General features: G+C 45.7%; 1 long non-coding RNA gene across 1 annotated transcript; it reads right to left on the bottom strand.

Moving 5' to 3' along the window:
• Window positions 1-53,720: 53,720 nt before the first annotated feature.
• Window positions 53,721-131,501, bottom strand: LOC146352771 (uncharacterized). Its single transcript, XR_014787380.1, has 3 exons — window positions 131,323-131,501; window positions 128,046-128,144; window positions 53,721-54,312 (listed from the first exon to the last, which is right to left on the bottom strand). It is a non-coding gene; the product is annotated as an uncharacterized LOC146352771 (long non-coding RNA).
• Between the last annotated feature and the right edge of the window lie 12,678 nt (window positions 131,502-144,179).

Genomic DNA, 144,179 nt, shown 5'->3' with positions numbered 1-144,179 from the left:
TGCTGAGGTTTCTAGTTTCAATGGAAAGTTGCCTCTTAGTAGGAAAGATGAGCAAACAAACATAGCCCCCATCAATGCATAATTTGCTTGTAGCTTAGTCTCATGTAGAAAATGCTAAATAAATACATCAAAATAATACCATTCTGGCAAAAGTTCAAAGTAATGTTATGGATGATTGTGGGTATGGTACAGATGTGGCAGACGGGTCTAACAAAATTCGTCAGGAAGTATCAGATGTAAATTGGGAGCAATTAGTGAGAAGGGAAGAGGTCGTGCCTGGAATAGCAAATTAGATGCCAAGTTTAAATATGTGTGAGAAGTAAATATCCATAGTTTGGAATAATTGAGGCTATTTAAACTAGGGATGTTGTGGGAGTCCGAGAGGGGGGTGGAATACGGTAGACTTTCCCCCACTTGGCCTCCTGGACTCCAGTCCATGGACCACTGCCACTTGCCCACCGCTGCTCAGCTCCCTGGACAAGCTGCTGGGTGGTCCATGGGCACCTGGTGAGTGGCCACCTGACCCCTCAGTGAGCTGCCATTTTGAGTAAAAATGGCAGCTTGTTGTTTTATGTAAAAGGCCTTTTACACAAATGGCAGCCGTGAACCGGCATTTATGCAAGACTACAGGCATAAATGGCCCATTCATGCCTGTATTCTTGTGTAAATGGCCACTTTACAGCCGCCATTTGTGTAAAAGGCCTTTTATGTAAAACAGTGAGCCACTATTTTTACACAAAATGGCAGCTCACTGAGGGGTTGGGTAGCTGCTCACGGGGGGGGGGGCACGGGCCACCCAGCGGCTCATCCAGGGAGCTGAACAGCAGCGTGTAAGTGGTGGTGGTCCGGCAAGCAGCGCACAGGGTGGGCATGGGGTGGTTCATCCATCCCTGATTTAAACATGTCAAAGACTCCAGGAACCAAATAATTTTTAAAAAATTCCTCTAAAATGTTGGTCAACTCCCCCTGTTGCTGGAAATTCTCTTGAGGTCAGCTAGGGATGTGCAAATCAGCAAAACTGAAGCTCGCTGAAGTTCTCCGAATTCCATCTTGTAGCTCATTCCAACTCAAGTCCATATCAGATTATGAGCTTTATTTTTTCTTTTTACGTGAAAATCTGTATTTTTGTGTGTATTTATCCAAAAGTATGCATAACTTGTGCACATCTTTGAAATGTATGCATTCTTCTCCCATTGATTCAAGTGTATTTGTGCACATTTTTCAAAAGTATGATTTTTTTCATGTGCATTTTTCAAATGCACACATGCAGTTGAACACAATTTTGAGGGTGGAGGGGTCCATGAATGACATTGCAAGCTCAGAAATGGACAGACTTCGACTGCAGATTGCATCCAAGTCCATGTTTGGTCCAGAAGGTGTGAACGGGGTAAATCCTGAGCAAAAATGAACTGAAACACATTTCTCGTACATCCCTAGGGTCAGCAATATTGTTGTGTGAATGCAGATGACCATTTAGCAAGTGGTTTTTCACTGTGGTGTGCATGTCTGTCTATAACATCCTGCCAAGGGGGGAGGCCCTGCTGGTTTGGATTTCTGATCAAGTCCAAAATAGGGATGAGGGAGAAACTGGTTTGGTTTGCATTTTAATACACACTTACCTGATTGTGAACTTCTGAATCAATACATGAAGTGGAAGGCAGTTATCCTTTGAAATTCATACTTTTCAAAACTTTACAATGGAGTTCTCCAATAAAAAATCTTGCATACAAAAATGTGTATATTAGGGGGAAGTGCACATAAAAATCCATGTACTGGTGAAAATAACATTCAAAGATGCATTGTATTAGGAAAATTGCTTGCAAAACTGTATATTAGACAGAATAGCATACAAAAATGCACAGATTAGGAGGAAAGCAATGAGTTTCCATGCAAACGTTTTCAAAAAATGCTGGGAGTTGTAGGACTTCCTTCAATCTAAACATGCATAAGATTGCACTGTTGTGTACTTTTTCTAACGTCACAGGCCGGCACATAAGCAGGTCGTAGTCAAAGTAACTTTCTACGCATTTCACGCTCTGCTCAGTACCTCCAGTATAGCTCATGCAAACTAGCAGATTGTCTCTCTTCCCCCCTTTGTTTCACAGAGATCGGTAAATGACTTTACTTTAATTGCCTGCACCCCTTCTTTGTTTTCTTAGCTTTAGTTATAAGACTTTTCATGTTCTCCATAAAGTGAAACAGCTGTCAGTTTCTGTGAGCAACAGAGCCTTGGCGTGTGAAGGGCAGCTTCTCTGCTTTCTGGTTTAATTGGATTTTGGTGCTCCACTAAGTAACGCAGAACACTGGAACTCTGGTTGCACATCTGCTGCAAAGTGAGTGGAATAAGAGAGGCAGGCCTGCTTCCCGAGCATACAGAGTTGTCTTATATCAGCCTTCCCCAACCTGGTGGCCTCCAGATGCATTGAACAACAACTCCCACCATCCCTTGCCAGCATGGCTAATACTGCTACTCTGACTGCCAGTAGCTTCCAACATCTTGCACAAAGGATACTGGCAAATGTCCAGTCTAACTATTCTCCCAAGCTGGCACTGGGTACTGGAAATTCTGGTGCCCTCCAGATGTTTTGGACTACAACTCCCAGCATTCCTGACTATTGGCTATGCTGGCTGGGGCTAATAGGAGTTGTAGTCCTCAGTTGTAGTTAGGGATGTATGGATTTTGTAAAATCTGTTCCGTCTACATTTCATGGATTGTCAGGTGCTTTTCTTTCTGTCATCTGCTCATTGACAGAATCGGATTTTTCCCAATTTCCCAAATTTGTGCAAAGTCACATTTGCACAAATTTGCACTTGTGCAAATGCACAAATCCCACCCAAAATGTGCAAATCCCACCACAAATGAGCATTTCCATGCTTTACCTTAGAGGGGAAATGTGCATTTTCTGTTGGTTTTTTTAAAAAATTACGTATTTTTCTATGGCTACATTTTCGTAAAATTCTGGAGAGTAAAAACACTGGCCCGCAAGTCTGCGGAATCCATGTGACTTAGGAAAATCCAGTCTGCTGCAGAATCCGTGGGTCAGATTCATAGAAATCCAAACTCATTTGATTCCATTGCAGATTTCTCTGACATCCCTCGTTGAAGTCTAGATGTTCACAGTGAACATGGCTTTAACAGCAACCTGGCATGGTTCCAGTTTGCTGGGGCTTGGAGCTACTGCTAAAGGCGCAGGAGCAGAGCCAGTAAAAAGCTGAAATGAAAGGGGGGGGGCCCTTGACCTTAACTTGTACCATTGTCTGAGGCTCTGGCAGAAGGCCAGGTGTGGAATATTGTATACTACCATGCAGGGCTGGCCTTAGGGGTGGGCGAGCTGTGGCACCGGGGCACCAAGCTGGGGGGGGGGGCGCCAAGCTGAGCTGAAGGGGGGCTGAGAGGGGCACCAAGCTGACCAGAAGGAGGTGCCAAGCTGAGCTCAGTGGCTGTTGTTTTTGAATGTACTGTCTGCAGTGAGCTAGGATGGCAAAAAACCAGTGTCTGTAACCTTTCTTTCAAGGTTCTGCGGGTTGTTTGGGTACTAAGTACAAAAATGATGTTCCTGCAATTAGCTTGAAAGTATGTTTCTTTTTCTTTTTCCACTTTCATGTCACTTTGCGCTAGGTAAGAATCAGCAGAGCACAGCTTTACTTGAAGGCAATGCTACTGACCACTGAGCACTTCAAATACTGTTAACACCATAAGCACTATGTAAATAATAATAAAATAAAGCTGTAAGTGGACAGCTGGATACCTTTTTCATTTATAACTTTTATTTATTTTTTTAAAGATAAAAATAACAGATATTCTAAAATAAAGAATGCTTACTGGAAGATAGGAACTGCTACAAAACGGAATGGCGGAGAATTTCTCCCCGAAACTTCGGGGGGCCGAGCGCCAACGTGTTCGGCCCCCCGAACAAGTTTCGGGGAGAAATTCTCCGCCCCCCCGCCCCCCTCCCCCCCCCGGGACGGGACTTACCTTTGCCGAATGTCCCTCCCGGCGGCGGGTCCGGCCGGCGGTTCGGCGGGTCTTCGTCAGGGGCAGGAGCGGCAGCCGGTCTTTCGACCGGCTGCCGCCGCCGCCATTCCAATAAAAGAAAAAAAAAACACGCCCCCATGATAGGCTACGTGACAATTAACGTAGCCTATCACGGCTAGATTTGCAAAGTCAGCCGTGATAGGCTACGTAAATCGTCACGTAGCCTATCACGGGTGACTTTAAAAAAAAAAAAGCGCGTACGGATAATGGCGGCCCCCATAGGGAGCCGCCATTCCCGTTCCTTATTTGGTCGCTGTAGTCTACGTAAAGATTTACGTAGACTACGGCGAAAATAAGGGCAACGCTATTTGCATTGCCCTTATTTTCGCTGTAGTCTACGTAAAGATTTACGTAGACTACAGCGACCAAATAAGGAACGGGAATGGCGGCTCCCTATGGGGGCCTCCATTAGCGTACGCGCTTTTTTTTTTTTTTAAAGTCACCCGTGATAGGCTACGTGACGATTAACGTAGCCTATCACGGCTGACTTTGCAGATCTAGCTGTGATAGGCTACGTTAATCGTCACGTAGCCTATCACGGGGGCGTTTTTTTTTAACTTTGGAGTTCACGGCCGGGCGAGGCGGGAAGCCTCCCCCCCCGGCCTGAACTTCGCAGGGGGAGCAGCGAAGCGCCTCCCCCCCACCGCGAACAAGCTTCGACGACAGGTAAGTGACTTTCATCCACCCCTAGCAAGCAAATGAGAAATGTCTGTGTGGGCAAGAGAAGACTGAGTGAGGCCAGAAGGCAACTCTCTGCCTGCCTGCCAACAGCTGCTCTGCAGCAGATGCAGGAATAGGAAGGAGAACCTGGTGCTCTAATGTTTTTCAAGGTTTTTATTAAAAATAAATTTTTGGCAGGGGCAGAGAACGGAGAACTCCATGGGCACCGTTGGAGGTCCTTGCAGGTGTTACGGCACCTGCAAGCTCTGCCTTGGGGACCCTAGCTATAAGTGGAACTGGAGAGTTTGAGTCTGAAAGGACAGTTAAAACACTTAGTCTATATGTGTGCTACACTTCACCCTAGAATTTGTAAACAGAAGGGCTGGCTAACAGGGTCACACTATCATATACGTTAAAGATCTTTCTGCTTAGACAGGCCTCTGGTTAACTGCTGTCTAAGGGTGTATGAAACCCACTCACCAGTCCACTGGGGGGCCTGCGGGGGGAGGAGGTGATCTGTCCCTCCCCCCAGAATTCTTCCCAGCCGGCTCCGCTCCGTGTTGAGTCCGCAGAGCCACCGGTTGGGTCCATCTGCAGCCGGACTTCCATCTGCTGCCGGTCTGCGGACGCCATTTGCCTCTCTTCTCTTTGCCCTGATAGGCTACGTAAAGCTTTATGTAGCCTATCACAGCAAAGAGCGGGCCCGGCTGGTGGCAGGTAGGATCCGTTCCGGGGAAACTTCGTGGGATGGCGGAGGTGGGTGGTCCGTTCCGCCACAAACTCCGAGGGTACTGAATGTACTCATTGGAGTCCGTGGCGAAATTCTCTAACATCCCTACTGTTGTGTGTTTTTTTTTAAAAAAATAAATCACATGTCTCAGTTGGATTGTGAGCTGCTGCAAGAGCCAGTGCAGGGCCATAAGGTGCACTACATTTTTCAACAACAACAACAAATAAATCATATGGGGATAACACCACCAGCCTACCTTATAAGGTCACTGAAAGGATTCCTGAGGTAACGTATGTTTAAAATACTTAAAATTTTAAGAAGCTTAAAATGCACTGTATAAAAGGTAAGGCAGTAACCCTGCTGAAATAACTTCCAGCAATGCTGGCAACCTCCCTGCTTGTCAGAATGAACCAAGATTAGGTAGCACAGAGGGAAACAACAATGGTTGCCCAGAACAAGAGGTGGGTCATTCCAGACACCTTGGGATGATGGGTATGACTTGTGACAAGTACTTCCTGTTTCATCTTCAAGATTGGCATTCCTGCCTCTGGAAGTGTCGTTGTATCAGTCTTGAACCAAGTGATACTGAGAAGATGGAAAGGCCAATTAGTGAGGGGCGTATTCTGAATGTTTTCTTATCCTTGTTGGCAGGACCCGTCCCTTCTTTATCCTTATTGACAGCCCCTTGTGAGGTATGGGCCCAAAAAGGCAAGTCAGAGATAGCCAGTCTGGCACCAGATCCTGCAGTGTTGTTTGTGTCCCTTATCAATCAGCCCATTCAGTTCCTGATCCAGTGGCACTGCCTTATGTGTTGTCACGCAACGTCAGTTCTGCCCTATCTCTCTCCCTCCTAGGATCACACAGAGATTCTCATCATGTCTTCACACCTCCTGCAAGCATTGGCACATCCTTCACACAGTAGATGAAGAGGGTTTAGTGGAGCAGAAGAAGAAAAACAGGTATTTCAATCTTTGTCACGTTGATTATCCAGCCTTTCCTTTCTGGAACTGAAGAGCACTTGTACCTGCCCGTTTCCGCATCCGCTTTACAGTGGCTTGCTTTACACATGGAGAAATGCATCCTTCTCTGCTAAGTGCAACAATTTTGAGCGGGAATCAATAACACTCCAGTTGTTAGCTTTGATTTGCTCATCTGAGTGACTTCTATAATGCTGTCCTTCTTTGTTGATCTAATATCAGGGTACATGATGAAGCTGCCTTGAGGACAGCACAAGGACACGGGCCTTTTTGAGAAGCAGATATCGGCGTCTGGTGGCCGTCTTCTGAAGAGGGGTGAGGCCAACCCATTTGTGGAAGGTTGGCTTTGGTTTTGCATAGAATACATGTCACCTCTCTCTCAAGGATTTTGTTTTCATCACTTCCTCCCCCTGCCCCCTCCATGTTAAGTTTCATGGGGGATGTGGCACCTCCAGGACAGGGGGCAAACGTGTTCATGGCCACACATCACCACTCCAACTTCAGTACTCCCTGTCTTCCCATGCCTTTTTGTCCCCCTTCAATAAACCCCTCCCCAGGGGTCTGTTTTTTAGTCTATTTGCAATCTGCTCCTGTTTTAGTGCCATTTTAAAATGTATTTTTCATCTTAGGGATGATGAGGTGAAATCAGGGAAGGCAAACAAATCAATGCCTTCACTTTGTATAGCTTTGCTTGCCCTCAGCGAAGGCATCACCTGTCCTAGCCAGATCTGGCTTTACAGTCAGTGACCTCAGGGTAAACTAGGGCAGGAGCGGCCACCTTGTGGCACTCCAGATATTCTTGGACTGCAACTCCTCTCAGTCCTAGCCAGCATAGCCAATGGTGGGGGTGATGGGAGTTGTAACCCAACAACATCTAGAGGAGTTGCCCACACCTGAAACCTGATTTGAAAAGAAATGATGCCAAAACAAGAACCAGTCAGGATTTTGAACAGCCGAGAACTGGTATGAAAAAGGCAAGATTCGGGGCGGGTGACTTTTTGCCCTCTCAAGGTCTCCTTTCACATGCTGGGGTGTGTGTGTGTGTGTGTGTAGAACCCATAATACAGGTACAGCCCCCGCAGAATGCTATGTAGCCAGTGAGATTTGGCTACAATGGGGGTGGGGATCCTGTGTCCCTCCAGACGTTGGACTACAACTCCCATCACCCCGGCCATTGGCCATGCTGGCTGGGGCTGATGGGAGTTAGAGTTCAACAGTGTCTGGAGGGCTGCATGACGACATCACTATGATGACAAATGTTGTCAACAGAGAGGCACTGCACAAGATAAAACAAACAGGCAAATATTTTTGCAAACAGTTTCATTTTAGAATCATGAAAAGGGGTGAGGGGCTTTTTGTAGTTTCTGCTTGGCCCTAAGTCTCACTAAAAGCTGCCCTTTAATAGAATAAATGCATTTCTGCTTCATTCTCAGGAGTTGCTCCTATTGCTAGTCACAACTTGGTACCAGGGAGAATTTTCTTATGTGCTGTTAAGTATATGGACCTCCACTGGTCCATTCGCAATTCAGTGGCCACTGAGACATCTCCCTTTAAACTGGAAAATCTCAAAACTGCCATCCGAATTGGAATTAATATGGAAAATCTCTTGAGCTAGTAATTAACAGATGATGTTGATCATGTTAAAAAATGCAATGATTACTCTTTCAATTAATAACAATATTTCTACACATGGCAGTCAAGGCATCTCATGAGTAGAAGAGAAACATCTCAGGATGCTGAAACAAAGATTTTACATGTAAAAACACCCAACGCATTTTGGCCTCTTTGTATTTTAAGACCTTCTTCAGGGGGCTGTAAATAACACAAGGCGAAAATACCACAAAATTTTTAGCATTACAAAACATATAAACCAATGCACACTGCAGATAGGCCTGTGCATTGTTGTTGTTCAATCGTTCAGTCGTGTCCGACTCTTCGTGACCCCATGGACCATAGCACGCCAGGCCTTCCTGTCCTGCGCTCTCTCCCGGAGCGTGCTCAAGTTCATATTCATTGCATCCGTGATGCTATCTAGCCATCTCATCCTCTGCCGTCCCCTTCTCCTTTTGCCTTCAGTCTTTCCCAGCATCAGGGTCTTTTCCAGGGAGTTTTCTCTTCGCATTAGGTGGCCAAAATATTGGAGCTTCAGCTTCATTATCTGTCCTTCCAATGAGCACTCAGGGTTGATTTCCTTTAGGATGGACTGATTTGACCTCCTTGCAGTCCAGGGGACTCGTAAGAGTCTTCTCCAGCACCACAGTTCGAAAGCATCAATTCTTCGGCGCTCAGCCTTCCTTATAGTCCAGCTCTCACAGCCATACATTACTACTGGGAAAACCATAGCTTTGATTAGACGGACCTTTTTCGGCAAGGTGATGTCTCTGCTTCTTACTATGCTGTCTAGGTTGGCCATAGCTTTCCTCCCAAAGAGCAAGCGTCTTTTAATTTCATGGCTACAGTCACCGTCTGCGGTGATCTTGGAGCCCAAGAAAGTAAAATCTGTCACTGCTTCCATTTCTTCCCCTTCTATATGCCAGGAAGTGATGGGGCCAGATGCCATGATCTTCGTTTTTTTAATGTTGAGTTTCAAACCAGCTTTTGCACTCTCCTCTTTCACCCTCAACAAGAGGCTCTTGAGATCCTCTTCGCTTTCTGCCATTAGGGTGGTATCGTCTGCATATCTGAGGTTGTTGATAATTCTCTCGGCAATCTTAATTCTGACCTGTGATTCATCCAACCTGGTGTTTCTCATGCTGTACTCTGCATATAAGTTAAATAAGCAGGGTGACAATATGCAGCCTTGTCGTACTCCTTTCCCAATTTTGAACCAATCGGTTGTTCCATGTCTGGTTCTTACTGTTGCTTCTTGACCCTCGTACAGGTTTCTCAGGAGACAGGTAAGGTGGTCTGGTACTCCCATCTCTTTACGAATTTGCCACAGTTTGTTGTGATCCACACAATCAAAGGCTTTAGCGTAGTCAATGAAGCAGAAATAGACGTTTTTCTGGAATTCTCTTGCTTTCTCCATGATGCAGCGAATGTTGGCGATTTGATCTCTAGTTCCTCTGCCTCTTCGAAACCCAGCTTGTACTTCCGGTAGTTCTCGGTTCGCATACTGCTGAAGCCTAGCTTGTAGGATTTTGAGCATCACCTTGCTGGCATGTGAAATGAGCGCAATGGTGTGGTAGTTTGAACACTCTTTGGCATTGCCCTTCTTTGGAATTGGAATGTAAACTGACCTTTTCCAGTCTTGTGGCCACTGTTGAGTGTTCCAGATTTGTTGACATATTGAATGCAGCACTTTAACAGCATCATCTTTTAGGATTTTAAATAGCTCGGCTGGAATACTGTCATCTCCACTAGCTTTATTGTTACTAATGCTTCCTAAGGCCCACTTGACTTCACTCTCGAGGATGTCCGGCTCAAGTTCAGTGACCGCACTATCATGGCTATCAGGGACATTCAGATCTTTCCTGTATAGTTCTTCTGTGTATTCTTGCCACCTCTTCTTAATCTCATCTGCTTCTGTTAGGTCCCTGCCTTCTTTGTCCTTTATCATGCCCATCTTTGCACAAAACGTTCCCTTGAGATCTCCGATCTTCTTGAAGAGATCTCTAGTCTTTCCCATTCTGTTGTTTTCCTCGATTTCTTTGCATTGTTCACTTAAGAAGGCCTTCTTGTCTCTCCTTGCTATTCTCTGGAACTCTGCATTCAGTTGGGTATATCTTCCCCTTTCTCCCTTGCTTTTTGCTTCCCTTCTTTCGTGAGCTACTTGTAAAGCCTCATCAGACAGCCACTTTGCTTTCTTGCATTTCTTTTTCTTTGGGATGGATTTCGTTGCTGCCTCCTGAACAATGTTACGGACCTCCGTCCATAGTTCCTCAGGCACTCTGTCTATCAGGTCTAAACCCTGAAATCTATTCCTCACCTCCACTGTATATTCCTAAGGGATATGATTTAGGTCATACCTGAAAGGTTTAGTGGTTTTCCCGACGTTCTTCAATTTAAGCCGAAATTTTGCAAGAAGCAGCTCATGATCTGAGCCACAGTCAGCTCCAGGTCTTGTTTTTACTGACTGTATGGAGCTTCTCCATCTTTGGCTGCAAAGGACATAATCAATCTGATTTCGATATTGACCATCTGGTGATGTCCATGTGTTGAGTCGCCTCTTGTGCTGTTGGAAAAGAGTGTTTGCTATGATCAGCATGTTCTCATGGCAAAACTCTATTAGCTTTTGTCCTGCTTCATTTTGTACACCAAGGCCATGCCTGCCTGTTATCCCGGTGATTTCTTGACTTCCTACTTTAGCATTCCAATCCCCTATGATGAAGAGGACGTCTTTTTTTGGTGTTAGTTCTAGAAGGTGTTGTAGGTCTTCATAGAACCGATCAACCTCAGCTTCTTCGGCCTCAGTGGTTGGGGCATAGACTTGAATTACTGTGATGTTGAATGATTTGCCTTGGATTCGTACTGAGATCATTCTATCATTTTTTAGATTTATTTATTTATTTATTTATTGAATTTATTAATCGCCCATCTGACTGGTCACCCAGCCACTCTGGGCGATGTACAACCCACCATAAACAATTTAAAACAATAAAATTTTACCATAATTTTTTTTTAAAAAAAAATACCCTAACCCACCCCAAATGCCTGCCTGAACAACCACGTTTTTAATGCACGATGGAAGCTCATTAAAGAGGGGGCATGACGGAGTTCCCTAGGGAGGGAGTTCCACAGAGTGGGGGCCACCACAGAGAAGGCCCTCTCCCTCGTCCGCACCAGTCTAGCTGTCCTGGCTGATGGGACAGAGAAAAGGCCATCCGAGGCTGATCTTGTTAAGCGGCCTGTCTGGTGTTGCTGGAGGCGCTCCTTAAGATAGGCTGGGCCGGAACCATATAGGGTTTTAAAGGTCAAAACCAACACCTTGAATTTGGCCCGGAAAACAACTGGTAACCAGTGCAACTCCTTCAGCACTGGAGTGATGTGATCTCGCCGGCGGCTGCCTTTAATCAGGCGAGCCGCCGCGTTCTGTACCAGCCGCAGTTTCCGAACCGTCTTCAAGGGTAACCCCACGTAGAGCGCATTACAGTAGTCTAAACGAGAGGAGACCAGGGCATGTACTACCGATGGGAGCAGATGGTCGGGAAGGTAGGGGCGCAGCCACCGTATCAGATGGAGTTGATACAGCGCTGTCCGGCTCACAGCTGACACCTGAGCCTCCATGGACAGCTGGGAGTCCAAAATGACCCCCAGGCTGCGGACCTGGTCTTTCAAGGGTAGCTGTACCCCATTCAACACCAGGTCAACATCCCCCAGCCTCCTCTTGTCTCCCACCAAAAGTACCTCGGTCTTGTCAGGGTTGAGCTTCAGCTTATTCCTCCCCATCCAGCCACTCACCGTCTCCAGACATTTGGACAGGGATTCTACGGCCAACCTTGGTGAAGATTTGAATGAGAGGTAGAGCTGAGTGTCATCCGCATATTGATGACACTGCACCCCAAACCTCCTGATGATAGCCCCCAGTGGCTTCACATAGATGTTAAATAGCATCGGGGAGAGGATGGAACCCTGTGGCACCCCACAAGTAAGTGGCCACGGGTCCGAAACCTCCTCTCCCAGTGCTACCCTCTGGTACCTGCCAGAGAGGAAGGACTGGAACCACCGCAATACAGTGTTTCCAATGCCCAACCCCTCCAGGCGGTCCAGGAGGATACCGTGGTCAACGGTATCAAAAGCCGCTGAGAGGTCGAGGAGAACAAGGAAGGAGCATTCACCCCTATCCAGAGCCCTCCTCATATCATCCACCAAGGCGACCAAGGCCGTTTCTGTCCCATGCCCAGGCCTGAAGCCCGACTGAAATGGGTCTAGATAATCAGTTTCTTCCAAGTGTGCCTTCAACTGCACCGCCACCACCCGCTCAATCACCTTGCCCAAAAATGGCAGATTTGAGACTGGGCGAAAGTTGTTCAGAACTTGAGGATCCAAGGAGGGCTTCTTTAAGAGCGGTCTTATCACTGCCTCCTTGAGGGCTGATGGCATCACTCCCTCCTCAAGGGAGGCGTTCACCACCGCCTTGATCCCCTCACCCAGTCTCTCTCTGCAGCTCATAATGAGCCAAGATGGGCAAGGATCAAGTAAGCAGGTGGTTGGCCTTACAGATGAAAGCACCTTGTCCACTTCATCAGGAGGAAGAAGCTGGAACCGATCCCACAAAACCGGTTTGCCACAGGCCGCCTCTTGCTCACTAACTGTATCCACAGTGTGCAGAGTAACACACCTAATCTGATCAATTTTATCTGCAAAGTGCCTTGCCAAAGCCTCACAGGAGGCCTTAGAATGCTCCAGTGGTTCCGGAGCCACAGGACCGACCAGGCTCCGGACCACTTGGAACAGCCTCCTGGGGCAGCACTCTGCAGACGCGATGGAGGCAGCATAATATTCCTTTTTTGCTGCCTTCACCGCCACGTGATAGGCTGAAGATATAGCTCTAGCCCGTGTCTGATCGTCTTTGGAGCGAGACTTCCGCCACCGGCGCTCTAGCCGTCTCACCTCCTGTTTCAGAGCTCGTAACCGCGGACTGAACCATGGTGCAGTCCGAGCCCTGTTCAGGGGGAGAGGGCGTTTCGGAGCCACCCGATCTAATGCCCCAGTGATTGCGGCATTCCAGCCACCCACCAGGGTCTCGACCGAGTGGCCGTTGGCATGCCCCAGAGAATCCCCAAGCGCGTTCAGGAATCCATTTGGATCCATAAGACGCCTGGGGCGGACCATTTTAATGGGTCCTCCACCCCTGCGGAGGGGTTGTGGAACCGAGAAGTCCAACATCACCAGATAGTGATCTGACCATGACAAGGGGGTGGTGGATATACCCCCGACTTCCAGATCACTCCCCGCTTCTCCAGAAACAAACACAAGGTCTAGTGCATGACCGGCTACATGGGTGGGCCCAGTTAGAATATGGTGCAGCTCCCAGGAAGCCATGGTCTCCATGAAGTCCCGAGGTGCTCCTGAGAGGATGGCCTCTGAATGTACGTTAAAGTCCTCCAACACCAATAAGTCAGGGGACTGTACACGCACATCAGAGACCACCTCAAGCACCTTAGCCAGGGAGTCAGTTGTGCAGCGGGGTGGACTGTACACGAGCAGAATCCCCAGACTGCCCTTCGGGCCCAACCTCCAGTACATGCACTCAACAACCTTGGTCTCCCGGAGAGGGGGTCTGGTGAAGACCAAGGACTCTCGGTAGATAACAGCCACTCCCCCTCCCCGATCCCCAGCCCTCGGCTGCTGTGCATACGAAAATCCAGCTGGACACATGGCTGCAAGGGTTGGAGCAGCAGCCTCGGCCAGCCAGGTCTCCGTAATACATGCCAGGTCTGCACCCTCATCCAGGATCATGTCATGGATGAGGGAGGTTTTCTGGGTAACAGACCTGGCATTGCAGAGCAGCAAACGAAGGCCAGAAGATGGGGTCACGCCTCCCCCAGCCATCCTTTGGCTCTGGACAGGCCCGGAGCAGGGGACAGATACTACACATCTCTCCCTTGTTCCCCTTAGCTGGCATGGCCTGCCCCTAGCGCTCCGCCAGCGCCTGCCGCCCAGCCTCGGTATGTTCTGGCCCCCAACACTCCCCCCACTGCCTCCATCAGGTGGACACATGCCCCCTCGCTCCCGCCTATCAGGCAGGCTACCCACCCCTAAAAACACAACAAAATCCCCCCCAACAAAATAAAACAAACAAACAAAACAATTAAAATCCCCTTAAAAATGCCAGGCAGGAGTCCACAGGGAAGGCCTGGTGGCGGTGGTAGCGGCGACGGCGGCAGCAGGCCCAGCGGCTGCAAGCACGCCTCTTCCCCGGTGGTGGTGGTGGTGGCTTCTCCTGCAGGCCCTGGCTCTCCCAGGCCACCTCAGCCAGCCAGCTTATGTAGCCCCTCCAGGGAGGGGCAGGTGGAGTAGCACAGCTGGCTCGGTACCTGGGGGCCTGGTCCTGCAGGGACTGGCGGTCCGCCAGGCAGAAGTCCACAAGGAAGGCCCGGTGGTGGTGGCAGCGGCGGCGGCAGCAGGCCCAGCGGCGGCAGCAGCAGGCCCAGCGGCGGCAAGCATGCCTCTTCCCCGGTGGTGGTGGTGGTGGTGGTGGCTTCTCCTGCAGGCCCTGGCTCTCCCAGGCCACCTCAGCCAGCCAGCTTATGTAGCCCCTCCAGGGAGGGGCAGGTGGAGTAGCACAGCTGGCTCGGTACCTGGGGGCCTGGTCCTGCAGGGACTGGCGGTCCGCCAGGCAGAAGTCCACAAGGAAGGTCCGGTGGTGGTGGCAGCGGCGGCGGCAGCAGGCCCAGCGGCGGCAGCAGCAGGCCCAGCGGCGGCAGCAGCAGGCCCAGCGGCGGCAAGCACGCCTCTTCCCTGGTGGTGGTGGTGGCTTCTCCTGCAGGCCCTGGCTCTCCCAGGCCACCTCAGCCAGCCAGCTTATGTAGCCCCTCCAGGGAGGGGCAGGTGGAGTAGCACAGCTGGCTCGGTACCTGGGGGCCTGGTCCTGCAGGGACTGGCGGTCTGCCAGGCAGATTGTACCCCAGTACTGCTTTTCCCACCCTTTTGTTGACTATGAGTGCTACTCCATTTCTTCTAAGGGATTCTAGCCCACAATAGTAGATATGATGGTCACCTGAATTAAATTCGCCCATGCCTGTCCATTTTAGTTCGCTGATTCCCAAAATGTCGATGTTCAATCTTGCCACTCATGTTTGACCACCTCCAGCTTACCTTGATTCATTGATCTGACATTCCAGGTTCCTAAACAATATTGTTCTTTACAGCATCGGATTTTCTTTTCACCACCAGACACATCCACAGCTGAGTGTCCTTTCGGGTTTGGCCCAGCCGCTTCACTCTTTCTGGCGCTACTTGGAAATACCCTCTGCTCTTCCCCAGTAGCATATTGGACACCTTCCGACCTGAGGGGCTCATCTTCCGGCGTCATCTCTTTTAGCCTTGTGATACGTTCCATGGGGTTTTCTTGGCAAGAATACTGGAGTGGGTTGCCATTTCCTTCTCCAGTGGACCACATTTTGTCAGAACTCTCTGCCATGACCTGTCCGTCTTGGGTGGCCCTGCACGGCATAGCTTATGGCTTCACTGAGTTACGCAAGCCCCTTCGCCACAACAAGGCAGTGATCCATGAAGGGGAGGCCTGTGCATACTAACTCATAAAAACACCTGCAGAAATTCTTATAGAGATCATATTATGCCAGTACTTTTCCAGCTGCACTGGCTGCCAGTCCATGTCTGGGCCTGATTCAAAGAGCTGGTATTAACATTCAAAGCCCTAAACAGCTTGGGGCCAGGTTATCTGAAGGATTGTCTCCTCCTATATGTACCTGCCCGGACCCTAAGATCATCTTCAGGAGCCCTTCTCCAGGAGCCCCTGCCATAGGAAGTGAGGCAGGTGGCTACTAGGAAGAGGGCCTTTTCTGCTGTGGCACCCCAGATGCAGAATGGGCTCCCTAGAGAGGTTTGCCTGGTGCCTACGTTGTATTCCTTTTGGTACAAGGTGAAGGCCTTTTTATTTTCTCAGCATTTTAGCATTCTAGTCTTTTCGCTCAACTGTTTTAAATCTGTATTTTAAATCTCTGCATTGCTGCTATGTTTTATTCTGTTTATACTTTTTATTGTAGTTTAAGCTTTTATATTTTATATCGTTGTATGTTGTACTTTGTGGTTTTAATTTTCTGTGAACTGCCCAGAGAACTTCAGCTATTGGGCGGTATAGAAATGTAATGAATGAATGAAAGAAAAATAAATAAGTAAGTAAGTAAGTAAAATATCATACTAATATTCACTGGTGACTCAGAAAAGTGTTCTGAAGGCTGTAATTTATCTGTTAGAAGAGTAAAAATAAAATGTGGCAATATAAAGATAAAAGACCAGATAAGAAACAAACAAAAGTCAGAACAACAAAAATCTGAAGCGTAAGACAGCGGCCTACCCTGACCAGTGAAAGGTGTTGACTTGGTGTTGAAGGGACCATCAGACAGGGACTATGTCAGCCTCCATGGGAAGGCAGCTCCAAACCAGGTCTTAATTTAGCAATAATATTAAGGAAAAATGGATCTGAGTGGAGGAGAATCAACACATTTAATTAAACTTCTTCTCAGTATGTTACTTTAACTTGATATATACTTTATATAATTATATCATTATATTTAATGAAGGATACTGATGCAACAGTTTCTTCTGATTACGCTGCACTAAGAAAAAAAATAGTTTTTAAAAATAGTACCGAGTCTAAGGAGATCTCTTTTAGGAATAATGACTCCAATTGAACACAATCCAACCCAATTGAATTAGTGGACTTAAATATGTGGGACTGTGGCCTGCAAGTACTAGTAACTTATGAGAAGTTCCCTGGAGAAATGTTACAAATCTTACAGAAATCCTTTTTATCTTCCTATGGATTTGGATATTCCTATGGATTTGGACTGCAATCCTATAATCCCTGACTATTGGTCATGCTGTAGTCCAAAAACGTCTGGAGGTACCAGATCGCCTACCTACACTATAGACAATTTATCTGAGCAAGGCTATCCAAATCCACTTTACATTTCATTTGGGAAGAATTTTGGTGGCAGTTCTGGTAGTTGTCGTGGTCAGCGGCTTAGTTGGACTTTCAAGGACCACACTAACATGATCTGCACTCGTAAAAAGCTTTATTCAGGATGGAGCAAAGAATCACTGCGATGGGTCATCTCAAACACCTGAGTGACCCAGAATAGAATTTCCAGCCTTCTGATATAGGCAGTGATAAACAACTTATGCCAAACCACATTCCTCCATGTATCCGCCTCCTGTATTTGCTATTCATAATTGCAGTTTCTCATAAAAGGCAAGGAGGGAGCAATCCTACTGGGATAGGCAGTTGCCTCTGAACTCGGAGGTGACCACCTGTCCAATGCAGGGCAGGAGAAGCATGGAGGGAATCGTCCCCTCTGTGCTTCCGCCACCCTGCATTTGTGGCTAGACAGCCAATATCAGCTGTCTAGCCGCGGGAAGGCGGAGCAGGGGAAGCGACTGCCGGACAACACGTTGCATGTGTCGTACAGGTATTTTTACCTTTCCCACCCTGGAATGCCCCCTGGAACACCCCGTTTTTGCCATTCCGCATTCCTCTTCTGAGCATGGGGCTGTTCTGAGCTGCCTGCGAGGCAGCGCGGGAGGGGAGGAAGGTCGGTTCTCAGGGAACCGACCCTGGAGCGTGGGCTCCGAGGTCGGTTCCCAGAAACCGACGTATCCTATGGCCATCTAGCCACTGACTAGGATTGGTGGCTTAATGACATAGGATTGCTCCCTTAATGTGTTGCACCTTTTGCTTAAAACCAAATGTAGCTTCATAAAGGTTACAACAACTGACAGGAAGATACTGGCTTAACCACAAGCTCTATAGGAAGCTACAAAAACCCACACTCTACATCCTGTTTCTCTTCACCTCCACGCCAAGCAAAGCCTTCCATAAGTGTTCTGTATTGCTTACTTGCTCTATATCTTATGATAACTGCTAACTTAAAATGGAGTCTCTCTGGCCAAAGCTGAATGTCCATGACAGCCATGACATAGTGAAGGAGCAGATCCTCAGGATGCGTTCATCTGAAGGTGTGTGTCTGAGAGCCTTTCTAGTTACAGTTGAAAGAATAAACATTTAGAGGGCATCCTTTTCAAATCAGCATCCCCTGCAGGATGCTGTTACAATTCTTACAGAAATGTGAGATACAGTTGCATGCAGATCTGACTGGGAAACTGAGTCATTCATTCCTGACGTCTTGGAGATCCAATAAGATTATGGGTCTCACACCACTCTGTTAATGTCCCATTGTTCCAATGAACTTTTGCTGCCTGACCAACAGTCGGTCTTAAAGAGGGAAAGTGCTGGCTCCAGGTTTTGACGGCTCTTGGGCAAGACACTCTCCATGGGCCCCCTCCCACAGTGACTCTACCTTCTCACCACCATTGTCACCAGCTGCTTTTGCTCCTCACCCACTGTCTCATCATAGCTACCACTTTCCTGCTTGACAGGCAGAGAGCAAGTAGGCAGTGGCATCTACTGTTCCTCCTTCTTGCCACCACCGTTGTCTGGGCCAGAGTATGAGGCAAGTAAAAAAAGCAGGTTGCAAAGGGAAGAGGAGGAGCAACTCCAGGGGCTCTTTTCAGTGGGCCCCTGCTGGGGTGTGGGCTCTGGGCAGGTGCCCAGCCATGCCTACCCTTGACGCTGGCCCTGGACATTTCCATCAGAGAGTGGGATAAGACTAGCAGCATGAAATATAGAAATATAGAAGGGAAGAAGAAATCTAGAAGAATTTGGTGGTGTTTTTCTCACCCACGTGGCACTGAAAATCTCTGGATTCAAAGAAGCATCTGTCTTCATCTTCCAGATCCACATCGCCTTTGTGGTTTATTGATAGCTTTCCTAGGGAGATGCCTACCAAATGTTTGAAATCTACAGGAAAGGCTCATCTTCCCTTTTAGAGCTTGGTCCTTTGGAATACATGAACAGGCCAACGGAGAGGGCTGGACTGCCAGCTGCTGATGTTGCATCAATGCTTAATTTTTCATTGAAAGGGTCTGGTGCATTTTAAGGGGAGGGACTCTTCCAGATCAAAGGCCACAAGTGTTTGGAGCTGTCCTCAGCAGGAGCCCACAGCCCAAGGCAGCTGGAGCCACAGCTGCTCAGATTGCTCCAAGTTCACAAAGTGTTTGGATCAAAAGTCAGAGGCTGACTGAGGCCTTATAAGTCCTTCCATCCAGCTTAACCCTCTTAAGCTCCCCCCCTGCCTGACATCTTAAAGGGCCAGCACTCTGGCTCCAAAGTGAGAGCTTCTGCTCCTCTCTGTGGCTTCTCACCTGGTGCACTCCCTGTGCCATTGGGCAGGCAGTGTAGAGCAGGAAATACTTGACTCCACAAGTGAATCTGGGCATGGGGGAAGGTGTCTGTGAGGGTCTGGGCTCAGTTTCTACAGGCTGAGGCTGGTGCCCACCTGCCTCAAGTTCAGCATCAGGAACCTGGTTCAGTTCCTCAGCCGGTGGTATAGCAGCCCCAGACTTGACCAGCTGATCCTCCTCTGTCCCGGTGCCTTGGCTATCGCTTGAAGCTGAGGCCATCTGTGTAGTTCAAACTCAGCCTGTGGCCCTCCTCTCCTTTGAAGCTTTCTGACAGTAACTCTTGCTAGTGAAATAGTTCCAGGACAGGAGGTGGATGGGACAGACTTGCATCCAGGCATCTAGGACCCATTCTTTGCTCATACTATGTGTGTGTTGCCCTGCTGGAAGAGAGGACGCTCCATTTCCCTTGGATAAGCTGTCAGTACAGAGTGAGAAACTGTTGTTTTCTGAAATAGCTCAATAACATTTGCATTCCTATGAAAAAGTGAGTACACTTTCTCTATATAGCAATTTCATGGTTGGGGGAAAGAGCTGATTGCTGCTGAGAGATGGATAATTCATCATCTCAATCTCCAGAAATGTATTTAATGGCATTTGGATGAGATATACAAGGTAACCTTAATTCTGTTTCCTTTGTGCATTTGTTTCCTTGTTTTAAATATTTGGGGAAAAATGTACAATATCCTATCAAGAAACTCCCAGTGTGCATATCTGTTGTTAAATGTTCATTGTATTTCAAAATATGTGGTCTTAAAAAAAATACAGCCCTTAAAGTATTTCGATTTTGAATGTCTGGTTTTAATTATTTAGGAATCCAGAGTCATTCAGGTTCTCTACAGAGCAATCGATACGCTTATTTCATGGGGTGGGGTGCGGAGAAGCATTGCTGCTAAACCAGGAGAACAGCCTCCATATCCTACACCTGGGAGGGCAAAAATGCACAGCCAGAGAATCCAAAGACAGCATAAAAATGCCATACATGCCTCCAGTGTCCCTAGAAACCCCACCAGTTCCCTCCATTCATATAAGGACTGTGTCGGTGACAATGCCCACATGCTACCCACACATGGAGGGAGCCAATGAGCTCATAATGAGGGAAACAAACCCCTGGCACACATCCCTGTATCACAACATACGCAACATGCTGTCATTTGCTGAGCCTCCAGATGTCTTTGCGTCATGCCACAACTGAAGGAGTCATCCTCAGAGGAGGAGCTGGAGGTCCCAGAAGTCCAGGATACCCCAGCCCAGGGACTGCCAACAGCCCCATAGGAGCCTGAACCCTTGGGGGAAGTGGCTGCTGGACCATCCAGGTTAGGAGAGGGGGCTCTGCCTCTGAGGCAGAGGCTGAGCCACCCCCTGATCCCCAAGAGCATCGTCGCCTCAAGAGACAGGCCAGCAGGGCTCCTGTGCGAAGGAGTGCTTGCCTGCAGAAGAGGTCTCCCCAGAAGTGGGCTCTGGGAAGGGAGCTCTGATTGCTACAGCTGACTCTGGGTGGGGTCTGGCTGGCTTGGAGCTTAAAAGCCTGAACTGGAAACCCAACCAGCTGTGAACAATTTGGTCTGTCTAGCCTCTGCCGCGTGCCTTGCCTCATGTATTGTGCCCTGTGTCTGATGCTCCGGTTCCTCACCCCTTGGACTGCTCAGTGACCCTGCTTCTTGACTGCCTAACGTACCTGTGTTTGACCTCTTGCCTGTTATCTTGACTACTCCCGCTGTTGCCTGCTCCTTGCTGCTTGACTGATTGCCAGAGTCCTGACCTCTGCCAGGATTGTTGACTGCTCCCTTCTTAACTTAGAATGCCCTGGACTGAAACCAGTGTGCTTGACCATTTGTTTGCCTACTCGACCACTCTGTTGCCTCGCTCCCTGTACTCACTTGCAAGCAGCCAAGACTTGCTCTGGAGCAGGACACTTTGTAGTCACACAAGGAAGACCTTCTCTTGGTAAATAGCTTTTATTATGCATACCACGATCAACAGCTCTTCAGGTTACAGACCTAATCCACCTCCGGCAGCATAGAGCTAAGTTCTCTAGTCAGCTTTGCACAATACTAATTAGACTACAAGAAGTCCCCTTTGTTGAATGCACAACAAAGGACCTTGCGACAAAACTGGTGCTCGCCAGCCATAGGAAACCTGAGTGGCTGTTCCAGACCCGCCCTCAGGGAGGGTCTTCCCCTAGTGACCTCTTCTGAATGGCCAACCTTTTAGACCATCTCGCTTCCCAAAGCTGCTCCTCCCTCCTCACCAGACATCTGATCCTTAGGTCCCTCACTCCCAACTCCTCCCCCACTGTAAGATCTGGCATTCTCACCGTGGATGGAGAGGTTTCTGCCTGGTCTATATCCAATCGATTAACTGGCATGTGGAAAGACTCCTCTCTGCCACTGTCTCCCTGCTCTGTGGCCTTGGTAGCTCCCCCACCCCTTCACCCTCTTCCTCATTGACTCCCAAGCTTTCTCTGGGTGCTTCTGCAGAGATGTGGAGCCCAGTTCTTACACCTGCAAAACGATGCCACAGCATCTTCAATTTGTCAGCCCCAATGGCACAGCCAGCAGATGGTGCTGCTGTTGCTGCCAGTCCCATGTATCCCTACGGGCAGGGGTTTGAATCCCTACATGCTGCTCAACCCTCAGGGATTGTGTGTGGCTTAAAGTATATACTGTGTGGTGCTTATAATGATGCTGGTGTGCTGTGGCTGAGTGCTGCTCTATACCCTATGCTATGCTCTGTTGCAGCAACTTGGGCAGGGTGCGCATTAATTAGGAGGTGGCGCCTTCCCTCTGCCTTTATGATGCCAACCCTGTTTTAGACATTCTGCCATCATAACTGTCATGGAGGCAGAGTATTGTGTTTTATGGGGCTTCCAGCAGATCCTATAGCCCCATAGCCAGCAGAACGTGAGTACCAGATTGCATGGTTGATTTCCTTTTCATTCATTGACCCTATGTTTTCAGCTATTAATGAATGTATGGGGAAGACCACATGGAAGAAGATGTGATTAAGAACACTGTTAACTTGTCATCAGCATAATCTCTGCAGTCCTTAAATAGTGCTCTCTAATTCATGCATGTAAAGTGCATTAAAGATAGAATGGTGAGTGTCAGAAATATGCAGTGTGGCCTAGCTAAAACTAAAACTCATCTAAAACTCTGAATTATCATACATCATGCATACCAATAACAGACAGGACTTGAAAGAGAGGGTTGATCTATAGCAGAGGTGGGCAACTTGTGGTCCTCCAGATCTTTTTTAGCCTATAATTCCCAATATCCTTAGCCAATGGTGAGGAATCATGGGAGTTGTAGGCCACGAGTTGCCCACTTCTGGTCTACAGGATCACAGTCTTTAGTGTTACTTGGCAATGCTCTGTTTGTGTGTGTGTGTGTAATACACACACACACACACACACACACCCCTCTACCTTTCTTAGGCTTTTCTATTTTTATATATGGCTTGTGGTAAATCCTCTCTCTTCTTTCTAGTATTTTTTTTTTAAAAGACCAACATTCCTATATAGAACTTCATGTCACTTAGAAAGATAGTTTCAAAGTTAAAAAAAACAAACTGATTTTTTGTTTATTTCTAATTTTCTTAAACTCTAGGAAAAAGTTTGTCATAGAAAGTATAGAACTTAAAAAAAATATGGAAATAAAAATATTTTAAGGGTGGGTTTAAAAGGTGAAAGTAAAACCATGAATTCAGATTGCAGGTGGATTTAGAAATATATGTAAGAGAGACACAGTTCCAGCCTTGATCCCCCAGTCAACGCTCCAGGCTTGATTTCAGAAAGAAACAGGCCAACCATTTCTTGCCAATGTCATTCTATATAATAACTTCCTATTTCTCAGGGAATTATCAAAAAACATTTCACAGCTCGCCTTCAATGGAAGATGAAATCACAGCAGCTAGATCTAATCCACCACTTAAATCTTCTATTAACAGCCTAATCCTCCAAGTGCTTCAGCAGTGTAGGCTACTTTGAAGTCAATGCAAACGTGCAGGGTCCCCATTGGCAAAAGCACTTTGAGGCTTGGGCTGTCAAATAGCCAAGCAATCAGAAAATATGACAAGTCGCTCAAGAAGACATTTGCAAAGAGTTTCAAGTAACTTTCACTTTAGATGGCCTTTAAAAGAAGGGAGCTGGGATTAGGGAAATATGTTGCTATGATTGCTGAGTGGCCATTCTTTTGTTAAACAGGTTGCTGGTTAATCGCCCAGAATGGCTGGCTGATGTTTCCTGGATGGGAGCCAATGGTTGGGAGAGAGTTGGCAATCCATCTGTGTATTTTCAATGGAAGAGCCACCTGAGCTTACAGAAGGTGACTCTATCATGACCTTGACCTCCAGCACCAGCCAGGACTCTGACAGAGGAGGAGACAGTTGGATCAGGGGGACCAGTGCTAAACCCAGAGCAAGATCCAGGCCCCAACACTGAGCCTAAGCCGGTTGGACAGAAGACCCCCCCCTAAACTGGGACCCCTGAATATAGCCCCACAGAGACAGCACCCTCTACATCAGGAGAAGGCAGAAGGCAGCATTCCTGGCAGGGACTTTTGGAAGTTGAAGTCCCAAACATCTGGAGATATACTTTCTACCTGCCCCTGCTCTACATCAGGGGCCTCATGCAACACAGTTCCTGCTCCACAGAACAAGTAACGTACCAGGCAGGAATTGACAAAGAAACAGCAGAATGCTAGATTCCAAGCCAGGGATCTGTTCCTTCAAGGCTCATCCTCTTCAGGAAGAGCGTAGCCCCTGGGAGAGAGAGTCTGCCCAAAAGGAATAAAAGACCTCAGTGGAGCTCCAGACCTGGTTTGAACAACTCAAAGCGGCTCCAGCCCAGCATGCTACCCTGACTGGCTGACAACAGCTAAGTCTGACACCAGGGCCAGCCCAAGACATTTTGCTGCCTGAGACAGAACAGCAAATGGTGCCTCTCCCCACCCCACAAGCCAGGGTGTATAGTACCCCAGGCCAGTCAAATTATTTTGGCACCTGAGACAGAAACTCTCACAGCTGCTTCCCTCCGTGACTGTAATGACAAATTAATAATAAATAACTAACAGTTTGCTGCCCTTTCAGGACACCCAAAATAAGCTGCCAGAGGCAGCCAGCCACCTCACTCTGCCTAATGGCGGGGCCAGCCCTGTGACACCCTCAGGTGCCACCTTATGCCCTGTGGCTTCCCTTTCACAGACAGGATAGGACAGGTGCCCACAGATAGGGGGAAGAGGTAGGTGTGTGAGAGTGAGCGAGAGCATGAGAGTGTGAGAGTGAGAAAGAGAGAATACACAGCAGGTTGGCTATTTTGGAGTGATACAGAGAGAACAGAGAGAGTGCTGGGAATGAACTGAAGGCCGGAAGAACAGTAGGTGCATGGGGCTTCTCTCTGAGGAAATGACGTAGTGTAGTGAATCTGTTGCCTTATAGGAGCGCATGATGCCTCCAGCACACTGTCCTCCAGAGAAAACCAAACCTGGGTCATATTTATTGACTACATTTTTATCGTGCTTCTCAAACAATTACCATCTCCCAAAGCAGCTCACATCCACAAGAGAGAGAGAGAGGCCCTGCCATCACAATTATGAACTAAAATGCTAAGACACACAATAGAAGCGGAGTGGAGGAAAAAGGAAGAGGGGGTGGGGAGTTCAGTTCTTCAAGGCCAGAACAAAATGGTGAACAATAAGTGGGCATTTACATCCAGTTTGGGCAAGCTTGATCTTGCCTTGCTGGTGTTTGTGTTTGAATAGCAATTGGTGGCCATTTGGCCAACGGATGGGCCCAGAGCGTTCTTTCCCCCTTCCTTCTGCACTGCAGTCCCAGGACCACAGGGAGTTAGAGGTGAGTGTTCTTTCTGGCAGAGAGAGGGAAGGGAGCTCCCTGCTGCTGCTGCGCTGGCCGATGGGTGGGCCAGGTTGCTCTCCCGCTTGGCTGGATGTCCTTCCTGGGAGGCGGGGGGGGGGGGCAGCCTCCCCATGGCCCTCAGCCCCTGGCTGATGGCAGAAGCCAGAGCACGTTTCCTTCCTGCTGGCCCTGGCGCTCCTCACTGCTTGGGAAAGTGGGGTGTGCAACTCTCTAAATTAACCAACAGAACTGTTGCCTGCTTTAAGCTGAGAAGAATGCATTTAGCAATTGAAAAGCTGCTGCACTTAACTAAAGCTGCAATTAAGGCTGCTTAATACTTGCCAGTTTCAACAATGTTTTAAAAATGGGATGTTTTGATGGGGTAGAAATTCTCTTGCAAACTGCTTAGACTGTGCCAGCAATCACCTTAAAAAAACAAAAACAACTCCAGTCCAGTGACATGGGGTTGAATCCAAATGTACCCTTCTGTGTATGGAAGGTGTCACCAGCTGTGAATAAAAGGGTCTTCAATCCAGCGTAAGTGCCTGGAAACAGAAGAGGGTGGGCAATTTTTGCCAATTTCTGCCTCCTGACACCTGTGGGGGAAGAGAGAATCAGCCAAAATCACCTCCCCCATTGTGTGAACAGGTCTCTGTTCATGGGGTCTTTGGACCCAATCCATTGTTTACACTGGCTATTATACCATCTCCCTCCCTCCACCCCCATACACACACCCCTGCTTCTTCCTGTTCCTGAGTTAGTCACATGAGTGATCCTGCCCAATCAGGGATCACAATGAACAGGACGTCATGATGACAGCCTGACATAGTGATGTCACTTGATGCCTTTAAATAAAAACACATGCAGTCATGTTTAACTATGTGGTGATGTCAGTTTAGACAATATATGGCTGCTGTCTCCAACCTGGTGTCTTCCGGATTTGTTGGACTACAACTTCTAGCATCCCTCAGGAAATCCTGGCTGGGGATGCTGGGAGTTGTAGTCCAAACACATCTGGGGGGTACCAGGCTGGGGAAGGCTGATGTAGAGTAACAAGCAAGCAATGGGAATTTCAGTGAAGAAGTGTCTTCACAAGCAGTCTTACACTGAAAGAGCAGGTTTTCTGACACCATTAAGACATTCATTAAAACGGGGAGTCATCTTGGTTCAGTCCTAAACTGTCTTACTAGGGATTAAATTTCTTTGAAAGTGGCTCCGTTAATTGTGTCCTCAGAACTATGTTGTCAGCACAAGCCATGTTGAAATAAATAGGGTTTTATAGTAGGTCACCACACTTCCATTTGTTTATTTGCTTCTTTCATTATAGATATTCAGAAGTTGTTGCTGTTGTTCAGTCGTGTCCGACTCTTCGTGACCCCGTGGACCATAGCACGCCAGGCCTTCCTGTCCTCCGCCCTCTCCCGGAGTGTGCTCAAGTTCATATTCATTGCATCGGTGATGCTATCTAGCCACCTCATCCTCTGCCGTCCCCTTCTCCTTTTGCCTTCAATCTTTCCCAGCATCAGGGTCTTTTCCAGGGAGTTTTCTCTTCGCGTTTGGTGGCCAAAATATTTGAGCTTCAGCTTCAGTATCTGTCCTTCCAATGAGCAGTCAGGGTTGATTTCCTTTAGGATTGACTGATTTGACCTCCTTGCAGTCGAGGGGACTCGTAAGAGTCTTCTCCAACACCACAGTTCGAAAGCATCAATTCTTCAGCGGTCAGCCTTCCTTACAGTCCAGCTCTCACGGCCATACGTTGCTACTGGGAAAACCATAGCTTTGATTATACAAACCTTTGTCGGCAAGGTGATGTCTCTGCTTCTTACTATGCTGTCTAGGTTTGCCATAGCTTTCCTCCCCAGGAGCAAGTGTCTTTTAATGTCATGGCTACAGTCACCGTCTGCGGTGATCTCGGAGCCCAAGAAAATAAAATCTGTCCCTGCTTCCATTTCTTCCCCTTCTATATGCCAGGAAGTGATAGGGCCAGATGCCATGATCTTAGTTTTTTTTTAATGTTGAGTTTCAAACCAGCTTTTACACTCGTCACTTTCACTCTCAACAAGGCTCTTTAGATCCTCTTCGCTTTCTGCTATTAGGGTGGTATCGTCTGCGTATCTGAGGTTGTTGATAATTCTCACAACAATCTTAATTCCGACCTGTGATTCATCCAACCTGGCATTTCTCATGATGTACTCTGCATATAAATTAAATAAGCAGGGCGACAATATACAGCCTTGTCGTACTCCTTTCCCAATTTTGAACCAATCGGTTGTTCCATGTCCGCTTCTTACTGTTGCTTCCTGACCCTCGTACAGGTTTCTCAGGAGACAGGTAAGGTGGTCTGGTACTCCCATCTCTTTAAGAATTTGCCAGAGCTTGTTGTGATCCACACAATCAAAGGCTTTAGTGTAGTCAATGAAGCAGAAATAGACTTTTTCTGGAATTCTCTTGCTTTCTCCATGATCCAGCAAATGTTGGCGATTTAATCTCTAGTTCCTCTGCCTCTTCGAAACCCAGCTTGTACTTCTGGTAGTTCTCAGTTCACATACTGCTGAAGCCTAGCTTGTAGGATTTTGAGCATCACCTTGCTGGCATGTGAAATGAGTGCAATTGTACGGTAGTTTGAACACTCTTTGGCATTGCCCTTCTTTGGGATTGGAATGTAAACTGACTTTTTCCAGTCTTGTGGCCATTGTTGAGTGTTCCAAATGTGTTGGCATATTGAGTGCAGCACTTTAACAGCATCATCTTTTAGGATCTTAAATAGCTCAGCTGGAATACTGTCATCCCTGCTAGCTTTGTTGTTAGTAATGCTTCCTAAGGCCCACTTGACTTCACTCTCTAGGAAGTCCGGCTCAAGTTCAGTGACCGCACTATCATGGCTATCAGGGACATTCAGATCTTTCCTGTATAGTTCTTCTGTGTATTCTTTCCACCTCTTCTTAATCTCATCTGCTTCTGTTAGGTCCCTGCCTTCTTTGTCCTTTACCATGCCCGTCTTTGCACAAAACGTTCCCTTGAGATCTCCGATTTTCTTGAAGAGATCTCTAGTCTTTCCTATTCTATTGTTTTCTTCGATTTCTTTGCATTATTCATTTAAGAAGACCTTCTTGTCTCTCCTTGCTATTCTCTGGAAATCTGCATTCAGTTGGGTATATCTTCCTCTTTCTCCCTTGCTTTTCTCTTCCCTTCTTTCGTCAGCTACTTGTAAAGCCTCATCAGACAGCCACTTGGCTTTCTTGCATTTCTTTTTCTTTGGGATGGATTTCGTTGCTGCCTCCTGGACAATGTTACGGACCTCCGTCCATAGTTCCTCAGGCACTCTGTTTATCAGGTGTAATCCCTTAAATGTATTCATCACCTCCACTGTATATTCATAAGGGATATGATTTAGGTCATACCTGAATGGTTTAGTGGTTTTCCCTACGTTCTTCAATTTAAGCTGAAATTTTGCAATAAGAAGCTCATAATCTGAGCCACAGCCCACAGTCAGCTCCAGGTCTTGTTTTTACTGACTGTACAGAGCTTCTCCATCTTTGGCTGCAAAGTACATAATCAATCTGATTTCGATATTGACCATCTGGTGATGTCCATGTGTAGAGTTGTCTCTTGTGCTGTTGGAAAAGAGCGTTTGCTATGATCAGCGTGTTCTCTTGGCAAAACTGGATTAGCTTTTGTCCTGCTTCATTTTGTACACCAAGGCCTTGCTTGCCTGTTATCCCAGTGATTTCTTGACTTCCTACTTTAGCATTCCAATCCCCTATGATGAAGAGGACATCTTTGTTTGGTGTTAGTTCTAGAAGGTGTTGTAGGTCTTCATAGAACCCATCAACCTCAGCTTCTTTGGCTTCAGTGGTTGGGGCATAGACTTGAATTCCTGTGATGTTGAATCGTTTGCCTTGGATTCGTACCGAGATCATTCTGTCATTTTTGAGATTGTACCCCAGTACTGCTTTTCCCACCCTTTTGTTGACTATGAGTGCTTTAAACTGAATCCTACAGGGAAGGGAGATGTAATGTTGGGGGTAACAATGGACGTAGGCGCATGCACTGCAACGGAGAGAACAGCTCTGATAGCACCCAATAATCATTTTCAGACACATGTAGGAAGAAAGCCAGACTATGAAGCACATGGTCTTCGATGTCTATATACTAATGCCCAGAGTATGGGAAACAAGCAGAACGAACTTGAACTCTTAATACGGGAGGGAAATTATGACTTGATAGGTATAACTGAGACTTGGTGGGATGACTGTCATGACTGGAATACAGCAATTGAACGATATAACTTGTTCAAAAAGAACAGGAGGAACAGAAAGGGAGGTGGGGTTGCACTGTATGTGAAAAATACATATCTCTGCACAGAAATACAGGAGGATGAGCTTGGTAGCCCCATCGAGAGCATCTGGATCAAAATAAATGGAGCAAAGAATTAAAGGAACCTGGTGGTCAGAGTCTACTACCGGCCACCCAACCAAGGAGAAGACGAGGATGAAACTTTTGAAAAACAAATAGCCAGTGTTTTAAGGAAGCATGATGTAGTAGTAATGGGGGACTTCAATTTCCCCGACATTTGTTGGGAGACAAATTCTGCAAAACATGGCCCCTCCAGGAAATTCCTGACTTGTGTGGCAGATAACTTCCTCCTACAGAAAGTAGAGGAAGGAACTAGAGGATCGGCTATCCTTGACTTGATCCTAACCAACAAAGATGACTTAGTGGATAAATTAGCAGTTACAGGAACTCTGGGGGAAAGCAACCATGTTGTACTTGAGTTCTTGGTTCTAAGAGAAGCAAAAGCCGAGTGTAGTCAAACGCGTACCCTGGATTTTAGGAAAGCTGATTTTAATAAACTCAGGACAATGATCAGTAAGGTCCCATGGCAAGCGACGCTAATGAGAAAAGGAGTCCAAGATGGGTGGGAGCTTTTAAAAAAGGAAATTCTCAAGGCACAATCACAAACAATTCCAACAAGAAGAAAAGGTGGAAGACAACAGAAGAAGCCAATGTGGCTTCACAAAAAGCTTAGAGATGACCTGAAAACAAAAAAGGACACATATAGGAAGTGGAAAGAAGGCCAAGTAACAAAGGAAGAGTACAGGCAGGTAGCCCAGAATTGCAGGGATGGCATCAGGAAGGCTAAAGCTGAGAACGAGCTGAGGTTAGCGAGGGATGCTAAAACCAGAAAAAGCCTTTCTTCAGCTACGTGCATAGTAAAAGGCAGAGGAAAGAAATGGTGGTTCAGCTATTAAATAAGGATGGCAAAACGATAACAGATGTCAAAGAAAAGGCAGAGGTGCTCAATTCCTACTTTGGCTCAGTCTTCTCCCAAAAGAGGGTCTATGACCCCCCTGGCAAAGGCAAAGTACAGGGTGAAGGGGCAGAATTGCAGTTTGAGATCAATAGGCATATGGTCAAGGAACACCTAATTGCTTTGAATGAGTTCACATCTCCAGGGCCAGATGAACTGCATCCTAGAGTAATAAAGGAACTGGCGGAAGAACTCTCAGAACCGCTGTCTATTCTCTTTGAGAAATCATGGAGGATGGGGGAAGTGCCAGATGACTGGAGGAGGGCTAATGTTGTCCCTATCTTCAAAAAGGGTAAAAAGGAGGAACCTGGGAACTACAGACCAGTCATTCTGACATCAATCCCTGGGAAAATTCTGGAGCAGATGATAAAGCAATCCATCTGGAAGCACCTTGAAAACAATGCCGTGATTACTCGAAGCCAACATGGATTTGTCAAAAACAAGTCCTGCCAGACAAATCTGATCTCATTTTTTGATCAAGTGACCTCTCTTGTCTACAGCATTCCCATGGTCTACATCATATACCTCGACTTCAGCAAAGCTTTCGACAAAGTGCCCCATGATATTCTGATGAGCAAACTAGCTCAAAGTGGGCTAGATGAAACAACGATTTGGTGGATCCACAGTTGGCTACAGAATCGGACTCAAAGAGTGCTTAACAATGGGGCCTTCTCAAACTGGGGAGAGGTAACGAGTGGGGTACCGCAGGGCTCAGTCCTGGGCCCAGTGCTCGTCAACATTTTTATTAATGACTTGGAGGAGGAGGTACAGGGAATGCTGATAAAATTTGCAGATGACACAAAATTGGGTGGGATAGCTAATACTTTGGAAGACAGAAACAAAATTCAAAGTGATCTGGATAGACTGGAGAGCTGGGCAGAAAACAACAGGATGACATTTAATAGGGAGAAATGCCAAGTTCTGCACCTAGGAAAAAGAAACCAAATGCACAGTTACAAGATGGGGGATACGTGGCTCAACAACACTACAAGCAAGAAAGATCTTGGAACTGTTGTCGATCACAAGCTGAATATGAGCCAACACTGTGATGTAGCTGCAAAAAAGGCAAATGCTAATTTGGGCTGCATTAATAGAAGCATAGCTTCCAAATCCCGGGAAGTACTAGTTCCCCTCTACTCAGCACTGGGTAGGCCTCATCTGGAGTACTGTGTCCAGTTCTGAGCACCACACTTTAAGAAGGATGCAGACAAACTGGAGAGGGTTCAGAGGAGGACAACAAAGATGATCAGGGGACTGGAAACAAAGCCCTATGAAGAGAGACTGAAAGAAATGGGCATGTTTAGCCTTGAGAAGAGAAGACTGAGGGGAGATATGATAGCACTCTTCAAGTACTTGAAAGGTATTTCAAAGGTATTTCTTCTCACAGAGAAGAAGGCCAGGATCTCTTCTCGATCATCCCAGAGTGCAGGACACGGAATAATGGGCTCAAGTTACAGGAAGCCAGATTCCAGCTGAACATCAGGAAAAACTTCCTGACTGTTAGAGCAATATGACAATAGAACCAATTTCCTAGGGAGGTGGTGGGCTCTCCCACACTTCAGGCATTCAAGACGAGGCTGGACAGCCATCTGTCAGGGATGCTCTGACTTGGATTCCTGCATTGAGCAGGGGGTTGGACTCGATGGCCTTGTAGGCCCCTTCCAACCCTACTATTCTACAATTCTACGATTCTATGATTCTACTCCATTTCTTCTAAGGGATTCTTGCCCACAGTAGTAGATATAATGGTCACCTGAATTAAACTCGCCCATCTTGTCCATTTTAGTTCGCTGATTCCCAAGATGTTGATGTTCAATCTTGCCATCTCATGTTTGACCTCCTCCAGCTTACCTTGATTCACTGATCTTACATTCCAGGTTCCTAAACAATATTGTTCTTTACAGCATCGGACTTTCTTTTCACCACCAGACACATCCACAGCTGAGTGTCCTTTCGGCTTTGGCCCAGCCGCTTCACTCTTTCTGGTGCTACTTGGAAATTCCCTCTGCTCTTCCCCAGTAGTATATTGGACACCTTCCGACCTGAGGGGCTCATCTTCCGGCGTCATATCTTTAAGCCTTGTGATACGTTCCATGGGGTTTTCTTGCAAGAATACTGGAGTGGGTTGCCTTTTCCTTCTCCAGTGGACCACATTTTGTCAGAACTCTCCACCATGACCAGTCCATCTTGGGTGGCCCTGCACGGCTTAGCTTATGGCTTCACTGAGTTACGTAAGCCCTTTCGCCACAACAAGGCAGTGATCCATGAAGGGGATTCAGAAGTTAGACATCCAATATTCAAGATAAATCTTTTATAGAATAGAATTGGGGGACATGGCAAGATTTTAACTATTTTCAAAGAGATGCTAATAGGCCCTATTGTAACATAGATTAGGATAATTATTTCCTCATCATGTACACAGAAGCATCTTTCTTCCCACAAGAAGTGAGATAATCAGTACTGATTTCAAGAGGGCACAGAGAGAGAACACTTTTGAGTAAATGAAATGGGAGCAAAATAATGTTGTATTGTAGAGCTACCTAACAGCATAAAATCTCTTTTATTGTATTTCATACAATGTTTTCCAATAGATGGAAAGACAAGCAATGGCAATGGAAACAGGGTGAATTCAAAGCTTGATTTCCCCACTTTCACATTTAGGGCGCAATCCTATGCACGTGTAGACAGAAAGAAGTTGTATCCTAGCCAGCAATGCAGGGGAATGCTGGGAATTGTAGGACTTTTTTCTGTCTAAACATGCATAGGATTGTGCCCCTTGTAAATGAATCACTTGACTGTGGTTGTGTGTGGCTTCTGAGGATTCCTTCATGCCAGTTTTTTCAGGCCAAAGACTGACAACAGAGACATTATTCAATCTTTTAGAACCCTCTTCTGTTTCTCATAGTTTTACACCACATATGTTGGTTTTTCAAAACTCTTTAAGCTGATATTCTACTTTTAGATATAACCCTTCTCTTTAATTTTTGTACATTGTTATTTTTAAAAAGTCACCCCCAGAGGGCACCAACAGCCCCTTCCTTCCTGGGGGAAACAATACAACAGCTTTGAAGGGACCGATTTTCACCAGACCATAGCACTGGGGAAGGGGGAAATAAATGGTGAAACCCATTCTCCCCATGGGTCCCAATCTTCACTGGGGATCCTGTACCTGTAATGTTTAAAGTAGATGTACTGGACTGCAATTCCCATCATTCTGAGCCAGCATGGCCATGAATGATGGAAGTTGGAATCCAACACATCTGGAGAGCACCAGGTTGGGGAAGACTGGCCTAGACAAATGTTAAAGCTCTAGACATCCTGAACATATTGCCTAGTTTGGCCCAAATTTTCTGGTGCCAATTAGCAAGAAGGTGTTGTGGGGGGCTTCATGTTGGGGCCAGGCAGGGGCCACGGGGAGAGCTGTACTCAAATCTAGGCTAGAAGGATGTAGTCTCCAGTTCAGAGTCCCTGAAGTTCAGGGTCCCTGAAATCTAGGGCTGCTGCTCTGTATTGGCCAGGCAAGAGGCAGAGGACCAGGCTCCTCATAAGAAGAGCCCTGCTGGATCAGACCAAGGGCCCATCCAGTCCAGCATTCTGTTCACACAGTGGCCACCCAGCTGTTGACCAAGAGCCCACAAGCAGGACGTGAGCACAACAGCACCCTCCGCCCATGTTCCCCAGCAACTGGTGTACTGCCTTACTGCCTCTGGTACCAGAGGTAGCAGTATCTCCAGTACCAATCCTTGTATTGTTACCAGGCCTGGCTGACCAAAGCCTTCCTACTGCCAGTTGTAGGGGCCTGTGCTACGAACATAGGAAGCTGCCTTATATCAAGTCAGACCACTGGCCCATCTAAGCCTAGTACTGTCAACACTGACTGGCAGCAGCTCTCCAGGGATTCAGGCAGGAGCTTTTCCTGCCCGACCTGGAGCTGCCGGGGATCGAGCCTGGGCCCTTCTGCTGGCAAAGCAGGTGCTCTGCCATTGAGCCACAGCCCCTCCCCCTGCACACTGCTGTCCCCTTCTTTGCATATAGAGTGCTCTGGGCCCTGAGCAGAGAGCCCAGTCAGTCAGGTTCTGGCCCCAGGCCATGAGGGCCCCATTATCATAAGCCCTCAGTTTCTGGGCATTTCAAGAGCATATTGTTGCTTTGGAGATGGTGGAGCTGCTTTAAAATCAGCACTAGCTGTCATGAGCCTTTGGTTGTTTGCTGGTTTGCCTGCTTGCTTCCTGCTTCCTAAATAACTAGAGCAACCTCCCCCAACCTGGCACCCTTCAGACTTCATTCCTACCCACAGCATACAGCTTCTGTAATTCCAGAACAACTGTGGCACCAGAGGAAGCGAGACATATTTGCTTTATCGGTGCCAGCCTTCCCCAACCTGGTGTCCTCCAGCTGTGTTTGCCTACAGGGCTGGCTGGGGGATTCTGGGAGTTGTCGACCAACACATCTGGAGAGCGCCAGGCTGGAGAAGGCTGAACTAGAGCACTGTGAAACTCTGCCTTCTGCTTCAGAGGCCTCTTCCTGTGGCATTCCAGCAAAATGCCCTCATTTCATACCAAAAGCATTGGCTGCTTCTTTTACTTGCAAGGCTTCTTTCTGCCAGGCGAATTTCAGTTGCTCTTTGCCTCGTGGCACTGGGGCCAGGGGTTCAACATGCACAGTGAAGTAGGCCATGCCTATCTACATGAGATTATTTTCTGCGACAATGTTGGCATCGTCGAGGCTTTATTACATGATCCGGGTTGTGCTGCAAAATCATGAGTGTGGCTATGAATCGGGGTGATGGGATCTGGTCAACTCTAGCAGCAATCATGTCTTCCTTTTTCCTTTTTGCAAAATCCCATCCTTGCAAGCCCAGGCAGACTGGAGGACTCATCCTCACCTTGGCAAATAATCACCCCTTGCATCTGACTTATTCAAGAGGTAAGAGACCAGATGTGTCGATTATGGATTCTGACTCACAGCAAAACACAAAGGCTTTCTTCTCCGTGCTGCCATGACAGCTCACCAGAAGGGGGAGCCATTGGTCTGCATTGGAGACCCCCTGCTAGCTACTGCCGCCCATGGGCGGAAGGTGGTACTGGGGTTACTGACTCAGCAGTTATTGGGGGACACAAGGGGCCAATGGGGCCTTACTGGGGTGGGGAACCTTTCTTCTGTTGAGGGTTGTGTTCCCTAAGGGTAATCTGTTGCAGGCTGCATGATGGCATGGATGGACTTGAAGCAAGTGGTGGACAGTGCCAGAGCCCAAAGTGGGCAGGGCTACGTCTTCTCTCCCCCGCCCTCCGTTCCTCCCTCCCTCCCTCCTTTCTCCCTCTTCCGCCCTGCCTAATGGGCTGCCAGGGGAAAGGCAGATCACTGTTACCCAGAAGTGGCTTGAAATTAGGGGCAAGGAGGCCAGTGACCTCCCCAGACCTTAATCTGATTCATGAACAGTGGAGGCTAGTGGCTCCAATGTCAGTGGGGTGTGAATCCACTCTGGGTTTAAGCCAGACCGCTAAAGGAGCTATCCAAGGTCCTGAAGCCATTTGGAGGATAGGGCTAAGCACCTTGGATAGGTCCCTTAGGGTTCTGACTAAAACCCACCACAGTGTCACATCCCCACAGACATAGGAGGCACCAGCCTCCACTGTCCATGAATTAGAATTGAAAAACAAAACAAAGTGGTGCTGCTGCCTTTCTCCTCCACTTCCTCCTCCCTGTTCCATCCTCCATTGCTGGCTGGGGGGATCCTGGGCAGGTGTGGCGGCTGCACTTGCTCAGAATGCTGTCCCGGTGCAGCAGAATGAGCCAGAAGAGGGCAGGGAGGGCGGTCATTGCTAAGGACTCTCCCCGCCTCCCATAAACAGACACGTTCGGCTGTCCTGTGCCTGTGAAGGAATGAACATTTCCTTTGCAAGGAGGGCAGCCGCTGAGGTGCCCTTAGCCGATCCAGGGTTGGCTGCCAGTGCCTCCCCAGAGAGCAGCAGCAGAAGGTGGTGGGGCAGCCAGCAGGGAGAGAAGGGAAGAGAGAGAGGTCACAAGACATCGTGGGGTGGGGTGGGGTGGGGGAAGGCCAGGGCGGGAGTGTCTTCTGTGGTGGTGAGTGGCTGGGTGTCTGTTTGTGTGGATGTGTGTGTGTGTGCATTTCTGTGTCTTCTGTGTGTTGAGGGGCTTGGCTGGGTGTTTGTGTGTCTTCTGTGAGGGTGGTGGGTGAGTGTGTGTGTGTGGTCAGCTGATTCCTCCGTTGTCTTTCAGCAACACCACATGGCCATCTGTTCCTCTCTCTGCCTGCCTGCCTGCCTGTCTAGGGCAAGGGTCCCCAACTTTTTTGGACCTGTAGGTACATTTCATTTCATTTATTCTATTTCTATACCACCCCATAGCCGAAGCTCTCTGAGTGGTTCACAAAGATCAAACCATTAAAAATACCTTACACAAAGTGCAAAACCATTTACATAAAAGCATATAGACAGCACACACACAGACAACATATATCTAAAACAATTTTTTAAACTATCAACCAAAGACAATCCAAGACCTGATTGAGATATATATATATATATATATATATATATATATATATATATATATAAAAATTAAAAAAAGATGACAATGCTGGCATCAGGTGGGCCTCGTCGGGGAGATCATCGCAAATTTGTGGGCACCACCACAAAATGGCTCCCATAGAGGATGTGGCTAGTCACACAATGGCTGCCATGGGGGCCTGGCTAGTCAAAAGTGAGCTAAAGAGGAGAGGGGAATCATGAGGTTAGAGGCTGGGAGGGAGGGGGAAATCTCAAGGCCAAGGGGTAGAGGGGAGAGAATGAGTAAGGCTAGAAAGGGAGAGAAAGAAGACCACCCTAACATTTTCCAACGTTTTTCTTAAAACAATTTTTTTGAAGGGGGCAGGGAAGGGAGAGCTTCGTGGGTGCTGTTGGAAGTCCCTGTGGGTGCCATGGTGCCTGCAGACACTGCTTTGGGCACCCCTGGGCTTTTATACCAATTTTTCTACCTGCCTGACTCGGATACGATGGTGTCTTCAGAGTACCAGCCCTGACAGTAATGAAACACTGGTGGGTGGTTTTGTCATCATCATCATTGCCAGCAAAAAGTATCTATCCCACCTTTTGGTGGTAATTGTATGTATGTATTTATACGTCAGAAAGGTTGAGCCTAACAGCTAAAGAGCCTTCCTGTTGATGGTAAGTCTGCGTTCTTCGAGTTGTCTGGCAAGAAGTGGTTGTGCGGAGGAACAAGGGCTATGCTGTCACTTTTGGCAGGCTAATGCTTCTTTATGACCAGGATAACCTATTTGGCTCTACCTGTGTATTTGCAAAACAAAATCTGCCGCCTCACCCCCTACAGCTGGGGTATTCAGTGGGGTGTGCATTGGCACTCCTGCACTCCTAGACACCTTCTGGGTAATGGGTATTTTGTTGTGCTATGTGGTTTGACATTTGGAACTCAGCCCCAGTCTGCTTTGTACTCAGTTTCTTGGCTGTTTCTGAGTCTCATCAATTTGCCTTCTGTGACATGGGTATTCGAGAAGAAAACGGTGTGTCTCTAAAGAGTGATTTTGTAATTTGGAGTTAAGATCCAACCTCTGCCTTGTACTTAGTTTCTTGAGCAAGCTGTTTGTCTTTTGTAAATAGCCAGCCCCCCACAGCAGCCATTTTGTGGTAGTACCCATAGCAGTTTTTCAAATTCTGAAATGTGCCCATGGGTCCAGAAAGGTTGGGACCCCTGCCTTACAACAACTGAAATATGTGGAACTACCTTTGTGGAACTATATGTGGAAATACCAGTGTGGTGTAGTGGTGCGAGTGTTGGGCTGGGAGCCGGGAGATCCGAGTTCTAGTTTCCACTCGGCCATAGAAGCACACTGGGTGACTTTGGGCCAGTCACAGACTCTCAGCCCAACCTACCTCACAGGGTTGTTGTTGTGAGGATAAAATGAAGAGGAGGAGGAGAATGTAAGCTGCCTTGGGTTCCTTGCAAGAGAGAAAAAGGCAGGATATAAATGCAATTAAAAAATAAAAAATACATATTCTTCCTATGTTACCCATGCATCTGCCTTTCCTCACCCGCCCCCCTTATCTCACCTTCTGTCATAATTTAAATTGTAAGGCTACTGGTGCAGAGATCTGTCTGTTTTGCTATGTTACTCTGTAACCTAACCTGTGATGTGCCTGGATGGTTCTATATTAACAATAATTAACAAATACATTAACAAAACACATACACTTCACTCCTTGTAAGAAGACTGACACTGTTATCTGCCCCTAGAACTTCCTATAACTTGGAAAAATGAGAAGCATGAGTCAATATATACTGTACACATACCTATTAAACTGAATCCATTGGAACCTTTTGGATGCATTAGAACCAGCAGAGGCTGGTAGCTCCAGTTTCGGAGGGGCGGTGATTCCATTCTGAGTTTTAGTTAGAACTGGCCAGAGTTCTAGAGGCGCTATCCAAGGTGCTGCACCCTATCCCCCAAATGGGTCCAGCACTTTGGATAGCATCTTTAGAGCTCTGGCCAGTTCTAACTAAAACCCAGAATGGAATCACTGCCTCTCTGAAACTGGGGCCACCAGCCTCCGCTGATAACCCAATCCATATCTTTTCCTATGAGTTTAGTGCTCCCCCATGGGCATTGTGTCTCACCTCCCAAGTAAGAAGAAGTGGAATAGTGCTAGGCTTAGCAAAACCAAAACCTCTAATTGTATATTCTGATAGGTAGCCGCTGTTCCAGTGTACGAGAGAGAGAGAGAGAGAGAGAGAGAGAGAGAGAGAGAGAGTCTAGCATTGCAGTTTGCCTTTCAGGTGCTGGCAGTTTGAGTTTACAATATCTTATTTGCATATGCACTCTTTGGCAGTGTGGAAAATAGCACACAGTATCTTGGGCAGCAGGTGAAGTGCTGAACCATTTTGGAATGTGGAGCTATAAAAAGTGGTTGCTGAATCTGTGCTCCCACCCGGGTTCCTGGTGGCAGCTTTCTATCTATGGCATGCATGCATGCATGTCAGTATCGGTGTTCAGTTTTAGCCACTAGTTGCTTGTGGTCTCAATGGATTGTAATGAAAGGGAAAGGAATGAACAAATCCACATTAGTGTTGTGCTGTTAGATGTTTTGCCAGCATTGTTACTGGAAAGAGAGATGCGTTACTTAAAAAAAAGAATATTTTGCTAATGCTGAGGACCATAACGCTGATCTGTGACCATGAGTTCCACTTCATAAAAATCTCTGTATTGTGAATCCAAATGCCTTCAGTGGCAGATACCTTGCTAATAATGAGGAGTCAGGACAGGACTCAATCATGAATGGTAAATGTCAGTTGTGGTAGGCAATACTGATCTAGATGGACTCAGCGTCAGGGTTTCCAATCAAGGGGAAGTTTGTAAGTGCATTCTGCAGAATGTGCTTCCAACCCCGCTTCAGACCTTAGCACTGAATGCACGAAGATCTTTAGCAGACCCTGCATTCCTGGAGGCATATGCAGCATGCTGAATGTCTGCACAGGACTACGTTAGAACCAAGCCAAAGAATGTATAATTATACCTCTCCTTGTTAAGAGTGGTTCACTGCTGAGGCAGTCTCTGGAACAACCTAAGGTTTCTGCTAGCATGGTATTTTGACTGTGTCCATGGCACTCCAAAGATAAGCTATTTAGGAGGAGTTCTTGATAGGAATGTCTGTTGCTGGGAAATCCAGTTCTTCTTTGGCTCAATGGAGTTCCACAGTGTGTATGACTTGCTTAGGGTCTGTGAGCCAGGCTGCGGGCTGTTCCCCGAAGTCCAGGAACTTTTTTGTGCCTTGGGGGGGGGGGGAGCTTCTGCCATTTGCTCAAATTTCTGAGCAACTTCTGCACAAATTTCTGAGCAACTTCTATACAAGTTATGCAAATTTGGTTGTGATTTGCATGATTTGTGCAAATTCAGCTGCAATTTGTGCAAATTGCTCAGAAATTTGTGCAAACTGCTCAGAAATTTGTGGAAATTGCAGAAACATCAAACACTTTGCAAAATTCCTGAAAATACACGAACTGGCCTGACTCACTGCAGATTGAGTAGGGCACCACAGAAGGAACCAAAATGAAGTAGGGGAGCTGGGCCTAGGAAAACTCATCGAACTCCACACCCTAAACAGAGTTCTCCAACATCCCTAGTTCTTGATGGAGCTTTAAGAAGATAGTTAACACCTGGTTAGCAACTAGGTTTGCTAGAAAGCCCTGATGAGAAAGGGGTATAAGGTCTGTGCTCTATTAACAAGGGATGGGCTTATCGGTCTGCTGGTCTGTGTCAATTTCGCATGTGTTCATTCATAAATCCATCCCAGTCAATTTCCACACCGAAGTGCAGAATTTGTCTGAAAGGTGGGAGATGTGATTGCCCGCTTTTACATCTAGTTTAACCCTCAGCCTAAATTCTCTTGTACTTAAAATTGAAAGGTTTTTAAGAACACAACAATTTGTATTTAAATATGCTTTTTAAATACATATTTTTGAGCATACGCATTTATACATGTATCCATATAGTATGTAAACTATATGGATGCAGGTATATCTAAATGCATACATTTCTAACTGTATTTTATCCTAAGACGTTTTTTGAGCCTGGAACGGCATTGCAAAATCCAGAGAAGCGCAAAATCCAAAGGGAAATTAAATTCTGATCCACACATTAGTCCGGGAAGCCTCACCAAACCACATAAGTAAAGTCTGCATCTATGTGGGCTGTCGTCATGGTGATCCCTGGCGTGGTCCTCCTCAGACATAATAGTTCCTTGCAGGGGTTCTACAGTCCTAAATGTCTCAAAGTTGTTTCTGCGATGTTTTGAATGAAGCCTGCAGACTATGGTCAAAAACCATAGTATTTCTGCAGCAAGGTTCAAGTGTTCAGTGCTTGTTGCAAGGAATCCTTACAAGAGCACTGTAAAGGAGACCAGTGTTATGATTTCCCAAATGGCAGCTGGGCAGCTGAGACAAGATTCTCACAAGTAGGATGGCCTGCTACGCTATTTTGTATGTGTAGATGCAAATTTAGAAATAATTAGTATGTTTTATATAGAAATTTATCTCACCATAGTGGGGATGGCTGTGACCTCGGTGCCTGCTTGGTCTGCTGTCCAGATGTTAACTGATGATGGGTGACTTCAAGACTCCTCCTCTCCCTTCTGATGGTTCTTTGTCTTCAAACTGGACTCGGACTGGTCAGCCCTTCAAAAAGAGGACTGTCCTCTGTAAATAGGGCACACATTACTACTTGTAATCGTATATTTTGCCCTGCAGGGCATATAGAACTTGGTGGGGAAGATTTCACGGGAACCTGGTGTAGGGAAAAGGGGAAAACTTTCCGTCCCACAGGACTGTGGTCCTGATAGGATCTGAGGCCCTGTGACTGCTATGAAATGTCTGAAAAGTGTTATATCTAGTTTAGCCCTCAGCCTAAATTCTCTTGTACTTTAGACTGATAGGTCTCCTTTAAGTGGGCATGTGCAGAATTCACATCTGTCTTTTTTATTAAACTGGAATGCAAAGCTGTGGCTGTAATTTGGCATAAGGGCAAAACACTTCTGTGGAATGCAAGGATGCAAGTAGACCCAATGCTTATTTTTTTGCATACCAACAGCGTGGCAGTTTCAAGCCCAAAGCCAGTCCTATGCACAGCCATGGCAAATGCCGTAATAGCATGACCACACACACAACCTGGCGAGATAGTTATTTTATACATACAGATAAATCCATGCCATCCTATCGCCCACCTACTGAATACTATTTATACACAAAGATTATGCCAAGTGGAGTTTAATGCCATCATAGTAGTATTATAACACACCATTTGGGCCTGTTCCCCCTTGCACATCTTACATGAACCTGTCTATAATCTTTGTTTTGCGTAGGTGGCTGAGTAGGAGTGTTAAAATACAAAATATCTCTAAGTTTTCTTGAGCTCACTTATCACTTTGACAATATTTCACTGCTTCCAGAAAGCTCAGAAAGACAGAAATGCATATATCAATTTTATCTATTTCTTTTTAGTCTACAATCATACCTATCTTGAACACACTGTGGAGGGTGGGGAGGCTGTTAGCGCGAGAGGCAGACAACTAGTTTCAAGGTGACTTTCAACAAGTTTTTATACCGTGGTCTCCTTGGCAAGGCTGAAACTTTATTTGTTGGAAATTTCATTTGAAACAGTGTATCTCACACATTAGGGATGGACGAAAGTCCCTTACCTGTTCTCGAAGCTTGCTTCGCGGTGGGGGGGAGCCGCTTCGGTTCTCCCCCCGAAGTTTAGGCGAGGGGGGGAGGCGCCCCGCCTCGCCCAGCCAAAATTCAGGCCGGGGGGGAGGCGCCCCATCCCTCACTGGCGAAATTCAGGCCGGGTAGGAGCGCCCCGTCTATCCGGCCGCGAAAAAAAAAGTAAAACAAAAAACACACACACCCATGATAGGCTACGTAATGATTTACGTAGCCTATCACGGCTAGATTTCCAAAGTCAGCCGTGATAGGCTATGTAAATCGTCACGTAGCCTATCACGGGTGACTTTGAAAAAAAAAAGCGCGTACGCAAATGGCGGCTCCCATGGGGACCGCCATTTGCATTCCTTATTTTGACATGTCTAGTCTACGTAAAGATTTACGTAGACTACGGCGAAAATAAGGGCAACGCAAATAGCGTTCCCTTATTTTCGCCGTAGTCTACGTAAATGTTTACATAGACTAGACGTGCCAAAATAAGGAATGCAAATGGCGGCGCCCATGGGCCGCCGCCATTTGCGTACACGCTTTTTTTTTTCCCAATTTACGATTTACGTAGCCTGTCACGGCTGACTTTGGAAATCTAGCCGTGATAGGCTACGTAAATTGTTACGTAGCCTATCATGGGTGTTTTGTTTTGTTTTTACTTTACTTTTTTTTTTTGTAATGGCAGTGGCGGCAGCCGGTCGGGAGACCGGCCACTGCCCCCGCCCCCGACGAAACGCCACCGAGACCCACCGCCGAGAGGGACATTCAGCCATGGTAAGTCCCATCCCGGGGGGGGGGGGCGGCAGAGAATTTCCCCACCAATTTCGGGGGGCCAAATGCGTTGGCATTCGGCCTCCCGAAGATTCGTGGAGAAATTCTCCGCCATCCCTACACATCATACAAGTTAATGGTGTGAATTCAAGTCCAAAATTCTCTTTACGTCTGCACATGCGAAGCATAAGGCCGAGTATGTCATTTGTTTGTTCTAGCATAAATGTCTAAAATCATCTTCAAGTCAATGCCGAGAGATAAAGGATAATGGGAAGTGAGTGAATGAGCAAGGGGGTCTGCTCTCTGTTGATCACTTTCCCAGAACCTGCAAAAATCTGGACCTTGCATCTGTCTTTCTAAACCTTATAATCTTTATTAATTTAATAGTATAATAATATTCATTTTAAATTAAAGTCTAATTTCTGGACAGAAATCTGGCAGTGCTATTAAGAAGGGCTTAGTATTGATGTGTGATAGTCACATTTGCATCCCATCCTTCTGGCAAAGAATTTACATGAGGCTTTGCCATTTTATCCTCACAACAACCCTTTGAGATAGATTAGACTGAGAGATAAGCCCAATGCAGGCATATAGGCTGCTCACATGAGGGCCACAAGTGAGGAGGAGACATGGGTCTGCATGCAAGCCCCAGCCCCAACATCCCTCTCCCCTTATCAGTCCCTTGCCTTCCTGTGTGGAGAGGGAAGGTCTGAAGACAGCTTCTATTTGCATTCAGTTGAACATGAGTAAAAGACTTGCAAACAAGAACCCTGATAAAACAATCAGGGAAGGATTGGACAGCTTATCCCTGCATCTCTCTTTTACAGCTAATTTTCCCTTGGAGATGGGTGGGGAAAGAGCAGAGAAAATTAGCCACTGCATTGAGGGAGATACAGGATAAACTATGGACATGGAGAAAGCTGGCCAGTGGCTCTCCTTCCTTATTGATGTTTTAGTTCTTTTATGGAGTGTTTGTATTTTAAAAATCATTGTTGTAGCTTTTTAAAAAAAAAACATGTATTTTTAATTTTATTGTAAGACATCTTGAGGGAGGGTTTTTTGGAGAAAGGCATCTAAGAAAGTTAAATGTTGCAGTTATTAAAATACATGTTTGACTGTAATCCTCTCAATTCTGAGAGAGCACTAAACCAGCAAATAATCCCAAACATTTCTCCTGTCCTGCAAACTGTTCAGAATACTGGTAAATGAGAGCCCTCCCTCCCTCCCTCCTTCAAATTCCAAACAAGTACAGGAGGGATCCTGTCCATATGTTGGAAAGAATATCTGAGTTGAATCCTTAACAGCAAGTGGGGCAGGGGAGAAATCATCTTCCTGCTAAATTTTGAACCAATGCTTCTGCTTTAGTACCACTTGTTTGCCACATAAATATAACATGTATTTTTGTTTTCCACATACCCATTGCCTCCCTGAAGGAGGCAGAAGAGCTGTTTGTAATGATTCATACTATATAACCAGCATTCAGTATAAACTTCACAGAAGTCAAGGGAATACAATACACACCTTCACATTAATCATGTATCCAAATCAAATGCTTAGCTCTTCCTCAGATGATACACCCACTCATGAATGAGTAGAGCATGTACCAAATAAAAAAAAGGAGCAGGAAGAGAAATTCCCTTAATATAAATTCAGCGGTACATGTTCTTGCCTGTGTTAATAAGTAGCTTTTGAGAACAGACATGGTTAAAGGTGTTTCTTCAATAACAGAACACTATTGTTGTAAATATGCTTCTTTTCTCCCCAGTCTGCAGTCTAAATTAAACTTGTGTCTGCCCCCCACCCCAATTAGTCTCCATTAGCCCCAGTATGTGTTGACATCACTTCACTTGCGAAAATACCTTGCATCTTTTAGCCCACAGCCATAAAAGGCCACACCCAGGTGTAATTTAGTTGGATTATTCCACCTATGTTACATGGAGGGATGGGCCAAAACTGAACATATCCTTTGACTTCTCCACATGTCGCCACCTCCTCCACTTTAAAGTTAAACCCAGTTTCTTTTCGGTGGTATAGATATGAAATAAGTAAATAAATATAATCAAGTTAAGCTGTAGGTGTAAGGTATCGGGGGACTTGAACCCAGGGCTCAGGCACCAAGACCCAAGCAGCTTCCTCTCTGTACCAACATGGTAGCTTTCCAGAGGAGAAAGTGGCTGTCCTTTTTTTCTCTTCTGTGCCTCTCCACTGATGGCCAAGCTCCTGGAATCAGCAAAGATTCCGTCCGCTCCACATTTTGCAGTGAACTAGCCTGATTGGCACTTCCTGGGCTTATACGTGGATCAGAATGCAGTTATCCTTGGGTTATCACACATCTCCCACTTTTGTGATTAGCAGTTCTCAGCTCAAAACTGTGTATCAAAATGCATACTTTAGCTTAAAATGTGTGTAAAAATGCATAGGGTATCATTTTAGGGTGAAATTGGTTTTACCCAAGATTTCAGAGGTTTGGTCCATGATGGCTTGGAATAGGACCTTGACTAACATAGTGCCCACTCTCTGGAACTCCCCACCACACTACTACAAATCAGACCAACCCTTCTTCAATATACCTTTTCCAACAAGTGGCCCATCCTTGGCCTAATGATAGGGCCAGCCCTGTAAGTAACTTTGTGTTTTCTCTTGCTTCTAGCATTTTCACCCACTTGGCTTCTTCCTAAATTGCAGAATCAGAAGTACAGTGGACCAATCTGGGCACCTGCCTCAGCTGCAACCTGCACGGGGGCACAAAATGGGCATCATAGATCATGTGATATATTGACATGCCACAAAATTTTAAACAATGCTTCTTTCCTTCGACACGGGAATTCTTGGCATTTTTTTAAGGTCATAGATGAGGAGTACAGAACCTCGTTCAGCCCGAGGGCCAATCCACTTCGGAGGAGCTCTTAGGGGCCAAATTCCAGTAGTGGGAGGGGTCAAAGGCAAAAGGGGCAAGGCCAAAATATCCGCATATTTTAGCTTAAAGCTTTTACTACCAATGGCAAAATCTCAGCAGAGGCATTTCAACCTTTTCGAATGGGGAAAACCTGCTCAAGAGCCAGGAAAGAGCAGAGGTCAGTGGCTGGGGGGAATCAGTGGTCAGCGGGGAAAGGGGTGGGGCTGGAGGAAAGGGGGCAGGCCCAAGGGAAGGGGGCGTGGCCATCTGAGCCCCTGCTCTAGGCCCTGCTGGGCTGATTAAAGGCCCTAGCATGCTAATGGTATCTGTAATTAAGGAGGTGTAGCCTTCTGGAAAACTCCAGAGGGCCAGATTAGAGCCTCTGGAGGGCCGGATTTGGCCCCTGTTGCCTCAGGTTCTGCACTCCTTTGGCAGAGGAATGCAGAGTGTTGGCCAGGCAGAGGGGAACCATTGGAGCTTCTCATAGGCATGGAGCAAAACACAGGCATCCTGTTTTAGTGCTCCTTTATATATATATATATATATATATATATATATATATATATATAAATAAAATAATTGGGCTAATTTTCCAGATAATGATTTTTTAAACACTGCTGGGATGAAAGCCCAGGAGGCAGTGCAGCACTGTCAGCCTGTCCAAGCCTGTCCAGAAAAGGGCAACTACAATTATTAAGGGGCTGGAGCAGCTCCCCTACGAAGGAAGGTTCCAACAACTGGGCTTGTTTAGCTTGGAGAAAGGGCAAGTAAGGGGAGACATTATAGAGGTGCAAAAAATTCTCCCTCTCTCATAATTCTCCCTCTCTCATAATAGCATTATGAGAGAAGGAGACATTTTTCTCCCTCTCTCATAATGCTAGAACCCAGTGGGGTCATCCCATGAAACTGATTGGTGGCAGATTCAGGACAGATAAAAGGAAGTACTTCTTCACACAGCACATGGTCAAACCATGGAATTTGCTACCACAACATGTAGTGATGGCCACCAATTTGGATGGCTTTAAAAGGGAGTTAGACAATTCCTAGAGGATAAGGCTATCAGTGGGTACTGATCCTGATGGCTATATGGTTCTTCCAGTATCAGAGGCAGTGAGCCTGTGTACACCAGTTGCTAGGGAACATAGGCGGGAGGGTGCTGTTGCACTCATGTCTTGCTTGTGGGTCTCCCATTGATAGCTGGTTGGCCACTGTGTGAACAGAATGCTGGACTAGATGGACCCTTAGCCTGATCCAGCAGAGCTCTTCTTATCTTCTTATGTTCTTAAGAAAGAAGGAGAGACGTGACCTCCACCCTCAGCACTACTGTGTTGCCCCCCAGCTACTCCTGATTGCCTACTCCCTATCTCTACATTCCTAGCTTTACCTGCCTTCCCCCCCACAATTACCCTAGATGAGATTACCTGGCTATAGATCTCTGCTTGATCCCTGAAAATGCCTCATTTATTTCACTGGCAACCAACCTGAACTCTCCCATCTCTGAGTTTCTGTCAGGGTTTGATCCTGCTTTTGCCTACAGCGAACCCCTGCCAACAAAGATGTTTGACAAGATATAATGTGGAAGGACATAAAAGGTGCACAGGAGGACAGGTGGAAGTAATAGCCCATCCTTTATTTGAAGGGAAATGAAAAGCAGTAACTATCATTTTGTATCATGCCTCGCACTATTATTTGTGGTGGTCAGACCATTTTAGTGAAAGAAAAGCCTACTTTTAGGAGGAAAAAAACCCACCAGGACACATATATAGCCATCCTTAAATCTCCTTATGAAAAGCTCCTTGTTATCCAAATCTCTTTGAATCCTACAAAAAGATTGCCCTTGCTGGACCTCTTTTATAATTAGCACTCCCATTTTTCCTCCTTGTTGGCCAATGTTTGGGCTGTCCCAAAAACTTTCCAAGGCAAACAAAATGGTCCAACACTGCAGTGCAATCCTGTCTGCATCAACTTAGAGGTCGGTCTCATTGCGTTCAAGGAGACTTACTCCTGAGCAAGTATGCATAGGCTTGCAGCCCTACTTGTGGGTGGAGGATGCCATTCTAGAATGATTTAAAATAGCAACTTAAAAGGTGTCATCTCAAAACAGCCAATTAGCAAGACTAGGAAAGGAAAGGTTCCTCCTGTGCAAGCACCAGGTCATTACTGACCCCTAGAGAGACGCCGCTTGCGCTGGCATTTTCATGGCAGACTGTAGCGGGGTGGTTTGCCATTGCCTTCCCCAGTCGTGACTACCTTTCCCCCAGCAAGCTGGGTACTCCTTTTACTGACCTCGGAAGGATGGAAGGCTGAGTTGACCTGAGCCGGCTACCTGAGACCCAGCTTCCGCTGGGATCGAACTCAGGTCGTGGGGAGAGTTTTGGTTGCAATACTGCCGCCTACCACTCTGCGCCATATTCGAAACATTTCTATAGCCCTTTAGATAATGTCAAATATAACTCTAGCTGCCTTTACATTACAGGAAAACCCCACAGTCCTCCCATTGTGGAGCCTTTCCACATTTACAGCGGCGACCACATGATTGCTGAGAGAGGAAGCTTTTAATTTTCAAGGTTCCATAGAACTCAGTGAATCACCACCATCTAGTGGCTGTTTTAATAGTGCAACATCCCGACTTAAATAGATAGCTCATAATTTCTGGATCTTTTAAAGATGGAATAACCAGGAAATACCTCTGGATGTGCCCTGGAGGTTTATGATGTAATCTAAAGGACCCTAAATTTTTTCCATGAGTGAGCAATCTCAATAGCAGGATAAAAGCTCCATGTGAAGAAGCCCTTTAATTGAATCCCTGAAAGCCAATTGGCAAACCTCTTCTTACCAGAATGGCAAACGTTCAGAGGTGAATCTTTTTATACTGACCAACCTCCCCACCAAATACTTTTATAAGTCTTCATTTCCTATTGTCTGCCCTCTTCTATTTTCCCATCAAAACATTTTACATCCATCTCATTTCTTGCCCCATCTGCCTTACAAAGTAGTTTAGTGTTCTTCTCATTGTATTCAAGGTGCCGCCTTTTTTTAACCTGGAAAGCAAACCAGAGCTACTTGGACAAGTTAATATGTTAAATACAAATAACTAGTCTGTTTTGACAAATGTGATTCCTTTAAGGCTGATGTTTCTCTGAATACTCCAGTTTCAAAAAGATGTTGTCTCAGGCCCAGTTTGAGTTTATGGGTAAATTATGGGAGGGGGGTAGCAAGGGCCACATGGGACTTATGGGCTGGGCTGCATGTTGCCCACTCCTGATTGAGTACATGCATATCTAATTTTTCTTCCATCATGGAACCCAGGGTGGCTTACATGGGGTTCCCAGGCAGTGTCCCATCCAGACAATGAGCAGATACAGACCTGCTTAGCTTTAGCAACTGCATCATGTTGCCTTGGAACAGGAGGTACAGAACTTCTTTCAATCTGAGGGTCGAATTCCATTTCTAAAAAGCTCTTGGGGGCTGTATTCCAGTGGTATAAGAAAGCTCCTGTGTTCCTATGATTCTGCTGCAGACTGGGCCTCAAGAGTTCTACTTCTCAAAAGGACTCTCTCTCTCTCTCTCTCTCTCTCTCTCTCTCTCTCTCTCTCTGAGACCCAATAAATTATCCATCAGCACCAGTTTGATACTTGCCTCTCTCTTTGCTTTCTCCCTTTTTGTCCTCTGTCCCTATCAACTTTTAACCCAGAAAACTGCAAACAATGATGTCATTTCCCATTCATGGGTCAAAATGAGTAGATGGGCATCAAGCAGTGTTATGCAAGAGCCATGCAGTATCCTCATAGGTTGCTATTCCCATTGGTTACATTAGGTGAGATCTTGGTGGCAATTCTTGCTGTCATCGATTTTGACTACTATGTGGAGAGTCTTTTTGGCTAGGTGACACCCAGCACAATTTGACTAACAACTTGCATAAATGTTTTCTCTTTGGGTCTCAGATAGACAGATGAGAAATCAAATTCACCCCCAAATTTGCTCTGAAATCTCTTTTTGTAGGTAGAATTTGGTGTCCGCTGTCATGGTCAATATGACTTCTTACTGTCCTATATCATGGGGGTGAGGAAACTTTTTTTTCTGTTGAGGGCCGCATTCCCTCAGGGGAAATCTGTCATGGGCCACCCCTGTTCACTCTCTCTTTCTGCCACCCCCTTCTCTCTCCTTTTTCCTCCTTGCCCAGTGGGCTGCCAGGGAAAACAGATTAGTCTTGCCAGAGGACTAAATTAATTGCTCAATGAGGGCTTTTGAAATTAGGCTGAAGTTTGCGGGCTGCCCACCCTGCTATACTGCAATTTCTTTTACCAAAAGATGTATGGCACACAAGATAATGCATTTCCTTATCTGGAAGCAGTCCTGACACGTCAGTGATTAATGTGTCAACATTACAGGTCACAGGTTAATGATAATGTAGATTCAGGGCATATTGAGCAATTCAGGGCCAACCCATTCATCCTACTAACCATGTCAGTGTAGCTGAAGCTACTATTTTTCCTTACTCTTGTGTAGGCACATGTGGTCCTGATCTGGATTGGGTCCATGGTGCTCCAGGAGGGAAGGATTAAACCTTCCTCTACCTGTTTCCCATCACCCAATTGCACACCCTCCCCTGCAGTGGGGGGATTAAAAATAAATAAAAAGCCCCCATTGATTCCACTGGGATGGTGGAAATTTAGGGGGGAAATGTATGTGTCTAGGTGTGGAAGTTTAATCCTTCCCTCCTGGAGCAGCATAGTCCCAATCCAGACCATATACAGGATCTGCGGTTTGCCATCCTGCAGCTGGCCCAACCCATTAGGATGAGGCTGTATAGAAGGCAGAGTTTCATATCAGCAGAATTTCAGGGGCTAACAGGGAAGTTCTTCTAAAGCAGGGGTAGGCACTCTGGCACCCTCCAGATGTTTTGGACTACCCCCATCATCCCTGGCCATTGCCCATGCTAGCTGGGGCTTCTGGGGGTTGTAGTCCAAAACACGTGGAGGGTACCAAGTTGCCTACCCATGCTCTAGGGGCAGGATCGGACCTACTATTAGGCAGAGTGAGGCAACCGCCTCAGGTGGCAGGTGCTGGGAGGCAGAGGGGGAAGCCCCCCCAGCCATTTCCCTCTCTTTGAGGTCAGTGTTCTGTGTGCCACATGGTCTATCCTGCATCCCCTAAACTAGCCTAAAGGAGGGTGTGGTGGAAGACCCTATGCCAGTGCCAGTGTTGAAGTAAGGTTCAGCTGCCAGTCCAATTGGCTTTTGTACATGGAATGGAGAAGCGCCATCTTGTTCTTTGTCTTGGGTCAGCCCTGTCTAGGGGCAAATGCACAGCCTTCACCTCAGGGCTTCGGCATAAGATGTGCTGAGGAGAAATGTGTGCCGACCTCCACATCCCATTAGTTCAGCCTCTTTTCTCACGTTCTGCAAACTTCTATTCATTTGTATGTAACAAGGGCAAGACCCTGCCGTAGGCTGAAACCTCTGAGGAAGAAACACAACCCCTACCCCTACCTCGGCTATGTACAGCATGACTGGAGGGCAGCATTATATTTTGCCCATGGCAGAAAAATAGCTTCAGTTGGCTCTGTGATTCATATGAAATGCCATGGGGATGTTGCTCTTCCTGTTCCTGACAACTTGTGATGACAACGAAATGGCTGAATTCAGTTTATTAAGGGTGCAATCCTATGCATGTTTAGATGGCGAAAAGGCCTACAACTCCCCACATGCCCCAGCCAGCCATACTGGCTGGGGCATGCTGGGAGTTGTAGGCCTTTTCTCCATCTAAACATGCATAGGATTGCGCCCTAAGAAGCTTTCTACTTAATGTGGTCAAAGTTCCTGAAATACAGACAATGCATACAAATTGTGAATGGGTGGCAGTGCTGCATTTTATAGATATAGCAACTGAGGCTGGGAGATGGTGACAACAGACTTGGAGGATGAGGTAAAATTTCTGCCACGTGAGCATATATTACTGGGGAAGGGTTGCTTGTTTAAAAGCACTCTCTTGAGAAAAATCTCCCTGCATGTGGAACTCATCCACGTGCTTTATGAAGTACGACAGGGCCACAAGATGTGTGCCAAGTGCCCCCGCCCAAATGCTTGAATCAACTCTGAGAAGAGGAGCTGCCAGCATGACAGTTTTTACTCTATTCAGCGCCTTCAGCTCCATATTTCTGGTGGGCAGTGCTTCAGCCTCTTTTTTTGCCTTTACCCACAGTTATTTTTAAAAGTACCAAGCTTTATATAAAAACAACAACAAATGTGTCTGAAATGGAGGACTCTTTTTTGGGTATGTTGTATTCCATTGCAGATGGCAATCTTTCTGTTTGCTAAGTTTGTTTTAAGTTCACACTAGAGGAAAGAATTCTAGAGTAATCAATTTTGTAGACAATGGGGATTCACTTGATATCGTGTGTAGCAGGGCTGGGGAAACTGTGGCCCTTCAGATGTTGTTGGACTACAACTCCCATAATCCCTGACCACTGATCATGCTGGCTCAGGCTGATGGGAATTTCCCACCCCAGGTTTCCCACCCCTGCTGTAAAGGAACACCCCATTCCCACAATTCAGTAAAAGGAGAGAGGCCCTAATTCCCACCTGGGCTTACTATGGTCTCAGACTCAGGAAAGGAGGGGATTATATGTACTAAAACTACTCCACCTAACAGGGAGGAGGGCTCAACCCTAATGCTCCTCAAGGCTGTCATCTTCAGTAGCCAAAGCTGCTCCTAGGGTCATCCAAGAAGAAGCCTGCTAAACCCTTCCCATGGTCTAAGCACCAAACCACAAGACATGGCCAGGTTTCAAATCCTGCCCATTACCAGAATTGTCAGTCCGACTGCCATGCAGTGAAACTACATAACAAGAATGAATAAGCCCAGTCTAAACTATATCAAGAACAGAAGCTGCTGCTACTTTGCCATCATAAGAACATAACCGCCCTGCTTGATTAGACCAAACACCTATCTACTCCCACATTCTTTCCCACAGTGGCCAACCAGAAGCCCACAAGTAGGACATGAGGGCAATAGCACTCTCAAGCTCATGTTCCCAGCAGCTGGCACACAGAGACATACTGCCTCTGATACTGGACGTACTATATAGCCATCATGACTAGTAGCTATTGATAGCCTTTAGATGTACCTGGGTAGATTACTGCTGAAATTAATTTGCCCCTAAACATTCTCTTTGGATTTTTCTTGTGCAAATTTTGATGTCAAATATTCTTTGGATATTCTCTGCCTGTGTGAATAGTTGCCAAATATTCTCCAAAATATTTGATCTGTGCATTGATATTTAACAGTTGACATGGAATGGTATTAATTAATTAACAACATTTGATAAGTTGACATATAACATTTAATTTTTGAGACTCTCTGGTAGCTGACCTACAATGGCATTAGTATTTCACAGAATTAAATCATGTGCAATGGTATTTAGTAACTGACAGTATATGATAGTTGATATGCTACAGTATTTAATATTTGACAGTGTTTTGACAGCTGATGGCTTATGAACTACCAGATTTGATGCCTATCAATACAAGTCAAGAGATGGCAGCACAATTAACAGTCCTATACAGGTCTACTCAGAGATAAGTCCCTTTAAGTTCAATGCAACTTACTTCCATTTAAATGGGTGTTGGATTGCAACCTAAAACACAATTTAAAAGTTTTGAATAACATTTTCAGAACTTGAGTGGAGTGGAATAGGAAAATCTGCTGAATGACAAATACATTGTGAATATTCAGTTTTAATGTGGACTCGTCTTTCTCCAGGAGCTCTAGTTTCCATTGATTGATGGAAGCAATTCAAGTTGATTAAATGGACAGTTCATGAAGCAAGAGGTCATCTCCAAACTGGTTTGGCTGATCAGCCATAGAACAAATAGGGTATCATAAAAACCATTAGAAGATTCTGTGGGCATGGTCCTGTTTGAAAGAAAAAAGAGAGAAAGAAAAGTAAATTCAATTTTAGTACTACTACTAATTTATTTCTCACTCTTATAGCTAATTCTATGCATGTTGACTCAAAAGTAAGTCCATCTGAGTTCAGTAGGGCTTACTCTCTAGTAGTAAGGGTGCAGAGTGAAGTGTTAATTTGCAAACTGCCTTTCAATCTTTCTCCTGGATTTGCCCTCACAGTATTACTACGATGCAGGTGAAACTTATTCCCATTTTGCAAATAGGGGATTTGAAGACAATCTATGTTTTCAGAAATATACTGTGGTACAGCCCTTCCTGGCCTCTAACATTTCTGGCTGCAAGTTTGAATGGTTCTCTGTGTAAAACAGTATCCTGTACATAAACATCTAGAATGCCTGGAGGCTAGTCTAAGCTAGACACTTTCATATTAAGTTTGGGGCAGATGATGGGAGCCCCTCCTCCCCCAACAAAACTCTTGTTATGTACACACTCTTATCTTTTGTCCCATGGTTGTCTCTAGTCGAATGGGTTTTGCAGGATTTTGAAGCACATCATGTAAAAGGATAGCTTCACCATTATACCTTCAACTCTCTGAAGGAACTATTTTCTCTCTTCAACCTCAAGTTATCATTTAACAATGGCTGCTTAACCTAGGGTTGCCAACTGACCAAAAATGACCTGGCCTACTTCTGTGTCTTTCAAAGCAGCTTGATCTGCAGACATCAATCAGCAGTGCTTCTCACAGCTTGGAGATAAGTATTATCACCTACTAATATCTTCAGATCATGCAGCTATTAAAGGCAAAGGAGCAGGATACTGTGAAGCTGTTGACAGCACTAGCTAGCTCCAGCAAACAGACTGCTACTCACTCTTAGGTGAAGTATGAACTGCTGGCATTAATGGAAACAAATTGCCCCTTGCCATATGCCTTGCTGAGTTCTGCTGATCTGCACATGGTTCCTTTGGGATCATAGAGGCAGAGTGAGAAAGTCCACGTTATTTTTCTGTTCAGTTTGCAACAGAATGAATGCATCTCGGAATGTGAGGCGGAAACTGCTGACACTCGAGCTGTCTGTGTATTCAGGACTATTCTCTGGCACGAAAGGAGCTGTTAATTAATTGTGAAATCTTTAATAATAAAGCGATGTCTCAAATGGCAAGATTACACAGAGAGTGAGTATTGACAATAGGGTTTATATTCATATTCAAAGCCAAGTTCATATTTGTCAAACTATGCAGGGAGAATATGAATTAGGATTCTTATTACTTTGTGGAATTGGGAAGGTTGTTTGTGCTCTGGAACTGCCAAATCTTTTTCATTCATGATGTTTGTAACTTCTGCTTTTGTGATGCATTTTTACACAATTTGGTATTACTTCGCATTGTTCTCTCCTCTCTGAAATTCTCATGCAGGAATAATAGACACAGTGTGCATAATCAGACAACAGGCTAAAATCTGGTGTGACATCAGCCAAAAAGCATAACAAAGCTGATTTCCTGGAGCCTTCCGATCTCTCCTTTAGATACATGCTCTGTTCCATGGAGCCTTCACCCATGGAACACACCAGCTTTCCCCAGCCTGATATGCCCTCCCAACGTGTTGGACTATTTCTCCCATCAATGGAGTTTTATTTTATTTATCTATTTGTTTGTTTGTAATACTTCTATACCACTTAATATAATAAAATCTCCAAGCGGTTAGTCCAACACATGGCCATGCTGGCTGGGGATGATGGGAGTTGTAGTCCAACACATCTGGAGGGGAGCTGGTGCATACCAAAGCCCAAGGGTTCCCCAACACGGTGCCCATGGGCACCTCCGATAGCACCAGCCCAGCTCTTCACTCCCTGCTCTCATAAAAAAAAAAGTTTTAAAATAAAACATAGGAAAACAGTAGGATGCAAGGTCCTCCTTCCTATTCCTGAACCTGCCATGGATCAGCTGTTCAGTAAGCAGAAAAAGAAACCAAGGCAAAGGGGTAGAGGAGGGGGGAGAGAAATAGTGAGGCTAGAGGTTGCAAGTGGAGAGAAACAGCAAAGCTAGTGGCTAGGAAAAGAGAACGAAGAAGGCTAGGGATAGGGAAGAGACAGAGATGGTGAGGCTAGAGGCTGGAAGGAGAGCGAGCAAGCAAAGGAGAAAGGTCTGGGTGGATGAAGAAGACTGGGCAGGCCAGGAAGCAACTCTTTCCATTTCCCCCTTCCTTCCAGCCTCTAGCCTCACTATTTCTCTCCCCACCACACCTATCCCTTGATTGGCCAGGCCTCCACACAAGCCATTATGTGACTGGCCACATCCTCCATGGGAGCCATTTTGTGGTGGTGCCCACAGCAGTATATCAAGTTCCCAAATGTGCCCACAGGTCCAAAAAGGTTCAGGACCCTGCCATAGCCTGTTTTCTGGAGCACTATAGTGTGGATGATGTGGGATCACTTGCTGGGAAAAACACTAAACATGGGCCCACTGTCAGTAATGGGGCTTAGTACCTTCCAGCGCTGACCAGACCAACATTTCTCTAATTTTGTCATAGTTGTTTATTGTTAATACCCTTCTACTCATAGTCTAAAGTTACGTAACTGCAACAGTGGAGAGATACTGGATATTATCATTGCCCAAAAGCCTAACCTGCCCTTGATACTTAGAGGCATGTCCGCATTCTCTCAGAAGTGTGGAGAATTCAAAACTGGTTGCTTTGTGTTCAGATCTTCATATTTTTGCAACCCTCTTAACTTTTAGTAATCCCTAAGTCATGAGTTGTCATCCCTCCCAGCAGTCATCCATATGGTAAAGACATTCTTAATGGAACTCTGTTGGCACATAAAACTGTATGTATCGTATTTGTAAACCTGCTACAGTTGCCAAACATGCAGCAATTTTGCTGTATGTGTTTCTGCCTAGCACAAGAATGTTCTATAACTTTCTCCAAATAATGGGAGGTTTTCTCTCAGCAGACTCGGCCATGAGGTGGGCTGAATCCTCTAATACTCAGCTATAATTATGAGGAATATTTAGAACTATATTCAGATATCATGCACATTGGTACAGCTAGGGATGGGTAAGAATTTCATTCAGTTCTCTTTAAAAAATAAATAAAAACTTAACAAAATTCACTTTTTTCATAAATGGCATGGAAAGAACTTGAGATTTTAAAAATTCAATTTTAGGAGAAAGCATAATGATCAGATTGATTAATTCCCTTAGGTATAACCCACAATGGATTAGAAGGTGTAAAGATCAAAGGACTAAAGAACAACCATGGGAACTATGGGGGAGTGCTGCATAGCTGGCTTTAATTTAAATAATACTTAGCATTTATAAAGCTCTTCAGAGTGTTCACACCTCATCTATTCTCAGTAATCCATTCAACAATCCACTTGCACAGATCTAGGTGGAATTTCTTGGGGAGTTTTGCACACCCCTAAACAATCCTGTAGATCGAAATTGTTTACAGAAGTGTGAAACTACCTAAGAAATTCCATTCAGGTCTGCCCAAGTGGCAGGTCCATCAAGGTTTCTCTCAAGTGTGACTTTCCAGTCAGCATCCAATTCCTTGAGCAGGAAACCATGCTGGAGTTGGAGCAATTATTTATCTCTGCTGGGTGCCATCTTGAATCTGTGAACATTCAAGTTGCTTTCAAGAAAGTCCTCCATATGGGCTCACATTGGAAGGTCCCATTTTAACATACAAAAGACAGCTTTTACAACCATTCGTTATGGAAGTTTCAGTGCTGTGGCCTGTGTTTACCTCAGGTATTTTTCTTTTGTTGAGTTTATGTGATTTGGGGGGAGAGGAGAATCATGCAGAAAAATAGTGGAGATAAACATCTGCATGTTCTGTGCCGCACTACACACATTCTGCTCTTCCTCCAAAGAAGACCTGCTCTGCTTCACCAGTAGGTGGGCATCGTCACGTCCCTTCAGCCCATTCTTTGGGCCATACTCTTTGATCACATGACTGCTACAGCACATTCCAACTTCTATTGGGGGTCTGCTCAACCCACATTTGCACTAAGCAATTTGGTGCTGTCAATGGGACCTAGCTTAGTGGTATTTATATTTCTTCTCTCCGTCAAGAAAAGCTGATGGAAAACATTTAACTGTGATGCAAAACATGACTGTAGCGTTGGCCATCAAGGTATTGTGCAGCCAGCAGCCTTGCGAGGCGCTTCAAAGATTCAGGCTCCAGGTTCCTAGGACACCAACCTCATACGCAAATTTAGAAAGAATTACTAGGGCTGTGTTTCCATCAGCAATTTACTTGGAGCCAGCTGTGTGTTGAGGTCATTAAGGTTAGATGACATCGTGGCCATCCAGCACCCACCCTGGATCTTATCAGGGAAAAACAAGATTCCCTGAGACTACTTAAAGTCCGCTTCTTTTCCTCAAGTTGGGTTCTCCTCTCCCTGGTATAGTTTCTGTGTGCCCCAAGCCACGCATTGACCTCGGGTATGCTAGCCCTGCCCAAGGGTATGCCTTTCACCATGACCCCAGTCAAGGGGTGTTTCCCTTCTCCCAACCCTGTGATTCCCAGCACAAACCAATTTGTGTCTATTCAGAAGTAACATTGTGCTCAGTGAGGCTTCTCTCCCAAATGCCCACTTCAGAAGTAATTCATTTCCCCCAGCCTGTTAGGGGGATCAAGCACAGAACAGGAGAGAAAGATTGGGGCTCGTTAGGCGGCTTCTCCCCCACTTGCACACATTGGAAGTAATTACTTCTAATTTTCACATTCCTTAGGGAGAAAGGGGGGAAGAGCCTGGGGGGGGGGAAGCCTCTCTTATTGGTTGAGCAGCCCTGCCACTCAGATGACATTCACTCCAACCCCTAACCCTACCCAGAAGTATGTTAGGAGAAGCGACTTAAAATGGGGTGATGCACATCCCTGTGGAGCCTTGCCCGGACCATGCTCCTAGAAAAATGCAAGTAAGCCACTCTTTCCTTCTCCTTCTGTTGTCATGGAAACAGGGCCTAGGATTTATTTACATTTTCACAGAAGCAAAACCAGCCAATTAATTTCCCATCCAAATCATACCAAATAAAATAAATTATTGAATTAATTTGCACCCCAGCCCCAGATCATTCTACATTGGTAGTTCCTCTTCAGTTATAATCAATCTGCAATGACTGTGAACAGGTGCAAAAAAATGCAGAAAAAAAGAATGGCTGGTAAGTTTTTTCATGAGCTTTTTCAAACACAGCCCCATGCAATTAAGCTTAGAAAAAACTTTATTGGATGGGGCAATTAAGCTTTTTCTAAGCTTACTTGCCATGCTGGGGGATTTCTCAGTGGTGTTTTTGGTGGTCCCTCCTCCTCATTATGGAATGATCTCTCCGATGAAGCCCACCTGGTACCAACATTGTTTTCCTTTCAGCACCAGGTTAAAACTGCCTTCTTCTCTCAAGCATTTGGCAGTATATAATGAGTTTTTAATTAGGTCCTGGATTGTCCTTGGTTGATTGTTTAAAAATTGATTTTAGATATATGTTGTCTGTGTGAGTGCTGTCTGTTTATATACTTTTATGTAAATAGCATTGCACTTTGTATAATTTATTTTTAATGCTTTTTAATCTTTGTGAACTGCCCAGAGAGCTTCGGCTATGGGGCGGTATAGAAATATAATAAATGAAATGAAATGTGTTGCAGCAAGCGGGAGCGGAGGGTTAACCCTTCCCTCACTAGTTGTGATTCCCCTGAAAACTGCCCCTTACATATCAATTAAATGGAGGTAAAAACCTTCCATTGGCACCAGTGGACACTCAGGTCTCCAAGGGGGCCCTGGCAAACAGATTCAGGCCCATGGGTCGAGGCCTAACAATGGCCATGCCTGGAGCTCCCGTATGTTTTTAGGAACATGAAAACGTAACAATTGACCTGGTAGATAAGACCAAGGCCCATCTTTTCTACCATTCTATTTCTAACTGGCCCGCTTTGGACCTGGTCCCAACCCACTTTGGACCACTTTGGACTGATCTGGACCTGCTTTGGATCCAGACCAATTCAGGCTGAAGCAGACTATTTGGCTCAGAACTCAGATGTGGATCCAAAGCGGTGCACAGCCCTATTTTCAACCATGGCCAGCTAGACGCCTCTGGCTACTCACAAACATGGCATGAGGATGATGGTCCCCCTTTGGTGTTTGCCTGCAACATCTGCTATTATTATTATTATTATTATTATTATTATTATTATTATTATTATTATTATTTCTATACCACCCCATAGCCAAAACTCTCTGGGTGGTTTACAAAGATTAAAAGCCAATAAAATACAGTATACAAAATTTTAAAACCATTTACATAAAACTCACAGTCTGTACACACAGAGGCAACATATATCTAAAACAACTTTGAGCAATCAGCCATAACCATAATTTGGTTATTAACTTGGATCATGGAAGTTCCAACTATTTATCAGCGATAGATAAACCAATGCTAAGCACCGCTGATTTCTCTCCCCTCCCTGAATTGGTCTAATCCCTTTTTAACGCCAGCTAGGCTCGTAATTCCCACCCCATGAGGTGGTGGTGAGTCCCGCATATTCATCATGCATTGTGTGTAGACGGGCTTCCTATTGTCAGTCCAGGATTCATTGAAATGGGAAAGCAAGTTACAGTATTACAAGAGTGGGGGGAAAAAAATGTTGTACTGTTTAAAAAACAGTTCCAAAAATGTATGAGTATATCATGTGTGGCTGTGCCAAACTGTGACCATGGACTTCAGTAGAATTCACCTTACTTAACTAGCGTGTGGAGCATACTGCATGTGGGGGAGTGAGAGCAAAGTTGTTGTACAGGAAGGCACATCAGTGACTGAAACGGGAAGTCCAGTTTGGAAAGAGAAACACACTGGATATTTTTAGTTTGTGTCTGTACAGCTACTCCTTTATACTTAGGAATGCAATAATGCCTATTGATCAGCACATTGCTCATCTTCTAAATGCGCAGCAGATGACGGCAGCTTTGTATTTCCTGAGTAGAAAGGAAAATTCAGCATTTAGACACTGGTTTCTCTACCATTGTCTTCATTAAACATTGATGTCGCCTTCTTTGTTTTCCCTCCCAATCTAATAAATATGCCATGACCATCATTAAGCTTCAAGAGCCACAAGTTGTTTAAGTGCTATAAGATGCACCTAGCCAAATCAGTGGCTCCTGAAATATTGGTCTTCTGTCTAGATATTTGGATTTGGACTTCCAAGGGATTGCAAAAATACCAATCATTCAGGAAGGCAAGAAATAAAGAGGTAATGGAGACCAAAGGAGCAGTTTGTTCTGACCCACTCCCAGAAACAGTTAAATGAAAGATAGATATGCTTGCAATGGCATTTCTACATTCTGCTTTCTAAAATGCTGTTTTTACTGTTGAAATCATCATGTCATATCATCTACCTTCTTTTTTAAAAAAATAATTGTTGCTTCCAGGCAATGGTCATTTGTAAGCCTAGGGCATTGTGCAGGTATGAATGTTGACATTCACTGATGACAACAACTATGTATTGCTTGAAACCTTTCAGTAATTAATACCTTTCCATAATGCCAACATAACAAAAATGCCACTTGCCAATAAGGCTGGGAACTTAAAAGCATGGATCCACCCTGAGTTAAGCACAAGTAAGGGCCAAAACCAGCATTAATGTGAAGACATAGAGTTGGATCTAATGTTAGTCCTACTTAGAGCTGACCCATTGAAATGAATGAGACTTAACTTAGTCATGACTAATCTAGGCTCTATTCATTTCACTGGGTCCACTCCAAGTACGACTGACATCAGCCCATAGCCAGTAGCGATGCTTTATCATTCAACGGAGACAACAGCAGGGGTTTCCCTTATTTAGCTAGCAACTACAACTTTTTTACTTTTACTCTAGAGAAGGTGCAGGGGATCTTATTCAAATTAGGACCCTAATGTGGGAGGTGGGGAGACTTACACACACACATACACACACACACAACTATGGGCTCAATCCAGATCAGGGCCCCCTGCTTGTCATTTATATCGCAAAATAATGATCCATTTGCATTTTCTATTGCAAAATAGTGATCCATTTTTGGTGGGGGACTGGATGCCTCTGAGCGCATGCACACACATACACACACCCTCTGTCGGCCATCTGACATCAGAGGGCACGGCCACGCACCTGGCCTGATGGCATTTGGTCTCCGGCAGATGCGCTTGCTGGAGTTCCTCCAGTCTGTGCTTGGGCCGAAGAAACCATTGCACTCCACCCAGGCTTTCCCTGTCCAGGGAAAGCCCAGGTGGAGCAAAGCAGTCTCCTTCATGCCTAGCTTCAGTGTACATGTCCTCCATCTTGCACCCTCAGCTGGGGAAACACTAACTGGGAAGGCAAGTGGCATGTCAAGTAAGGGGAATCCCTGCTGTCCCCTCTGATCTCTGATATAGCAGGGCTTCCCCGACTGGGAGGGGGTAGCAGCAAGCAAGACAATCCCCACTTTTCCTCCAGTCACATATCAAGAGTGGGCATTCCTCTCCTTGCTTGTTCCCCAAGCCCCTGGTAGGCTCTGTGGGCCAGATTAGGTCTGTGGGTCACAGGTTCCCTATCTCTGGGGTAGACCTTAACATGTTGGTAAAAAGGGATCCTTGATATGCTGATTAAAAAAAAAAAAAGATTAAAAAATCCATTGAAAATGTGCATTCAACCTTCCCCTGTGTGAAAAATAGAAATGCACCAGTCAACTTCAGAAAGAAGACTGAAAATTAAGTGGTAGATTTTTCAAAAGATACATTTTCACTTGGAGGTGTTTTTTTTTAAACACACAGCTCTCTCCATGTAGAGTCCTCCTTTGCAGCCTTCCACACAGTCCCCTGAAGTTTTTCAGATCTACAAAGATGGAAACCTTGCATAGCAAACAGAAAAATATACATCATGCTATGCTGATACTGCTGATTTCGCAAAGAATGTGAATTTAATGATTCCTAGGAAGTGCTCAGTGAAGATCCTGTATATTCGCCCAGAAAAAAAAGATTAGATCTGTAAGTTTTCAGTATGCATATTAAATAGAAATTTCAGTGATGAATGCTGCAATTTGTTTAAAGTTGCCATGTTGGGAAAGTGGTATGTGCTGACTTTCTCACTGCCCGCACATGTTAAAGGAGCAGGGCTCCCTTAAGAAGAGCCATGCTGGACTGGACCAGTGGTTCATCTGGCCCAGCATCCTGTTTCAAAATTCAAAATGCCTCCAGGAAATGTACAAACAGGGGCATGAAGGCATCAGACCCTATTGCTTTCTTTCAACATCTGGTAGTCAGAGGTAAACTGCATCTGGACATGGAGGTTTCCATTAATTATCATGGCTAATAGCTTTTGATAGACCTATTTAACATGAACTTATCTCATCCCTTTTTGAATCCATCTAAAATAATCACAACCTCTTATTTATTCTTAATAAAAAATTTAAATATTTTTATACCGACCTTCACCTACAATGTCCCTAGTATAATGTCAGTTGTCAGTAGTGGCTGGATTCTGTGGAGAGCTGTCCCATGTGGTGACCCACTGAACTGCAGGTGAGAGCTTTTCGGTGAAGAACTTTCTGGTCCTGGACTGACTCTGCCCACCAACACTAAAGGTTTCCTGTTCTAGTTGAGCCTTGCTTGAGCAACATGGTCTTCCTGAGCTCTGGCATGTTCCTGCATCCTTGGTTATTCTCCGGTCCTCATTTCTGTCTTGCTCCTTGACCCTGCCTTCTGATACGTCTTTCAGTCCTGACGACTGGCTGGGGAGAGGCTGTTGCTCAGTGGCAGACAACATGCCCTGCATCTCTAGGTAGGATTAGAAACCTGGGAGAGCCACTGTCCGCCAGTTTTGACAATACTAGGCTAAATGAACCAACTGTCTGACTCAGGAACACAAGAAACTGCCTTACACTATGTTCCCATGGCTTCTGGACCCTAGCTCCTAACTCACCCCAGCCCTGGCACATATCAATCCTTTAAATAAATAAATTGGTCTCCTCGTCCAATCTGAGTGCTTTCACTCAGAAACTCACTCAGATAAGCATCAAGAGAGAGGTGCAGAGTGCAGCTTTTAAAGCTTCTAGGTGACACTGAGCTGATTTTGCTTTGATACTATTTAGAGCCTTCTGAGTAAGTCAAAAACAATCCACCCTGCATAACAAGTGTCACTTTGGGCAACGAGTTCCTTCCTTCTGTGTAGATTTTCTCTTGGCAAACTGTTCAAGAAGAAGATGGCTGCTGGGTTCCTCTGGGTGTACCCACATTACAAACCTAAACTGGTTTAACCATCGGTCCTTCTCCCCCGGGTGATCTTGGGAACTATAGTTCTGCGAGTGGGGGAATTATGATCTGACAGCGATTTTTCAGCAGCCTTGCCAAACTACAAGACTTTCTCAGGATTCTTTGAGGGAAACTGTGACATATATTAAAGTGGCATAGAACCGTGTGTGGCCACAGTCGCCATGTTTTTTTCTGGAGCCAGTGTGCATTGGGGTTCATCAGGACTGGGAGGAGGAAGTGGTTCCAGGCCTTGCAAACACATCTAAAGGGTCTACGACTGGAACAAATCCTTGAGAATCCCTCCTAATGTTCCAGCACAGATAAACACATGGGACATCACACATTCAGCAGGGACATAGGTAAATATAGCAGCCTGTGGGTTGAAGGTGTGAGGGGGGCACCATTGGCCTCACACCTCTGCAAATCATGACAAGGAAATAAACGACTTTGAGTTCTTACTCAGGAAATTAACATATTTATGGCTGAGAATAACAAAATGTAAAATTGGAAGTGTGCTTAGTATCACGTTCTTAAAATAAATGTAGTATATGCTGTATAGGGAAATAAAGAGAGATGCTGGCAAGATCACGAGAAGGTGGGGAGGTTAAAGATAACATTTTAACAGCAGATTCAGGCCTATTTCTTATTTTGTGTGGGGGGGTGGTCTGACAGTAGCACAGTTGCACAACAAAGAACGCAACAAATTGCCCACAAGTCCACAGTGGGGAAGGCATCTCTTTAAAAAAAAAAAAAAAAATTCTGCTAAAAATAATGCTTCATTGCACAAAAAACCCTGTGACTATTTTTCTGAAATCTGGCAACTTTTATCCCCTCAGAAGGGGCTACTAGGCCTGCAGATTTCATCCAGGTCTGCTCTGAGAAATAAAAGCATTTATGGATTTTCCCATTATAGACAAAGGAGAAGACATGTGCAGTATAAGAAAACAAACCAAGATGAGGTTTTGCTTTGGATCCAAGGCAAAACATGATATTGGCCCAAGGGTCTGAAATGAAGCAGCCCCCTATCCAAAGCAGTGAGGTGGGTTCTAGACAGATTTTTTTTCTCTGCATAGCCTTAGTGTTATAATGCACCATTTATCAAATGTGTATGTCAAATGTGCAACAGAAATTAATTTGCTTCTAAAAATTCTCCTCCCTGAATATGATACAGCTACAAAGAGGTACGAAAAGCAGCACGGAGAAGAAGAAGAAAGGGTTGGCAGGGTGTCTTTTGCACCCCTCAAAAATGCAGTTTTCACCTCAAACGTTTGAAGATGAAAATTCAGCAGTCCCTAATGAAGTACTTGAAAATATCTGACAGCTTCTGAGATTTCATATTTGATGCCTGCCAAAACAATCCAGAGATGCCAACAAGTATTAAACACCCATCTTTTGAATACCTCATTCAAAATGTGAACCTAAACTTTGAATCTGAAATTTCATACAGGCAATTTGACTGAAATTGTTACCAAATTTCAAATATTTCTTTTGCAATCTCACAAGGTGTAAAATGCAAGCCATGGACTGTACTAAGCCACACATTTTGTGGACAGATGGCAGATACTAATGGAAAGCAAGGCAGACCAAAAGATGCCACACAGAAGATTCATTTCAATTTTCTAGCAGGCACATCAAGCTGGTGTAAAGGCAGGACACAAGAGATGAAACAATTGTCAAAACTGGAAGAAACAACAGGTCAGGCTTTCTGCAATGCGGTCCCATGAGCCTTGTGGGAAATGATGCTTGTCACACTTTGGCCTGTGTGCTCACCAGACATGCCCATTGATTGTGACAGGCTGCTCCGTCTTGCTACCTCTGCCATCCTCATGTGCAAGTACATCCATCAACAAAAGGGAATTCCTGCAAAAGGCAGAGTGATCCAACAAGGACTATAAAAGAAATCTCAGTGCATTTAATTTAATTTAATTTCAAAAGCTGGACCAAATGTTTTATCATCAGGAGGTCAAACACAGAAGAAATGCTACTTAGAGTATGCTGCCTCCTATTTAGTAACAATACAAGAGGGAACCAGCAAGGAGTTATGGGGGGGGGGGGAGGAAGAGGGCACTTTTATATCCCTGAATCCACAGTTCCCTCCCCTAACGAATCGAGGGCTGGAGGGGGGATTGAATTCAGATGAAGCTTCCTCTGAGCCCAACCAACCCCTGCCCCCTCTCCACCCCTATGGTCACCGTGGAGGTCACTGTGCTCCATCTCAGAAGCAACCCTTGTGCTGAAGGGAACTGGGCTCACAGATGTGACAAAAGGCTCTGCCCTCCCTTAATCCTCAAAGCAGCATTTGCAGGAGGTAATGCTACCTTTGAGACTCCCCCGCTCCTCCTGTGATTGCTTCGAGGGTTCAGTCTCCCTTTGCCCCAGAAGCAACCATTGAGTTGTATCCAATGTTAGTCCTACTTAGAGTAGACCCATTGAAAAGAATCAGACTTAAGTTAGACAAACATTGCATGCAACCCATTTGGAGCAACTGGCTGCCTAGGAACCAGTGGGTGGTCACAATCCTGTGAGGGACATTGAGAGAGAGAGAGGGAGAGAGAGATTCACGGAATTTCATAACTGAGCAGAGATTTGAACTCTTGACTTTCCCATATCAACATCTAACATTTTGAGCATGTAAAGGCTCAGTTCACTACAAATACATCTTGCATGTGCTCTTTAGAAATAATGAATCAGAGTTTTATAAAGGTATGAGTGCCTCTTTCTGTAAATCTCATTCCAGTGGATTGTCAATGGAATTCTTAAAGATTTGCATCCTGTGAGCCCTGTTTTAGTGGCGTTATCTCAAGATCTATATGCCAAACACATGATTCTACAGTTAGGGGTTGAATCTCCCTGACTTCGGTGAAGCTCATGATATTGTTTCCTGACAGCTTGGTTAAGGAAGAGTCTGGGGGGGAGGGTGACCCAGGGGATGCTAAGACATATGTGGCACAGTCATTGCCATCTCAAGCATGCAGATTTGTACATGTGAAGGGAAAGCCCTGTAGGCTTCTAGTAAAGTTACTTCCACAAAGAGCATAGGAGCGCAATCCTATGCATGTTTAGGCTGAGAAAAGACCTACAGCTCCCAGTATTCTAGCTGGGGAATACTGGAAGCTGTAGGTCTTTTCTCAGCCTAAACATGCATAGGATTGCACCCTAACTGTACCAAGGGACTGAGAGAGATGAGCGCCTGGATAACTGGCTGTGGGAGCATGAGGGGAGGAAAAGCTTCCGCAGCGATCCCACAGGGATGCTCTCCATGCAAGAAAGGAAGGATCAGCCCCATAGATCTCCTACAGGCAGCCACTTTCTCCTTAAATACTTCCATCTTCCCAGTGATTCAACTACTAGGGCATTGAAGATTCATTCATTCCATTTACATCCCACCTTTCCACTAAAAATAGTGCTCAAGGTAGCTCGCAATAATAAAAGGCAGATAAAATAGAATATAATTAAAAACGTTACCACATCAAAAACACATCCATTAAAAAGAACTGAACCACACACCAGTTAAAACCTAATTCAGCAAACAAAACATCTTAACAGCTAAAAGCCTGCCTGAATTAAAGCAATATCTTTGCCTGCCAGCAGAAGGACAATAAAGATGGAGCTAGCCTTGCTTCCCTTGGCAGGGAGTTCCAGAGCCGCCACTGAGAAAGCCCTCTCTCACGTTCCTGCCGAATGTACCTCCAAAGGTGGTGGGACACAGAGAAAGGCCTCCCGCAAGGATCTTAAAATCCCGGTCTTTCAAAGAGCCTTGGGCTTATAGGTTATATCCAGCACTTGGAATTGTGCCTGGAAGCAGCCTGGTAGCCAATGAATTTCTTGTAACAAGACAGTTGCTTGCTCCCTATAACTGGCCCTAGTCATCAAGAGTCTGGCTGCAGAATTCCAGACCAGCTGAAGTTTCCAAACAGTCTTCAAAGGAAGCCTCACATAGAGCATGTTACAGTAATCCAGACAGGATGTAACTAAGGCCTGTGATACTGTGGCCAGAGATCTGACATCCAGATTGCAGGGTTTTTTTTTCTGTGCAATGCTACCATGACTATTACTGCTGCTGTTCAACCTGCAGGCTTACCATTTCCCCACATTAAAAATTATTCCAATCTAGGAGGGCGAAAATAAGCTGATATCACAAGTAACAGCCAGATGGAAATGGATACATTTTCCCCCGCATAAAAATGTATGCAAATCAGACATTTTAATATTTAGGACCAGATAAAAGATGTGAGAAAAAAATCATGAAAGACAGGATAATCAAGCACCAAGATTAGTAGTGCATGTGAGTAAGTAAGTATGTTTTGCCTCCACAGTCTGTTCCTGTTAATTGAAGGAGTTCACCAAATAGTGAATGTGACAAAAGTGCCCCTTGAAAATTACTTAGGATTGCAAAAGGCCCCTTGATCAAGCCCTTTGGAAAAGCTTGCTAAAGAAACATTGGTAACAGTGTGGTGAGAGGCTATGTTCAGTGGTAGATTTTAAAATGGTTAAGAGATAGGAAGGCAACAAGATAGGAATGAATGGGCAATTTTCAACATGCAGAGGGGTTAACATAGCAGGTGCTGATTGACATATTTATCAGTGACTTCCAAATAAAAAGGTGACCATGGATGGATGGTAACAATTGCCTGAGGTTCATTATGTCTCTTGGGGATGGATATGGAGAACATCAGGAGGACCTCACACACACACACACACGTGCGCGCGTGCGTACACGCACGCCTGATTACTGTTCAACTGCTCAACAATGGCAGATAAAGTTCAATTTAGATAAGTGCATGGTAAATTGGCAGAGCACAATGAAAGGAACCATTTGAACTACTTGAACATGCTGATGGGCTCTGAATTAAAAGTAACCTCTCTTGAGAAGCGGGGAGGGGGGGCTGGGGAAGAACCAGACACCATCGGGCAACCTGATGAGACAAGATGTGGGGGGGAATTTGGGAGGGAGAAAATCGCACTATATGATGGAACTATATGACAAGAATAACAACAACAACAACAACAACAACAAAATCTCATGCTATTAGATAAATAAATGGAAGGTTTGAGTAGTTGTATTCAAGTAGGGACAACCTCATCTCATTTAAGACTTTATAACAAAAAATGAGAAATGGGAGATGGAATGGCAATGAAAATTATTGGTAGAAGAGAGGGCGTCCATAATATTATTATGAAGACTCCTTAGACTGGGAAGGAAAGAAGAAGAAGACAGAAGTGCAGCAATTAAAGTAAGAGGATTGCTCTGTAGATTGTTCAGGTGCTCTTAGTTTTTGTGGGTAAGATTGAGAAGAGCACCTAAGCATGTAAGCAGAACCATTGACAGTGCTCCTAAATTCTCTTTTAATTTTGCAATTTTGATTGTAATTTCACAATCTCTTTATCCCCGTGAAACAACAAGAGACCTCTGAGGGTTGCTTCCCATGAGTTCCTTTGTACTTGAATATGGATGCTTGTGTGACCTTGAACAATGAAAACACGAATAGCTGCAAAAGGAAGGTGGTGACCCTGACCTTGTCCAGGGCCCCCTGAACCCTAAAACTAGCTAAATCACCATGAGGTCAGACTTCCTGCTAGGTTTCTCTTTAGCCCATTTTAAAACTGTCCTTATGGGGGTTTGTGTTTATACTTCCTGGTGATCTTTCTTTTATTTTTTTGCTCAGCCTTACTACTAGTGAGTTCTCAACAGTAAAAGTGTGTACATTCAAACAAACACATCTTTACAAATGAGAACTGTCCCCATCACCACCAAGAAAAGAGATGGAAAGTCTATAATATTGTATGGCAAGTTAGATCATCAGAAGGCAGAAGTGTATAGTTAAGCCAGCTAAAAGTGCGCACTTTGGGTTAAAACTTTAAACTTGGCACACTTTTACATCGACCCATGGTAAACATTTTTGTGTGGTGGGTTTTGAAGGAGACTGACAAGTGTGGTGTTCTGCCTTTTAGTCCAAGAATCAGGACAAAAATTCTTACCATGTGTGATGAATAATGCTGCATATGGATGAAGGCAAAAGTCTCCATTTAGTACCAGCTCTCGCAGGAGATGTTCTCAGATCCCTGGGAGCTCTCTTTGGTCCTGCAGATCCTGCTTCTGACCCCTTGCCCCCTGCGTTGTGCTGCTACGACGACCTATCCACTGCTTCTTGTTCATCGCCCTGGGGGGAACCTTCACCACAACGGAATGAGAAGCATGTTGGAGTATTATCTGGATCTTCATGAAATCGGCTTTGGTCCACCAGCGGCACACACAGCAATAAAAGCTGAGTATGCACTACCTAAAACCCCACTTTTCTTGCTTCATGTGCCCCTGAAGGGCCAAAGCCGATTTCCTGAAAAACGTCATCAGCCCTATGGATGCTGCTCAGCGAATGAGCAGGAGTTCCCCACCTCTGTCCATGCTCCCCTGCTCAAGGAAGTTTACTGGAAACCCTGAAGTAAGCCCCTGTAGTTTACCCCATACCTCTCCCCTCTCACCTAGCATTGGGGTGAATCCCCATCCTGTATCTGAAGAAACAGAAAACCTTGCAGTATGATCCCCATGAAAGCTTACTTGAAAGTAAGTCCCATTGAACTCAGTGGGGCTTACTCCCCTTCTTGAGACTGCAGGGGAGCAAGATTTACTTACTGGGGAGCAAAACTTACTTCTGAGTAAACATGCACTCAAGGGGAGGCTTCACAGAGACTCCCATCCAGCACTGGGATATCTGAAAGATTAAAGATTAAAACTGTGCTTTTATGAATGGAGAAAATGGCCTGCATTTCATGAATGAGTCAAGTCACTATCCTGAAAGACTGGAATATTATGTATTAATTTATTTTTATTTATTTAAAACATTTGTGTCCTGTCCTCTATCATTAAGATCTCAGGGGGCGTACAGATAAAATCAATTTAAACGTTATAAAACAATAAATAATTCAAACAGCTACAAGCATACTAAACCATTAAACAAGCTAATGTTGTTGTATTTGTTGTTTATTCGCTCAGTCGCTTCCGACTCTTCGTTACTTCATGGACCAGCCCACGCCAGAGCTTCCTGTTGGCCGTTGCCACCCCCAGCTCCCCCAAGGTCGAGTCTGTCACCTCCAGAACATCATCCATCCATCCTGCCCTTGGTTGGCCCCTCTTTCTTTTGCCTTCCACTTTCCTTAGCATCAGCATCTTCTCCAGGGTATCCCGTCTTCTCATGATGTGGCCAAAGTACTTCAGTTTTGCCTTTAACATCATTCCCTCAAGTGAGCAGTCTGGCTTTATTTCCTGGAGTATGGACTGGTTTGATCTTCTTGCAGTCCAAGGCACTCTCAGAATTTTCCTCCAGCCCCACAGTTCAAAAGCGTCTATCTTCCTTCGCTCAGCCTTCCTTATGGTCCAGCTCTCACAGCTATATTGGACTCGATGGCCTTGTAGGCCCCTTCCAACCCTACTATTCTAGGTTACTACGGGGAATACCATTGCTTTAGCGGACCTTTGTTGTCAGTGTGATGTCTCTGCTCTTACATATTTGATCAAGATTTGTCATTGCTCTCCTCCCAAGAAGTAAACATCTTCTGATTTCCTGGCTGCAGTCAGCGTCTGCAGTAATCTTTGCGCCTAGAAAGACAAAGTCTGTCACTGCCTCCACGTTTTCTCCCTCTGTTTGCCAGTTATCAATCAAGCTGGTTGCCATAATCTTGGTTTTTTTGACGTTTAACTGCAACCCAGCTTTTGCACTTTCTTCTTTCACCTTCCGTCATAAGGTTCCTCAGCTCCTCCTCGCTTTCAGCCATCAAAGTGGTACATCTGCATATCTGAGACTGCTAATGTTTCTTCCAGCGATTTTAACTCCAGCCTTGGATTCATCAAGCCCAGCACATCGCATGATGTGTTCTGCGTACAGGTTGAGCAGGTAGGGTGAGAGTATACAACCCTGCCATACTCCTTTCCCAATCTTAAACCAGTCTGTTGTTCTGTGGTCTGTTCTTACTGTTGCTACTTGGTCATACAGATTCCTCAGGAGGCAGACAAGATGACTTGGTATCCCCATACCACCAAGAACTTGCCACAATTTGTTATGATCCACACAGTCAAAGGCTTTAGAATAGTCAATAAAACAGAAATAGATGTTTTTCTGAAACTCCCTGGCTTTCTCCATTATCCAGCGGATACTGGCAATTTGGTCTCTAGTTCCTCTGCCTTTTCTAAACCCAGCTTGTACGTCTGGCAATTCTTGTTCCATGAATTGCTGGAGTCTACCTTGCAAGATCTTGAGTATTACCCTACTGGCATGTGAAATAAATGCCACTGTTGGATAGTTTGAACATTCTTTAGTGTGGTCATACCCATTTTTGCCTGGAAAACAAGCTAATACCAATTTTAAAAAATCTAAAACAATAAAAAAGTTAAAACAATGTGCAACTTTAGGGAATTCAGTTAGCCCTCAAAGGCTTTGATGAAAAGCCATGTTTCAGCTTGGCGCCAAAATGAAGCCAACTTCTGCCCCCTGATCAATGTAGGACTCTAAGTCAAAGCATCCCGGACAGATGGCTGTCCAGCTTCATCTTGAATGCCTCCAGCGTGGGTGAGCCCACTACTTCCCTAGGTAATTGGTTCCATTGTCATATTGCTCTTACAGTCAGGAAGTTTTTCCTGATGTTCAGATGGAATCTGGCTTCCTGTAACTTGAGCCCATTATTCCATGTCCTGCACTGTGGGATGATCGAGAAGAGATCCTGGCCTTCCTCTCTTTGACAACCTTTCAAGTACTTGGAGAGCACTATTATATCTCCCCTCAGTCTTCTCTTCTCAAGGTAAACATGCCCAGTTCTTTCAGTCTCTCCTCATAGGGCTTGGTTTCCCCTGATCATCTTCGTTGCCCTCCTCTGAACCCTCTCCAGTTTGTCTGCATCCTTCTTAAAGTGTGACACCCAGAACTGGACACAGTACTCCAGATGAGGTCTAACCAGTGCTGAGTAGAGGGGAACTAGTACTTCATGTGATTTGGAAGCTATACTTCTATTAATGCAGCCCAAAAGAGCATTTGCCTTTTTTGCAGCCACATCACATTGTTGGCTCATATTCAGCTTGTGATTGACAACAATTCCAAGATCCTTCTCGCCTGTAGTATCGTTGAGCCAAGCATTGCCCATCTTGTAACTGTGCATTTGGGCCTGCAAGGGGAATCAGGCCTCCAAGGGGAAGGCATTCCACAACCGAGGTGCCACAGCAGAGAAGGCCCTCTCCCACATCCCACCATAGAGAATGTCTTGCACTGGTGGGACGCAGAGGAGGAATAGTGAAACTGCACCTTTAAGAAGGGAGAAAACAGCAGCACAGCTCCAATTTTCTCAGTGGGAAAAAGATGCTACAGATTCTCAAGGGAAAGGTGTGTTGTTTTTTGAGGAGATGGAGCGAGTGTGTATTTGTTGTTGCTTTGAGGGGGTGGAGGGAAGAAGAGCTGTGGGCATTGGTGTGATGGGAACAGGAAGAATGGAAGAAGCAGGGCAGCAGCGGCTGAGGGGAGCCAAGTCTGGAGCAGATGGTTCTCCTCAGGCACCCCTGACAGGTTACCCAAGTTCATTCTGAGGAAGTGGATATAGGCAGGGAGTTGCTTATCACTTGACCGCCAGTTTTGAAAAAACAAAAACAAAATGCCACTTCCTATGTCTATTAAAGGCAGCACAACTGTCCCCCCACGCTCTCTCTCTCCCTCTCTTTTTCCTCTTTTCCTAAACAAACAAAGTGTTTCTGGCTCCTAGTGAGCCCAGAAGCTTTTATGAATGAGAAAGGCAGGCCAGATACTCTGACTGGCAACAGTAGTGCCAACAGGAGAAAAGAGTGAATGGGGAGGGGGGAAGGGGCAGCCCCACCCCTTGACCACCTCACTACCAGATCACAGCCACGTCATAGAGACAAGCCCAGGATTTAATGCAGAGGGATGGGGCATACTGCAGGGGAACCACCTGGAAGCCGCTTTAATTTAAAAATATGGCGTAAAAGGGCTTTCAGAAAATGTGACTTTTCAAGAGGGATGCAACTGCTTGGCTGCGGATTGGCCACAACATCACATGTTCCAAAAGACCTCAAACTGCTCTCCCTTTGCACCAGATCACACTTGTCGATTGCTCCCTGGTGCCTCAGTCATTCCTATCCACAGGCCTCGGCCAGGTTGGAACACTCAGTACTGTGTCCTTTCCTAGACTGGGGCCGCTACTCTGATGTCTGGCTTGTATGCTTGAGAAGAAAGTCACAGTACGTAGCTGTGACTTCAGTTCCCCATATGTGGCTTTCCAGCAATGGGCTTTTCCACCTGTCAGTGCCAGGCGAAGTGAAGTGCAAAAGGAGCAGCGGGCGCAGTGATGAGAAAAGTGGCAAATGGGAATGGGCATAAACTGACATTGTTATGATATTAAGACTTCTCCCAGTTAGGGAGAGGCGGAACACATTGGACCTGTGCAGGGTTGGTGCCAGGGTAAGCACTGTTGGACTATTGCCTAGGCCCACCCCCATGCGGGGGGGGGGCACTGCCACTCTCTGGAGCCTCCTGTTCCTGTAGCTGCTCCTTGCTGCTGCTGCCTGCTCACCTGCCATCTCCGATCATGCAAGGAATGGCAGAAGTGAGGAAACAGAGCAGCAGCATCCATTTCCCTTGTGCTCTCCCTCTGGGCAGTTGTGCAAACAGGGCCCAGAGGGAGAGGGCAAGTGAGTGGGAAGTGGTGCTAAATTCTCTTGTAATTTCGAAAGCTCCCAATCTCTTTATCCCTGCCAAAGAACAAGAGGCCTCACAGGGCTGCTTCTCATGGGTCCCTTTGTACTCAGATATGGAAACCTGTGTGACCTTGAACCATGCCAGCAACAAAGGGGAGGTCCCACTGAGGGCACCTTGCCCTAGCCCCCCACCCCAAATCTGGAACTAGCATTGGGTCTGTGCAAGCTGTGACCCACCAAGCTGAATGCAGCCAACCAGCCATGTATTGTGGTCTTCCAGTGACTTGACAATGCCTGTTATTTTTATTATATTATCCATCATCATCATTATTGAACTCCCAGGCAGGCCACAAAAACAGGTTTGCTAAGCTGCTGATGAGCTGTATTTGGCTTGGTAGGTCACACAGAATTGCTATAATAACCCACGTGCTTCTCAGCAATCCATTTCTAACAGGGTACATGTGCATTTGAACTGGACAACATTGGTGCTACCCACTGGCTGATCCTTTGCTTGAACAAAATAAAAGGCTGTGATTGGTTTGGTGGGTTCCAAGTTGTTCGGGCCTTGTTCGTACTCTGAGTCTAGTTTTCCAGTTGTGCTGACTGTGTGTCTTTTTGATGGATTGCAGTTTGAGGCATAGATGGCAGCTTCCTGCAAAGCAAGCCTTTTAGCAGGGTGAGTTTTACCGTGAGAGTGAAATCAGGTTGTTGTTGTTGTTGTTTTCTCTAAACCATGGCAAGGTCACTGCAGGCAACCTTTCCCTGTAATCTTGCATACCTAATGATTCCTGTCTCTTCTCATTGTTCTGCAGGTCGTAACCATTGCTGGTATTAAACACTTCTATGACTGAAGATAAAGAATTGCCAATGGGAGACATGATTCATCTCTATCATCACTGGTAAATATATATGTGAGAAAGAAAAATTAAAAAACCTCTCCATGTCCCATGTCCTAACCTACCCCCCCAAAATCAATGTTGAAATATATACAGTCCTGAGCAAAGTTTTTTCTAAAAAGCACTTTCTGTTTTTGAATAGTCTTTTTTATTGCAACTGTAGAAAATACCTGTGCTGTACTTCCCCTGCCCCCACAAAAGTAAACCAGGGAAAGATAAAAGCAGTGATACATTAACTACAGGCTGGCGACTCTTCCTGTCTTGTGAACACATCTGGGAAACTGACTCTTTTGCAAGGTGCTAGCTGAAGTCAGATGTCATCAGTGCAGCATTTCTTGCAGTGAGAAGGGAGTTAACCCCAGATGCTGGAATAGCAATCACTGAAACCAGCACGGGAACACCAGCTGCAGGAGCTTGGGGAACCCAGGTAGCGAGCTGCAATGCATAGTACAGCCTTCCCCAACCTGGTCCCCTCCAGTAATTTTGGACTACAACTCCCAGAATTCCTGACCATTAGCCATGCTGGCTGGGGGTGATGGGATTTTTAGTCCAACACACCTGGAGAGCACCAGGTTGGGGGAGTCTGGTAACGTTCTTAGGATAGCTTGTGAGAATTTCCTTGCTGGTTCAGACCAAGGTATATCTACTGCAGCACTACACCCATGCATTAGCCAGCCTCTCGACGATTGATGGAGAGCAATAAGTAACATCCTTGTACCATGTGAAATAGCAAAGGAGTTGGGACTTTGAATGAGGAAGGCTATGAGAATCCTTCCCATGTGAATATTACCCTTCTGCTATTGAGAATGTGCATCCAAATATGCAATGCCGTCATTTGTTTGTTTGTTGCCAAGGTGGAAATATCTGTGAAAATAACGAGTGACTTTTTGCACATCCCAATTCTCTTGGCCGCCCTAAGCCACTTAATTAAATTTGCACTGCACTTTCCTCTGTGGCTACAGAAAGCACATAGAAAACAAGGCAGTTCTCCAAAGGAGCACAGGCATCAACATCAGTGCTTATTGCATAACAAGAAGGTCTTATTTTTAAGTTTAAAGGAGAAGGTGTTTTAATTTAATAAGCTGATTGCTCTTACAGCAGAGCACTAGGTAACGGTTACTGTACACTAAACTCTGTTCTTCCACGAATCAGTGGATGTCTCTTGACTACAATATGGCCATTGATTTAAAACTGAATAGGTCACTGGAGAATAACAAGAGCGCTCTAATGTTAAAGGTGAATGACTATATCTACAAGCGATGCCAACTCTGAAATATGTAGCAGTCGGCCCTCATCAGAGGCAATCCCCACAGGTGTTGGGAAAATGCATTTATAATGCTTGCTATCTTGTGCTCAAGGAATTCATAATTGGCGTGAGCATCCAAGGAGCCACACATTTAATGTTTGCTGTTTAATTTTGGAGGCCAAGAGCCTTGCGAATGTCTGTGTTCTTTTGTGTGTGTGTGTGAAAGTTAAACAGACGGCTGAGGAAAATGATAAATGCAGTGTGAGTTAAAAGGAGCTTCCGAGGTGATTGAGGGTTGTTTGGTGTGTGTTTTTCTTCACTTACTGCCTGTTGTGTAATTTCAAGTTTGAAAGTTCAAAGACACAAAGTGCTGTTGTTTTTGCAGGAAAGTATCTCAAATAATCCCATTTTGACCTATCTAGTTCATGCATATTTTCTGAAATTATGCCACAGATAAAACAATAAAGCACACTTCCCAGAAATTACAAAGGGCTAAAGTAGATGTTAGTCAGAATGTGTGGGTGTAATGTCTAGCCCAACATCTGTCAGAAGTTTCCCCTTTTCTTCACCCCACATTTCTTCACCCCAAAGATGTGGGGCGGGGAAATGCATGACATTGGGAGACACTGATAAGTTGCACTCGATCATCCTTCCCCAACCTGATGCCCTCCAGATATGTTGGACTACAACTCCCAGTGGCTGGCTGGCAGATGCAGGGAGCTGTAGTCCAACACATTTGGAGGGCACCAGGTTGGGGACGGCTGCAATATTTTATTTATTTGTTTGTTTGTTTGTTTGTTTTATTTGTACCCCACCTTTCTACCAAGCAAATGGCACTCAAGACAGCTAACAATCATAGGAACTAAAATAGTTTTTAAATAAAACTTAAAAGAATAATAAAACAAATAATAAAACACAGTTAAAAACACAATGACAGCAGCAGAATAAAAGTAGCCTCTAACCCAACACCAAAGGCCTGCTTGAATAGAAAGGTCTTTGCCTACCAGCAGAAGGACAGCACAGAGGGATCAAACCTAGCCTCCCTCTGCAGGGAGTTCCATAGCCTGGACATGCAGCTACCATTTCCAGTAGCAGCTGTGCATTTAGGCTGCAATCCTATACATGCTTGGCTGGGAGTAAGCCCCATGGAACTCAGCAGGCCTTAGGAGTAATAAGTAAGCAAGATAGGATTGCACAGTGGGTAAGTGATTTCCCCCGTTCAGAGTAGCAGCATCTCATGTGTACATATTTTCTCAGGCAAAGGGTCTATGTTATCCCCCATATCTCCCAATTTAAAGTGCAAATGCACCTCTGCTCTCAATCTTTATACACAAGACTGGTTTTATAGCAGTTGCAACCTTACTGATTCCTAGCTGAGCTCATTATATCAGCAAGGGGTTACTAGAAATGGAGTTGATAAAAATGGACCATATATCACCGGTGACAATGAAATACCAAGTATATTTATCCTATTTATTTATAACCCAATCTGTGCTCCAATGGGCCCACAAGTTGGCTTACAAGAACGGGATCTCTCAAACAGGCCTACATGACTTTGTGACCCACCAGACTGAATCCAGGCCACCAGCCACATATGATAGCCAACCAAGGGCTCAGTCACCTTTTTGGTTTTGTCTCAAGCTGAAAAAGGGGGGGGGGAGTGTTAAATTCACCATTTACTTAAACTAGCACAGAGAAAAATAGATTCGCTTTTGTCCCCTTCCCCAAGGCCTGCTAAAATAAAATACTTAACTCCCTTCCTACAGTGACCACTTACACATCATCAAAAAAGGGAATCACTGTGACGTCCTCCCTTGGATTCAGCCTTTTCCAGCTTCCCCCTGACGAAACTGAGAAGAAAACCCCCTCAGGATGTCTGTCTCTGCTTTGGTCAGTTGTCCTCACTGAAATCACAGCTTCAGCCCCTTTACTCTCTGGGTTAAAGAGACACACAATATGCCCAGTTAGTTCCCTCTACCCAGTACAGGAGAAGTAACAAGGAAATGTGTTTTCTAATGGTTATGCAGTAAGACAAACCAACACATGGGATTTTGTAGTTAAAAATAAAACAAAAAAATATTTAATACAATAAGGGAGCAAGCCTATGTGGATCAATGGTCACTTCCGACCCTGGAGGCAACTGCCTATCCAGTGCACAACGGGAGGAGTGGTGAGGAGCGCATCTCTTCCTCGCTCCCCCTGCCCTGCTTTCACGGCTAGACAGCCGATTTCGGCTGTCTAGTCGTGGGATCTTGGAGCACTGGAAGCGGTGGCCGGACGACACGTAGGATATGTTGTGCCAGGCATTTCTGACCTCCCCGCCCTGCCCCCAGGAACACCCCATTTTCACTGCTTCGCAGTGCTCTTACGAGCACGGAGCGCAGGGCCAATCAGCACTGCCTACACGGCAGCACGGGAGGGGGTGGGGGTCAGTTCTCCAGGAACTGACCTATCCTATGGCTGTCTAGCCTCTGACCAGTGGCCATACGATTGCACCCTATGAGTTATATATTATTATTAATTGATCTATGCTTGGTCCTACCTCCCTGCCTCCCTACTCTACCCCTTCTAAATCCTGGTTCACACCCCCACTAACTAGATGTAGCATTCCCCCATCCCTAAGGCCCAGTCTAGCTGCCAGCTCTCTCCTTGGAAAACCTCAGAATCCTCCCACCCAAGCCCCTCCCACCTATCACTCACTCGCTAACGCGCTATTAACCCTATCTTACCTGGGTCACATTTAAGAACGCAAACACATACATTACTATCACAGGTATATGTTACAGCCACCAAAAGGGGGGAAGCAATTTGCATAAAAATTGCATATGCTACTTTATATGTATAGATGCAAATTTAGAAATAATTATTGTAATGTAAATAGAAATACAGTACATTTCACCATAGCACAGAAGATTGTGACCAGGTGACCTGTGGGCCTGCCTGTTCAATCTGCTGTTCAAGTGTGCGCTGTGGATGGACAACCCTATTTATGGTTCATTATCTTTTAACTGGAATTGGACAGGACAGCCCTTCCAATACAGGACACCCGCAAACAGACGACTGCCCTCTGCAAAAGAGGACACCTGGCCACCCTATCACTTCCTAAAGGTCAGTGGGAAGCTAACCCTATGGTTTACATAGGGGAAAACATCCCAGAAATGGCCCTGCCCCTCATTGATGCCAATCTCATCTCAGTCAAGGAAGGTTTACCAGCCAGGCCCAATCTGAAGCCTTCAGGTGCTTCCAGATACAGGGCTCCTAGTGCTACCAATCAAAATACATTGTGTAGCTATTCCACTTGTCCCCCGCTTCACATATTTTTTGTGGAACAACAACAACAACAACAAAGATGGAAGAAGTGGCAGGTAAACATAAGAGGGTAACAAGATGAAGACATCGTTGCCGGGACCCCTGTAAAATTCTATGAATGGGGAATGGTGGTTGCACGATAAAAGCCTTGTCTAGAAGCATCCTTTAATGCAGGGGTGGGCAACTTGTGGCCCTCCAAATGTTTTGGCCTACAAGTCCCATGATCCCTCAACTGGCTATGCTAGCAAAGGGCTGATGGGAGTTGTAAGTCAAACAGCTGGAGGGCCACAAGTTGCCCACCCCTACTTTAATGCCCAGAAAGGGAGCCTAAATTGACCCACTTAGTTCAGGGGTGGGCAATGTTTGGGCCTCCAGATGTTCTTGGACTGCAACTCCCATCAGCCCCAGCCAGCAGAGTCAATGGTGGGGAATGATGGGTGTCCCGGTCAAACATCTGGAAGGCCACGAGTTGCCCACCCCTGACTTAGAGCTTTAAAGGCAACCAATGAAAATATTTTCACTCTGGTGTGATATGAACCACATGACTTGCATGGACCAATCATGCTGCTGTGTTTAGACCAACTGAAGAACCGAAACCGTTTCCATACCAAAGAGGACTTTGTTACTACCTATAGTATATGAACTGAACAGTTATGGCACCAGTGGGAGCAGGATGTATTTTTTTTTTTATGTCTATCAGCCTGCCACAGTCTGGTGCCCTCCAAATGTGTTGGCCTGGCCAGATGTGTTCAGCATGGCTAGCTGGGGAATGCTGGCAGTTGTAGGCCAACAAATCTGGAGGGCACCAGGCTGGGGAAAGCTGATCTATGTAGACCTATGTATTACTCTTGATATGACAGGTACCATCATCAGTACCCTTCCCACACCCGAGCACTATTCATTTATTTCCATGGTCATGTGAAAATGTCACTGGTCATGTGATCTAGACTCAATTAAAGAAAAACAAGAAACAGTTATATGAATGAGCCTTTAACAGATTATTGCTGGAAACCCTAGTTCGGGGCTAAATATTTTATTCTGGAGTTTTTCTGGAAGATGAATGGCAGACAAATTGCAGAGCAGTTTTGTAGAATGAAATAGAGGATTGGATCCAGACTGAGTCACGCTTAGAGTAAACCCATTGAAATCAATGGGGCAATGTAGTCATAGCTAACTTAGGTCTCATTAATTTTAACAGGGCTACTCTAAATTTGACTAAGTTTGAATCCAACCCAATTCTTTGGTAGCTTTTGCTATTTCGTTTTACGTGAACACCTAAAAGACATCAGGTTAGATCCAGGTTTAAGCTGGGACAACTGTGGTGGTCGTGGACTTCCCCCACCTCCTCCTTCTCACAGCAGCTCCTCCAGCCCCCTGAAAATGCTACATAGATAGTTAGAAAACCCTGCTGAATGTGGTACGCCATGGTGTGGCAGAGGTCGGCTCCCCGAAAGTTGGGCAGAGAGACTTTCCAGGAATGGAGCCTTTTCTCTCATGGAAGGCAGATCCTGGATCCAACCTATAATGTGTGAAGAGGCCCTTAGGAATCCACACAAGCTGACAGCCTCTCTTAGGAGAAGGTGTCAGAAAAGAAATAGGAAGATGCTGACTTTTTCTTAATAAGCATCCCTGTTCTATGCATGTTTATTCAGAAACAGGTCCCACTGTGTTCAGCAGGCCTGTGAAGGAAGGAAGGGGCTGCCCTAACTCCCAGCAGTTTAGGCAGAGACAAAAGCTTTCTCCGACTGAATACCAACCTAGCAAGGTAGGCTACTACCACCCCTTGTGTCCAACTCGGCTTAAGCCAGGGGACTCGCAGACCTTACAGGACACCTGTAAGGCTTAGGAAACAAGGGCCCAAGCCGGGACCCTCTATTACAAAGCCTAGGCCTGAACCCTTACACAATCCCAATAACCAAAAGGAAAACTCAGAATTTAGTACCAAGGCTTAACTGGAAGGAAGCACACACATTCAATTATGATAGATGGTAACTTTATTTACAGAAAGGGAAAAGGGATCACATACAACAAACAGAGCAATATTTGGAAACAGTACTTACAAGGCAAAATAACAGAACTGGTTAAAACCTGCCTATACATACCAGGGCATGGCTCTTCAGCAGGACAGGGCCAAATGGAGACAACTGAAACTCAAGACAGAGATAGGCGGATCACCCCCTGTCCGACCCCCCGGCCATATACTCAAGCCTCTGGCAAAATCTAAGGTTATCCCTATTAGCCAATCACAGGCTAGCTAGCCAATCTGCCTGGGCCTGGGCCTGGGTGTGTGTGTGTGTGTGTGTGTGTGAGAGAGAGAGAGAGAGAGAGAGAACCCACAGGAAGGCAGCTGAGATCACTCAGTCCAATTATCCCTGGTTCTGCTTTGGCCTTGATGCCAGAGACAGCATGAGAAAATGCACAGCGATGGCTTAACGAATACGTGCAGGCTCAGCCCTACAAAATGGAATCTTACGAGCTACTAGAACACAGAAATAAAAATGGATTTCTTGACAAGGCCTCACACCCAAGTAAGTGTGCAAAGGATTACAGATGTTTTCTCCATAAACAACTTTTGACTTGAAAGTTCCTTTCTGCACATCCGGTGAAGGTCATGTTAACTTACAGAGCAAAGCTTCTCTTGATTTCTGGAGAGAGAAAAACCAAAACAAAAGCTCTCGCAGCCACATTTTATACAGAATTATCCCCAAAGACTTATCACAGCTACTCAAATGAGGTCAGATGCATAAGAGCGTATTTTATTTCGCACATACATGGCTGTAATTGGCCCTGCTTTACTGACAGCCAAATTGCAGGGTTTTTCTCATGCAGATGCTATTTTGCCATGTTAAATTACAGAGCACAGAAGAAGTAATTCAGTGCACTTGCACAATAAGGTGGCAAAGACAAAGAGGTTGCAACTTTCAAGGAGAAGGTGACTAGCTGGCCAAACTACTCCCGTTGATGTCTGGTCCTGGAGAAGTAAAACCTTCTAAGAAAATACCTTTCCAGGACAAAAGATATTTAAGTTTCATGGGATAGTCAATCTGAGATAAACATGTCAGATACAGAGAGGGTTCTGTTCAGTAGAACTTCTGTTAAACCATGGGCTTAATTAAAAAACATTTTGCTTACAGTTTTCATCTTGTTCCAGTTAAAACAAGGATTGGCGATTAGCAGCCCTTGAGCCAAATCCAGCCTCAGATAATGCTGAGGTCATACTGCCAACCACATTACCCAAACTGAGCTCTCTTACTCTGGAGTGGTTCAGTCACCTGCTGCATTCTGCAGAGCTGTGGTGGGATGTGTGGTAATGTGTGGCCTTGAGTGCCATTTTTGGTGGAAAGGTGGATCATAAGTAAATAGATAAATAGTTCTAGATTTTTATGGCTGTTCTATCAATTCCTGTGCCGGCTGTTTTGTTTTGTATTGTATTCTTTTAAACATTTGTATTTTATTTTATATTTGTAATTGTTTCTATGGCATTTTAGTCTTTAAACCATTCGTAATTCACCCAGAGAACGTTAGTTATGGGGTGGATTAAAATACATACTATAATAAATAATGGTTTGCAACATGGACTCTCTATCTGACACACCAGCAGCGCAAACTGTTCTATTCAAGGCCTGGTAAAGATTTCCAGAGGGGCAGCCATATTAGTGCAAAATCAACAGTCTTGTGGCACCTTAAAGACTAACACATGTATTGTGACATATCTGTGGGTGATTGTTGATTTCTTGGGAAGGGGACATTCAGTTAGTCCTGCCCAAGTGCCTGCAGGCTGTTAGATCTTGTATGATAAATTTATGGAAGAGCACCTCCCATGGCAGTGGCAGTTACATAACATTTAAGTGGCACCTAAGGTTAGTATTTTGCCTTAGTCAGCATCTGGGTCACAATCCTGTATGCTGGCTGGGGCTGCCACATTTTCAGAATGCAACCAATGTCATGTTAGATGCCCTTGATATGGCTGTACCTGACTCATCAGATTCAGAGGATTCTAAACCATTACATCCCACATCATGCCCTCATCATAAGAAGCATAAGAACATAAAAAGAGTCATAGCAAGGGTCCATCTTGTCTGGCATTCTATTCACACAGTGGCCAACCAGCTGGCTGTGGGAAACTCACAAGTAGGACATGAGTGTAATGGCACCCTTGCACTTGGCATTCCCCAGCAACTGGCATATGTACGTATCCTGCCTCTGATACTGGAAGTAGCATATAGTCAACAGTTGAATAAAGCAATGGCTCTTCAAATCCAAGGTAGCTTTCCAACAGAGGGTGGAGCCTACAGCACTACCAGGTTGGCCAGCATTTCAAATCTTTTAGAAGGCCTTTTGCACCATGCTCAAGCAACAGTTTCCCTTGCTATAGGTGAGAAGCCATCAGCCAGTGCTCTGTCTAAGGTCCTGATTAGTTCTGCCTAGCTCTACCCAGATTCCAATTGAGTCCAAACCTTGCTGACCAAGACTTTACTCTGTCCAAGCTTCCCTTTGCTTCCTGAAGGGTGACCCAGCCAGTTGTGATCTGTAGCACACAGCAGAGTATACAGTTTTACTGCTGAAATGCATTTGTTGAGTTTTGTGCAGTTTTATTGTTGTTTTTGATGTTAATGACATCATATGTTCACTGCTTGGATAACTCTGTGGAAAGCGATATATAAATCTCAGTAATAAAATAAATAATAATACAGAGCCACAGACAGATGTGTTTGCAAAAAGTGATACATTACACACACACACACACACACTCGCCAAGCTCTCCATATAAGGAAAACACCAGACTGTGGGCAAGGAAGGGGTGTAGTTTTGTGATTGTCAAGTTTCTCTGACGTAGAGCTGTCAAATGAAAAGAAAACAAACCCTAAGGACACAATCCTATGCATGTTTAGACAGAAAAATCTCCTACAGCTCCCAGCATTCCCCAGCCAAGATGGCTAGCTGGGGCATGCTAGGAGTTGTAGGACATTTTTCTGTCTAAACATGCATAGGATTGCACCCTAAAGCTATTTTTCATTCCTTGTAATGCCTGTACCTGTCCTTCTGAAAATTTTCAGGTTTCCTCCCTAGAGACACTCCTATGATGCATACCACCTTCATATACGTTTCCCCAGAAACCACAGTGGGGAAGGGAAAGAGGAAGCAAATCCCTTTTTCACAAAACCTTTAAAGGCTCCCCTTGCACAAAACCTCCCTACATCTATCCTCCTGAAATTTTGCAGGTTACTTACCTAGGGGCACATCTATGATGTATGTCGTATTCATACAGATTACCCACAAAAAGCACAGGAGGATAAGTAGATCCTATTTTGAAAACCTCTATTTAAAGATTTGCACAAAACTCTGCACACTAATCTGTCTGCAATTTGGCAGTCTTCATCCACTCAGAAGGGGATACTATGGCTGTAAAATTCACCCAGTTCTACCCAATAGCCATTTGTGGATGTCCCCATTATAATTAATGAGGAGACATTCTAGCTTCAGATTTTCAGAAGCAAGATTCTGATTTGGTTCGGAGTTGAAGCAGATAGCCTCCAAAGCAATCAGAGCAGAATTGGGGCACTTTTCAAAATGGGGGCCAAACCAAATCTGGCCTTTGGTGCCCACCCCATTGGTAACCAATGCAGTTCTTTGAGAACAGGTGTAAAGTGTGTGATCACACTCCACTCTAGAATGCGAAGGAGGATATATATGATGGGAATCAAGTCCCAGATAAGCTGGAAAGGGCTGTGGACATGTCAACTGGAGTGCCTGCAATCAACATCTCCATCTCATCTAGTTTGAAAGTGGAGTCTTGAGGCGATGGATGGTGGACTAGTCTGCTGAAGGAGCTTTTTGAGTTTCCCTCCCTCATCGTTGAGCCAGAAAATAATCACCATCTCTTCAAGGGCAGAGGAACAGGTACCTGCCAAGCCTGGCTGTGCTTTCAAAGCTCCCAGCTGCTCCTGCTGCAGGAGAAAGTGGTAGGAGTGTACACTGGCTGTAGGTTCCCGGAGATGGGGGAAGCTCAGCTGACATCTCTTCAGGTCTGGCTGCTGTTGCTGTGCCTATACTTCTTGGCCTCCCTGGAGCCCTCATTGGGGCCCACCTCATTCTCTTGGCTCCAGCTGCTTTTAAAGGGCCCATTCCAGGTGGCTCTCTCTTGCTCAGTCCCTTTGTCAAATTCCAGCAAGGCTGAAGGGAGTAGAGCTACACTGTGCTGTCTCTGTGGCAGCAGCAGTTCACACACAGAAAGCAGTTCTGCTTACTTGTCAGCCTGTTTGGAGCTTTTGTACACAAGGCCTTTAATCTGCTATATCTACTTTTGTTTTCATCACAGAATTGAAATCCGAGCACTTACATGAAGAGTGTTTCCTTTCCTGCTTTCCCACTACATAACCTCTAGATGGCACTGTGGTATAGCAGAATAGCACAATTACACAAGTGGGAAAAGTGTTTTCTTTCACTTTCACAAATAATACCGCATTTTCCCTGCTCTAAAAAACTCACGGAAAGTGCTGTTTCAAAACAGAAGCAAAACTGGAGAGTCATGACATCATCTAAAGAACCCAGAAACAACTGTGAGTAGGGAATAATGAGCCTCATGTAGAAAAGCTCGCTAACTTCAAGTGCCAGTTCATGGCATCCACAGTCACACTGGAGCTATAACCCCACACAAGCTCCCAGCAGTTTCTGGTAGCACCCTACCACCAGATACGGTGCCCAAGTTTAATAAGAATGCCTAAGACCTGACAAAATATCAAGACTTTAATTTCATTTGGACAAAATAAGGTTGCATTGTAATTGTTCTGTGGGTGTTTAAAAAAACAAAACAAAAAACCAGACATAATCCTAATCCTTTGGGGCAGATCAAAAATGAAAAGAAGAATAGAAGTGCGTAACTTCTCTTTCATCCGTATTGTTTTAACTTCCTTTTATTGCACTTACAAGAAACTTTTAAATGCCCCAAAAGGAATCTTTGCTTTGTTTTGCCATAAATGAGCCTTCTCCAAAACTGAGGGTCCCCCTTGCCAAAAAGAACATCAAAAGCTTTAAGCAATAGATAACTAAAATATATGGAAGCTAAACCTTTTAATTTGATCAAAGGAGTCCTGTTTTAATACTGAAAGTTATCCTTATTACACTTTATTAAATGATTGTCCAGTCATTTTCCCCTTTTCTTACTGATCCAAATGTTTCAAAACTTTTTAAATATATAATTTACTCTTATTGTTCTCACTCCTCCAGCAAAAGTCACTGTCAGTGTTGCCATGGGTTTTTTTTACACATTTGTACTTTATCTACCTTTCCTTATAGCTTGGTTCTGCTCAGTTTTTAATCTAAGTTCTTTCCCCTTACCATTCAACAGTTATCAGATGTCTGTTTTTTGGCATAGTTTAAAAATAAGGATTTTAAAGTCTTCCTGGGTGCATGCTCTTCAGGCTGAAAGTTCCAGCCTTCCCCCTTTAGCTATTTTGTCCCATGCTGTCCAAGACTACAAGCTGCCCCCTGTGATCCTGAATAGTAGGGTAGTAGCTGTAGTGGATTTTTGTGGAAGACAGTGGCAAGGAGTTAAGTGTGAACTTTTCACAGAGCCATATACAGTGTCTAGTAGCATGCACATACTTATTTAGTAGAGTAGTTTGCTACTATTATGAAGCAGGGTTGGTTTACATGGCTCTACACATATATAACAAAGGTGAGTGCTTCTTGCTAGTACTAACACCAAACAGAGAACACTCAGCCGTTGTCCCGTACATTTCATACTTTCCTTCTGATAAGACTGTTCTTCTTTGCTGTGAGGAGCCCTCTTTCCTGCCAAGAAGTTAAGGCCCCGCTTTGCCTCCTTGGTGAAGAGAGGGATGTGCGTGTGTCTTCTGACAGTTTCTGGAACTTAGGAGAAACACCTATGAAATCCAGATACACTGGCTTGCTCTTTGTTCTCAACTGAGAGGGGGAATGCATGCCAGCTGCTCAGTAAAAACAGCCCCGGGGGCAACGCCTTCTGCCTCAAGGGAACCAGGGCAGCTACAACTTTGAGCTCAGGGGCGTGTGTAAGCTTGTCTTTGCTTTTATTGTCTGCATCCACTTTCCATTGATAATCTGTATATCATTCTTTCACACAAGTGGACCTGAGTCATAGTGGTCCCCTTGAATCTGTTTAGTAGGGTCCTGAGTAGGGATGGGCAGATTACTCACTGTCTGCTCCGTGACGGTGTCTGTGTGGGGGGGGGAGGCAATCCATTCCTCCCCCCCAGAATCCTCCGGAGCAGCTTCGCATCCAGAGGATTTCGCAGAGCCACACTCCGGCTCCCCGGCTCTGGCAGTGCAGTAATGGCAGCCACCGTTACTGTATTCCTTGGAGAAATACAGCCGCAAATGGCATAATGGATGTCACTTGCAGCTATAAAGCGCTGGTTTTTACCTAAACAGAGCCGTACCAGTTGCAATTAGGGTAAACTCAGGGCTTTATGGCTCTATTTAGGTGAAAACCAGCGCTTTACAGCTGCAGGTGGCGTCCACTGCGCCATTTGTGGCTGTATTCCTCCAAGGAATACGATAATGGCAGCCGCCATTGCTGTCTCGCCAGCGCCGCTGAGCCGGAGTGCCATTCCATGAGGAATGCTCTGTAAGGGAAGTGGAGCCGCTCTGCCGCGGATTCCGGAGGCTGGATTCCAAAGAATGTGGCCTCATTTGAGTCCGTGGCGGAATTCTCCGACATCCCTAGTCCTGAGTAGATCAGGCCCCAGGTTTAAGACAGTAGGTACAGAAGGATTCCTTCCAAGCTCAGTTATAATCTCCCCTCCCCTCTTCAGCCACTACTGCAATGCAGTAGGCTCCTATACTTATTTATTTTACATAGGAGCATAGGAAGCTGCCTTATACAGAGTCAGGCCATTGAACCATCTAGCCCAGTATTGACAACACTGAGTGGCAGCAGCCTTCCAGGGTTTCAGGTAGGAGTCTTTCCTAGTCCTACCCAGAGATGCCAGGGGTTGAACCTGGGACTCCCTGCATGCAAAGCAGGTGCTTTACCACTAAGCTACAGCCCTTGCCTTTTAAAGATGCATGACTTTCAATCTAATGATTCTCAAGGCAGCTTACAACAGGTTGTAATGATACAACCCACCCCTGCCTGCCACACCAACTCTCTCTCAGATACCCAGCAGCTCTTGGCCCCGTGCCCAGTGGATGAGGCCAGCCACAGTGTGTTTCCCTTGAGTTCTGCACTCCTAGGGCCAAAACAGACGTTCCTTTAAATCTGTGTCTAGCAGCTATGTCTTTTTTTCATTTTTACTCTAGAATAGGTGCAGGGGCCTGATCTGGGTTGGAACCCTAGCATGAACGGTTTTAAGATCTGGATTGGGGGCCCTGCACCTTGTCTTGAATTGGGTGTGTGGGAGAAGTAGCTACTAAACACAGATTTAAAGTAAAAGGCACCCTAGCAGAGTCTTGTACTTGGTTTCAGAATAGTGGCAAGATCTTAGCCCTTTATAGAGGTCAGGGGAAATCACCTGGCCAACTCTGGCCCATCCTTATTAAGAGGTTTCCTTGCTGGTTTGATTGGCCTCTCTGCAGTTTCCTGTTTTAGCCAAAGCAAAGTGGTGATATACATCGACTGACAGCACAATCCTGTGCCCATTTACTCAGAAGTAAGTTCTAGTGAGTTCAATGGGCCTTTGTTGTTGTTTATTCGTTCAGTGGTTTCTGACTCTTCGTGACTTCATGGACCAGCCCACGCCAGAGCTTCCTGTTGGCCGTCGCCACCCCCAGCTCCCCCAAGGTCTAGTCTGTCACCTCCAGAACATCATCCATCCATCTTACCCTTGGTCGGTCCCTCTTCCTTTTGTCTTCCACTTTCCCCAGCATCAGCATCTTCTCCAGGGTATCCTGTCTTCTCATTATGTGGCCATAGTACTTCAGTTTTGCCTTTAATATCCTTCCCTCAAGTGAGCAGTCTGGCTTTATTTCCTGGAGTATGGACTGTTGTGATCTTCTTGCAGTCCAAGGCACTCTCAGAATTTTCCTCCAGCACCACAGTTCAAAAGCATCTATCTTCCTTCGCTCAGCCTTCCTTATGGTCCAGCTCTCGCAGCCATAGGTTACTACAGGGAATACCATTGCTTGAACGATGCGGACCTTTGTTATCAGTGTGATGTCTCCGCTCTTAACTATTTGATCAAGATTTGTCATTGCTCTCCTCCCACGAAATAAACGTCTTCTGATTTCCCCAAGTAAATCACTGCTTGACTTCAGGTCCTATTATGGCTTTGAGTAGTAACAAGTATTTGGTATTGTTATGGCAAATGGAATTAGTACTTATTCTTGAACAGTGCCATGGCTCGTAGATAGGATTGTTCATAGTGAGTTGCCCTGGGACTGGAGAGCAGAAAGCAAGCACGCTCAGGCTTTTGCCATCATCCAGGGGAGCAGGGCCTGCTGGGAGGCTGCACCCCAAGACGAACATCAAGGCAAGAGGGAAGCCAATCTGGCCCCATCCATTAGCCAGGGAAAGAGCAGCTGCAGGGGGCATGCTTGCTTCCTTCCTCCCTGCCAGTAAGAATAGGTGCTCCGATGGCCTGTTGCCCTGGGAATCAAAGGGAACACTCTCGCCCCATCCATTGGCCTAAGGAATCAGAGCCACCAATTGCTCCTCAAGCCTGAACATCAGCAAGGGTAGATCAGCCTGGCATGAACTGGGATATGAATGGCCCCTTATCGCTCCCTATTTTGTGCTGGGCTTAAAGAACTGAACGCCCTCTTCTCCCCTTTTCCCTCTTCTCCAATTCCTTTCCTTGTGTGTCTTGTCTTTTTTTTAGTAAGTAAGCTTGATGGCCAGGGCTGCCTCTCTCTTTTTTTATTGATGTGAGCCACTTGAGGAGACAATAACTGTCTGGAAAGCAGGATACAAACTCAGCAAATATATAATACTGGATGGGTGTACAGAATCGGCTATCCATCTTTGCTCAGGCTTCAGTTATATAGGGGGGCTAAGAACTGCAATGGATACCGTGGTGCTTCAACTTCCAGAAGGACAGCCACGTTAATCTGCTGCTGCAAAAGCAACAAAAAGTCCTGTAGCACTTTAACAATGAAAGCTTATATCATAAAGCATGTGTTAGTGTTTAGGGTGCCACAAGACTCTTTGCCATTGTTACTTTTCAGCGAACACTTATGAATCTATATTCTCTCTCTGAGTAAAGAACAGTTAGAAAGGAAAAGGCGGCCATGGCTTCAACAGCATTACTCTCTCCCTCTCCTCATTGCTTGTGGAGATTATATTTTGCTAAACAGAAACAAAGGGCCCTTTAAGAAACTGCATAGAAGCTGGGTGTTTTGTTCAGATCCAAATGAAGCCTTAATGTTGGTCTTACATTTTTTATGAGGAAGATAGACTGGGTCGGTAATTGCTTCTAAGTGTAAGATCTCTGTGTTCATCTGAGACACGTTATTGATTAAATCTCAACAGTCTGCTGCACAATCAGAAATGGATAGGCCTCATGTCCTGTATTTGATTTTTTTTCTAAAATCCATTAATACCAAGGGGTTGTCCTTCATTTTATCAGGCTGCATTAAATATAACCTTAGCCTGTTTTGTTCCACACCTTCTTTTGCACCTTGCAAAAATGGGGCAAACAATGCCTTCTCAGAAGAGAGGTGACTCTGCTTTGAAGTGAATAGGCCAGACTGGATTATTAGGCTCTTGGTCTATTTGCCTGCTTGCAGATGGCAAATGTGACTAAGATTCTTTTAAATTACAGGCAGCAGGGTTGCCTCTGAGGGACTTAGCCTTGATTTGTCTCCACTTCAGTTCCCAACTTGGTCTATTAGAAGTCACCTCTGGACATTTGCACACTGTGCACCAGTCTGTGGCAAACTGGTATGCTCCAGGCGTACTGCCACCATGCCATTAGACAGGGTCATGGGCGTCCGCTGGAATTTTTCCAGGGGGAGGGGCTAAGCTGCACAGCAGTTTGTAGTTGTAATTCACTTACATAGCACGCACTGCTGCAACACACCTGTGCACTTTCCTTTTGTGTGCTCTTTCTGGCTGAGCATCACGTTCTGTGACATATGCTTCATAGTAGAAAGTCCTGGGAACTGAACAGCACTAATGAAGGAGAGTGTTATATTCAAGAAGTGTCATGAATTCCAACAAAACTTTATTTGGAATGTGGCATGGATGAAGGAAAACACCTAGGAAAAAGAGAGAGAGAAAAACCAAATGCACAAACGCAGTACAACTGTCTTAAGAATATATCGTATATTTTATGGCATCGCTGTCCTTATAACATTGACAATTTATTTCACATGACTCAGCCTAGAATGATTCCCTTAATCTTGGAAATATTGGTGAACATTCTCTAGAGCAGTCTTCCCTAACCTGGCGCCCTCCAGATGCTTTGGACTGCCACTCCAGCATTCCGGACCATTGGCCATACTGGCTGGGACTGATTGAAGTTGAAGTCTATCACATCTGAAGGGCACCAGGTTGGGGAAGGCAGCTCTAGAGAGTAGCAGTGAAGGCTGTGGGGAGCATCTTTAGCAGTGGAAGAAGAAATGAGCATGCTTGATCAGGTTTTAGGGTTCTAGAATAGCCTGCACGACTCACTTTACTTTTCACATTGTTATCAGCCACTTTTTATATCAGCTACCAATACAAGTTTTGCATGGCTTTAATTATGAACTACAGCAATGTTCTTTTGGAATTGCATATTTTTTCTTGAACTGTACATTTTGTGTATGGTTGCACATTTTTTAAAAAGCCCTAATAGCATCAGACAACAGATCTGCCATTTCTGGTAGATCTGGTGACTGAGCAGCAATACATCCTGGTCAGCAGGTCTACCTAGATAGGAAGATCTAACCTCTGCAAAATGTGTATACCATGTCTATTCCTCTGTTGTTTCTCAACCTGGTGTCCAGACAATGTCTTCCCACCCATTGCTGAAAACCTCTGTTCTTTCCATGATTCCCTTTGGGCCAAAGGCCGTTACAGGGTTGAAGGGCATAGTTAATATTGGGGTGAGATGGGGTGACCTGGTCAGCTTGCAGCCCCCTGCTAGGTTCTGCTCTGCAGGCAATGCATAATAGAGTCAGGTAACTTCACAAGAGGGCCGTGGTGGCTTAGTGGTTAAGACGCTGAACTGCAGACTGGAAGGTCGACAGGTCAGCAGTTCGAGACCCGAGTGCTGCGTGACGGAGTGAGTTCCCGTCTTCAGTCCCAGCTCCTGCCAACCTAGCAGTTCGAAAGCAAGAAATTGCAAGTAGATAAATAGGTACCGCTTCGGCGGGAAAGGTAACAGCGTTCCGTGCACCTCGGTGTTCAGTCATGCCAGCCACATGACCACGGAAGCGTCTTCAGACAGCGCTGGCTCTTCGGCTTAGAAACGGGGATGAGCACCGCATCCTAGAGTCGGACACGACTGGTTGGGGACACCTTTACCTTTAACTTCACAAGAGGTTTCTTTATTTCTACAATACATGAGAATACACTGTAGAGCTGCATGGCACACTGTCTCAGCTCCAAGGCCAACACTAAGAGAGAGATGGGGAGAGTTTCTACTTGGGCCTCCTGCAAGAACTAAAAATGGCAGGTTCTCTTAAAGCTAAGTATGTATGTATCTATCACAACAGCCTGTTTTAAGCCCTAAAAAATTGCACTGCAGCTACAATCAATTTCACAGCCCTATCTGCATTTCCCTAAAACACCAACAACACTGGACTATATTGCCAAGTTGTCATACTCTACTCTAACAGCCCCCCTTCATGGATCACTGCCTTGTTGTGGCGAAGGGGCTTGCGTAACTCAGTGAAGCCATAAGCTGTGCCGTGCAGGGCCACCCAAGACAGACAGGTCATGGCGGAGAGTTCTGACAAAATGTGGTCCGCTGGAGAAGGAAATGGCAACCCACTCCAGTATTCTTGCCAAGAAAACCCCATGGAACGTATCACAAGGCTAAAAGATATGACGCCGGAAGATGAGCCCCTCAGGTCGGAAGGTGTCCAATATACTACTGGGGAAGAGCAGAGGGAATTTTGAACCAGAAAGAGTGAAGCGGCTGGACCAAAGCCGAAAAGACACTCATCTGTGGATGTGTCTGGTGGTGAAAAGAAAGTCCAATGCTGTAAAGAATAATATTGTTTAGGAACCTGGAATGCAAGATCAATGAATCAAGGTAAGTTGGAGGTGGTCAAACATGAGATGGCAAGATTGAACATCGACATCTTGGGAATCAGCGAACTAAAATGGACAAGCATGGGCGAATTTAATTCAGGTCACCATTATATCTACTACTGTGGGCAAGAATCCCTTAGAAGAAATGGAGTAACACTCATAGTCAGCAAAAGGGTGGGAAAAGCAGTACTGGGGTACAATCTCAAAAACGATAGAATGATCTCAGTACGAATCCAAGGCAAACCATTCAACATCACAGTAATTCAAATCTATGCCCCAACCACTGAGGCTGAAGAAGCTGAGGTTGATGGGTTCTATGAAGACCTACAACACCTTCTAGAACTAACACCAAAAAAAGATGTCCTCTTCATCATAGGGGTTTGGAATGCTAAAGTAGGAAGTCAAGAAATCACCGGGATAACAGGCAAGCATGGCCTTGGTGTATAAAATGAAGCAGGACAAAAGCTAATAGAGTTTTGCCAAGAGAACACGCTGATCATAGCAAACACTCTTTTCCAACAGCACAAGAGGCGACTCTACACATGGACATCACCAGTTGGTCAATATCAAAATCAGATTGATTATGTACTTTGCAGCCAAAGATGGAGAAGCTCTATACAGTCAGGAAAAACAAGACTTGGAGCTGACTGTGGCTCAGATCATGAGCTTCTTGTTGCAAAATTTCGGCTTAAATTGAAGAATGTAGGGAAAACCGCTAAACCATTCAGGTATGACCTAAATCATATCCCTTATGAATAGACAGTGGAGGTAAGGAATAGATTTAAGGGATTCGACCTGATAGACAGAGTGCCTAAGGAACTATGGACGGAGGTCCATAACATTGTTCAGGAGGCAGCAACTCAATCCATCCCAAAGAAAAAGAAATGCAAGAAAGCCAAGTGGCTGTCTGATGAGGCTTTACAAGTAGCTGAGGAAAGAAGGGAAGCGAAAAGCAAGGGAGAAAGGGGAAGATATACCCAACTGAATGCAGATTTCCAGGGAATAGCGAGGAGAGACAAGAAGGCCTTCTTAAATGAACAATGCAAAGAAATGGAGGAAAACAATAGAATGGGAAAGACTAGAGATCTCTTCAAAAAAATCAGAGATATCAAGGGAATGTTTTGTGCAAAGCCAGGCATGATAAAGGACAAAGAATGCAGGGACCTAACAGAAGCAGATGAGATTAAGAAGAAGTGGAAAGAATACACAGAAGAACTATACAGGAAAGATCTTGATGTCCCTGATAGCCATGATAGTGCGGTCACTGAACTTGAACCGGACATCCTAGAGAGTGAAGTCAAGTGGGCCTTAGGAAGCATTACTAACAACAAAGCTAGCGGAGATGACAGTATTCCAGCTGAGCTATTTAAGATCCTAAAAGATGATGCAGTTAAAGTGCTGCACTCAATATGCCAACACATTTGGAACACTCAACAATGGCCACAAGACTGGAAAAGGTCAGTTTACATTCCAATCCCATAGAAGGGCAATGCCAAAGAGTGTTCAAACTACCATACAATTGCGCTCATTTCACATGCCAGCAAGGTTATGCTCAAAATCCTACAAGCTAGGCTTCAGCAGTATGTGAACTGAGAACTACCGGAAGTACAAGCTGGGTTTCGAAGAGGCAGAGGAACTAGAGATCAAATCGCCAACAATCGCTGGATCATGGAGAAAGCAAAAGAATTCCAGAAAAACGTCTCTTTCTGCTTCATTGACTACGCTAAAGCCTTTGATTGTGTGGATCACAACAAACTGTGGCAAATTCTTAAAGAGATGGGAGTACCAGACCACCTTACCTGTCTCCTGAGAAACCTGTACGAGGGTCAAGCAGCAACAGTAAGAACCGGACATGGAACAACTGATTGATTCCAAATTGGGAAAGGAGTACGACAAGACTGTATATTGTCACCCTGCTTATTTAATTTATATGCAGAGTACATTATGAGAAACACCGGGTTGGATGAATCACAGGTCGGAATTAAGATTGCCGGGAGAATTCTCAACAACCTCAGTCACGCAGGCGATACCACCCTAATGGCAGAAAGCGAAGAGGATCTAAAGAGCCTCTTGTTGAGGGTGAAAGTGGAGAGTGCAAAAGTTGGTTTGAAACTCAACATTAAAAAAACTAAGATCATGGCATCTGGCCCCATCACTTCCTGGCGTATAGAAGGGGAAGAAATGGAAGCAGTGACAGATTTTCTTGTGCTCCGAGATCACCGCAGACGGTGACTGTAGCCATGAAATTAAAAGATGCTTGCTCCTGGGGAGGAAAGCTATGGCCAACCTAGACAGCATAGTAAGAAGCAGAGACATCACCTTGCCAACAAAGGTCCGTATAATCAAAGCTATGGTTTTCCCAGTAGAACGTATGGCTGTGAGAGCTGGACTATAATGAAGGCTGAGCACCGAAGAATCGATGCTTTCGAACTGTGGTGCTGGAGAAGACTCTTACAAGTTCCCTGGACTGCAAGGAGGTCCAATCAGTCCATCCTAAAGGAAATCAACCCTGACTGCTCATTGGAAGGACAGATACTGAAGCTGAAGCTCAAATATTTTGGCCACCTAATGCAAAGAGAAAAGTCACTGGAAAACACCCTGATACTGGGAACGATTGAAGGCAAAAGGAGAAGGGGATGGCAGAGGATGAGATGGCTAGATAGCATCACCGATGCAATGAATATGGACTTGAGCACACTCCGGGAGAGAGCACAGGACAGGAAGGCCTGGCGTGCTATGGTCCATGGGGTCACGAAGAGTCAGACACGACTGAACGACTGAACAACAACAACAACAACAATTCTAACAGCCATTAGCCTATCGCACCTGTTATAGAGAGAGCCGCCCCATGAACTCTGGAGAATGTGCTAGGGCTCCAGGGAAAATCCCCCAAAATGCTTTGGGGGATTAACAGGACAGCTGAGGAGAAGAGGGGCTAAACACCTTACAGCTGTCCCCTCTTCTGATTCTTCCCCCAACCTGATGGTTCCTGGCAGCCTTACCAGTCTGCCCTTGGGCCTGCTGGTGCTGCTGCTGAATGCCAGGTTGGCCCAAAATAAAATCTCCCTCATCCATGATTTGATTGTGGATGAGGGTCTGACCTGGTATGTATTACTGAGACCTGGTGGGAACTGGGAGCGGTCACTCTCTCCCAGCTGTACCCTCCTGGGTACTCAGTGCAGCACCAACACCGACTTGAGGGTCGGGGAGGGGGGGTTCCCGTGGTCTATAGGAATTTACTCTCCCTCTCCAGGCTTCCTGCTCATTCGAGTGCAGATCTTGAGTGTTTGTACCTTGTGTTGGGTACCCGGGACAGATTAGGGATTCTGTTGGTGTACCGCCCACCCCGCTGCCCATCAGACTCTCTGCCTGAGCTGATATAGGTGGTCTCAGACTTGGTGTTGAGGACCCCTAGGATAATGGTCCTGGGGGATCTCAACTTCCATGCCAAGGCCGCTGTATCTGGGGCGGCTCAGGACTTCATGGCCGCCATGACAACCATGGGGCTGTCCCAACATGTCATCGGCCCAACTCATATAAAAGGACACACGCTTGATCTGGTTTTCTCGACTGGGCAGGAGGATGGTGATCTGAAAGTGGAGGAATTAACATCTCTCCTTTGTCATGGTCAGTTCACTGCCTGCTGAGGTTTAGACTCCTGGCAGCCTTCCCCCTCTGCAAGGGTGGGGGACCTATTAAAATGGTCTGCCCCCAGAGGCGAATGGATTCTGATGGATTCCAGAGGGCTCTGGGGGATTTTCCTGCTGGTATGGCTGGTGCTTCTGTCGAAGCCCAGGTCGCTCTGTGGAATGCAGAAATGACTCGGGCAGTTGACACGATTGCACCCAAGCGCCCTCTCCCTCTGAGCAGAGCCCGGCCAGCTCCTTGGTATACACCTGAGCTAAGGGCAACAAAGCAAGAGGGGAGACGGCTAGAACGCAGGTGGAGGAAAACTCGTGCTGAGTCTGACCAAACACAGGTAAGAGCCCACTATCGAGCCTACTCTGTGGCGGTGAGGGTGGCAAAGAGACAGTTCTTTTCCACCAGCATTGCATCTTCTCTGTGTCATCCAGCGGTGATTTTCTGAGTGGTTTGCGGCCTGTTACACTCTGGGCCAGGGAGAGAGACGGTGGAACCCTCAGTGGCAACACTGTGATAAGTTTGCAAGGCACTTTGAAGATAAAGTTGCTCAGATTCGTCATGAATTGGACACCACCATTAATGCAGTTCCATTGGTAGAGGCGTTCAGAGTACCATCTGGTCCAAGTTTATTGGATGAGTTTCAGTTATTGAGGCCTGACGGATGTGGACAAGGTGCTTGGCCAAGTCCGATCAACCACTTGTGTGCTTGACCCTTGCCCTTCATGGCTTATTAAATCAAACAAGGAGGGGTTGTCCGGCTGGGTCCAGGAGGTTGTAAATTCCTCCTTGAGAGAGGGAGTGGTGCCTGCCGCTTTAAAAGAGGCGGTAATTAGACCACTCCTGGAAAAGCCTAACCTGGACCCAGAGGATGTTAACAATTATAGGCCAGAAGCCAACATCCCCTTCCTGGACAAGGTGCTTGAGCGGGTGGTTGTAGGACAGCTCCAGGCACTGTTGAATGAAACGGATTATGTAGATCCATTTCAATCGGGCTTCAGGCCTGGTTGTGAAATGGAAACTGCCTTGGTCGCCCTGTGGGATGACCTCTGCCGGGAGAGGGACAGGGGGAGTGCAACCCTGTTGATTCTCTTCGACCGCTCAGCGGCTTTTGATACCATCGACCATGGTATCCTTCTGGATAGGTTGTCTGGGTTGGGAGTTGGAGGCACTGCACTGCAGTGGTTCTGCTCCTACTTGGATGGCCGATTCCAGAAGGTGGGGCTGGGGGATTATTGCTCTGTGCCATGGCAATTGTGCCATGGTGTTCCACAGGGCTCTATTTTATCCCCTATGCTGTTTAACATCTACATGAAACCGCTGGGGGAGGTTATCCAGTGGTGTGGGCTGAGGTGCCATCATATGCGGATGACACCCAGCTCTACCTCTCTTTCTCATCAAACCCAGGTGAGGCAGTGGCTGTTCTGAATCAGGGCCTGGGCACGGTAATGGACTGGATGAGGGCCAATAAACTGAAACTCAATCCAGACAAGACGGAGGTACTGTTAGTGGGTGGTTCGTCTGCCCGGCTAGGTGATATTCAACCTGTTCTGGAGGGGGTTGCACTCCCCCTAAAGGATCACGTTCATAGTTTGGGGGTGCTCTTGGGTCCAGAACTGTCACTTGAGGCACAGGTGAACTCAGTGGCACGGAGCACTTTTTATCAGCTTAGGCTGGTATACCAACTATGCCCTTATCTGGACAGAGATAGCCTAGCTACAGTTATCCATGCTCTGATAACTTCTTGTCTGGATTACTGCAATGCGTTATAGGTGGGGCTGCCTTTGAAAACAGTCCGGAAACTTCAGCTGGTCCAAAATAGGGCAGCAAGTTTGTTAACAGGGACTGGCCAGCGAGTTCATATTACGCCAGTACTTTTCCAGCTGCACTGGCTGCCAGTCCATTTCCAGGCCCAATTCAAAGTGCTGGTATTAACATTCAAAGCCTTTAACGGCTTGGGGCCAGGTTATCTGAAGGATCACCTCCTCCCATATGTGCCTGCCCAGACCTTAAGATCATCCTCAGTGGCCCTTCACCGTGAGCCCCTGCCAAAGGAAGTGAGGCGGGTGGCTACTAGGAGGAGGGCTTTTTCTGTTGTGGCACCCCCGGCTCTGGGACGAGCTCCCTAGTGAGGTTCACCTGGCACCTACATTGTATTCCTTTTGGCGCCAGGTGAAGACCTTTTTATTTTCCCCGGCATTTTAACATTTTAGCTTTCTAGACTTCTAGCTTTGCTGTTTTAAATCTGTATTTTAAACTCCTGAACTGCTGCTAGGTTTTATTGTGGTTGTATTGTTATATTGTGGTTTTAATGTTCTGTATATTTTAAATTGTTTTATTGTGTGCTGTTTGGTTTTAATTTTTGTGAACCGCCCAGAGAGCTTCGGCTATTGGGCGGTATAGAAATGAAAAAAAGAAAGAAAAATAAATAAATAAATAAAAATTATGGCTGTAATTGCCATATTTTACCCCATTTGAGGCTGTAAAGCACTTTGTTGTTGTTCAGTCGTTCAGTCGTGTCCGACTCTTCGTGACCCCATGGACCATAGCACGCCAGGCCTTCCTGTCCTGCGCTCTCTCCCGGAGTGTGCTCAAGTTCATATTCATTGCATCCGTGATGCTATCTAGCCATCTCATCCTCTGCCGTCCCCTTCTCCTTTTGCCTTCAGTCTTTCCCAGCATCAGGGTCTTTTCCAGGGAGTTTTCTCTTCACATTAAAGCAGCCACTGCTGGCAATATGCTGGTGGGGGTGGGTGGGTTTCAGGCTGAAAGAGGTTCTAAACCCCGCCATAAACTAATGACCGCATCTCCTATGAGCCAAAGAAGCTGCTCATCAGGGCTAGCCCAAAACAGTTTTGCTGGCTCAGGTGGAGCAGCAAATGGTGCCCCCACCCTCCCCCTTAGTCAAGGTGCATAGTCCCCCAAATCAGCCAAGTTATTCTGGAACCTGAAGCAGAAAATCCCACAAACACCTCCCCACCCCCTGGCAGTAAAAATACAATAATAATAATTAATGTAATAATTAATCTTTCGCTTCCCTTTCATGACACCCAAAAGCAGCTGCCCCAGGCAGCCACCTCACTCTGCCTAATGATGAGGCTCTGCCCTACAGGTGGCACCATATGATTCACTGCTAGGGCCTTTCATCTGCTGACTTGCCTGCTGCACAGAGGGCAGTTTGGTCCAGATTGCTCAGTCATTCCCAAGGCAACACATAGTCGAATTCCCTGCTCTCAGAGAAGCTGTGTCCAGAAGTGTGACTTATGCAAAAACATAGGAATAAATAAATAAGTATCCCTTTTCTGGTCTAAAAATGAAATGCGCCTCCAATTTCACTTCAGGGAAAAAAGCGTGCCTCAGCTGTCAAAGGTCTGAGAAATGCTACCCCATGCTTACAATATGCACATAAAAAGCAGCTGTTGCTACAATCTGTTTCATGCCCCCCAGGCATGGGATGCCTTCACAGGGGAGCCTGAGCAAAGTAGCCATGTGTTGTGGGTTCACGGTATGACCTGTGGTGTACCAAGACATCAGAAAGACCACCTTGAGCTCCCCCAGTCAGCCCATCTGTGCGCAGTCACTGCTAATGACAAGTGGCTACTTTCTACAATGAAAGGTATCTGCCTAGAGGTTACCCCCTATTACCTGGAGCCCCTAATTTCATATATGTGGTGGTTCATCGTCGCTGCTCAGTGGTGAACAATGGCAGTCTCTGCATGCTCAGAGGAAATCTTAGTTTTACATCTCATGCCATAGACTGTAAGGCTAAAGATAGATTATGTTATGGGAACAGCATGTTTACCCCTTCCCCCCATAACTTCATCCTCTGCCACTTCCGAATGTAGAAAACATGGGAAGGGCAGGATTATGTGGGGGAAACCATCGAATGGCATCCATGACCCTGCCTCCTCTGCTCTGCCGATGCAGTCGTGCTGCTTCCACCTGGTTTCTATGGTCTTATGTTACTTGAATGGAGCCACAGAAGGAGGAATGGTGTAAATATTGACCCAACGAACTAGGGGCTCTCATTAAAGATCTGCCTCTCTCTCTTGTTTATCCTTTAAGAACATAAGAAGAGCCCTGCTGGATTAGACCACAGGCCTAACTAATCCAGGATTCCTTTCACACAGTGCCCAACCAAGATGCCTGTGGGAAGCCTAGATGTAGGACATGAGTGCAAGAGCACCCTCCCACTCATGTTCCACAGCAACTGGTCCCTTCACCTCCCTGACCAGAAAGCAATCGAAAACAAGGAAAGGAGAGGTGCTGGTGCTGGCACAATAAGCACTGGTCAGCAACTAGCTTTATGGGAAGGCCACTTTAAAAGAGGGGAGTGCAGAGGGGTAGGTCAAACCCTTCCTACAAAGTTGTCATAGCCAGTTTATCTCCACTTTTTCCTCTTGCTTCTGGATTGGCAACTGGATGAGGTTGGGGGGAGGACTGGTACCCCTCAGGGGGCCAGTTTGGCCCTGGGGCTCCCAATGGCTGATCCCCTAATCAAAGGCCAGCAGCTCCAATGAAATGTACACTCACCCACCGGGTACAGCGTGACTCATTTCCAACCTTTTATAGAACGCTCCAGCAAGGATTCCAACGTACAGATGCTCATCCATCTTTAATGTATTTTATCGTATTTTATTGACTGGGTTTTACCTGAGATTTTATTCCTGGTTAGCCGCTCTGAGGCCTCACTTGATGTGTGCAGCAGGATTTAAATTGTGAAAACTAATAGTTGTAATAAAAGTAGTAGAAATAATTATAATAATAATAATAATTTAGATGCGAAGGGGATTGAGGGGGAAGTTGATTTGATATAATGATCAAAAACCTTTAAAAGTAGTGCAGCACCAAGCACTGATGCTTCCTCTCAAACCTTTATAAATTAATTACTTTTCTTATTCAGGAGACCCTTGACAGGCTTGCTAAAGTTAATAATAATTAATCAAGACAACATAATGCCTGACCTCATTATTGGATCTTGATCTTTTTTTGCATTGCAGTCAAACTAATATATGCAAAAGGAACTTTATATTTAACTAGCTAAAGGCCTGTCAAGGACCGGGGGGAGGGGGAGGGGGAGGGGTGGAAAATTCCAGTCATATCCCCAGTGGTGGTCTTCAGATTTGAGGTGGCCCTTGATAGAGGGCCCTCTAGTCCCTCCCCACCATCACCACCGCCGCCGCCGCCACCAGAGCAGCAAGCAGCTCCCCTCCCTTGCCTCCTATTTATTTCCACCTGGATACAAGGGAGCAAGTAGGCTTAGTGCCAGAGTGGTGGCAGGGCTCCTCTGAGGAGTGCTGAGCAGCCACCATTTTAATTACCCACAATGCCCTGCAACGATGTAACCTCACTGTGGGGCATTGTGAACAATTGCAATGGTGGCTGCCCAGCACTCACTGCAGCACTGGAGAAGGTGCCCCAGGGCAGTGGTGTCAGCAGCAGTGCGCTCTCAGCAGCTGCCCAAAGATGTGCCCTGCCTCCCCTCCTGCCCTGCCCTCCCTTCTATCCATCACTGAAACCCTTGCCTATTTTTCCTAATGTAGCCTTGTCTCCTCCTGATCCTGGCTGGGCTATGGGGACCTTCAGAAATGTGTTGCCTGATATTTTGGGTAGGGAGGAAGCACCAGGAACACACTGCTCCCTTTCCCACAACTCTGGAGCTGCCTTCAGAACCAGAAGGCGTGAGGGGACATTGTTTCCCCCACACACTCCATGCCATTGGTGTCCCTCTTGTTGAGAGCTGTTTCCCTGGGCACCGGGGGCAGGGAGCCAGCTGCCCTCTTCCAAATCTTCTCATGGCTGTTTTTAAGGCTAAAAAAGAGGCAACCATGGATCTCATGTGTCGCAGGTCATTTGGCCCTCAGCCACCGCTCTCCCTGCAATATGAGGAGAGTAACACTGGATGGAGAAGGAAATGGCAACCCACTCCAGTATTCTTGCCAAGAAAACCCCATGGAACGTATCACAAGGCTAAAAGATATGACGCCGGAAGATGAGACCCTCAGGTCGGAAGGTGTCCAATATACTACTGGGGAAGAGCAGAGGGAATTTCCAACTAGCGCCAGAAAGAGTGAAGCGGCTGGGCCAAAGCTGAAAAGACACTCAGCTGTGGATGTGTCTGGTGGTGAAAAGAAAGTCCGATGCTGTAAAGAACAATATTGTTTAGGAACGTGGAATGTAAAATCAATGAATCAAGGTAAGCTGGAGGAGGTCAAACATGAGATGGCGAGATTGAACATCGACATCTTGGGAATCAGCGAACTAAAATGGACAAGCATGGGCGAATTTAATTCAGGTCACCATTATATCTACTACTGTGGGCAAGAATCCCTTAGAAGAAATGGAGTAGCACTCATAGTGAACAAAAGGGTGGGAAAAGCAGTACTGGGGTACAATCTCAAAAATGACAGAATGATCTCGGTACGAATCCAAGGCAAACCATTCAACATCACAGTAATTCAAGTCTATGCCCCAACCACTGAGGCTGAAGAAGCTGAGGTTGATGGGTTCTATGAAGACCTACAACACCTTCTAGAACTAACACCAAACAAAGATGTCCTCTTCATCATAGGGGATTGGAATGCTAAGTAGGAAGTCAAGAAATCACCGGGATAACAGGCAAGCATGGCCTTGGTGTACAAAACGAAGCAGGACAAAGGCTAAGAGAGTTTTGCCAAGAGAACTTGCTGATCATAGCAAACACTCTTTTCCAACAGCACAAGAGGCGACTCTACACATGGACATCACCAGATCGTCAATATCGAAATCAGATTATGTACTTTGCAGCCAATGATGGAGAAGCTCTATACAGCCAGGAAAAACAAGACCTGGAGCTGACTGTGGCTCAGATCATGAGCTGCTTCTTGCAAAATTTCGGCTGAAATTGAAGAACGTAGGAAAAACCACTAAACCATTCAGGTATGACCTAAATCATATCCTTTATGAATATACAGTGGAGGTGAGGAATAGATTTAAGGGATTAGACCTGATAGACAGAGTGCCTGAGGAACTATGGACGGAGGTCCGTAACGTTGTTCAGGAGGCAGCAACTCAATCCATCCCAAAGAAAAAGAAATGCAAGAAAACCAAGTGGCTGTCTGATGAGGCTTTACAAGTAGCTGAGGAAAGAAAGGAAGCGAAAAGCAAGGGAGAAGGGGGAAGATATACACAACTGATTGCAGTTTTCCAGAGTATAGCAAGGAGAGACAAGAAGACCTTCTTAAATGAACAATGCAAAGAAATCGAGGAAAACAATAGAATGGGAAAGACTAGAGATCTCTTCAAGAAAATCGGAGATCTCAAGGGAAGGTTTTGTGCAAAGACGGGCATGGTAAAGGACAAAGAAGGCAGGGACCTAACAGAAGCAGATGAGATTAAGAAGAGGTGGAAAGAATACACAGAAGAACTATACAGGAAAGATCTGAATGTCCCTGATAGCCATGAGAGTGCGGTCACTGAACTTGAGCCGGACATCCTCGAGAGTGAAGTCAAGCGGGCCTTAGGAAGCATTACTAACAACAAAGCTAGTGGAGATGACAGTATTCCAGCTGAGCTATTTAAGATCCTAAAAGATGATGCAGTTAAAGTGCTGCACTCAATATGCCAACACATTTGGAACACTCAACAATGGCCACAAGACTGGAAAAGGTCAGTTTACATTCCAATCCCAAAGAAGGGCAATGCCAAAGAGTGTTCAAACTACCATACAATTGTGCTCATTTCACATGCCAGCAAGGTTATGCTCAAAATCCTACAAGCTAGGCTTCAGCAGTATGTGAACCGAGAACTACCGGAAGTACAAGCTGGGTTTCGAAGAGGCAGAGGAACTAGAGATTAAATCGCCAACATTTGCTGGATCATGGAGAAAGCAAGAGAATTCCAGAAAAACGTCTCTTTCTGCTTCATTGACTACGCTAATGCCTTTGATTGTGTGGATCACAACAAACTGTGGCAAATTCTTAAAGAGATGGGAGTACCAGACCATCTTACCTGTCTCCTGAGAAACCTGTACGAGGGTCAAGAAGCAACAGTAAGAACCGGACATGGAACAACCGAGTGGTTCAAAATTGGGAAAGGAGTACGACAAGGCTGCATATTGTCGCCCTGCTTATTTAACTTATATGCAGAGTACATCATGAGAAACGCCAGGTTGGATGAATCACAGGTTAAGACTGCTGTGAGAATTCTCAACAACCTCAGTCACGCAGACGATACCACCATAATGGCAGAAAGCGAAGAGGATCTAAAGAGCCTCTTGTGGAGGGTGAAAGTGGAGAGTGCAAAAGCCGGTTTGAAACTCAACATTAAAAAAACGAAGATCATGGCATCTGGCCCCATCACTTCCTGGCATATAGAAGGGGAAGAAATGGAAGCAGTGACAGATTTTACTTTCTTGGGCTCCAAGATCACTGCAGACGGTGACTGTAGCCATGAAATTAAAAGACGCTTGCTCCTTGGGAGGAAAGCTATGGCCAACCTAGACAGCATAGTAAGAAGCAGAGACATCACCTTGCTGACAAAGGTTCGTATAATCAAAGCTATGGTTTTCCCAGTAGCAACGTATGGCTGTGAGAGCTGGACTCTAAGGAAGGCTGAGAGCCGAAGAATTGATGCTTTCGAACTGTGGTGCTGGAGAAGACTCTTACGAGTCCCCTGGACTGCAAGGAGGTCAAATCAGTCAATCCTAAAGGAAATCAACCCTGACTGCTCATTGGAAGGACAGATACTGAAGCTGAAGCTCAAATATTTTGGCCACCAAATGCGAAGAGAAAAGTCACTGGAAAAGACCCTGATGCTGGGAAAGATTGAAGGCAAAAGGAGAAGGGGACGGCAGAGGATGAGATGGCTAGATAGCATCACCGATGCAATGAATATGGACTTGAGCACACTCTGAGAGAGAGCACAGGACAGGAAGGCCTGGCGTGCTATGGTCCATGGGGTCACGAAGAGTCAGACAACAACACTGGACTAGCTTATAGGGCTGTTGTGAGGGTTGTTTGAAGCACTCTGAACCCTTGAAATATGCTGTAGAAATGACAATGACAACAATGTATTTCCACCCCCCACCCCTTGCTCTTTCCCTTTCCTTTTCTGGTTGTTTGTCTTATTTTTTTATGTGCTGCATTTATAGACTGCCTTCCTCCCAAGGCATACAAGGTGGCTTACGAACGAATCCTTAAAACAATCAGAAATTACAAAATAATAAAAAGAATAGACTTGTCTCTTTTTTCCAGTCAAACCATGATTCCCAAACTGCTGACAGCTGAGGCACACCTTTCCCCACCCCCTGTTTTAAAATTGGTGGCATGCTTCTCTCTTACACACAAAAAGATTTGCTCCCTTGTCTGATTTACTACCCTCCCTTCTTTGATTCATCTTTTAAGATCTGGGATGCTTCAACAATGATGAAATGAAGTTATTGTATAAGGGCGAGAGAAGAACAAATGTTTGATTATCCTTTTATTGAAAGATGGAGCATCTTTGTTATTGTTTCAGAATGACAAATTTAGTGATAATGGCCATCTGTATCCTTTGTTTTTCTTTGATTTGAATTTTTGTTGAAGAATATGTGTCCTGGATGATTATCTATGTGATTTCTTATATGATTAAGAAAATACTAAATGCAAAAAAAAAAAAGAATTAAAAAATTGAGAATTATCGATTCCCAGGGCCGGGGTGGCCACCCGGTGCATTTCCACATGAGTCCGAAATTAGTTTTGCAGTTCTGGGTGTATCAGCTAAAGCTGATTGGAAAGAAGCAAGGCCCAAGCAGTGAGTGATGCAGGGATGCAGAAGTGTGTCACCTCCATTAGGGCTGGGCTGTGGACAGGGCCAGCCCTATCATTAGACAGAGTGAAGCAGTTGCCTCAGGCGGCAGATGCTGGGAGGTGGCAGCAAGGTATTGGAGGAGAGAGCTGTGTGCCATGTGATCTGCTCTGCGCCTCCTAATTTAGCCTGCTGCCCTCAGGTATTGTGGAGGATGCTATCTCATCATCAGTGTAAAGACTGAATCATCTGCCAGTCCAGTCAGCTTTTGTACATGGAATGGGAAGGGGCACCTTCTTGCTCTTTGCCTCAGGCAGCAAAATGTCTTGGGCCACTCCTGGCTGTGGACCGCAGTCAAAAATGACCCAAGAACTGGGAACCAGGAGCCATGGGACAAGCCAATAATCAGGGCCGAAGAGCAAGACAGAACCAAAAGGCAATCCAGGAGACAGGAGCAAGGAGCAAGTCAGAAGTTAGGACCAAAGAACAATCAAGGATACAGGAACACACCAGAGTTCAGAATGACTGGGTTATCTGAGCAAGGTTCCACTGGAACAGGAAACTCTCTTATACTCCTACCGGTCCAGGAGGATCCGACGGCCAGCCTAGGTGGATAGAGTCAGCCCAGGCCCCGAGGGTGCTTCTCTAAGAAGGCTGCCACCTGCAGTTCAGCAGCTCACCACATGGGGCAGTTGTCCACAGATCCTTTGACACACAGGAGCCTTTCATTATTTAGGGCAAAATCCTGTGGGTTGCACCCTCGATGAGCGTAAGCCACTGAACCCGGAGGCTTATGATCATCCTATGCAGGGCAGGAGGAGCAGCAGGGGCAATCTTCGCCTCCCCATCCTCTTGCCTTGCATTTTTTGCTAGACAGGCTTTTCAGACTATCTAGTGAGGGTGCTTCGGAGGGGGAGGAAAGGAGGCTGGCAGAGTCTCAGGATAGCTCGTCTCCTGGCCTTTCTGGTCTTCTCCCCTCCCTGCCCACTGAAATGCCACTTTCTCCAAGTGAGTTCCCGACCTCGGAGGCCAGCTGGCGCAGTTCTTTCCATACCAGCTGTGAGCGGGAGGGGGGTCGGATCTCCGATTCCCCCCTCCAAGGTAAGAATGCTGTCTCCAACCTCGGATCACGGAATTCAAACTATCCTATGGCCCCTGAGATGCTGTCTAGGGGCGAAAGGATTGCTCCTTTGATGTGTTTCTTATGGGCACACCAGCAATTCTGTCATGTTACACAGTTTGGGAATTGCTGAGGTAAAACAAAGAAACGTTCACTCTTGAGAACTGAAGTTAAAAAAACAAAACAGGAGCACTTTCCTTTCTGACATCAACACAGTCTGGCAGGAGGTATTCAACAGTATTAAGAGAGATGTGGTTTATTTCACATGTCATGAGCCTGAAAGGCAACTTTCTTTGTTCAGTTTATCAAAATTACTACCAAGCACCTTGGAGAAATATAGGACCAGTCAGGATCAGATTAGCACTCTTGGTCTGCCGTAAGTGATAGAAATTCTTTGAAACTGTGCAGGTAAACATTGAACTGCTGTCCCTTCCAATCATAGGGCTGGAAAGGTAGCTATTTTCTGTACTTCCTTGAATTATGGTTTTTATGGCATTCTGAAGCATATATTACCTTCTTACTGTGCTGGGAATTATACACATAACTTTCAATAAATTTAATAACAGCAAAATGGATCATTCTCGACAAATCAGGCAGGTGTTAGTTACATCTCTCCATCAGTGCTCTCTCAAATTAGAAAGCGTGTTGGCAACCAGTTACACCAACTATAAACTCTCAAAATGCCCTGTCCTCTGGTTATATCTTCCCAGACAGTTGTGCTGAAAATGAACAGTTTTCAAAATGGACAGCTAATAGTAGACTCCCCACAGGGATGGCTTTTTGGGTCAATGGATATTTGCATTATCAGGGAAAGCTACTGCTGCTTGCCTGTTGCTACTCATCATGGGTCCTCACACAAAGAACAACATTACTCTTCAGTTCTGCACCCTCTCTTTTTGAGACTTCACAGGCAGGTTCATTTCTTATATTTCTTATATAGATTAGAATTTGGTTGTCATCTCTGCATTACTTGTAAGCCTCCTGCTATCCATCATCTCCACTGCTGAGAATTCATGAAATGTTCACAAACATTCTAACTTCTGCATGGTAAGATGTAAGTAATAGAATATCTGTGAATGGTGGAGACACTGTGAGTGAAATAAGAAAGTCTTAGAAAGTCAGGATTGATAGTATTCAGCTGAATGGGACTATTAGTCTAAGTAATACGATAAATCCATATAGTTAGATCCTCATGATTCAAAGTCTTGCTTTTACTTCTTGCCTAACTTTACATTTAATTCTGCTGCTGCTTGATATTCTGTTCAGGATTATTAAATTAAAGTGCTGTGTTTGTATTTCTAGAGACCATCATGTTTTACAATTGTTGCTAGCCCAAGGGCAAATCTGCTTTGATTGAATATTTATTTCAGATATCACATCTCTGGTCTTCCAGCATGTAATCAAGGAAAGTAGACTGGATTTGCTTTAACTTGCAGGTTTGTTTAGTGGGTTTCTTAATCCTTTTATATCAGGGATGGGGAATATATGGCCCTCCAAATGTTGTTGGACTGCAACTCCCATCAGCCCTAGCCAGCACAGTTAATGATGAGGCAAGAGAGCTTCGGCTATTGGGCGGTATAGAAATAAATAAATAAATAAATAAATAACCAAGCGCTACACAAAGAGCATTTCCTTTCCTGCTTTTCCTCTAGGTAGCACTGTGGTATAGCAGAATAACGCATATAAGTGGAAATAGTGTTTTCTTTCGCTTTTACAAATTTTACCACATTTTCCCTGTTCTAAAAAAACTTGCTGAAAGTGCTCTCTAGACCCAGAAGCAAAACTGGAGGGTCACAACATTGTCTAAAGAACCCATAGAGAATGAGTAGGGAATGATGAGTGCACGATAAATGGCTCATGTAGAAAAGCCTATGGGATGCAATAAATATCACTTAACGTGTTTTTTAAAAGAGGTAACCCCTCCCATTTAACACATATATTGAAGACAGAATAAAAGGAGTATTTACAACATGATTGATAAAACTGTAGGGTTATAATATTTGAAGGTAATCTAGTATGCTGTTATGGCCATCACGTGTGTGGGGGGGGGGGATTGGTAAGGTAATAGGGAAAGGTGTTCCCTTAATAGACACTGATGACTAGAAAATGATTGGTTAAATCAGCCTTGATGATTTGCGATGGTTGAAGAGAAATACTTTGGCAGCTGGAATGCATTGGGCAAAGAAGATAAGACATCTTAATTTTGCAGCTGGCTGGGGAGGAAAGGAGTGTGGGGAAGAGGTGCATTCAAGAGCATGTTGTTTGCTTTGAGGGGAGCTGAGACCTCTTTTTCTTAGAAGCAGAAATTTTATTACATAACCGAAGCACCAACTGTGGAAATGTGCACTCATTGATTCCATGATGGAAACCCGTGTAATTCCTACAAATCTTGCACAGCTTTTTTAATCCTCAGAAAAACCAAAATAGATCTAACAACATTGTTCTGAAATAATGATAAGTAAATGCACAGATCCTTAGGCAGAGAGTTCGCTGGGTTGCGCAACATGAATATGAATGCTGTGCTTATTCATGCTCCATGGGCACCATCCCCCAAAAGCAAGAGTGCATGTTGAAATGGCAGCTTTTAGTGCTGAACTGTCAACGCTCTTGGACCGGGGCACAGATGGCCCTTTGGACCTTCTCAGTCATGTTGGCAGGCTATACATCTAATAAGTAAATATTTAATCCCATATCCCAGCCTTCCCAACCTGATGTCCTCCAGATGTGTTGGACTACAACTCCCATCACCCCTAGTCAGCATAGCCATTAGTCTGCTGGCTGGAAATGATGGGAACAGTAGTCCAACACATCTGGATTGCACCAGGTTGGGCAAGGCTGCCATATTCCATCTATCAAGGCTGTAAAGACCAAAACTAGTCCTAAAGAAGCCCAGTCCTTGAACCCTGCTGTCATGCCCCTACTGGAATCCGAGGAGGAAGAGCTAGAGGCCCCAACAGAGGATGATGCCCAGCTCCTGCCAAGGCCCACACTGCAACAGAGGTCTGAGCCTATGGAAGAGCCTGCTGAGATCCCTGCTGCTCAGGAAAAGGGGGACTGTCTCAAAGAAGGAGGCTGAGCAACCTCCCAGGAAGCAATGGTGCCAGAGGAGGCAGGCCCAACTCAGGGAACCTCGATGAAGTGCCAGGCTGCAGCAGAGGTCTACTGGGAGGAAAGGGGCTCCTCATGAGAAGGGCTCTGATCAGAGAGCTCTAACGTGCTGCAGCTGAGCCCTGGGTGGGGAGCAAGCTCTGCCTTTAAGAGCCTTCAGTGTATACCTACCCAGTTCTGGAAACAACGCTCTTCCAGCAGCTCCAGTGCTTTGTACGTTGTCTCCTGGACCTTGCCCTGCAATTGATGCTCCACGATACTGACCCTTGGATTTCTTCTTGACTCTGCTCCTGGACTCTGTAATGTATCTGACTGCCTCACTGTGTTTTGATCTCTGCTACCTTAGCCTGACCCCATGGGTCTAATTGCTTGCCTGTGTGTGTGAACATGTGCCTGCTTAATTGACCACTCTGTTGTTTACTTCCCTGTGTTTAGCAAAGAGCCAGGATGTAGTTTAGAGCAGGGTACCTGCAAAAGGCTGCTCCAAGGGATGCACCCCAAAGTGGTAATGAAGGGGTGTAGAAAAGTGCTGCTTTTCATAAGCATTTTTAGCAGCATCAGAAGTTTAGTAATTTTTTGGTGATTGCTTCAAAAGGAGGCCAAAGGTATTTCCATATTCAGGAATATTGCCCTCACTTTGAATTGGCTTCATTTGCCAGCATGTGGTCAAATCTGGCTATGTAATGTTGTCACTTCATGCCATTCACTATATTGTTCTTTATTGGCTGGGATCACACATGTGACTAAATAAGGAAGTAGAAGATACAGTCTTGAATCTAAAAAAGGCAAATAAAACAGCAGCGGATAGGGCAGCAGCAACAAACAGGATTTTTAGAAGATGAGCAGCATTCCCTCAATCTAGTTTTTTTTTCAGGAATTGTTCCTAACCTCCGAAACCATTGCAGGCAGCCTGAAAATCAGTACCGGAGAACATTCTCATAGCCCTAGTGGCAACTGTGAAGTATAAAGCCTGTGATTGGGGGCAGGGTGGGGTGGGGTGGGGGAGATTCTACAGCAACTGTCTGCAAAGGACACAGGCCTCTCATCATTAACACCCAGCAGGCAGTTAATCCCAGTTCAGTGAATTGGGCTCCTTGTTCTCTTCCCAAAGGACAATGTTCTAAACACAGTGTGGCTCTTGTAACATACTCTATCCCACTTTGGTTTTGTCTTGTTCCTCTTGCACTGCCTGGCGTGCGGTGTTGCATACAGACTTGACACGTTACTTTTATTGACTGACTTTGTCTTTTATGTAAAAAGCCCTCCAGGAAAAAATGCAGGACAGCCAGTGCCCCAGCATGAAAAAACATATCCAGTCAATGAGAATCGCTTTTATACTGGCAGGAAGTCCCGCAGCACTTAGATTGGGTTTTGTTTTTTTTAGCAGAGCCAGTTTTAATGTCTTTGATTCCCACCAAATTGTATTTCCCCAGTGACTGCGTTTAATTGCGTTAAGTACTGAAATAGCCACAAATTGAAACTATCAGGGCTGGCTTTAATAGAACAACAACATGCTGACCTTTTTGGAACAGGGAATGAAACACTTAGTCCTTTTCTTCCCACAGTGGGGCGCGTTGAACCATGTTCATCTCCCTGAGAGTTCTTGTTTTATATGTTCTGTTCCTCTTGCTATAATGTCTAATTACTATTCTATACCAAGGGACAAATGCTATCAAAGAAGGAAAGGGTTTCCCTATGTGCTCGGAGAGCAAGCAGGGCTTGTGTGTCCAATGGGCAAGGATTAATCTGCCCCAACTCAGAGTATCTTAAATTCATTTTTTGGGGTTCCCCAACAGCCTATCCCAAGGACTCAGAGTGGTTTAAAATATATGCTTATCTAATTTTTCTTTTACAACAGTCCTGCAATTTGGGGTAGGTTGAGAGAGCGAGCAATTTGTTCCTCAACCAATGTAACCTGTTAGATATTACATGGGAAGCTGCTTTATACTGAGTCAGACCACTCTAGCCCATTATTATCAACACGGACTGGCAGCCAGTGACTCTCTAGGGCTTCAGGCAGGGAATTTTCCAGCCCTACCTGGAGATGCCAGAGACTGAACCTGGGACCTTTCCCATGCAAAGCAAGCGCTCTACCACTGAGCTACAGCCCCTGCCCTAAAGCTACAGCCCCAGTTCCCTACATCCCCCTTTCACCATGCTTTAGCCACCCGAAGGTGGGCTAATATGCAACATATCATATTGTATAGCACTTCTTGGGCCATACCACTTCAGACTGCAGGTGGGAGATTGCTTATTTGAATGCTCCCACACTCAAAAGCATCCTACCCGTGGGAAGCTAGCATGTCAGACAGAAGGGTTCTATCCTACCCTTCTCACTCAGCTGCTGATTTTGTGCATGTATGGCAGCTTGCTCCAACCTGGTGCCCTACATATGTGTTGGACTACAACCACCATAATCCCCCAGCCAGCTGAAGGGTGGATTACAGGAATTGTAGTCCAATATACCTGGAGTGCACCAGGTTGGAGAAGGCTGCTATATGGAGTTGTTAAAAGGGCATTCTGATGATCAATTTCCACCACTGTTCTGAAGAGGCAGTCCAAGGAAGGCTGTACCACATTATATATTTTAAATGAGTATCCAGTTGCAGCTTTTGAGCCCAGACAGGATGTGTAAGTGCACAATGAAGGGTGTGGGGGCTGAAGCCCCCACAAAGTTTGGAGTTTCCTACCCCTCCAAAACAAATATAATACTCCTGAGTTGCCGTGCTGCACACGTTGTCGCCATAAAACCCCCAGAAAGTTGCCTGCCTTTATCTGGCAGAAGGCATGCAAAGCTAAGTGACTTGAGTCAAAGATAAAGAATGAAATTGACCACAGTCCATTTGTGGAATCGACCCCCATATCATCAGAATAATTTCCTCTGATCAGCCATTGGGGCCAACCCACATGATGCTTTAAATGTGTGTATGCATTCAGTGCACCTGCTTTCTGTTGTTTAAAGAGCAGCCATGGGGTGGGGGGGAATCAGGACTGGGACCCCCTGCACCTCAGTCCCAATGAAAATAGTCCGGCCGCTCCCTGAAGCTGCTCTTTGCCTTAGGTGGCTGCCACTGGCACCAAGCAAGCGAATGAAAGACAAGCAGCCATTTAGAGTGACATCATGCAATTCTCTTCTCACATAAAGCCGCCCCATTATTCCTACCTCCACTCCACTTCCTAGTCCTCTCTGGGAACCAGGAAGAATCAGAAACACTCTTTCAGAAACAGCAGCAAGGAATCTTGTTTGGGTGTGCTTTTCTTGCATCAGAACTACGAACTCCAAGGTCTAGAGAGAGTTGGGCACACAGGTCTATACAAGCCCTTCTGCCACCACCATCCTGAATAGCATGTTTGCACAGGGTTGCACACAACCACCAAACAATGTGCTGGTCATGCTATAAGATGCCTGGCACCATAATCAATCCCCTGCCCTCATCAGCTCCTTTTGTTCTGCAGGTTGTGCCTACATTTTGCAGGTGCATTATTTAGTCCATAAGCAATGGGGAAACCCCTTGAACCTCTCTGCACATGTGGACAGTATTTCCATAGAATTAATGCTGGGTGGGGAGGTGGAACTCAAACAGGCAAGCAAAAAAAAAAGGATGTGTGCCAAATCTGGGCCAGTATCATGGCCAGCGTGGCTGAGGATTCACCTGCGATCAGAGTTACTGTGCCAGTCCTTTCGTAATGGAAATGTCTCTCTGGGCAGCACTGGGGAAGCAGAGCACAGAAGAATTACTTTCTGCTTGCTCTACAGCACCCATGGAACAGCTCCTTGAGAGATGGGAGATCGCCCCAGAGGATCCTTCAGATGACTTTGAGGTGGAAGGACCACTGGGCAGCCAGAGCATGACTTTCTCCTGCTGTGCTCCAGCCTTCCCCAACTTAAGTACTAAACATTTGATCAGGCACATGAGATCCTAGTACTCTGGATCCAGCCAATGTGATCTTGTGGACAAAGTTGCTCCCCTGTCCACATAAGAGAGGAGGCAATTTCCAGCAATAACATAAGGAGTTGACAACCCTGGGTCAATAGGGTTTCTTGCATTTGCCCTCCCTTGATTTCGCTGGAATTAGAGCCATAAATACAGTGGAAAACCTAGGTGCATGATTTAGCGCAGCCGTCCCCAACTTGGTGCCCTTGAGATGTTTTGGGTTTCAACTCCCATCAGCCCTAGCCAGCATGGTCACTGGTCAGGAATGCTGGGTGTTGTCTTCCAAAACATCTGGGAAGACTGCCCTACTCTCTCAAGCATCCCTCCCAGTGGGGACTTGCCCCAGAAACCTAGTCTAGGATGATCTCCCAGTTCTCAGTGGGAGAAACGCCAGAGGGAGCACACAGTCCCCTTGGGCTCCTTTTGGCCCCTTCTTGTTGGTCTGGTGGGATGAGCAGGAGCAAACACCTTAGCTATTGCAGTTGAAGAGGTGGGTGGGTAGAGATGGGCGGGGATGGGAAGGGGTCCCACTGCCACCTTAGTGCCTGAGGCCCACAAAAACATAAAACCACATCTACACCAAATCTTCTTGGCTATGCACCCTGGGACAGGACATAAGAATATCAGAAGAGCCATGCTGGATCAGACAAAGATCCATCTAACAAAGCAATCTGTTCACACGATAGCCAACCAGCTGCCCTCCAGCGATCCACAGGCAGGACATGAGTGCAGCAGCACCCTCCTGCCCATGTTCCCCAGCAATCGGAGCACATAGGCATACTGCCTCTGATATAGCCATCAGAACTAGTCACCATTGATAGACTTCTCCAGGAATTTGTCCAATCCATTTTTAAAGCCATCCAAAGTGGTGGCCATCACTGCATCTTGTGGTAGCGAATTCCATAGTTTAACTCTGTGCTGTGTGAAGAAGGACTTCCTTTTATCTGTCCTGAATCTCCCATCAATCAGCTTTATGGGATGGCCCCAGTTCTAGTATTATGAGGGAAAAAGATGTTTCTCTATCCACTTTCTCCACACCATGCATAATTCTGTGCACCTCTGGCATGTCTCCCTTCATGTGTCTTTTTTTAAGCTAGACAACCCCTGGTTCAAGCCCAGCCAGAAGAACAAAAGAACAAAACTGCCTTGGGCTCAGGGCTTGGGTTCCATCTGCCCCCCTGGATAGTATGATAGGTCACACTCAGGAATACAGAAAGTTCTTTCTGCATCTCTTGATTGTTCTCGTCTTTTGTATATAGTGAAATTAGCAGGAGATTCATCTCAAATTGAGGTAGGTGAAAAAGAACAGTGTGTGGGGGGGATCCTAAATTAACTTTCACAAAATTAATTTCACAAAGTATTGCTCTCTTCACCACCCCCTACACGAACAGACGTTTCGTAATTATACTGAGAAACCTGCCAGTGAAAATGGCTTTAATTGTTTTTTAAATAAGGCAGACAATGCTGTATCTAATTAGAAGAAAGGCTCCCTGCTTTGAAGGCCCTTTAATTTCATGCTAACATCAGCACACTGCTGCAGCTCAATGTTTGATTTTGGAGCTGTTCTTGTTTTCGACACAAACTTCCCAAAGAATAAAACAATGGAAAACCTGTGAGCAGATTGGACCTAGCTGAGCGGTAACTACCTGTGGGCTAGCTCTGAAAAGCTATGATACAAATAATAACATGATGTGAAATGGCTTGGCACAACAGTTAGGCTGAACTAAGAAGGTATGTGTCCGATGAGGGACTGGGTTTTCAAAAGCCATGAAACCTTCTGCACATTTCTGAAAACATTGATTTTGCATCTTAATCAAGAAGTTTTTCAAAAAAATAAATACAGATCATGGCTTGGACACAAAGGCTCTCTTACACCTGGGATTTTTTTCCACTGCAAACTGTTCCTTTTGATTCCTGATTCTTTCTGGGATCAATGCTGGTTCTTTCCCCATCCAGTATCATTGAAGGACTGGGTCCCCTGTCGTATTTTTCGTTTCTTTCCCTCTCACTGGGGGGGGGGGGGTGGCGATGCCGCTCAGGTGTAGTGATAATTCCTCCCTGGTTCCTGCCCCTTTCCCTCCCCTTCCACATTACTGGTGGATGGGGACTGACACGCTGTAAGTCTGCAACCCTTGGCACACTTACTTGGGAGTAAGCCCCATTGAACTTAACAGGGTGCTGTGAATCAAGAGAGCACGATGCTTCTGAGCTTGGTGGAGTGGGGGATCAGATCTGTCTCCCTTCGTTGCAGGGAGGCATTTTACCCTCTTCTCCCTCCAATCGAGAAATGTGCTCAAGCATGTACATGGCAGGCACATGGTTTGAGAGCAATGCACTTCAGCGCCATCTGGTGCTGCTGTTGCCAAGCAGGCAGCGCACTGCACTGCAGCCAGGATTTGGGCAGTTTGGCAGTGGGGTTGCCTTGAAGCAAAGGGGGGAATCGCCAGTGGGGTGGGTGGGCGCAGATCTTTCCTTCCTCAGCAAAACTTGAGCGAAGGCCGGAGTCGCCCTCAAACTGTGCGCCCTCCCCTCCTTTCAAGGAAGGGAGAGAGCACAAGGCCTCGTGCCTGTCAAATCTGCTTGATCTCTTTCCGATCCCACTCAGGACACCCCCCTGCAGCCCATCCTCAATGCCTTCGTCATCCTGACTGCGCCCCCAACAACTGAAAACAAACGCCCGCGGCCGGTTTGTTCTGCGATGGGGGATCTCACGGGGACGTCGTGGTGCTCCTGTTCTGTGCGCTGGAACAAATACCACATTTTTTGTGTTTGAGGAAAACACAGGATAGGCTGGGGGAGATGGCGGGAGACACCCTGGAGGGTAACAGCATCATCTAAAGAGCCTGCAAATGTCCGCGACAGAGCCATCTGAACAGCAGGATAAAAGCTCCATGCGAAGAAGCCCAAAGACCCACAATAAACGATACGTAAGGTGGGGAAACAGCAAAGCTTGAGGAAATGGGAACACAAATGTTTCTTGGACCAAAATGCTCACCAAATGGGCTGAGCAATATATGCAAAATCCCCCAAATTGAGATCCCACCCAAATGCTCTCATGTGGTCAAAAGGGGCTTTGGGGTTCCACTTATATATTGGGCTTTCCTGCCCCTCTTCCTCTTGTTTCTTCAATGCCTTTTGCCTCCCAAAAAGTCACCCTGAGATTAGGGGGATCCTCTGGAACGGCTATGTGGCAAGGCAAGACATCGGCTGCATCAGTAAAACCTGGGGATCCCCCCAGCCCGCCCCACTCATGGAAAGACTCTTTGGATCCAAGCCTAGCTAGAGAATGTGTATGAATAACTATGCCGTCTCCTATTCCTTATGTTATTATTATTATTTTTTGTCATCAAGTGAAGGAAGTCACCTTTTTTTTCTCCTGACTTTCAAATTCCAGTGCTCTTTGCCCCTCCAGTGCTTGAGCTGAGGAGGCCCAGAAGGATATCCAATTAACATCTCAAAAATGGGTTCTCCAAAACCCTCCTTTGATAGATGCTACATCCTGAGATGGGAGGCTTCTATATACCTCTCCCTGTATCTTTGGTCCTCTCCAAGGCAGTAGCGTAGTGCAGCCAGGGCCAGCAGGGTCGAAGCACTGGGACCTTTTGATGAGCAGGGATGATGTCATCTGCCACCCCCACCCCACTCAGGATCCCCTGTTAACACTGAGCTTGGTTGCAGTCCTCACAGGAAGGATTTCCCCAGCAACAATATATTGCTGTCACCTGTTCCTATTGTAATGCAACCACCTAAATTGGGGTGGCCTGGTCTTGAATGGGCAATCAAGAGGGATCAGCCTTTAAAAAGACCTGCTCAGGGTGGAGTTGAAAACTTCTAGAATTGGTTTGTTGGTATAGACCAACGGAGCTGCCTGCATTTTTGGACTCGGGGGAGGGGGCGCTATGGGGACTGTCATGATGAGTGCCTGCACTTCAAAATCTGGCATTACACCGTTGGCCCCAAGTTGGGATATAAGTCATTTAAAAGCTATCAATACATTAATGTGGATGTAGAGAGAGCATCCCAGTCAGAAGAGGAGGTTTGTCTGAGGGTCCTGCTGCTACCCACTCCTTTTCTTTGTATAGCTTAACCACTGAACATTTGATCTGGCAAGCGAAATCCTACTACTCTGCCCACAAGGTCACATTGGCTGGGATCCAAAGTTGCTCCTCCATTCACATAAAAGAGGGGGCGAGTTCCAATAATAAAAGAAGGAGCTGGCAACTCTGGGTCGAGAGTGTTGGCCTCGCTTGATTTCAGTGAAATTAGAGTGAGGTTAGTGCTGACCCTGCCATAAATACAATGGAAGACGTAGCTGCATGAATTAGTGCATCCATCCCCAACATGGTGCCCTCTGGTTGTTTTGGACTTCAACCCCCATCAGCCCCAGCCAGCATGATCCATGGTCAAGAATGCTGGGTGCAGTCTTCCAAAACTGGAGGGCCTCGGGTTGGAGAAAGCTATTTTAGAGGATAAAGTGCTTTCTGGAAGAGGGAGTTTTATATGCATCGGAGAGAACTAGAATTGGTCCACTGTGTTTGTCTAGTGAGCAATACAGCCTTCCCCAAACTGGGGCCCTCCAGATGTGTTGGACTATGACTCCCAGCACCCACAGCATGACTGGTTGGGGATGCTGGGAGTTGTAGTCCAACACATCTGGAGGGCCCCAGGTCGGGGAAGGCTTATTTATTTATTTCATTACTATGCCGCCCAATAGCTGAAGCTGTCTGGGTGGTTCACAAAAATTAAAACCAAACAGCACACAATAAAACCATATAAAACATATAGAACATTAAAACCACAGTATAACAATACAACCAGAATAAAACCTAGCAGCAGTGCAGGAATTTAAAATACAGATTTAAAACAGCAAAGCTAAAAGTCTAGAAAGCTAAAATGCTAAAATGCCTGGGAAAATAAAAAGGTCTTCACCTGGCGCCAAAAGGAATACAATGTAGGTGCCAGGCGAACCTCACTAGGGAGCTCGTTCCAGAGCTGGGTTGCCACAGCAGAAAAAGTCCTCCTAGTAGCCACTCACCTCACTTCCTTTGGCAGGGGCTCACGGAGAAGGGCCACTGAGGATGATCTTAAGGTCTGGGCAGGCACATGGGAGGAGGTGATCCTTCAGGTAACCTGGCCCCAAGCCGTTAAGGGCTTTGAATGTTAATACCAGCACTTTGAATCGGGCCCGGAAATGGACTGGCAGCCAGTGCAGCTGGAAAAGTACTGGCGTAATATGAACTCGCTGGCCAGTCCCTGTTAACAAACTTGCTGCCCTATTTTGGACCAGCTGAAGTTTCTGGACCATTTTCAAAGGCAGCCCCACATATAATACATTGCAGTAGTCCAGATGAGAAGTTATCAGAGCATGGATAACTGTAGCTAGGCTATCTCTGTCCAGATAAGGGTGTAGTTGGTGTACCAGCCTAAACTGATAAAAGGTGCTCCATGCCACTGAGTTCACCTGTGCCTCCAGTGACAGTTCTGGATCCAAGAGCACCCCCAAACTACGAACCTGATCCTTTAGGGGGAGTGCAACCCCCTCCAGAACAGGTTGAATGTCACCTAGCCAGGTTGAATATCATCTAGCCGCTCAAGCACCTTGCCCAGGAAGTGGATGTTGGCTACTAGCCTATAATTGTTAACATCCTCTGGGTCCAGGTTAGGCTTTTTCAGGAGTGGTCTGATTACAACCTCTTTTAAAGCAGCCGACACCACTCCGTCTCTCAAGGAGGAATTTACAACCTCCTGGACCCAGCCGGACATCCCCTCTTTGTTTGATTTAATAAGCCATGAAGGGCAAGGGTCAAGCACACAAATGGTCAATTGGACTTGGCCAAGCACCTTGTCTGTATCGTCAGGTCTCAATAACTGAAACTCATCCAATAAACCTGGACCAGACGGTGCTCTGAATGCCTCTACCAATGGAACTGCATCAATCGTGGTGTCCAATTCATGACAAATCTGAGTGACTTTATCTTCAAAGTGCTGTGCAAACTCATCACAGTGTGCAACCGAGGGTTCCACAGTCTCTCTCCCTGGCCCAGAATGTAACAGGCCGTGAACCACTTGGAAAAGCTCCACTGGGTGACACTGAGAAGAAGATGCAATGCTAGTGGAAAAGAACTGTCTCTTTGCCACCCTCACCGCCACAGAGTAGACTCGATAGTGGGCTCTTACCTGTGTTCGGTCAGACTCAGCACAAGTTTTCCTCCACCTGCGTTCTAGCCGTCTCCCCTCTTGCTTCGTTGCCCTCAGCTCAGGTGTGTACCAAGGAGCTGGCCGGGCTCTGCTCAGAGGGAGAGGGTGCTTGGGCACGATCGTGTCAACCGCCCGAGTCATCTCTGCATTCCACAGAGCGACCTGGGCTTCGACAGGAGCACCAGCCATACCAGCAGGAAAATCCCCCAGAGCCTTCTGGAATCCATCGGAATCCATTAGCCTCCGGGGGCGGACCATTTTAATAGGTCCCCCACCCTTGCAGAGGGGGAAGGCTGCCAGGAGTCTAAACCTCAACAGGAAGTGATCTGACCATGACAAAGGGACAGATGTTAATTCCTCCACTTTCAGATCACCATCCTCCTGCCCAGTCGAGAAAACCAGATCAAGCGTGTGTCCTTTTATATGAGTTGGGCTGATGACATGTTGGGACAGCACCATGGTTGTCATGGCGGCCATGAAGTCCTGAGCCGCCCCAGATACAGCGGCCTTGGCATGGAAGTTGAGATCCCCCAGGACCATCATCCTGGGGGTCCTCAACACCAAGTCTGAGACTACCTCTGTCAGGTCAGGCAGGGAGTCTGATGGGCAGCGTGGTGGGTGGTACACCAACAGAATCCCTAATCTGTCCCAGGTACCCAACACAAGGTACAAACATTCAAGATCTGCACTCGAATGAGCAGGAAGCCTGGAGAGGGAGATTGAATTCCTATAGACACGGCAACCCCCCCTCCCCGACCCTCAAGTCGGTGTTGGTGCTGCACTGAGTACCCAGGAGGGCACAGCTGGGAGAGAGTGACCCCTCCCAGTTCCCCCACCCAGGTCTCAGTAATACATGCCAGGTCAGCCCCCTCATCCACAATCAAATCATGGATGAGGGAGATTTTATTTTGGACCAACCTGACATTCAGCAGCAGCAGCAGCAGACCCGAGGGCAGACTGGTAAGGCCACCAGGAAGCATCAGGTTGAGGGAAGAACCAGAAGAAGGGACGGCTGTAAGGTGTCTAGCCCCTCTTCTCCTCAGCAGGCCTGTTAATCCCCCAACGCCATACCTCCCCCTGCCCATGACCACAGTTATGGTGGCACCTCCCCGACCCCCTGAGTTGCTCAATGGTCCTCCCAGCAGTTAAGATGTAAAATATATACAACAATATAGAAGGATATATAAAAGAGCAGCGGTTAAGAAGGAGCAGATCAAATCTACGTTTGCCCCTTTCTTCCTGGTCTTCAACGCTGCTGCCCTCTGCTGCTGCTATTTGCTGCTGGTATCTCTGGCTGCTGATGTCTCTGGAGAGGCGGTGGGTGGATCTCATATGCTCCTCCATGCATCTTCAAGTGTGACGCTAAGTGCGCACTTAGGGTTGCACTTGGCGTGACACCGAGGCGCTGCCTCTGGCAGCCCCTCCTTAAGTACCTGTTTGGCAGGGGCAGAAGCAGGCTCAGGGTCCACCTGGTGCAGCTGGTCCTCCTTCCCACAAGCTCCTTCCCGAGCGGCTTCCATATATGAGTGTGCAAACTAGATATGACACAGAAGACCCATGATGAGGATCTACTGATTTTGTTCTTTTACTCAGCAGCAGTCACAAGAGGTTGGGGCTTTGAGGTCTGGAGTGTTGGTACCAGGCCTGCATTAAGGGTAGGTATGGTTGCTCCCTGGCTCTCTGCTTGTCCAGCAAGCCAGTGGCAGCAGCAATGATGAGAAAGAGGATGTGGAGCAATAGCAGCTGGTGACAAGGGTGGGGAGAAGGTAGATCCATTGAGGGAGGGGCTCACTGAGGGTTTCTTCTCCAAGGGCCCTAGAAAACCTGGAGCCGGCACTGATTAATACTCCAGAAGAGGAAGCTGGATCTTTTCTTTCCTTGTCTTCTCCCCATCTAAATCATCCCCAGAAGGTGCTATGAGCTCCAGTGGGCAGGGGGCGGGGGCGGAGGGGCACAGATTATTGCTAACACAGAGGCAGGGATGTACAGATCTTGTAAAATCTGTTCTGGCTGCATTTTGCAAATTGTCCAGTGCCTTTTGTCCCATCATCCGCTCATTGCCGGAATCTGATTTTTCCAATTTCCCAAATATGCCCATATTCCCCCACCACCACCCCCAATGCACAAATCCCCGCAAAATGCACATTTTCAAGCTATACCCTATGGGGAAATGTTGCATTTTCAGCCAATTATTTTTTAATTTTATATATGGCTAAATATATAGCACTATGGCTAAATTTGCATAAAATTCCAGAAAGTTTTTTTTAAAAAAGAACAAAAAACAGTCTGCAACTCCACAGAATTCATGCAACTTGGGAAAAGCCCGTCCACTGCAGAATCCACCTGTCAGATTCATAGAAATCCAAACTCCTTTGACTCTGTTGAAGATTTCTCCGACATCCCTACACAGAAGCTTCATGGATGTTTAGATGGGGAGAGGGAACCTCCTCTCCCAGTGCACCGCTTCTCCAGTAAGTGTTCTCTCAAAATGCATGACCTCCATTTGCATTGTGCAGTCACACATATTGCTTTAAGAAAACCCACAGACATATTAATGGAAGATAGATCTATCACCTGCTATTAGCTATGACAGCTAAAACGTAGCATCTATGTACAGAAGCAGTACATTTGTAAATACCATAATCTGGGGACAGGGATGGCCCAAGGCATTTTGCTGCCTGAGGTGATGGACAAGATGGCAGTCTTCCTCCCCTCCCCCTTCCATGTGCAGAAGCTGGCTGGACTGGCAGCTGAATCTCGCTTCAACATTGGCAGTGGAACAGTGCATACGAGGCAGCAGCCTATGGGTAGGGATGTACAGATTTCGTTAAATCCATTCTGACTGCGTTTCGTGGATCTTTCATTCCATCATCCGTTCATTGACTGAATCGGATTTTTCTCAGTTTCTCAATCTTGTGTTGGAAAGTGTGCACTTCCACAAATGCACAAATGTGCAAATCCCTCCAAAGTCTGCATTTACATGCTCTAACCTATGGGGGGAAATGCACATTTTCAGTAGACAGACAGATCGTATTTTTATACAACTAAATTTATGTACAATTCCAGAAAGTAAAAAAAAACGTTCTGCAAGTCTGCGAGAACCTAAATGACTCAGAAAAAGCTGGTCCACTGCAGAATCCGTGGATCAGATTCATAGAAAGCCAAACTCATTTGAATCCGTTGTGGATTTCTTTGACATCCCTAGTGCTGGGCTTGCCATGTGGGACTCAGAGCTCTGTCCTCCAACACCTTGCTGCTGATCTCTGGGCCTCAGTATCTGCCACCTGAGGCAGCCACCTCACTCTGCTTAATGAGAGGGCTGGCCATGGCTGGTAATAAACAACAGGAGGTGACCATCATATGCCCTGCATGTGGCCTGGAGACTGAATGCTGGACTAGATGGACCTGTATTCGGATCCAGCAAGGCAATTCTTAATGTGTGGGTGCATAGCTGCAGTTAAGCAGGAGGAAAACAGGTCTCTTCTAGCATTTAATCAATGAATCCTTGATTCTTAATTATGAATGACTGGATCCATCAATAGCTCAGGAGAGGCAGAAGATCAGCATCACAAATTATAATATGTGTGAAAATGAAGATCATATCCTAGATGCAGGCATCATTAATTAACACAAGGTAATATAGATTGTTCTGCTTCTCTCAAGCTGGAAATTTATTCATGTTGCAGAACTGCCCACATCTGGTTTCACTTGAGGCTGTGAAAATTATACACAATAGACGGTTTACTGGTAGAAGTAATGCAGTATGCAAAAATATAATTCCCACCCCGACAAAGGTTACAATTTGCATATTGCATCTATATAGATACAAGCGTATCTTGGACATGGGGGAAAGATTACCTTTAAAACCAAGCTCCTACTGTTAGGTGAACTGACACAGCAGAGGCTGATCTATTAATAACATGATCGATAGGTTAAGAAACATTTTAAAAATCAGTTATGTGCCTTCTGGTTTCTGAGAACACAGTGGGGAGAAGATATGTCAGTTTTCTTAAACTCTTCCATTTCAGAGTTTATATAAATCAAGATCTGTGGTAATGTCTTGAGAGCTAGCATTGTCCAATCAGTCCTCATAAGTAACACAGGCTACACGCTACATGTGTTAATCTGGTATAGGTTCTGCATAATCTAATATAAATCAATAGGAAGGATATAGCCTGCAGCCTTGTTAGATTCTAAATGAATCCAGATAGCCCAGGAGACCCTACATTACAATATTTTCTCTATTTCTGGTATTCAGCCCATAGGTATTCAGCCTATGCACCTTGGATAGCTCTAGAGTTCTGACTTGCTCCGACAAACCCGGAGCAGATTCACCGCCCCACTGACTATGAGTGCCATTGCTTGTGTAGCCAAAATAGCACTACCCATGCACAAGAGGGAGTATCAGTAGGCTTGGGGGGACCCCAAGTTTTGCAGAAGTACAAGAAATCTTTAGAATATTTTGGGATAAGCCAGGCATATACAAAAGGCATGAGCTTCTCTTGAACCAGAATGGAACCAGACTGCTGGCGCTTATTATAAACAAGGTGGCAAAGCAGCTCTTAAACTGAACCCTGGGGGAAAGCCAACAAGAGCCAGAGAGCATCTGGTTCAAGGTGAATCATTCTTAGGAGATGAGGGTGGGGAAACACTGATTGCCCAAATAAGGTTGGGGTAGACCACGAGCATATAATAGAACATAGCAAACCAAAGGGCAAAATGCACACACCAGAGAAATGTGGAGAGGGGCATCATGAACAGATGTTTCTAAGCTAATGCCAGAAGCCCCCAAGCCAAGATGGGGGAGTTGGAGCACTTTGTTTTAAAGGGGAACATAGATATAGTGGGCAGAACTGAAACCTGGTGGAATGGAGAGAATCAGTGGGATACGATAATTTCTGGAGACAAACTCTATAGGAAAGTCAGGGAAGGGGTGTACTGGGGGTGGTGCCACTGTATGCATCCAAGAGGGCATAGTGTCAGACTAGAAACCTCAAAAGGGCCAGACTCCTTCCACAGAATCGCTGAAGATGACAATACTGGGCCCCCAAAGTAATGTAGCACTGGGGATGAGCTCTCTTGAGATGGCATTTCACAAAATGGAAAACTCCACAAAGGATGCCAAAAAGCAATGGACTAAGCAAAGGTGGTTATTCCACAAAAATAAACAATTCCAACTTGTTTCAGACCACATGTAGATCCTTCTGCAGGGAAAGCTATCGAATAATGTACAAAATTTATACTATAGAATTGAAACATGTCCCTGTATCCTTAAAAAACAATATATGTGTATACAACTTAACTACAACTATAACAATTGTTTATCAGAACTAAAGCATCTACTGAAAAAGTGGCTCAAAGTTCTAAACTATGCATAACCATAACATATATTTAATGATAACGTATCTCAGGAATAAATAAACTTACTCAGTATGACCAAATTCAGTAATGCTTGCTCTTCAAACTCCAGTCTCCTGTGTTATACCAGACCAGGAAGAAGAGGCCAAGCTAATATGTATGCAAATCCTGTTTGGAAACAGTTGTATTTTAGAACAGGATTGCAAGGTCAAGAGACTCATTAAGGTGAAATGGAGTCATTGTATGTAACCTCAAAATCCACGGGCCTTCTTTTTCAAAAAGAACCTTCTCTCTCTGTTCATAACTCTATTGCCTAGTAACAAACATCTCTTGTTCTATGGGATTTATCTTCCTAATTTTGTACTAATGGTGCTCCGACATTGTGATGTTTAATATTATTAATATATTCTATTCTGATTTTGAGATTCCTTGTAATTTTACCTATATACAATTTGTTGCAAGGACAAAGTATAGCATATACCACAAATTTTCTGTTGGACATTATAAAATCTCTCAGCATATATTTTTCTCAGCTACAGGAATTACAAACTATCTTAGTCTTATACAATGTAGTAATATTTACAATGCCCACAGGAAAAATGTCCTGTTGGAAGACTTGATCTTGGCAAGAGAAGCTGTTTGTGAGTGGTTTTTTTGTAAGCCATATATGGTTTTTCTTTGCTTCCAGCTATGTCTTTTACCAAATACTGGTATCTATTGATCTTGAGATGGAGAATGAAATCAGAGAGGCATCCAAAGGAGGAAGGATTGTAGTAATGGGTGACTTCAATTACCCTCACAGAGCCTGGATAAATTCATGTTCTGGGGTGTGTTTCCACTGGCAATTTACTCCAGCCTGGGTACGTGTTGAGGTTGCACAGTTTACATGACATCGTAGCGATCCAGCAGGCGTCCCAGAGTTTATCACAGAAAAACCAGTTCTTCTGAGACTGGTTATAGTCCAACTTTTCCTCTTTACTTCAGCTCAGTCACGGTCCTGTTGGGGTGTGTTCTTCCACCCATGCTTGCGTCAGTATCATAGTCCTGCACATGGGGGCGTGTCACTCACCTGCCCACGACCTCACTGACCCAACCCTTTCCCTCCCTGTTTTCCAGAAGTTTCAATGCCATTTTGGAGCAGGATGCTGAGGGACCAACTTTTAAAAAATACATTGAAAATAAGCACAAGACCACTAGTGCGTAAAGCATGCTATCATGGGCAATCAAGTGCTCCCACTACAGCCTGAAAATAAGTTTTATCTCAGGTCACTTCCCCAGAACTACACATGGGGAGGATCCATGGCTAGTATTCCTTTGTGTCCTTAAGTCCCCTTTTGCAAGCTTTGTAGTTCAGCTTTCGTATATTACATGCTAAGGCACATACCCTCCATGTCAGTATCTTGCTATTGCTCTATCACTCTATCATGAAATGGCACTAACACACATTTGCGCTATCACGCAAAAGCACATTAGTGCATTAGTTCAGGGGCGCCTGCGGACTCCTGTTGTAGGCAATGAGGTTTGTCCCCGAAAATGCACTATCATGCATTTGTGCTGTCATGCGATAGCACATTTATTCAGGGGTGCCTGCTAATGTGGTAGCCTGGTATTTAGAGGGAAAAGGGAAAAAATGGGCAGAATGGGGTATTGGTCTGGGAAGTCTACTCAGAAGTAAATCCCATTGTGGCCAATGAGGCTTGTGCCCAAGATTGCCATTAAGGGGAGTAGAGCCGGGGGGGGGGGGCTCTCCTATTGGTGGAGCAGCCCCTGCCAGTCTGGTGACATTCACTTCCAATCTCCCCAAGATGTTTCCATCAGGGATTTATAATGGTGCAATGCAATCTGCCAGGGTGGAAACTGAGCCCATAGAGCCCCAGAGCAGTTCTGATGGCCTTGTAGGCCCCTTCCAACCCTACTATTCTATGATTCTGAGGAAGAACCGCAATCCGTGGGAGATGAGCTCGCTCATCTCTCACAAGCACAGCAGCTGGCAGAGATTCCTCCTGCCAGCATTCCTGGGAGAGATAGTGACCCTGGCAGTGAGAGAGCGCTGGAGGGGCGCTTGCTGGACACTCGGCGCAGACGCAGGGAGCGACGACAGATGGAGGGTGCTGAAAGGAGGCACTCCACTCATTTGGCGCTCAAACAATGGTCGCGTCCCGAGGATCCAAGGGAAAGAGGGAGGATCTCTCCATAGCCCATAAGTTCAGAGTCTTCCTGTGGTTCCCCTTCAAACGGGGACCAACTGCCTTACCTGGAGCTTAGGCTACTCTGCTATGTATCCCCAGTGCAGTTTCTTGCTTAGTTGCTAGTGATTAGTATCTGTAAGAGTCATAAAGGAATAAAGCCTTGGAAAGAATCCTCGTCGTCTGTGTCCTGAGTTGGCTATTGGAGGGGACCGCAAGAGGCAGCTAGGGCGCTCCTGACACAGTCCTGCGCGGAGCCATGCCAATATCATGAAAACTCCAGTATTCCTTCGTTTGCTTCACCCTTCTGTTTTCGTAGAAGCATGGCCCTGGTCACTCATAACAAGTAGGTAACATGTCTAGATAACCTTAAAAAAAAAAGAAACCCTGTGCACTAGGACAGTTGGCCATGGAACTGACCAGAGGGGATGCAACCATGGACTTAATCTTAAGTGGTGTCCAGGACCTACTCTGAGATGTAAGTATTGTTGAGCCAATTGGAAACAGTGACCACAGAGTTACCAAATTTAATTTATATGTAAGTGGAAAATCTCAGAGGATGTCCAGCACAGTCATGTTAGGCTACAAAGGAAGAAGCATCTCAAAAAGGAAGATGAAAGAGAAAATCAAGAGGGTCACACTCCAGAATGCCTAAGAGTTACTCAAAGCCACAATAATAGAAGCTCAGCTAGAATGTATACTGAAGGTAGGGATTGGCAAATCTTCGAACATGATTTCACTCAAGTTCTCATTTTTCCACTGCTAAATTAATTCTGTCCCATTTCCATATCAGATTGCATTTTGTTTGATTGTTTAATCTGCACAGAAATGTGTGTGTATTTTGGTGCATTTTCCAAAAACACACCTTTTTTTTTCAAATTATGCATATTTTGCAAGTGATTTTTCCAGTAAAGTGTTTTTGTGTGCATTTTTTCCAAGTATATGCATTTTTAGGAACACTTTTTCAAAAGTACACATTTTTGGATGCATTTTTTGTTTTTGTTTTTTGTTTGTGTCTTAAGCCTGGGGCCTGATCAAGCCAGGATCCACACTAAACAGATTCGAAGGTACCAATATGACTCAAGTCCGCTTGCATAAAAGAACAATATAGTTTATTGATGGGAAATGGATGCAGGTAATAAAAACAAAGAAAAGCTTACCCACGCCCCTCTTCAAAGCTGCAGCTGCTCCAGTTCCCTTGAAGCAACAGGCATCATCCTGGGGGCTGTTTATCTGAACAGGAGGTACACCTACCCCCCCACCCCCACCCCAGACAAGAACAGGTAGCAGGCCAATCTGTGCAGGATTGTATAGGACATGTCTCACCTACTTTCAGACTGTCAGAAGGCACACACCTCCCCTCTTCACCAAGGAGGAGAAAGGGAGGCCTTAATTTCTTGGCAGGAAAGAAAGTTTCTCACAGCAGGGGAAAAAAACCTTATCAGAAGGAAGGTACAAACTGTGCAAGACAGCTACTGTGCATTATCTCACTTTTGTCGGTAGCAAAAAGTGCTGATCTTCACTGTACAGCTATGAGAACCAACTCTAACTTCGTAATAGTTGCCAACTTCTCTGCCATATAAGAGTGTTTCTACATTAACACTGGGTGAGGGGATCAGGGCAGTGGTGAACACCTCCTTGAGGAGGGAGTGATGCCATCAGCCCTCAAGGAGGCAGTGATAAGACCGCTCTTAAAGAAGCCCTCCTTGGATCCCCAAGTTCTGAACAACTTTCGCCCAGTCTCGAATCTGCCATTTTTGGGCAAGGTGATTGAGCAGGTGGTGGCGATGCAGTTGAAGGCACACTTGGAAGAAGCCGATTATCTAAATCCATTTCAGTTGGGCTTCAGGCCTGAGCATGGGACAGAAGTGGCCTTGGTGGATGATATGAGGAGGGCTTTGGATAGGGGTGAATGCTCCTTCTTTGTTCTCCTTGACCTCTCAGTGACATTTGATACCATTGACCACAGTATCCTCCTGGACTGCCTGGAGGGGTTGGGCATTGGAGACACCGTATTGCGGTGGTTCTGGTCCTTCCTCTCTGGCAGGTACCAGAGGGTAGCACTGGAAGAGGAGTTTTCAGACCTGTGGCTACTCACTTGTGGGGTGCCACACGGTTCCACCCTCTCCCCGATGCTATTTAACATCTATGTGAAGCTGCTGGGGGCTATCAACAGGAGGTTCGGGGTGCAGTGTCATCAATAGGCGGATGACACGCAGCTCTACCTCTCATTCAAATCTTCACCAAGGTTGGCCGTAGAATCCCTGTCCAAAGGTCTGAAGACAGTGAATGGCTGGATGGGGAGGAATAAGCTGAAGCTGAACCCTGACAAGACCAAGGTACTTTTGGTGGGAGACAAGAGGAGGTTGGGGGATGTCAACCTGGTGTTGAATGGGGTACAGCTACCCTTGAAGGACCAGGTCCGCAGCCTGGGTGTCATTTTAGACTCCCAGCTATCCATGGAGGCTCAGGTGTCAGTTGTGAGCCGGACAGCGCTGTATCAACTCCATCTGATACGGCGGCTGCGCCCCTTCCTTCCCGACCATCTGCTCCCATTGGTAGTACATGCCCTGGTCTCCTCTCATTTAGACTACTGTAATGCGCTCTACGTGGGGTTACCCTTGAAGACAGTTCGGAAGCTGCAGCTGGTGCAGAAAGCAGTGGCTCGCCTGATTAAAGGCAGCTGCCAGCGTGATCACGTCGCTCTGGTGCTGAAGGAGTTGCACTGGTTACCAGTTGTTTTCTGGGCCAAATTCAAGGTGTTGGTTTTGACCTTTGAAAGTCTATATGGTTCCAGCCCAGCTTATCTTAAGGAGTGCCTCCAGCAATACCAGTCAGGCCGCTCAACAAGGTCAAGCCTCGGATGGCCTTCTCTCTGTCCCATCAGCCAGGACAGCTAGGCTGGTGAGGACGAGGGAGTGGGCCTTCTCTGTGGTAGCCCCCACTCTGTGGAACTCCTTCCCTAGGGAACTCCACCATGCCCCTTTGTTAATGAGCTTCTACCATGCATTAAAAACGAGGTTGTTCAGGCAGGCATTTGGTGTAGGTCAGGGTATTTTTAGAAATACAATATTTTAATGTGGAATTTTATTGTTTAAAATGTTGTATTATTGTACATTGCCCAGAGTGGCTGGGTGACAGGCCAGATGGGTGATTAAGAAATGTAATAAATAAAAGAAAAAGAAAAATAAATTAATCACACACACACACACCCCCGCAAAAATCCACATCCTTTCCGGAGCTTCCTGCCTTCAGTTTCTTTGCAGGATTAGGAAGGGGTCCTTTACACAGCAGACACATGGTTTGAACTGAGGGAGTGCCTCCCTCCCTGGCATGTGTGCAAAGGAGCGGGGGGTGGGTTTTCTTGTTTTCGTAGCTTAACTTCTGCTGTACTGTTTTCTCGCAACCCCCAGGAAACTTCTGACTTACTTCTGAGTAGACATAAGATCACCCTGTGAGTCTGTAACCCTCAGCACACTTACTTGGGAGTAAGCCCCATTGAACTTAATGGGGTGCTCTGAATCAACAGAGTCCATTGCTTCTGAGCTTGGGGGGGTGAGGGATCAGATGTGTCTCCCTTTGTTGCAGGGAGGCATTTTACCCTCTTCTCCCTCCAATCGAGAAATGTGCTCAAACATTTACATGGCAGAACACTGGGAATCGAGGAAAGTCCTTCCTCAGCAAGACTTGAGTGGAGGGAGGAGTTGCAATTGGTGAGCAATTCTTGCCCTTGTGCCTGTCAAATCTGCTCCTGCATGCCCCACTCCCATCTTCAATGCCTTCGTCATCCTGACCACATAACGCCCCCAGTAACTGAAAACAAACACCCACAGCAGGCAGACACAGCGGTTTCTCCGGCTATTGGAGAATTTCTCAGGGAGGTCATGATGCTCCTATTCCGTGGGGTGGAAAAAAATACCACATTTTTTGCATTTGGGGAAAACACAGGATAGGGTGGGGGAAATGGTGGGAGACACCCTGGAGGGTAACGGTGTCATCTAAAGAGCCCGCAAACATCCATGACAGAGCCATCTCAATAGCAGGATAAAAGCCCCATGTGATGAACCCCTAAGTATACATATGTTACTAGACACTGCATATGACTCACCTGACTCCTTGCCATTCTGCTGAAACCAAATCCATTCTTCCTAATCAAATCCAATACACTTTGTTTTGCAAACTGCATTACAAGCTCCAGAGAAGCACAGATGCCAATGTCCACCTGTGCTTCTGTTCTTCTCCAGGTTCAGAAAGTGTAAATTTGTAAGTCTGCATTGAAATGTGAACCAAATTTCTTACCCATCCCTAACCGCAGCTGGTCTGGAAAAGTAACACCAAATCCAAGAAGTAACCAGCATAGTTAATGAACAGTGTCAAGGAAACTATTAAAGAAAAAAAAAAGGCTTCCTTCAGAAAATTGAAGTCTTCCCCAAACGAGAACAAAAAGGAACACAAACTTGCACAAAGAAGATGAAAGAAGGCAATAAGGGATGCCAAAAGTGATTTTGAGGAACTCATTGCTAATCACTTTAAGATCAACAACAACAAAAATTTAAATATATGATAAGCAGAAACCAGCTAGGGAGGCAGCTGGACTGTTGGATGGCAATGGAGTTAAAGGGGTACTAAAGGAGGATAAGAAGATTGCAGAGAAGCTGAATTCTTTGTGTTTGTCTTCAAAGGAAAGGACATAGGGCTGATGCCTGTGCCTCAACTGATCTTTTCAGGAAGGGAGTCTGTGGAACTGGGGGAAATGGTGGTGGCAAGAGATGAAGTTCTAGACCTTGCTTACGAATTGAAAACAACCAAATAATCAGGCCCAGATGGTTTCCATCCAAGAGTTCTTAAAGAATTTAAATGTGAAATTGCTGACCTTCTAACAAAAATATGTAACATGTCACTAAGATTGGCCTCTGTGCCAAACACCTGAGAAGTGGCCAATGTAACACCAGTTTTTAGAAATTGGGTCCAGGAAATTACAGAACAGTTAGCTGTTCTGGGTAAATTGGTGGAAGGCATTATTAAAGATAAAGCTATCAAGCATACAGAAGGATGAGTCTTGCTGAAGGGGCACAGCATGGCATCTGTAAGGATGTCCTCTATTGCTGATCTTTAGCGCTCTTAGAGGGTGTCAACTAGCATGTGGATAGGGATGAGCCAGTAGACATTGTCAAAAGCCTTTTGAAGGTCCAAGTAAACAAAATCCTTCACTGGAGGTTCCTGAGCAAACTTAGCAGTCATGGGATAAGAGGCAAGGTCCTCTTATAGATCCATAACTGGTTAAAGAACAGAAAACAGAGTAGGAAGAAATGGACAGCTCTTGCAATGGAGGGATATACTCAGTGGAGTTCCCCTAGGAACACTATTGAAACTGGTGCTTTTTAACTTGTTCATAAAGGAGCTGGAGTTAGGCATGAGCAGTGATGTAGTCAAGTTTTACTTGGCACCAAATTATTTAGAGTGGTTAAAACAAAAAGGGATAGCAAAGAGCTCCCAAAGGATCTCTCCAAACTGGGAGAATGGGCATTAAAATGAGGTTCAATGTAAGCAAATGAGGTTCAATGTAAGTAAGTGTAAAGTGATGCACATTGGGGCAAAAAATCCAAACACCCCTCATTTCAAATATATGCTGTGTGGAATGCTGTGTACAGTTCTTGTCACTGCGCCTCAAAGAGGATATTGTAGAGCTTGAAAAGGTGAAGGAAAGGGCAACTGAATGATCAAGGGGCTGGAGCAACTTGCCTATGAGGAAAGGGTACAATGTCTGGGACTGTTTGGCTTAGAAAAAGAATGAGTAAGGGGAGACATGATAGAGGTGTACAAAAGTATGCATGGTATGGAGAAAGTGAATAGGAAAACATTTTTTTCCCTTGCTCCTTAATACTAGAATTTGGGGTCATCCCATGAAGTTGATTGGTGGGAGTTGCAGGACAGGTAAAAGGAAGGACTATCAATGAAGGATAATGGCTACAAATCATGATGGCTATGTATTACCTCCAGTATCGGGGCAGTATGCCGTTGTATGCCAGTTACTAGGATAACAAGCAGAATGGTGCCATCATGCTCGTATTCTGCTTGTGGGCTTCTCATTGGACATCTGGTTGGCAAATGTGGAAATAGAATTGTGAACTAGAGGCCTAGCAAGGTTCTTCTTATGTTGCTGTCTGTGTTTGTGTCATGCTCTGTTCTCTGTGACAAGCTGTCTGGGCTTATGAGAAGGCTCCCTGCTATTTCTCCCTGCCTTTCTTCTGGAGAATTTCTATTTGTATTTGAAGCTGGTTGTTGGCTGATATATGCCATATGTATTGTGTCCTTTGGATCTGCTTAGTAAAGGCACTTGCATTTATAAACAAGAAATGCGTTATTTTTGTTTGTGATATTGATGTTGGGTTACACATAATGCAAATCAACTGAATATCTATTTTGATGGGATCAGCAGTTAGAAACATTTAGCATCACCTTGTAAGTTGTGCCAAATATGCTTGTTCTGTGTACTACTTTTGAGCCACCTGTGCTGGGAAGTCACCATCTTGAATCCCAAACCCACACTTGTAAGGTTATGCTTTCTAGACTAAATGGTGTCCGCTCTTCCGTCCTGCCTGTTGCCTCTGTCAGTATTCTTGTGATGATTGTGCTGGTAAAATTTAAGTTCGTCTCTTCCTTTTCTGCCCTCCACTCTCTCTTTAGCCTATAATAATACTTTGGGGAAGGCCCACAGCTCAGTGACAAAGCACATGGTTTGTATGCAGAAGCTCCTATGTTCGACCTCTGGCATCTCAGCTAGCAGAATTGGGAAGAATCCCTGCTTAAGATCTTGGAGAGCCACTACCAGTCAAAGAAGATAGTAAATGGACCAATGACATAATATCAAGGCGTTTCACATGCTCTATTAATTGTTTCTGGAGTGGGAGGAATCAGACAGATTGCTGGTGAGTGAGTCCACCCTTGTCGTACCCTGACAATACTAAGAGGCAAAAATACTAATTTCCTTCATAAGGAACTCCATCGTCATCATCTGCTTCCTAGCTGGGTATAGTCAGTCATGGTTAAGGCTATTTTCCTGAAACAAGGAAGGTATACATACACCTACACAGTGGTGTAGTGCTGGTGGGTCTCACTGGGGCTTCGCTCCTGTACCTTGATTGGAGCTGGCTCCCAGCCAGGTCCCAGTTTGCTGCTGCTGCTGTGAGGGCAGACACAGCGGGAGGAGGGAGCAGAGGAAGGGAGTGCAGGAGACTGGAGGCTGCCTCTTGCCTATAACACAGAGCTGGCCAGACAAAGGGGGTGGGAGGGTGAGCCTGAGGGAGCTCTGCAGCCCCAAGGTCACCTGCTCCCCTCCTCAGCAGGGGAGGAGGGAGAAAAGAGGCACATGGGACCAAAGCCACCTTCCCTCTCCTCAGTGCCCCCTGTTCTCCTCAGCCCTCAACTTCTCCACCTTCCACCCCCTGAGCAGCCACCATGCCTTGCAACTTGACCATCCCCAGCCAGCTCCTCCACTTCCTGACCTTTTCCCTGCCCTGCTGCCCATCCCAGCTCTGAGCCTGCATGCCCGGTGGGCTGAGTGAGGTTTGTTGCTGTTCTCTTCTCCACTGCCCTCGTCGTCCTGCCACACTGGTCACCCATTCAGGGCTGCTGCTGCTGGCCATGGCAGCAGCAGGCAGGGGGCCTCTGCTGCCATTGTCTGTTGGTCGTGCTTATGCGTGGGCTTTGCTGTGTGTGGGAGAGGGATTCTAGTGGGCTTGACGTGCAGACGTTAGCAGGGGAACATGTTTTAGCACCATGCAGTGAAAAGTTTTCACCTGCTGTTTGCACATGAATTTTGTCCTTCAAGGTGCAGGAGGGGGCCTGGGGTTGGATTCAACCCCTCTGGTTGACAGTAGGATCCTAGGCTTGTTTACTTGGAAGTAAGTCCCAATGTGTTCAATGGAGTTTATGTTGGAGGGGCTAGGGCTATGAGTTACTTTATTTATTTATTTTTTTAATTTCTATACCGCCCAATAGCCGAAGCTCTCTGGGCGGTTCACAAAAATTAAAACCAAAGAGCACACAATAAAATAATACAAAATATATAAAACCGCATTAATCTGAACTTGAAGGGTTAATAACTACCTGAGTAAGGTGGGAGGGGATCTCTGAGAGGTCGTTCTGCCTTTTCCTTGTCTCCTCTCTCTACTTTCCTATCTTCTTCCTCCTGCAAGTGATGCTAACCATGGGACTGACCTTGAGATGTAAGTTTGTTATATCTCCAGTAAAAATCTGTTCCTAACCCACCACTCCAGTGTGTTTTCTCTACATTCATGGTTACTGGCGGGGGGCTGATTCGGACTTCAGTTTACTCCCCTAGTGAGCATAGTTACGCTTGTAGCCTTGTAGGGCAATCCTACTTGTCTGTTCAGAAGTAAGTACCATTATGTTCAATGGGATTTACTCCCAAATAAGTGTGAATAGGACTAACCAAGTAATAGTTCTAGCAAGTTGCTGGGCATGATGTGTGTGTGTGTGGGTGTGTGGGTGTTTTCTTTTCAAATGGACCTTTTAATAATTCTGAATTAGGGTAACCAGATACTCCAAACAAAGCAAGTGACTGAAAGCTCATTTGTATTATATAATCTTACAAGTCTGTACAATTTTAGAAGGGGTGTGGCTGTGAGGGGGGTGTGGCTGTGACTATCATGAAGGGACCCTGTACTTCTGAATTTGCCACTATGCTACTGAACCTACATCAGTTTTATATGTAAGCTAGATCTTCTGGCACCACTATCTGCCTAGATCTCAAGAAACACATTGAGCAGCACTACCTATTCTTGACGTTGACACCAATAGGAACTCTGGTTACCTTTCTCCTGACTGTGAATGTTAAGTCACTCTAAAGTGCTTCGATGCCCAGGCTTACACATGCTTACTCCTAAGCAAGTCCCATGTGTTCAGGGGGACTTACTCCCAGATAAACATGCACAGGATTGCAGATAAAAATCAGTCCTGAAGTGATCTGCTTCAGGACATTCAAAATGTTTCCAGAATGATCCTATGTCAAGCAAACTGGGAAGAAGACCAAAGCTTGGACAGCAAAGCAGGAAGCAGAATCTACTGACTAAAATCTTAGGGCCCTTTTTTATTGCAAAGGGCACCTGTTATTCTTGAAATACTGGGTATCGGGGCATTGTTTGCTAAGGCCCATCTGGGCACAGGCCCCGGATCTTTTGAGCTGTCCTAATTGCCTTTTTTAAAAAAACATTTTCCCATTGACTTGCATTGGAAAACAGAAACAGCCATAACTTTTTTAGTTTGTATGATAAATACTTGGTAACCCTCATGGAGCTTATTGAACCTGCCCAATTTCAGGCAGTTAGGCCCAGTGGCTTCTGTGCTACCCACAGGTAAAATTTGCTTTTTTCAAGAAAATGTGTCAAAGCAAAGAGCTATAATGTTTTTGTTCTTCCACAAAGGTGCATGGAATTTGGGGACCTATCAGCCCCTATGGAGCTGACTGAGCCTGCCAAATTTCAGACAGTTAGGTCCAGTGGCTTTTGTGCTAGCCAGGTGTAAAGTTTCCTTTTCTCAAAGACTAAAACAAAAAGTAAAAACTGCCCAGCCACGCAGGGGATTAGAGATCCTAATCAGAACGTATTTAAAGTGACTATGAGGTCACTATCCCTAATCTCTGGTGTAGGGTTTTGTTTTTGCGAGTGCAAAAAACCTCTGCCCCCTACTTTTCTGCTCTTACATGCCCACCGTTGGGAGCTTGCTTGCAATGACATTTTGAAGAGGGAGAAGGAAGGGAAGAAAGAGCTCCACGTGAAATGGTATTTCCCATAGCACTTGATTTTACTGCCACAAAGTGGAAGCTTTGGCTTCTGCTTCTGCCAAGTTTAGTAGCTTCAGTAGAACAAAGGATCCAATCAGCCTCCACAAACTTCTTTCTCCCCCTCCAATTTAGTTTCTCCGAAATAGCTGTACGGCTCAAATTATTTCAAAAGGAGGGTTAGGACTATGTGGCATCACGATCGAGGAACTGCTAAAGCTTTTAAACAGGTTCTACAATTTAAAAAAGCTAGAAAAAGCCCTCAGCCACCTCACCTCATAAAGGTAATTTAAGTATGTGCAATCTTTACAAACCCTCCACAGCCTCCTAAATTCCTCTGAAGTACTACTTCTCTGAAAGGAGCCACTTGGCTAGAGGGAATTCTCTCTATCCCCCACCCTGCATTTCCAATCACCATTCTTCTTTTCTTCTTCCCTCCCCTATCCTGTTCTTTCTTTCTCTTTTTTATTCCACCCAGAGCATATCTTGAGGAATTCTTAAAGAGAATTCTCTTCGGTGGGCAAGAGAAGTTCTGAACTGTATTTGACTTTATACAAACAAACAAGAGGGTTGGTTTTTCTCCTTCTCACTTAAGTCTTTGAGAAAAGTGGGTTCACATGGTTGCAGAGAAACAAATCTGGGGCTTTTTGTTTGTCCATTACCATTATCCAGCAATGGGAAGGGCTGTAGCTCAGTGGCAGGGCACATGCTTGGTATGGAGAAGATCCCATGTTCAATCCCCAGCATCTCCAGGTAGGGCTAGGAAAGAATCCTGCCTGAAACTCTAGAGAGCCGCTGCTGCCAGTCAGTGTCAACAATGCTGTGCTAGATGGACCCAGGGTCTGACTCAGTATAAGGCAGCTTCCTATGTTCCTCTGAACAGAAAGCTTTAATTAAAATAGGAGTTTGGGGTTTGTTTTCTAAGTAGAGGGGAGATAAATACTGCTAATTTATACAACCTTATGTGTGCCTACTCAGAAGCCCCATTATGTTTAGTGAGGCTGACCCTCAGGAAAGCATGCATAGGATTCCAGCACAAGTTACTTTGGCAGGGAGTTTTGCACCTTGATGTTCTGCATGCTTACTCAGAAATAAGTTCTGAGATGTGAGCATGGTACTGCAGGCTTAATACAGTGACTACCCAATTCCATCTTTCAGCAGAGTCCTATGCATGTTTTGTCATTTATGTTGTTGTTGTTTTTTGAACTCGAGCTTCAGTGGTGAGGGAAAGGCACTTAGTACATGCTCAGAGTTTCTCCATAATGTAACCCTAGTTTTGAAAACAGATTCATTGGCTGAATCCTGGTGAAGTCTTGCCACAAATGAAGTTATGGGGAGGAAGATACAATGAGAACTTGTGCATGAGGAGGTAGAGGAGAGGTGCGCAAAACACGACATCTGTTTTATGAAGAGCTGCTGGAGGATGGTAGGATGAGGAGGGATGATTGCATGGAGGGGAATAGAATTGGTAGGGGAAGAATGTAAGTGCGCAGTGGTGAAAGAAAAGCATTCTGCATATGCTCAGAGGCACTCTCTATTTAACAACATAAGAAGAGCCATGCTGCATCAGACCAAGGTCCATCTAGTCCAGCATTCTGTTCACACAGTGGCCAACCAGATGCCCACAGGAAACCCACAAGTAGGACATGAGTGCAATAGCACCTTCCCACCCATGTTCCCCTGCTGCTAACATTAGTAAAATGTAAATAAATTCTAGTCATTCTACATTTGCATGCATGTATATCCTACAGGAACTTTGCAGGTTTCTTGCCTGGGGGACACCTCTAATGACCTGTGCATTTTCATACAAATTTACCCAAAAACTATTGGGGAACGGGTGAAGGGTAAGCAAATCTCTCCCACCCCCAAATTGGAGAACTCCCCTTCCACATGAACTGCTGCACCTATCCTTCTGAAACTTTGCTGGTTTCTTACTTAGGGACAACTCTAGGCTGTCTGTAATTTTCAGTCCACAAGGAAAATAAGGAAAGAAGCGTGTCCTCTTTTGGAGACCTCAAAATGTCAAGGCCACCCTTGCACAAAAACCCTTGTGGCTATCATTCTGAAATTTGGAGACATGATCTCCTCTGATGGGACAATGAATCCTGAAATTTTTATCCAATTCTTCCAAGTAATAAAAATGTTATTGGCAGTTCCCTTTAAAAGAAAATCAAAAAATAAACCCTGCATCTACTTTTCTGACATTGGGCTACTTCTAGGGGACCACTATGCCTGAAATAATCATCCAGTTCTGACCAAGAGAAAAAGTTACAGTTTTTTTAAAAATTTCCCATGGTAGTCGACAGGAAGCATAAAGACTCATTTTTCCAAACTTGACTCAGGTTTGGTGCTGAGCTGAAATGATCCAACTACAAATTGGCCAGAGCAGAAGCGGGAAGTTTTCCAAAATGCTAGATCAGGGTGTGAGTTGAAGGGGGGGGGTCAGTGCACACTTTTTATGTATGTATGTAATCTATACATACACACAAGCAAACCACATGCACACACCACACACACACACACGCACATACACATATTAGAGGTGTGCTTAGACATGGATATGTATGTATATGCGCAAATTTGTGTTATGGGCCTGTGCCCCAGATCTTTTCAGAACCTAGCAACGCCCCTGCTGGGCATAGTGTGTAGGGGCCCTTCATGTGTACAGATGAATGCGCAAAGGGGCTCCTCCACACAAGTGGAAATCCCGGATGGCTCATGGTGAAGCAATTGCACAGAAGCACAACTTGGCCAACACTTTTCCCACACCAGCTCAGGTGTGTGAATAGGCTAAAAGGGCAGAAGGTAGATCAGGATCTACTGGTAGATCTGCAAAGTTTTCTGACTCCCAATAGCAACAACAAAATGGCTTCTCTCTCTTCTGTAGAAGCTTTTCTACACAAGTCATTTATTGTGCACTCGTCATTTCTCACATGGTTTTTTACAGTTTCCTTAGATGATGTCATAACCCTCCAGTTTCACTTCTGTTTCTAAAGAGCACTTTCCTGAGTTTTTTACATCAGGGAAAATGCAGTATTATTTCTGAAAAGAAAAGAAAACACATTTCCCCACTTGTGTAATTACATTATCCCGCATTACCACAGCACCACCTAGAGATTAGGCAGCGGAAAAACAGGAAAGGAAAAGCTCTTTGTCCAGAGCTCAGATCTCAATTCTGCAACGAAACTGAAAGTAGATACCCCAGATTAGCAGCCTTGTATAGAAAAGCTCTAAATTAGGCTGCTGAGATGGAAGAAAGCTTCAGGAAGGGGGAAATCCAGGAGTGTTTTTTTGTGTGACAGGGCTGTGAGCTCAGTTCTGGTACTGAAAACAAATTCCTGGGCTGAGCATGAGCTCAGAAGCATCCTGTTCCTTAATTTTAAGAGTATGTCCCATTCTGTACCCTGAGCCACTATTTTGTACCTGGACCTTGGGGTTGTAGTAAAAAAGCAAAGCAAGTTTTGCAAGCCTGAAACCTGCTTGCACCTGGGCTAAAAGACCATGGCTTTTTCCCAAATATATAGACCTTGTTTGCATGACAAGACAACCCATGGTGGCTTGTTCTGGTGTCTGAACCTGGTGCAGTTTCTGCAGGGTGGTTTGTTTTTCATGAACAAGCCACCCTGAGAACCCATAGCTTGTTGTTGGGTTGTTCCGGGTGGCTTGTTTTCAGAGTGGCTTGTTGTGACGTCCAAACCCAGCAGAGTGGGTTCTTCAAGGCTTGTTTGAAAAGGCTACTGAGGCACTTGGCAAGAGAAGCAAAAAAACCCTGACTGCTCCTCACAGTGCCCTCCACTCCTCCTCCTCCAGCTCCATGCTTCATTTGAAAGCAACTGTCTTTATCGCCTTGTGAGCTGAGTTAGCACAGCTATACATGTATGTGTGATTAATTTACCTCTGGGTAAGCATGTGCCCCCAATCTGAGGCCATGGCAATTCAGGAGGAGGGAAGTTAAGCTTTGCCCCTCCAGTTTTCATGCCCAAAACTTGCCCCAGCCCGGCAGGGAATGGTTTGTTGTTTTTTTTTAGTCTCTCTCTTTTTCTTTTTTCAACCATTCCCCATGGAGGAGGGGGAATTTTGGCATGAAAACAGGAGGGAGAGCTTAAATTCCCCCACAAATTGCCATGGTCCTGAATTGGGGGTTTGCGTGCTTATCCAGAGGTAAGTCAATCACGCATACATGCATAGCTGTGCTAGGAAGAGGCATGGGTTACA

The sequence above is a fragment of the Heloderma suspectum genome, chromosome 2 (genome assembly GCF_057233095.1).
Source record: "Heloderma suspectum isolate Gila_16-S chromosome 2, 16-S_ref, whole genome shotgun sequence".
Lineage (NCBI taxonomy): Eukaryota > Metazoa > Chordata > Lepidosauria > Squamata > Helodermatidae > Heloderma > Heloderma suspectum.
This window is presented reverse-complemented; position numbering and strand designations above follow the sequence as displayed.